The 144,179-nt window shown below is 45.9% G+C and overlaps 2 protein-coding genes across 3 annotated transcripts in view; both read right to left on the reverse strand.

Annotated features, from left to right (window-relative positions):
• Positions 1 to 12,566, reverse strand: part of LOC140725782 (fibroblast growth factor 12) — a 386,213-nt gene extending 373,647 nt beyond the window's left edge. For both annotated transcript variants that reach the window (XM_073041687.1, XM_073041684.1), the window contains exon 1: positions 12,413 to 12,566. In XM_073041687.1, coding sequence (XP_072897788.1) covers positions 12,413 to 12,425 — 13 coding nt within the window. In that variant the 5' untranslated portion in view covers positions 12,426 to 12,566. The remainder of the gene's footprint in view (positions 1 to 12,412) is intronic.
• A 46,197-nt stretch (positions 12,567 to 58,763) lies between these two features.
• On the reverse strand, positions 58,764 to 109,770 carry LOC140725783 (nucleotidyltransferase MB21D2-like). Its single transcript, XM_073041688.1, has 2 exons — positions 109,339 to 109,770; positions 58,764 to 65,488 (listed from the first exon to the last, which is right to left on the reverse strand). The coding sequence occupies exons 1-2, from the start codon at positions 109,538 to 109,540 to the stop codon at positions 64,212 to 64,214; spliced, it is 1,479 nt and encodes a 492-aa protein (XP_072897789.1). The 5' UTR covers positions 109,541 to 109,770; the 3' UTR covers positions 58,764 to 64,211.
• Positions 109,771 to 144,179: the final 34,409 nt, after the last annotated feature.

The raw sequence follows: 144,179 nt of genomic DNA on the forward strand, positions 1-144,179 counted from the left end.
TTCCCATTGTGCAGCACAGCAATCAAATAGCTGTGCTCTCCTCTCACTGCTACCATCAGGAAGGAGGTACAGGAGCCTCAGGTCCCACACCGCCAGGCTCAGGAACAGTTATTACCCCTCAAATATCAGGCCCTTGAACCAGATGAAATAACTTTTCTCGACCTAACACTGAACTATTCCCTCAACTAATGGACTCACTGTTAAGGACTTGTCAGATACCAGCAGGTGCCCCCTTTGCATTTACTTTCCCCACAAATAAATTTCAATTTCATCCAGCAGCACCTCATGCTTATTGTTCATTGTTGTCTGTCACACCCTCCCTGAAGGTAACAGTGAACAGATGCACCAGTCACGATACCATTCCCTGATTTGTTCTTTTCGTGTGAAGTGAAGAGCTTCAGATCTGTAGCAGTTTTTAGATACATTACACAAGGCCATCCGTTGGTCGGATATTGCATCCTATCTGTCTACGCCGAAGTTGATACGCAAGCCAGGGCAGTACAATATACAGAGCAAGTTGTTACCCATGTAACAGGCTCTCCGTCTCCACGCAGCTGATGGATACAAAGGAACGGCAGAGACCCATACAGTTCCGCACCAGCGGCGTCGCAGGAGTTGCTAGTCAGTGTTGAACTCAACGCAGGACTGTCTTAGAGACTCCATCTCTGGACTTTCCCCTCAGGGTTTACCCCCAAAGCCTTCCCCATGAGTGCACGTAGCCAAAGGGCAGCAGAGATTTGAGATCAGAGTTTGCCTTCTGCTAGATGAGCTCTGTATCTGACATGTCCCATCTGTCTGATTAGATACCTTAAGCACAAGAGATTCTGTAGATGCTGGAAATCCAGAGTAACACACAAAAGTGCTGGAAGAACTCAGCAGGTCAGGCAGCATCTATGGAGAGGAATAAAGATTTGACATCTTGGGCTAAGACCCTTCATCAGGACTGAAAGGAATAAGATAACCTTATGAGCTGTCACAGCACCTATTCAGGTGCGTCATGGCTTAGGAGAGGAATTACTCTGCCCAAGACTGCAGGAAAATGCAGAGAGCTGGGGACAGAGTCTAGTCCATCATGCAAACCAGCCTCCCCTCTATGGACATTTCCTTCACTTCTCACTGCCCCAGTAAAATCAAGGAACTCTCCCACTAAGACATTCTTTTCCTGCTCCTCCCATTGGGCAGAAGATACAAGAGCCTGAAACGTGTACCACTCAGTTACTGCCGCCATCCCACTGTTGTAAGATTCACATTTACGTACGTTGAAACATACAGAGAAATGCACTAACAACCAATACCCCGGAGAATGTGCTGGAGACAGCCTGCAAGCATCTCCATACATTCTGGCAACAACATAAAATACCCACAATGTTCCACAGATAGACGCAAGCAATAGACACACACACCCCTCCCCCTCAGGACAGGCTGTCTCCAGACCTCAGCCCCAGAGTCTCATTCAGACATTGGGTCTCCATCCTCAGACTTCACCCAGAACGCTAACCATGGGTCTGACTCGTGACCAGACCCCTCATATAATATAAATCAACTCTCAATCGCCACATCACATTGTGAACCTTGTACCTTATTTCAAGATTGGGTACTGGAAATTACATTAAGTAAGTGTAAAGGAGAACAAAATAATTGTTCCTCCACATCCAAGCAGCACAAAAAAAGGTCAAGAACACGAATAACTATATACACACTATACACACACATAAATATACAAGATAGCTTATGCAGACAGATTGACTGCATATCCATAGAGTGACACTAGGCTGTACAGAAGGTGACTGACAGGAAGTAATAAAGTCATGGTGGAGTTAGTGGGTGGGTGGGTGGGGTATCTACCTGCCCTGCACTCTCTCTCTAACTGTCACACTATACATTTTCATGGGGCAGAAGATTAAAAAGCCTGAAATCACGTACCACTAGGCTCAACAAAAGCTTGTATCCGAGTGTTACAAGTCTGTTAAATGGTTCCCTGGAACGATAAGATGGACTCTTGACTTCACAGTCTATCTCCCTACAACCTTGCACCTTATTGACTGCCTGTAAAGATTTCGACGTCTATCACCCAGGACAGACCCTCCTCGCATTGCTAAAGGCAAGGTGGGGGTACAGGAGCCCAATAAAACACACTCCACGTTTGAAGGACAGCTTTTTCCCCTCTGCCATCAGATTTCTGAATGGGCAATGCTGCAAAGCAACTAATTTCATGGCATACACTGGTGATATGACACCTGATTCTTATTTCCTGTATTCTGTTGTTGCTTTTCTTTCTACTAGAGATAAACTTTAATTTTAATACATACACCGAAACACAGTGTCATAGCAAATCAGTAAGGATGTGCTGGGGGGAAGCCTGCAAGTCTTGTCACACGTCCAGTGCCAACATACTGTGCCCACAGCTTACTAACCCTAACCCACAGCTCTCTGGACTGTGGGAGGAAACCAGAGCAACCATACGAAACCCCCTCAGTCATGGGGAGATTATACAAACTCTTTACAGGCAGCTGCCGGAATCGAACGGCAATCACTGGCACGCTAAAGCGATTGCTCTAACCGCTAAGCTACCGTGACACCCTTCACGACCTCAACACCCTGTCGTAACAAAGTGAGCAGAATGGATGGGAAACAAAACAAGAATTGTCCCTGTACCTCAGTGCAGAACCTTCGGCACACAGGAAAGCTCTCAAACAGGCAGTCAAAACTGCAGCAGACTTCCCACCATCAAGGACATTCATATAGGAAGGTGTGGGAAAAGGGCCAATAACAACATGAAGGATCCCACCCACCCTGCTCAGGGACTGTTCGTCCCACTCCCATCGGGGAGGAGTATCCACGCCAGGACCACCAAACTCAAAAACAGTTCCTCTCCCCAAGTAGTGAGGCTGATCAACACCTCCACACACTAACCCACCCCTCCACACCCCAAACTATCACTACTTTATAATTTCCTGTCAGTCACCTATATACAGACACTCCTGTGTCTAGTGTCACTTTATGGGCATATAATCAATGTATACAAGCTATCTGACGTATTTATAATTTATTATGTTTTTTTATTATTGTGTTCTTTATCTTATTGTGCTTTTTCTGTGCTGCATTAGATCCGGAGTAGCAATTATTTTGTTCTCCTTTATACTTGTGTACTGGAAATAGCATTTAACTGTCTTGGATGTTGAATACATGTGGCAATAATAACTCAACCTGCTATTTGTATTCAGCACTCGGCCAGTGTTTTTCCTGCTGGTCTACCTCAATGTACTAGTGTATGGAATGATCTGTCTGCAGGGCACGCAGACAAAAGCTTTGCACTGGGTCTCAGAGCGTGTGACGGGCACCGCGGTACCGAAGCTGTTAGTGCCACATTACTACAGCTCACGGCGGTCTAGTGATCTGTGTTCAACTCCAGTGCTGTTCCGTTAGGGGTCTCGGTATGTGCTCCCCCTGGACTGTGTGGGCGATCCAGCTTCCTCCTGCAGTCAAAAGACTTATCGGATAAACTGTCTCAGGATTAGGCAAGGGTTAATCAGGGTTGCAGGGACTCAAAGGACCTTCCCTGCTCTTTATCACTGGAACAAAACAAAACTAAATATTGAAAATAATAAACCAAAACCAATTACACTTGCTAAGAGGCAAGTTGCTGGAGAAACTCAGCTCCTGTGAGGTAGAGGAATTATCAATATTCTCAGCTGAGATATCATACCTGAAACATTGACAATTCCTCTCCCCCCTCTATGCTGTTCGAACCATATGATTCAGATTTATCACCTGTCCATCGTAACAGACACTCAGGAACTTGTGCTAATATTATTTTTGGTGACTGTATATGCTATCGTAACTGTGTTGAGTGACTATTTACTGTGTTTTGAGCCTTGGCCCTGCAGGAACATTGTTTCGTTTAGCTGTATACATGTTGTATGGTTGAATGGCAATAAACTTAAACTCATCCCAGTTCAGCTGTTTGCGAGAAGGCACACATTTCCACACAAGTCCATACATTTGACTAGATCCAAATCACTTCACAGCAAGTCAAGGGATTCATTGCTGACAGATTCCTCTTGCTGCTGCCCTTTGCTACAAACTCTCACACTCAGCCCATCACCATCGAGGATATCTTCAAGAAGGAAGGAACCATTACTGAGGAACCTCACCATCCGGAACATGCCCTCTTCTTGTTCTTATCACCAGGGAGGAGGTACAGGAACCTGAAGACCCACACTCAATAATTCATGAACAGCTCCTTCCTCTCTATCATCAAACTTTTGAATGGTCCATGAACACTACCTTGTTATTTCATTCTTGGCACTACATTCAAAGTTGTAAATTCATAGTAATTTTATGTATTTGCACCATGCCGTTTGCCACAAAAACAACAAATTTCATGTCATACAAGTTAATGATAATTAACCTAATTTGGAGAGTCCATCTGGGTAAGTGCTCCAGATGTGGCCACACATCTGCACAATTGGGAAATTACTTTATTTCTAAATACCAGTTCTTTTGCAGTAAAGGCCACTGTACATTGAGTGACCACTTTATCAGGTACACCTGTACACCTCGTCAATGCAAATATCTAATCAGCCAATCGTGTGGCAGAAACTCAATGCATCAAAGCATGCAGACATGGTCAAGAGGTTCAGTTGTCATTTAGGCCGAACATCAGAATGGGGAAGAAATGGAATCTAAGTGACTTTGACTGTGGAATGGAAGATAGTTCCAAATAGGGTGGCTTGAGTATCTCAGTAACTGCTGATCTCCTGGAATTTTCTCACACAACAGTCTCTTGAGTTTACAGAGAATGGTGCGAAAAACAAAAAAAGCATCTAGTGAGCAGCAGTTCCATGGGTGAAAATGCCTTGTTCATGAGAGAGGTCAGAGGAGAATGGCCAGACTTGTTCAGACTGACAGGAAGCAGACAGCAACTTAAATAACCACACGTTGCAACAGCGGTGCGCAGAAGAACATCTCTGAATGCACAACACGTCGAACCTAGAAGTTTATGGGCCAGAGCAGCAGAAGACCATGGACATATACTCAGTGGACACTTTATTAGGTACAGGAGGAAGCTAACATATTCACCACTAAGTGCCTATCCAATTCCTTTTATCTTGCTGTCCATGTACAATTCACCCGAGGTCCTCTGTATTCCAATCATTTACTCTCCATTTCAATAACCATCTACTTTTATATTCTTCTTACCAAAGTTCAGGATCTCAAACATGCCCTACGTTTCATCACAGTAAAAGCCCTCCCCTTCGAGCACATCTACAAGAAGCTCTGCCAGAAAAACTCACTATCCAGCCATCATCTCACCACTACCATCGGGAAGGAGGCTCAGGAACCTCGGGTCCCACACCACCAGCTTCAGGAAATTATTATGCTCCAACCATCAAACTCCTGTACCAGTGTGGATAACGTCACTCTCCTCACACTGAGCTGACTCCACGACCTATGGACTCGTGTTCAACAACTTGTGCTCTCAATATTATTTATTTGCCTATTTATTTATTATTTATATGATTATGTTTTTGTATTTGCACAGTTTGTCTTTTGCACATTGTCTGCCAGACTGTGTGTAGTTTCTCGCTGATTCTTTCTATGTCACTGTTCTACAGTGATTGCTGCATCAGAAAAAAATGGGAGATTGTTGAGTTCTATGTCTGAGCAAGACATAGCTTCCTCCCAGCATGCCAGGTACACTGATCAGACCAAAAGGCTTCTCAATTTACAGAATGGACTGAATTGCTGATTCAGAAAAGGCAAAAGGTGGAGGTGTGTATTTCATGATAAACTCTCATGTGGTGTTCCAATGTGGCAGTTTCAACACCCAGGACATGATCTCTTCTCACTGCTGCCATCAGGAAGGAGGTACAGGAGCCTCAGAACCCACACCACCAGGTTCAGGAATAGTTATTACCACTCAGCCATCAGGCTATTGAACCAAAGTGGATAACTTCACTCAACTTCACTTGCTCCATCAACAAACTTCCCACAATGTATGGACTCACTTTCAAGGACTCTTCATTTACTGTTCTCAACATTTATTGCTTATTTATTATCATTATTTCTTTCTCTTTGTACTTGCACAATTTCTTGTCCTTTGCACACTGGTTGAACACCCAAGTTGGTGTGGTCATTCACTAATTCTATTATGGTTATTATTCTAATATGGATTTATTGAGCGTACCCAGAAGAAAATTAATTTTCAGGATTGTAAATGGTGACATATACATTTATACTTCGATCTTTTGAACATTAAATCCACACATGCCTTTACCCAGCTGCAAGTGTCTTAACCTCGTCATTGCAACACTACCTCCTACCAAATGCATACACCCAGTGTGACCCATCTGTAAAATACAGCCACTTACTACATCCTCTCCCAAGTCCAGCTGCTCCACCACCAAGAAAGGTGAGTAACAGGGACAGGGGAGCTCCACCCAGACACACAAGAGATTCTGCCGATGCTGGAAATCTAGAGCAACACACAAAATGCTGGAGGAGCTCAGCAAGACAGGCAGCATCTACGGAGGGAATAAACAGTCGACGTTTCAGGCCAAGACCCATCACCATGACTGGAAAGGAAAGGACGCAGAAGCCAGAGAAGATGATGGGATGAGGGTGGGGGGGGGGGGGGGAATACAAGCTGACAGGTGATATGTGAGTCCAGGTGAGGGGGAAGGTGGGGGTTGTAGTGAAAAGATGGGAGGTGATAGGTGGAAGAGGTAAAGGGCTGAAGATGAAGGAACCTGATAGGAGAGGAGAATTGCCCACGGGAAAAAGGGCAGGAAGAAAGGAACCAGAGGGTGGTCATAGGCAGGTGAGAGGAGAAGAGGCAAGAGGGGGCCAGAATGGAGAACAGAAAAAGCCGGGGGGGGGGGGGGTGGGTTTAGAAATTATGGGAAATTGGAGAAATTAATGTTCATGCTTCAGGTTGGAAGCTACCCAGCTAGAATATGAGATGCTGTTCCTCAACTCTGAGAGTGGCCTTATCATGGAAAAAGAGGCTACCACAGGCCAAGATGTCAGAATGGGAATGCAAACAAGAATTAACATGGGTGGTCACCAGAAAATCCTGTTTTTATTTTTACAGATGGAAGAAAGAAAATCAGAAATATTACATTACAATTCATAACATTGTAGATTACAATATATATTAAATATGTAGAGCAAAAAGAGAAAATTTAAAAAACAATACAGAGGTATTGTTCATGGGTTCATTGTCCATTCAGAAATCTGATGGCAGAGGGGAAAAAGCTGTTCCTGAAACACTGAGTGTGTGTTTTCAGCCTCCTCCCCAATTCCATAGGTTACCTCAGAAACTAATAACAGTTATTAGCCCTCAACCATCAGGGTCTTGGATCAGAGGAGGCAACTTCACTCAACACAACAAAACTACCTATAGATTCACTTTCAAGGACTCTTCAATCCATGTTCTCGATATTTATTGCTTTTTTTGTTTTTCTCTTTGCACAGTTTGTCATCTTTTGCACGTTGGCTGTTTGTCTTCTGTCATGTGCAATTTTTTTTGATTGTATAGTGTTTCTACTGTGAATCTCAGGGTAGTGTATGGTACATATATGTACTTTGACAATAACTTTACTCTGAACTCTAACCCTCCCTCCATGAAGGAGAGGGCTCAGTCGGAGAGCACCCTTAGTGCGCCTCCTCTTTACAAAATGCCGCTGCTTACAGTGCTGGCCGTCAGCAGCAGGTGGATGGGGGCTAAAAGTGATCTGGAAGGAAGGGTAAAGGCAAATGGTAAGCAACAATCATCATTTCACTGGGAGAATGATCTCACCCTCAGGGATACCTTTTGAGTTTATGGTCAATAGGACAAATGTTACTAAACCACTCAGTAGGCCTATTTTAGGCTTTACTTTCCAAATATAGAGTCAGGGAGTTAATCCACAGAGAAACAGGCCCTTCAGCCCATCAGGATAATGCTGGCCATCAAGTACCCATCTATTTAAATACTGAACCTAGCACAGCACCAAACAGGCCATTCAGCCCATGACGCTCTGCCAAGCTCGATCACAAGAGATTCTGCAGATGCTGGGAACCAAAGCAACACCCACACACAATGCTGGAGGAACTCAGCAGCTCGGGAGATTCTATGGAAATTGATAACCAATCTTGATGCTGATTTATGTCCTCCTATGTTTCTCAATCATATCCCTTCACTTTCACCCGTCAACAGCCTCAAAGCTGACTGCTTCCAATACTGCCCCGATAACCCATTCCAGGGCCCCACCACACTGATGTTATAGGATCCTTCACCCCACTCGGTCTAACGCTTCCCTCTCCCGCTAGCTCGAGGTTTAAACAACACGGTTTGAGGATTGGACTCTGCAGTTCATGTTGTGTGTTTGCTATTTTCTGTGATTTTGATCTGGCGGACTGGCTCCCGGCCTGCACTCAACGAACAGCACAGCACTAAAGTGAACTGAACTGAACATTTCAATGACAGTGTGATTTGACATCTTACATCCTGTGCGTTTTGCCTTTTGACCAACTTGTTCACTTTATTTTGCACATTGGGTGTTTGATGAATATGGAGTTTTTTTCTTCCATGGCTATCTGTGCAAAGACAAATCCCAGGCACATACTTTGTTAATATATGTACTTTGAATCTCTAAACCCTCCATTTTCTTTCATTTATGTGCCCAAGAGTCTCTTAAATACCCGTAAGGTGTTTGCCTTCATAACCCCCCCCCCCCCCCCGGGCAGGGCATTCCATGCACCCACCATTCAGTGTTAAAAAAAAGCCTGCCTCTGACGTCTCCCCTATATTTTCCTCTAATCGCCTTAAAATGACGTCCCATCGCATTGGCCATTTCCACCCTGGGAAAAGTCTCTGGCTGTCCACTTCATCTATGCCTTTCATCATCTTATACACCTCAATCAAGTCAGCTCTCGCTCCAGAGAGAAAACCCCTAGATCGTTCAACCTTTCCTCATAAGACACGTTCTCTAATCCAGGCAGCATCCTGGTAAATCTCCTCTGCACCCTCTCTAATCCAGGCAGCTCTCTGGTTAATCTCCTCTGCACCCTCTCTAATCCAGGCAGCATCCTGGTCAATCTCCTCTGCACCCTCTCTAATCCAGGCAGCATCCTGGTGAATCTCCTCTGCACCCTCTCTAATCCAGGCAGCATCCTGGTGAATCTCCTCTGCACCCTCTCTAATTCAGGCAGTATCCTGGTAAATCTCCTCTGCACCCTCTCTAATTCAGGCAGTATCCTGGTAAATCTCCTCTGCACCCTCTCTAATTCAGGCAGCATCCTGGTAAATCTCCTCTGCACCCTCTCTAATTCAGGCAGCATCCTGGTAAATCTCCTCTGCACCCTCTCTAATTCAGGCAGCATCCTGGTAAATCTCCTCTGCACCCTCTCTAATTCAGGCAGTATCCTGGTAAATCTCCTCTGCACCCTCTCTAATTCAGGCAGTATCCTGGTAAATCTCCTCTGCACCCTCTCTAATTCAGGCAGCATCCTGGTAAATCTCCTCTGCACCCTCTCTAATTCAGGCAGCATCCTGGTAAATCTCCTCTGCACCCTCTCTAATTCAGGCAGCATCCTGGTAAATCTCCTCTGCACCCTCTCTAATTCAGGCAGCATCCTGGTAAATATCCTCGGCACCCTCTCTAATCCAGGCAGCATCCTGGTAAATCTCCTCTGCACCCTCTCTAATCCAGGCAGCATCCTGGTAAATCTCCTCTGCACCCTCTCTAATTCAGGCAGCATCCTGGTAAATCTCCTCTGCACCCTCTCTAATTCAGGCAGCATCCTGGTAAATCTCCTCTGCACCCTCTCTAATTCAGGCAGCATCCTGGTAAATCTCCTCTGCACCCTCTCTAATTCAGGCAGCATCCTGGTAAATCTCCTCTGCAGCCTCTCTAAAGTTTTCTCATCCTTCCTATAATGAGGCAACCAGAACTGAATGCAACACTCCAAGTAGGTGACCCTCCCAGGTGAGGGTCTTGGAGGATGGATGCCTCCAAGCAGGCAGCATCTATCATTAAAGACCCTCACCATCTGGGAGATGTCCTCTTCTCATTACTAACAAAAGAGGTACAGAAGCCAAAGACCCACACTCAACATTCTGACCGCAGCATCTTGACCTCCGCCATCAGGTTTACAAACCATTCATGAATGCTGCACTTCATTCTTGTAACTTGTAATTTATGTCATTTACCGTACTGCAGCAGAAAAACAACAAATTTAACAACATACACTCAGTGGCCACTCGATGAGGTACCTCCTATCCCTAATAAAGTGATTACTGAGTGTATGGCCGGGATCTTCTGCTGCTGTAGGCTATCAATGTGTTGTGGTCAGAGATGCTCGTCTGCACACCACTGTTGTAATATGTGGTTATTTGCCTTCTTGTCAGCTTGAACCAGTCTGGCCATTCTCCTCTGACCTCGCTCATTAACAAGGGCTACCCCCTCCCAACAGAACTGTCATTCAATGGATTTCTTTTTTGTTTTTTTGCACCATTCTCTGTCATCTCTAGAGACTATTGTGCATGAAAATCCCAGGAGATCAGCAGTTTCTGAGATACTCAAACCACCCCATCTGGCACCAACAATCGTTCCACAGTCACTTAGATCACATTTCTTTCCCATTCTGACGTTTGAACAACAACTGAACCTATTGACCATGTCTGCATGTTTTCATGCATTGACCTGCTGCCAGATGATTGGCTGATTAGATATTTGTATTAACGAGTGTGCAGGTGTACCTAATAAAGCGACCACTGAGTGTACAGTATGTCAGTGACAGTAAATCCAATTCTGGAATGTTCCTGCACCTGCCTGTGGTGCTTTATGTATCAGACCATCACATGATTTATGGTGTTCAAAGATTCTGGGTTAGGTAAAAGGCATAGACAGAGTGGAGAGCCAGAGACTTTCTGCAGGGCAGAAATGGCTAGTCCAAGAGGGAATGATTGGAGGAAAGTATAGAGGGGATGTCAGAGGTAGGCTTTTTCAAAAAAAAGAGTGGCGAGTGTGTGGAACATACTCCCAGGGGTGGTGGAAGAGGCATTTAAGGGACTCTCTGCAAAGTCCTTGATTAGTAAGGGTATCAAAGGTTTTGGGGATAAGACAGAAGAATAGGTTTGAGAATGGTAATAACCAGACATGGTGGAATAGTGGAGAGAATATGATGGGCCGAACATTCCCAAGCCTTTTGGTCTTATACACACACATGGGCCATTGAAAAAAAAATGGAGGACTGTGTGGCAGCCAAGAGTTAGATTGATCTTGGAGTAGGTTAAAGGGTCGGCACAACATAGTGGGCTGAATGGCCTACCGGCTCCAGGATCACTGTGGAATCAGGAGGCTCAACAGCAAACATCCTGGACCCGAAAAAAAGAGACAAGAGTGCGATCCAATTAACCCCCTCACGTCACAACGCTACAGCACACTCTCGCATTCTTCAACCCGTCAAGCCCCAACTCCTAAATCATCAGCGCCCTTACAAAGTCAAGACCCTCAACCCAAAGGCATTCAACTGACCCAGGCAACAAGGGCTCTCCCACTCTTTCTCGCCGCCTCATTTCGACCATGTGACCTTGGCTGGAAAAGCCGAGAAAGCGGAGTGACAGTACAACATCAATTTGGAACCAGTTTAAGGTGAGCCCGCAAAACTTCCAACGTCTGCAGTTCGCGACGCCAGGCCACTTTGCAAACCTTCAAAACTCCTGGCGCAGAGTGGCTCTGACCTTCCCCGTTTACTGCCCCACCCCCCCCCCCCGACCATTCGGCTAACGGGACATGCCAAGCCCACCAGTAACCGGGGAGGCGGCGAGGGCAGGAGAGAGGGGGCCGAGATCCAGCTGCCGGGAAATGCTCCCGGTCATTACATATGCTCCACGTGTGCATTGCAGCAACCGAGACAACCTCGGCAGAGAGAGAGAGAGAGAGAGAGAGAAATCACATCTTGAAAGCAAGCACTAAGGCGGATCTCTAACCAACAGAAATCACCCTTAAACAATCCCACTTCAGCTGGTAGTGGGGTCCATCAGAAGCCACCGACTTTAATACATTAATTAACACCAAGCATCACATCGCTTTATTTTCTCGCTTAAAAACTCCCGGTTTTATGGAATAAATTCAGTATTAAATGAGACTGTGTTCCCCATGATCGGTGTAGAATGCGTTATTAATGTTCTTCATGAAAGGACATTTCGGCGGGTCTTGAGAGTCCAGATGAGACAGCCTGATTGTCACCGAGATTGTCACCGAGTGCGGCAGTAGCCCCCTAGCCCGGCGGCTCTCGCCGCTGAGCGGGTCCAACACTGCAGTCTAGCCGGCTCCCTGCAAACCTCTCCTCCCCAAAGAAAAACAATGCGGAACCTTCCAGAAGAGCACACGGCTCTGAATTGAAGTGAAGATCCCCTTACCTTTCGTGTCCATCTGGGTCGCGTTAAGACTGTGGACAACCGGGGCGAGAGGAAGAGAGGGTGGCGCTTTCTGCCACTGCAGGTCGGTCTCTAACTCTCCCTGGGTACACAGGCTGCAGTCAAGCACTGCGCCTCACTTAAAGGGACAGGGTGCGCCGGCGATGGACAGTTACACGCCACGGGATACCCAGGGGCAGTACAGATAAGACAGCCTCTTCGCGGTGCATGGTGACGTGCTCTTATTGGTCACTAAAAAAAATCAGTTTATCGATTTGGAACTTCCATTAAAGTGTTATGTAATCATAAGGCAAAGGAGCAAATTAAGCCATTTGGCCCATCGAGTCTGCTCCACCATTCTATCATGGTTGATTCATTTTCCCCTCAACCCCACTCTCCTACCTCCGTCCGGTAAACTTTGACTCCCTGATCAATATACCCATTGACTTGGCCCCCACAGTCTTCTATGGCAATGAATTCCACAGATTCACCGGCCCTCTGGCTAAAGAAATTCCTCTTCATTTCTATTCTAAAATGACCTACTTCTATTCTGACCCTGTGCCCTCACCCACTATTTGAAACATCCTCTCTACATCCACTCTATCTAGGGCCTAGATTCTTCATCAGGAAGGGACTAGTTTGGAGAGGGGTATCACATCCCCATTCAGAACTGGTCTGGTTTGAGTCAGTGAGGAACATTCTGGTCCATTAAGGTGTTAGTAGATTCCGCCATGTCCATGGAGGTCAGACAGTCTAGGGTTGCAAGTTCAAGTTCAAGTTTATTGTCATCTGCCTGTACTATATACAACCAAATGAAACAAGGTTCCCCTGCACTACGGTGCACTCAAAATACAAATCACATACAGCACATAAAACAAAATATTACTACAACTATGTTAACAAAATATAATTCAAAATGCATGCAGTGCACAACACAGGTAAGCAGTAAAAATCTCACTGACCCAGTGACGAGACCTCGGTGGTGGCAGGGTATTCATTAGCCTCACAGCCTGAGGGAAGAAGCTGTTACCCAGTCTGACAGTCCCAGTCCTGATGCTCCTGTACCTCCTTCCTGATGGTAGTGGGTCAGAGAGATTGTGGGGTGGATGGTAGGGTTCCTCAAAAATCCCTCATCTGCAACACTCCGGGTAAATGTTACAAATGGGGGGAGGGAGACCCAGAAATAAGAAAATCTACAGATGCTGGAAATCTGAGCAACACACACAAAACGCTGGAGGAACTCAGCAGGCCAGGCAGCATCTATGGAAAAGAGTGCAGTTGATGTTTTAGGTCAAGACCCTTCATCAAGACTGGGGGAAAAAAAAGATTAGAAGTTAGAGCAAGAAAGTGGGGGGAGGGGACCTTTTTGCTCCTAGACTCCCACACTATAGGAAAAATCTTCTCATCCACTCTATCAAGGCCTTTCAATATTAAATAAGTTTCCATGAAATCCTCCTCATTCTTCTAAACTCCAGTGAGTACAAGTTGGTATGTGTTAGTGCATTCACTGGTCACGTGTGTGCAATTGGGCAGTGGGAGGTCCTGTTGCCATGATATATCTCTAAAAACTATAAAAGTAATCTAAATGGGTGGTTGATAGGAGGAGTGGATGGTCTAAAGAGCCCGTTTCCATGTTGTGCCTCTCTCCTTTATTTTCCTGGTCGAGGATCGTTGTGAGACTATGAATAACTCCCCTACTATCCGTCCCCTCTCTCTCTGAAAACCCTCTGCTCTTACCTCACTCTCCAAAGATCCCAAAGCCCCCATTCACTCCCATCCCTCCTCAATCAGGTCCTCTGTAGCCAACAGAAACACACAAATCACCATCATTTATAAAACAGATCATCTGCCCAGTATATCATTCCTGTGTGTTGTTTGGCCACACATATATCGACTGCCAAAAGTAATTTCATTTCAAACGTACTTTATTAGTTGTAACACACATTGGGATGTTCTAGGGCTGGGGAAGATCATAGTCAAAGAGTCGTACAATGCAAACAGACTCAGTGGCCACTTTATTAGGTACACCCGTACCAATCCAAACAGCTCAGCATTTGTGAACTGATGAAGAGAGATGTTCTCCACAACAGCTGAGGCTGCAAGAAATGTTTATATTATGAAAAGAAAGTTAATTGTGTTCCATAGAAATCTACACTCGGTGGCCACTTTATTAGGAACCTCCTGTACCAATTATCACACGTACATCAAAGCATACAGTGAGGTGCGTTGTTTGTGTTAACAACCAACATACATGAAGGTGTGCTGGGGGCAGCCCGCAAGTAGTGCCACATAGAATGTCCACAGTGCTTGGCAGAACAACAGAAGCACATCAGCATCAAAAGATTAGAAAAGAGATTAAGAGGAATTTCTTTAGCCGTAGGGCGGTGAATCAGTGGAATTTGTTGCCACAGGTGGCTGTGGAGGCCAAGTCTTTGGGTGTTTTTAAAGTGGAGGTTGATAGGTTCTTGATTGGTCAGGGTACGAAAGGAAACAGGGAGAAGGTAGGACAATGGGGTTGAAAGGGATAGTAAATCAGCCACGAGGGAATGGCCGAGCAGACTTGGTGGGCTGAATGGTCTAACTCTGCTCCTGTGTCTTGTGGGTTTATGGTCTTTGAGGGACAGCTGAGCATTTTCCAGCAAGGCCATCGATTGTCTTTTGAGCAAGGTCTGTTCATAATTCCATTTTTTTGTGTGTAAGCTTTTCAAATGGAACATTAAACTGTAGACCTTGAGTCTAAATGGAGTCCTGACTGAAATGTGAGATCAGATTAACCTTCATATAGATCAATTACATCAACTGGTAAACCTGCGGTGGAAATGGTGGCTTCTATTGTTTTGATTTGTTTTTACCGAAAGTAAAATTTTCTCTGAAAATGTTAATACCACATGAAAGAGTATGAGAATCCCACATTCCGATATTACTTCTCTGTTTCGTAACGTAAGCAACTGAGAGCCAAACTCGATTGTAGCCTAGCGGTTGGCGTTACACTGTTATAGTTCGGGGCTTTGGAGTTTGGAATTCAGTTCTGAAGCCATCTGTAGGGCGTGGGACCGTCCTCCCTTTGGAAACATGGGTTTCCTCCAGATGCTCCAGTTTCCTCCCAAGTACAGGTTAGTAGGTTCATTGATCTTTGTAAATTGTCCTGTGAGTCACAAGGATTCTGCCCAGATTCAAGGGGATGGTATATAAGCACAGGTTGGACAAACTTGGGCTGTTCCAGAGTGTCAGAGTCTGTGGGAAGACCCAAGAGAGGTTTGGGGGGGGGGGGGGGTCCATGATAGTGTATGGTTAGTATGACACTACTACAGCCCAGGGCGTCTGAGTTCAGAGATTAATTCAATAGCTATACATAATGTCAGAGAAATGTATACAATATACATCCTGAAATTCTTTTTCTCCACAAACATATCCATAATTGTCTGCCATCAGTAAGGAGTTTGTACGTCCCTCCTTGAATGCATGGGTTTTCTCTTGGTGCTCTGGTTTCCTCCCATGGTCCTAAGATGAATGAGCTAGTAGATTAATTGATCATTGTAAATTGTCCTGTGATTGGGCTGGAGTTGTGGGGTAGAGAGGCTCGTTGAGCCAGAAGGGCCTGTTCTGTACTGCATCTGTGAATAAAGAATAAATTTTAAAAATTGGACTTGGATAGAGCCGTGATTTGGACCATAAGGCATAAGACAAAGAAGTAAAATTAGGCCCTTCAGCCCATCAAGATAACTCTGCCATTCCATCACAACTGATTTATTTTCTCTTTCAACTCCATTCTCCTGCCTTCACCTCATAACCTTTGATGCCCTGACTAATCTTTGAATGTCTCAAAGTGTCTCACAACCAATGGCGTATTGAACTGTTGGTGTAACGTCGGAACAGTCATTGCCAGTTTGTGCACTGCAAGCTATCACAAGTAGCTCTGTGATATTGATCAGATATTGGGGCAAATCACATTCAACCTGTGGCAGCACACTGGATCAGCTAGTAGATGGCATCACCCGATTGGTGAGGATCTGTAGTGATAGAACTTAGAACAGCACAACAAAGGAATGGGCCACCATGTTGTGCCAAATCTATTAAATTAATATTCAAATATTCAGCTAAACTAATCCCTTCTGCCTCCACAATGTCCATATCCTTCCATTTTCCTCACATTCATGAGCCTATCTAAACTCCTCTCAAGAGTCTCTGATGTTTCTGCCTTTACCCCCTCTGCAGGTAGCGCATCCTAGACATCCACCACTCTCTGTGTAAAATACTTGCCCCTCACATCTCCTTTAAAATGTCATTTCAACATTTGGGCAAAAAGATATTGTCTGTCTACTCTATATATACCTCTTATAAAATTATAAACCTCTCTCAGCTCTCTCCTCAAACTCCACCACTTCAGAGAAAACGACACAAGTTTGTCCAGCACAAGCCCTCTAATCCAGGCAGCGTCCTGGTAAACCTCTTCTGTACCCTCTCTGAAGTTTGGACATCGTCCCTTTCTCAGGTGACCAGAACTGTATACAATGCAGATGCAGCCTAACTGGAGTTTTATAAAGCGGCAATAGAAGTTACCGCCTGTAGATATTACCAATGGGGAGAGAGCTATGCCTGCGACGTATTGAGCAAAATCCGCTACTCTCCTTAGCCCCTTGTGTTCCTGTGCTTCTGGGGGCGTGTGTGGGAGGGAGGGAGGGAGGGAGGGGGCTTGTTTCACTGTTGTTGTGTTCAGCTTCGTTGTATTCTGCTGAATAATTTGGGTCCCTTGGCTGTGTAGGTTGTTGATGGCAATGACGCACTTACTTCACTGTAGTTGCAAAATACATGCGCTAAATCCATCTTATTTTATTTATTTGTGAGATACAGCGCGGAACAGGCTCTTCGCCCAGCGAGCCGCCCCACCCAGCAACGCACGTATTTAACCCTAACCTGATCACAGGTTAACTTAAGACGACCTTTGTCTTTGGACTGTGGGGGGAAACTGGAGCACCCGGAGGAAATCCACATGCTCACAGAAAGAACGTACGAATGTTCCTACAGAGGGTGCCAGAATTGAACTCCGATCTCTGTGACAGCGTTATGCTAATCGCCGATCTAAATCGGAATCGCTGTACCAGTCGGGATGCTGTCAACAGAACTGTACAAGTTCGGTGACACGCGAACCTCTTAAAAAAAAATAAAGATGCCGGGTGCCTTTCCAGCGATTTCCACAATGTGCTGGGCCCGGGACGCGTCAGCCACGTCTCCTCGTCTCACTTGCACCTGAGGTACTGCACCCTCCAACTGAGCAGCCCTTCCTCGGCACCCTCTGTATGCCCTCCCCTGGAAGGTGTGTTTTCACGGGGGTCTCCGGACAGTCCAAAGACCTACTGAGTACGTTAATCGGTCAGGGCTAATCGGGTGTTGCTGGGGTGGCATGGCTCCGACCCGACTCCGTGTTGTATCGCAAAATAAATAAAATGAAACAAAACACCATATGAAACTGTACGGTCCGCTCAGCTCCCTACTGCGAGCCTCAAGGCCACAGAACCCTGAATCAGACTGAGAGTGCTGAGCTGCATTGAAAGATTGCATTATGGTTTGAACTTGAATAATTAACAGCGTTCATTGTTAAAGTAACGCCTGACCCTGGGGTAGTGCGGCGCTGACTGAGATGCTTTTACCGATGATGCAGTGAACCCGGTGATCAGAAATCCGGTTGGCATGCTGACTGCTCCCCCCGTCACTCCGCGGGACTGGAGAGGCTGTGGACACAGCTCAGGGTCGGGTTTACCGTCACCGGCAGCAGTACAATGCAATACCTGATCAATATAGGGCAAAAGAGTTACAGTAAGTAGATATAGGTATATTAAATATTTAAATTAAGGTAAGTTGTACAAAAACAGAAATTTTAAAAGCAGTGAGATAGAGCTCATGGGTTTAGTGTCCATTTAGGAATCGGATGACAGAGGGGAAGAAGCTGTTCCTGAATCGCTGAGTGTGTGTCTTCAGGCTCCTGTACCTCCTCCCTGATGGCAGAGGGGAAGAAGCTGTTCCTGAATCGCTGAGTGTGTGTCTTCAGGCTCCTGAACCTCCTCCCTGATGGCAGAGGGGAAGAAGCTGTTCCTGAATCGCTGAGTGTGTGTCTTCAGGCTCCTGTACCTCCTCCCTGATGGCAGAGGGGAAGAAGCTGTTCCTGAATCGCTGAGTGTGTGTCTTCAGGCTCCTGTACCTCCTCCCTGATGGCAGAGGGGAAGAAGCTGTTCCTGAATCGCTGAGTGTGTGTCTTTGGGCTCCTGAACCTCCTCCCTGATGGCAGAGGGGAAGAAGCTGTTCCTGAATCGCTGAGTGTGTGTCTTCGGGCTCCTGTACCTCCTCCCTGATGGCAGAGGGGAAGAAGCTGTTCCTGAATCGCTGAGTGTGTGTCTTCAGGCTCCTGTACCTCCTCCCTGATGGCAGAGGGGAAGAAGCTGTTCCTGAATCGTTGAGTGTGTGCCTTCAGGCTCCTGTACCTCCTTCCTGATGGCAGAGGGGAAGAAGCTGTTCCTGAATCGCTGAGTGTGTGTCTTCAGGCCCCTGTACCTCCTCCCTGATGGCAGAGGGGAAGAAGCTGTTCCTGAATCGCTGAGTGTGTGTCTTCAGGCTCCTGTACCTCCTCCCTGATGGCAGAGGGGAAGAAGCTGTTCCTGAATCGCTGAGTGTGTGTCTTCAGGCTCCTGTACCTCCTCCCTGATGGCAGAGGGGAAGAAGCTGTTCCTGAATCGCTGAGTGTGTGTCTTCAGGCTCCTGTACCTCCTCCCTGATGGCAGAGGGGAAGAAGCTGTTCCTGAATCGCTGAGTGTGTGTCTTCAGGCTCCTGTACCTCCTCCCTGATGGCAGAGGGGAAGAAGCTGTTCCTGAATCGCTGAGTGTGTGTCTTCAGGCTCCTGTACCTCCTCCCTGATGGCAGAGGGGAAGAAGCTGTTCCTGAATCGCTGAGTGTGTGTCTTCAGGCTCCTGTACCTCCTCCCTGATGGCAGAGGGGAAGAAGCTGTTCCTGAATCGCTGAGTGTGTGTCTTCAGGCTCCTGTACCTCCTCCCTGATGGCAGAGGGGAAGAAGCTGTTCCTGAATCGCTGAGTGTGTGTCTTCAGGCTCCTGTACCTCCTCCCTGATGGCAGAGGGGAAGAAGCTGTTCCTGAATCGCTGAGTGTGTGTCTTCAGGCTCCTGTACCTCCTTCCTGATGACATGACCTGAGTGGTGGGGTCCTCAATGATGGAAGTTCAGTTTATTGAAATGAAACAATGTTCCTCCGGACCAAGGAACACAACTCAGTACATATAACTCACACACATACACATATACTTATATTGCCATAAATGAATTAACAAATGGTAAAATATATTCAAGAAGATTGACCTTTATCATAAGGTGCATTTATGACACAAGTTGAAAAGTAAACAGAAGAATGTTACCGGCACTTTACACATGATGACACCTGGGTGGTGGCGGGGAGTTCAGTAGTCTCATCACCCAGGAGAAGATGTTGTTTCCCGTCCTAACAGTCCTTGACCTAATGCTGCGGTACCTCCTTCCTGATGGGGGGTGGGGTGGGGTTAAGGAGATTGTGAGATGGGTGGGAGGGATCATTGACAAAGCTAAAGGCCCTGTGAACACAGAGCTCCTGATAACTGTCTTGAATGGGTAGAAGAGAGCTGAGCACATCACGGAAACCAGCCTCCCCTCCATGGACGGACTACACTTCTTGCTGCCTCGGTAAAGGAGCAGCATAATCAAAGTCCCCACCCACCCCGGACAGTCTCTCTTCTCCCCTCTCCCATCGGACAGAAGATACAAAAGCCTGAAAGCACGGCCCACCAGGCTCAACCCTCCTGTTATTGAATGGCTCCCTAGACAAACTCTCAACCTCTTTATGACTTTATTGTCCGCCTGCACTGTACTTGTTGAATTGTCTCCTGCATTCTGTTATTGTTTTCCCCTTGCATTACTTCAATGCACTGTTGTTATAAATCGATCTGTGTGGACAGTACAAAACCCACACACACAAAATGCTGGAGGAACTCGGCAGGCTTATTGAGAGGAATAAACAGTTGATGTCTCGTGATGGGAGGAGTGTCTTGTGGGGAACTGAATGGCTGACCAGAATGGCCTCTCCATGTAAAATCTCTCCCTCCCTCCCTGAGGATCAGTGCCAACCTCTCTTGCTCCCATTCCCAAGCTAAAGAGTTAACCTGGAGTAACACACACAGAATGTTGGAGGAAGTGAATGTGTCAGGCCGTATCTGTGGTGAGGAATAAAGAGTCAATGTTTTGGACTGAGACTCTTCATCAGGATTTAACTTTCTGCCTCAAAGAAGATTCCAAGCCCCTGTCCGTTGTTTTTATTTGTTCACACTACCAGTTGTTCACAAGATCCTTTGAACCAGTATACTCACAGAGTTATTACCATCATCACGTTAATACAGTCTGTCTCCTGATCCCACCGTGGCCTTCTCCTCTAAGGTTAGGATATTGGCCGAGATCCCTATTCATCGCCAATTTCAAAGTTCAAGTTAAAATTATTCACAAAGGACACATTATTATGTCACCATATACAACAGTGAGAGTTATTTTCTTGTAAATACAAAGGAACACAATAAAATCAATGAAAAATCACACACAAGACAAAGAATGTGCAAAAGACAACAAACTGCAAAAGAAAAAGAAAACAAAATAATAATAATAAATATATAAGCAATAAATATTGAGAACATGAGTTGAAGAGTCCTTGAAAGTGAGTCCAGAGGTTGTGGGAACATTTCAGTGATGGGGCAAATGAAGCTGAGTGAAGTTATCCCTCCGGTTCAAGAGCCTGATGGTTGAGGGCTATCAACTGTTTCTGACACTCCTGTACCTCCTTCCTAATGGCAGCAATGAGAAGAGAGCATGGCCTGGATGGTGGGGGTCATTATATTCCTAGTTGCCTTTATCTGCCTAAATGCTTGGCTCTGGAACACCTTCTCCTTCTCATCTCTTTCTAATCTATTATTACATTACAGAACACACAACAGTACAACACAGGATCTCAATATCAAAGAGAATGACTAGTTTTAACTATAAAAATGTACCCTGAAACATGGAAATGTACAGTGAAATGTACTGCTTGCGTCAACGACCAACGCAGTCTGGGGATGTGCTGTGTGCGGCCCACAAGGGTCACCATGTTTCCAGCAGCAGCATAGCATGCCCACAGCTCACCTGCCCTCACCCGTACATCTTAGGAAAGCAGAACACCCAGAGGAAACCCACGTGGTCACGGGGAGAATGGACAAACCTCTTACAGACAGCAGCAGGAATTGAACTGACATCGCCCAATGTCTGTGCCAAACTAAACCTCTTCCTCCTGTACATGGTCCACGTTCCTCTGTTCCATGCATCTTCCTGCTTCTGGCTATAAGGTTCCTAACTGCAACTATCGTATCTGCTTCCACCACCACAGGCACCCACCTCTCTCTGAGAAAAACTTACACATCTTTCAATTTTCCACTCTCATCTAAAGAGCATTTTATCCAATTTCCTCCTAAATGGTGGGACTGAGGTTAAAGTGAGAGCATTATCCTTCTTAGCTCAATTACACTGAGGACACTCGAAACAGTTACTCAGAGGTCAGACTAAAATAGCAAAACCTCTTCCGCATTTTTTTTTACTTTAAGATGGCCAGACTTATTGAATCAATTTCATCCGGATTTATGGAATATTGAAAAGCCGAGATAGAGGAGACATGGAGAGGATGTTTCCTATAGTGGGGGAGTCTAGGACCAGAGGGATATTCTGAGGGATATCCATTTAGAACAGAGATGAGGAGGAATTCCTTTAGCCAGAGGGTGGAGAATCTGTGGAATTTGTTGGTACAAGTGGCTGTGGATTATAGTAAGGTTTACTTAAAGCAGAGTAAAGTCTTAATTAAAGGGTGTCAAAGGTTACAGGAAGAAGGCAGGAGAATGGGGTTGAGAAGGGTAAAAATTTCAAACTGCAGATGTCAGAAATAAAGAGATGGAAAAATATTCAGCAGGTCAAGCAGCATCTGTGGAGAAAGACAGTTAATATTTCTTGTCAGACACTTCTATCAGAGTTCTGACAAAGGACCCTAGAGCTGGTGCATCTACTGATTTTTAGGATGGTGGTGAATATTGGTTATTGAATAAATAAGCTGTTTTCTTCACTCTGCCTATGTCCCAGCTACCCTCAGTGGCCACTTTATTAGGTACACCTATACGCCAGCTCATTAGTGCAAGTATCTAATCAGCCAATCATGTGGCAGCAACTCAATGCATAAAAACATGCAGACATTGTCAAGAGCTTCAGTTGTTGTTCAGAGCAAACATCAGAATGGGGAAGAAATGTGATCTAAGTGACTTTGACTGTGAAGTGATTGTTGGTACTGGACAGAGTGGTTTAAGTATATCAGAAACTGCTGATCTCCTGGGATTTTCAAGCACAACAGTCTCTAAAGTTTACATAGAATGGTGTAAAAAGCAAAAAAAGATCTAGTGAGCAGCAGTTCTGTGGGTGAAGATGTCTTGTTAATGAGAGAGGTCAGAGGAGAGTGGCCAGACTGGTTCCAGCTGACAGTAACTCAAATAACCACGCGTTACAACAGTGGTGTGCAGAAGAGCATCTCTGAATGTACAACACCTTGAACCTTGAAGTGGATGGGCTACAGCAGCAGAAGACCACGAACATACACTCAGTGGACACTTTATTAGCTACCTTCAGCTTGGTTAGAGAGATGGGCTTTAAAGAGCATTGTATCAGATGATGAAAAGACTTCAGCCAGATGTTTGCTTGCTGGGCTAGCAGATGCTCATACTGTCCCGGTTAGCTCCACCACTGGCACAGCCCTCCCCACCATCAAGGAGATTTTGCCTTAAGAAGGTGAAATCCATCATCAAGGACCCTCATCACCTGAGAGAAGATCTCTTCTCAAAATTCAAATTTCAAAGCAAATTTAGTATCAAAGTGCATATATGTCAATGTATACTACTCTGAAATCCATTTTCTTGCAGGCATTCACACTAGAGCAAGGTCAATGAAAGACCACACACAAAAAAAGACTGAGAAACAACCAGCATGCAAAAGAAGTCAAACTGTACAAATACAAAAATATATGTAATATATAATATGTACCATCATGACTACTATCAGGGAAGAGTTACAGGAGTCGGAGAAATTCAGGAACAGTTTCTGCTCCTCCACCAACGTATGGTCCATGAACCCATGGACACTATTTCATTATTCCTTTTCTTGCACTATTTATTTACTTTTTATAACTTATAGCAATTTTATGTCATTTGCACTGAACTGCTGCCACAAAACAACAATTTTTGATGTCATTCGATGTCAGTGATAGTAAATCTGAGCAACACACACAAAGTGCTGGAGGAACTCAGTGGGTCAGGCAGCATCTATGGAGGGAACTGAAGAGCTGATGTTTCGGGCCGAGACCTGTCACCCGATTCTGATTCAGGTTCAGAGTCACTGGAGTTTGTGCTGGAGTTGCAGTACCGTCAATACCCTCGTGGTGGCAGTGTTAAGGGCTGTCCAGCGTGCTGATGTACTGTGTGTGACAACTGGCCTCACTTTCAATGGCCTTTCTCCATTAATCCACAACATCGATGATCAGAGGCATTCAGAAAGAGCGGGAATATTGAACAAATAATTTAAAAAATTATTAGTGCAAATAGAAGCTGGCACAACAGCATAGCAGTTAGCTATTACAGCACCAGTGACCCGGGTTCAACTCCTGCTGCTGTCTGTAAGAAGTTTGTACGTTCTCCCAGTGACCATGAGGGTTTCCTCTGGGTGCTCTGGTTTCCTCCCACATTCCAAAGATGTGCGGGTTAGTTGATTAATTGGTCACACGGGTGTAATGAGGCAGTGCAGGATCACTGGGCTGGTGGGGCCTGTTACCATGTTGTAGCTTACAAATAAATAAATAAGATTTTAAATACAATGAATTGATTTAAAGCATGGTTGATATAGATATTATAGCTTGATATAATTAAAATGTTAATGGCAGGGAAACAGCAGATGTACAGTCAAATACAAGGTACAGGTGTCCCCCACTTTACGCCACTTCGCTTTTACAAAAGACCCACATTAGTAACCTGTTTTTGCATAACAAAGAGGATTTTTGCTTTTACGAAAATTTTTCCCATATTAATGGTTCTTCGTTTACGCCATTTCGGCTTAAGAAAGGTTTCATAGGAACGCTCTACCTTTGTAAAGGGGGGGGGGGAAACACCTGTATTGTATTTTGGGTGAAACTCACCTGAAATCTCTCTGAAGCCTCCACATCCATCATGTAATGGGGGTGTTGAGAATTGTGCTCTGAAACTTCACCCTCACATGGGACATGAAGTGTACAGCAGATGCAAAGGACTCTCAACATTACGTATACTCATATGGAGTGCTGATTCCTGTTTTTGTTGATGAAAATATATCATTAGAAGTTTCCTCTGACTGTTGTGTAACTTGTACGTCTGCTATTATTGTTATTTTGTATCGCAACTCAAGATGAGCCTAGTCAAACACGCTCATTTCTCAATTGCAAGGGAAAAGGTTTGTATGTTGGCTCAGATCACCGGATGGGCATGTGTGTCTTCCTGTGGCAATATATTCAAAACTTTGGGATTTTTAAGTATTTAATCTTGTAGTGTGACAAAATGGAACCTGTATAATCCCAGAGTGCTTTGTTATATGCTAAGTGTGTATGTGGCAGGAGGCATGTAATATTGTGATCATTGTTCATTGTGTAACTATGGGATATCAGTACATTTTGGGGCATTGAATAGAAGTAAAACCAGCTGCTAAGGTGGGAGCTGACTCAACCAGAACAAATAACAGCCAAAGAATTGTATAAAAACAAACATTATAGGCTGTAAAACAGAAGCTGCCTGCCATCCGTTGTAAGGAGTGGAGCTGGATAAACTCTTGTGTTTTTTAGTTATTTGTTATAGGAGCTAGCAAAAGGTACATGACACTTTCAGAACAATATTTTACGTAACCTGGTGACAAGATTCCAATTGCTACCACTCCTTGGAACATTCTGACGGGATGCACCACAAAATCACAAGGGTTTCAGAGGGTTGTAGACTTAGCCAGCTCCATAATGGGCTCAATATTCCCCACCATCGAAGACATCCTCAAAAAACAGTGCCTCAGCAAGGTGGCAGCCACCGTGAAGAACTCTCACCATCTCGAGCATACCCTCTTCTCATCGCTAACATCAGACAATAGGTACAGGAGCCTGAAAAAACACACTCAGCAATTCAGGAACAGTTTCGTCCCCTCTGTCATCAGAATGCTCCATGATTCATGAACAATACCTTACTATTCCACTTTGCATTGTTTATTGATACGTTTATTGTAATTTTGAAGTTCAAAGTAAATTTATTACCAGAGTACATATATGCCACTACATACAACCCAGAGATTCACTTTCTCATGGATATTCACAGAAAATGCAAGAAACACAATCTAATCAATGGAAGACCACACCCAACAGGACGGGAAACAGCCAATATGCAAAAGACAACAAACTTTGCAAATACAAAAGAAAAAATAAATAATAATAAATAAATAAGCAATAAATATAGAGAACATGAGATGAAGAGTCCTTGAAAGTGAGTCCATAAATTGTGGGAACAGTTTAGTGATGGGGTAAGTGTAGTTGAGTGAAGTTATTTCCCTCTGGTTCAGGAGCCTGATGGTTAAGGGGTAATAATTGTTCCTGAACCCGGTGGTGTGATACTTGAGGCTCCTGTACCTCCTTCCTGATGGCAACAGTGAGCAAGCATGGCCTAGGTGGTGGTGGGGGGGGTGATAGATGCCACTTTCCTGCGACAGTGCTCCGTGTTGATGTGCTTAGTAGTGAGGAGGGATTTGCCTGTGATAGACTGGGCCATACTCACTAGTTTTTATAGTTTTTTTCCATTCAGGGTCATCGGTGTTTCCATACTAGGCTGTGATGCAGCCAGTCAATATACCCCACTGCTCATCTATAGAAGTTAGTGAAAGTTTCAGATGTCAAGCTGAACCTTCACAAACTTCTAAGGAAGTCAAGGAGATGCTGTGCTTTTTTCATAATTGCACTTACGTGCTGGGGCTCGGACAGTTCTTCTGAAATGATAACACTGAGGAATGTAAAGCTGCTTCTCCTGAAGTCAGCAGTCTCTCTGGCGTTGAGTGACAGGTGGTTGTCATTATACTTAACTTACAGTAACTTTTATGTTTTGCAATTTACAACAAATTTCACAACATATGCCAGTGATAGTAAACCTGATGAATGACACTCTGCCACCAGCAGGATCTCGTTGCGAGGACAGCAAGTTTTTCCGTGTTTACTGTACTCTTTACTGTTTATTTGTGTTGCACATCTGACATGCATTTTGAATAATATTTTATTGAGTTATTTGTGGTAATATTTTGTTTTCTGCGCTGTGTTTAATATATGTTTTGTGGGTGCACTGTGGGCTGCAGGAATGTCATTTTGTTTGGTTGTATGTACAATATGTACAGTCAGATGACAATAAACTTGAACTTGATTCTGATTCTGATTAGTGGCCAAGGGACAAGGCAAGAAAATCCAATTACTGGCACAAGAGATTCTGCAGATGCTGGAAATCTGGAGAAACACACACAGAGTGCTGGAGGAACTCAGCAGATTGGGCAGCATCTATGGAGGAAATTGAACAGTTGACGTTTCAGGCTGGGGAATCATTGTTTCCTCGTCCTGAAGTCAATAATCAGCTTGTGGTCTTGCTGACATCGAGTGAGAGGTTGTCACTATTCCACACTATATAGGGATTGCCTTCACTGGAAAGCCCACGTGGCGTTGATCAGATTGTCATGTACAACAGACTACAATGCATGGAGCTTGTAAAGACCACAGTGCGGAGGGAAAATAAAGAATACAGAGATGAGGGAAAAACAGCAGAATGGAGTCCATGGCCTCCTCAATTACCATGATGAGGCTACTGTCAAGTTGGAGGAGCAATTTCTCATATTCTATCTAGGTAGCCTCCAACCTGATGGCATGGACATTAAGTTCCAGTAATACCTTCCCTCCTCCGCACCACCATTGTCTTTCTTTTCCATTCCCCATATGGTTCCCCTCCCACCCCTTCTCTTCTATTCACCTGCCCAACACCTCCCTCTGGTGTCCCTCCTCTTCCCTTTTCCCCCATGTTTTATCTCCTCTCCTCTCAGATTCCTTCTTCAGCCTCTTTGACTATCCCCGTCTTCTTGCTTCCTCCCCCATTTCCCCAACCCACTTCCCACTCACCTGCCAGCCTGTACTCCCTTCCCCTCCCCACCTTCATATTCTGGCTTCTTTCCCTTCCTCTCCCTTCAGGATCTCAGCCTGAAACATCAGCTGTTTTTCCCTCTCTATAGATGCTGCCTGACCTACTGAGTTCCTTCAGCATTTTGTGGGTGTTGCTCTGGATTTCCAGCGTCTGCAGAATCTCTCATGTTTCACGGTGTAAAGCCTGTAGAGTAGAAAAGCCAATGTGACAATCAGGGAGTAACTGACAAAGGAGAAGTTAATCGTCTGAGTGGATGGAATGTGAAAAGGGTGACTAGTTCAGGAGGCTGATAGCTGTGGGAATCAATCCTGGTATCCAGACTGCCAAGCTCCTCTGTGGAAGACAGAAGAGGGAAAAGGGAATGGCCAGGAGGACAGGCATTCTTGACAATACCACTAGAACAAGAATTCCCAAGCTGGAGTCCACAGATCCCTCACTTAATGGTAGGAGTCCATGGTTGGAAACTCCTGCACTAGAGCTTTGCAAATTAGAGATTAGAAGTGTCTTCTTCTTTTTGAATCATACTACAGAACACAGAAGAGTACAGCACAGGAACAGACCCTTTGGCCCACAATGTTGTGCTGAACCAAGCTAATCCCTTCTGCCTACACAAAGTCCATATCCTTTCATTTTCCTCACATTCATGAGCCTATCTAAACATCTCTTAAAAGTCTCCAATGTTTCTGCCTCTACCACCTCTGCAGGCAGCACATTCCAGACACCCACCCCTCTCCGTGTAGAAAAAAAACTGGCCCCTCACATCTCCTTTGAAATTACCCCCCTCTCACCCCGCCCCCCCCCCCCCACATGCCCTCTGGTATTAGACATTTCAACCCTGGGAGAAAGATACTGTCTGTCTACTATGCCTCTCATAATCTGATAAACCTCTCCTCTCAGTCTCATCAGACATCAAGTTACAGTTATATTTGTACACAACTGTACCCATCCAACTGGACATCCAGAAAAGTAACGATATGGCCCAGTCCCTCACAGGGAAAGCCCTCCCCAGGGGGTTGAGCACATCTGTAAGGAGAGCTGTCACACCATTGTGCTCTTTTCTCACTGCTGTCATTGGCCAGGAGGGATATTATCAAAGAACCAGTCCATCTGAGAGGCAGCTTGGTTCATTTATCCCTTTACATCTGGGAGACCAAGCCACTTGAGGAACCCTGATCTTTGACCCAGAGGTGAGAGATCCACCTAGTGCAATGCTCTATATTCTAGTTTTATGGTCTTATGGTTTAATCTTCTCTGAGGATTGTTACCTAGTTGTGGTGGAGAGGTTTGTGAGTTCCTGAGATCCCGAGAGCAAAGCTGTCTGGAGTTTTTCCCCTAGTAGGGGCACCTATGGTGGTGAGGTCAAGGGGGGAAGTTCTGGACAGAGAGGTATCCAACCAAGACTTCAATGGGGGGGCTGGTGGAAGATGATGACAGGTCACAACAACAGCGAAGGTGGAGGGAGGCCGCGGCAGTGAAGGATCCCTAGTCATCTTGCACTCCGTGCCACTGAACCCTGTGCATCTGCCTCCCCACAGTAAAGAAAGTCACGCCCCTGCATTCTCCGTGAAGAACATCATACTCAGCTGGAGTGATCGCACTGCTACGGTCTAATCAAATGCAGCTGTTGGAAAGTAATGTGAGATTCCATCACAGTTTTCCTTTGCCTCCGACGTCTTCCAACTTGAAACTAAACTATATTTTACATAAGACTGAAATGAGTATGCTTTTCAGGAAGATTGTTCGGATACCACGCAGTGCAGCAATGGCAGCAACAGCTGCACAGATCTGATGAAATGCTTAATAGAATTAAGAATGAACGGTTCCATGGGAATCTCCCAAACTCCCATCACAATTTCAGAAAAAGCCGTAGAATTCCAGGGAGATAAGATATAAACGTTAGCTCCAATCTGACTGCAGCTGAGTGTCGCTTGTCCTAGGAGCACCGGGAACAACTCCGTGTAACTGCTCCCAGACAATCCGGCTGTTCGTCGGTCGCTGATAATTATGAAGTGTTGGTCGCTTCCATTGTCCAGTCAGCGTGAGCTTCAGTCTCTCCAAATGCATGGAATTGAGAACATAAGACCACAAAACAAAAGAGCAGAATTAGGCTATTCAACCCATCGAGTCTGCTCCACCATTCCATCATGGCTGATTTATTATCCCTCTCAGCCCATTCTCCTGCCTTTTCCCTGTAACCTTTGATACTCTTACTAATAAAGAACCTATCAACCCGTGTTTTAAATACATCCAATGACCTGGCCTCCACAGCTGTCCGTGGCAATGAATTCCACAGACTCACCCTCCCTCTGGCTGAAGAAATTCCTCCTCATCTCTGTTCTAAAGGGACATGCTGTGCCCTCTAGTCCTAGACTCCCCCACTATAGGAAACATCCTCTCCACATCCACTCTATCTGTGTCCTCTGGTCCCAGACTCCCCCACTGTAGGAAACATCCTCTCCACATCCACTCTATCTGTGTCCTCTGGTCCTAGACTCCCCCACTATAGGAAACATCCTCTCCACATCCACTCTATCTGTGCCCTCTAGTCCTAGACTCCCCCACTATAGGAAACATCCTCTCCACATCCACTCTATCTGTGTCCTCTGGTCCCAGACTCCCCCACTGTAGGAAACATCCTCTCCACATCCACTCTATCTGTGTCCTCTGGTCCCAAACTCCCCCACTATAGGAAACATCCTCTCCACATCCACTCTATCTGTGTCCTCTGGTCCCAGACTCCCCCACTTTAGGAAACATCCTCTCCACATCCACTCTATCTGTTTCCCCTGGTCCCAGACTCCCCCACTATAGGAAACATCCTCTCCACATCCACTCTATCTGTGTCCACTGGTCCTAGACTCCCCCACCATAGGAAACATCCTCTCCACATCCACTCTATCTGTGCCCTCTAGTCCTAGACTCCCCCACTATAGGAAACATCCTCTCCACGTCCACTCTATCTGTGCCTTCTGGTCCCAGACTCCACCACTATAGGAAACATCCTCTCCACGTCCACTCTATCTGTGTCCTCTGGTCCCAGACTCCCCCACTATAGGAAACATCCTCTCCACATCCACTCTATCTGTGTCCTCTGGTCCTAGACTCCCCCACTATAGGAAACATCCTCTCCTTATCCACTCTATCTGTGCCCTCTAGTCCTAGACTCCCCCACTATAGGAAACATCCTCTCCACATCCACTCTATCTGTGTCCTCTGGTCCTAGACTCCCCCACTACAGGAAACAATCTCTACAGATGCACTCTATCTGTGCCCTCTGGTCCTAGACTCCCCCACTGTAGGAAACATCCTCTCCACGTCCACTCTATCTAGGCCTTTCAATATTCAATAAATCTGGATGAATTGGATTCAATAAATCTGGATGATTTGGATTCAATAAATCCAGCCATTTCAAAGTAAAAGAAAATAATGAAGAGCTTTTGCCAGGCTAGTCTGACCTCTGAGTGACCATTCAGATAAATAATTACAAATGCCCTCAGTGTAACGGAGATAAGAAGGATAATAAATATCACAATATCATAAATGTCATCACAATTCTGAACGGAAGTCGAGGTTGAAAGCCTGGGGGAATGGTAGTTGCTGTTATCAAGTTCAAGGGCATTCCAGGAAGATGATATCTCCCAGCAGCATTGATGGTGTTAGTGGTAAGGGTATTGTCTTAACCAACGTCAATAGCACAATCCAAAAATATTCTTTGCAGCCAATCCATGACAGCTCAGCATTTGCGAACTGGCCACTGATGCAGACAGCTGTTCTCCACAACTGCTGAGGCTGCAAGGAATGTTAATATCATGAAAAGAAGGTTAACTGTGTTGCGTAGAAACTTACACTCAGTGGCCACTTTATTAGGAACCTCCTGTACCACGGAGGTGACCACGGAGTGTATGTTCGCAGTCTTCTGCTGCTGCAGCCCATCCACTTCAAGATTCAGAGAGGCTCTTCTGGACACCACCATTGTAACATGTGTTTTTTTTTTTGAGTTACTGTCACCTTCCTGTCAGCTTGAACCAGTCTGGCCGTTCTCCTCTGACCTCTCTCATTAACAAGGCATTTTCACCCACAGAACTGACACTCACTGGATTTTTTTTTTGTTTTTTTTTTGCACCATTCTCTGTAAATTCTAGAGACTGTTGTGCATGAAAACCCCAGGAGATCAGCAGTTTCTGAGATACTCAAACCACCCAGTCTGGCACCAACAATCATTCCACAGTCAAAGTCAAGTCAATCACATTTCTTCCCCATTCTGATGTTTGGTCTGAACAATTGAACCTCTTGACCATGTCTGTGTACTTTTATGCATTGAGTTGCTGCGACAGGATTGGCTGATTAGATACTTGAATTAAATGATCTGGTGAACAGCTGTGCCTAATAAAGTGGCCACTGGGTGTAGAAAAGTTACAGTATAAAAGGAGACTATTTGGCCTGTTGAGACTGTACCGGCTCTCTACCAGAACAGGAGACACAAGCGACTCGAGGACAGCATGGCAGTGAAATGCTGTGACAGCACCAACGATTCCCGCTACTGTCTGTACGCAGGTCTTCATAGTGTGGGTTTCCTTCGGGTGCTCCGATTTCCTCACATTCCAAAGCTGTGCAGGTCTGTCTGAGTAACTTGTTGGCTTGCTCTTTTGATGCTGCTTGTGGGCTGCCTCCCAGCACATCCTCGGACTGTGCTGATCATTGGCACAGGCAACATCATCTTTAATCTGTTCTTCTGGCAGTTTGCTGACCACCCTCTCTGTGAAAAAGTTGCCCCTCAGGTCCTCGGGAAATCTTTTCCCTCTCTCCTTAAACCTCTGCCCTCTAGTGTTAGTCCCCACTATCCTGCAGAAAAGGGCTGTGACCATTCATTTTATCAATGTCCTTCATGATTTTCTAAGTTCAAAGTAGATTTATTATCGAAGTGCATCTATGTCACCATATACAAGCCTGAGATTCATTCCCTTGTGGGCAGACTCAGTGACCACAACTGGATCAATGACTAGGGCATTCAATCAGAGTGCAGAAGACAACAAACTCTGCAAATGCAAGAAGAAGAAGAAGAAGAAGAAGAAGTAATAATAATAAATAAATAAACAATAAATATAGAAATTTTATAAGGTGACCCTCAGCCTCCATCACCTCAGGGAAAACAGTCCTAGCCTGTTCAGTCTCTCCTTATAACTCAAGCCTTCCAGTCCAAGAGATTCTTTATAGAACTGAGAAATTCTAAGGGTAGAAAGACCCATTAGGGAGTTACCTACAGGCCCCCAAACAGCAGTCTGGATGTAGGGTGTAAGTTGAATGAAGAGTTAAAATTGGCATGTCGCAAAGGTAATGATCCAGTTGTCATGGGGGATTTCAACAGGTAGACTGGGAGAATCAGAATGGTACTGGACCCCAAGAAAGGGAGTTTGTGGAGTGCCTCCGAGATGGGTTCTTAGAACAGCTTGTACTGGAGCCTACCAGGGAGAAGGTGATTCTAGATTTAGTGTTGTGCAATGAACCGGATTTGATCAGGGACCTCGAGGTAAAGGAGCCATTAGGAGGTAGTGACCATAATATGATATGTTTTAACCTACAACTTGAGAAGGAGAAGGGAAAATCAGATGTGTCAGTATTACAGTTGAACAAAGGGAACTATGGAGCTATGAGGGAGGAGCTGGCCAAAGTTGAATGGAACAATACCCTAGAAGGGAAGACAGTGGAACAACAATGGCAGGTATTTCTGGGAATAATGCAGAAGGTGCAGGATCGGTTCATTTCAAAGAGGAAGAAAGATCCTAAGGGGAGTAAGGGGCGGCCGTGGCTGACGAGGAAAGTAAAGGGCAGTATAAATATAAAAGAGAAGAAGTATAACATAGCAAAGATGAGCGGGAAACCGGAGGACTGGGAAGCTTTTAAAGAGCAACAGAAGATAACAAAAAAGGCAATACGCCAAGAAAAAATGAGGTACGAAGGTAAACTAGCCAAGAATATAAAGGAGATAGTAAAAGCTTCTTTAGGTATGTGAATAGCAAAAAAAATAGTTAAGACCAAAATTGGGCCATTGAAGACAAAAACGGGTGAATTTATTATGGGGAACAAGGAAATGGCAGATGAGTTGAACAGGTACTTTGGATCTTTCTTCACTAGGGAAGACACAAACAATCTCCCAGACACAAAGCATCCCAGGGTACTTAAAGAGGTGGCTCTTGAAATCGTGGATGCATTGGTAATCATTTTCAAATGTTCTATAGATTCAGGAACAGTTCCTGCTGATTGGAGGGTGGCTAATGTTGTCCCACTTTTCAAGAAAGGAGAGAGAGAGAAAACAGGGAATTATAGACCGGTTAGCCTGACGTCAGTGGTGGGAAAGATGCTGGAGTCAATTATAAAAGAGGAAATTATGACACATTTGGATAGCAGTAGAAGGATCAGTCTGGGTCAGCATGGATTTATGAAGGGAAACTCATGCTTGACTAATCTTTTGGAGTTTTTTGAGGATGTAACTATGAAAATCGACAAGGGAGAGCCAGTGGATGTAGTGTACCTGGACTTCCAGAAAGCTTTTGATAAAGTCCCACATAGGAGATTAGTGGGCAAAATTAGGGCACATGGTATTGGGGGCAGAGTACTGACACGGATTGAAAATTGGCTGGCTGACAGGAAACAAAGAGTAGCGATTAACGGGTCCCTTTCGGAATGGTAGGCTGTGACCAGTGGGGTACCGCAAGGTTTGGTGCTGGGACCGTAGCTGTTTACAATATACATTAATGATTTAAATGAAAGGATTAAAAGTAACATTAGCAAATTTGCTGATGACACAAAGCTGGGTGGCAGTGTGAAATGTCAGGAGGAAGTTATGAGAATGCAGGGTGACTTGGACAGGTTGGGTGACTGGGCAAATGTATAGCAGATGCAGTTTAATGTGGATAAATGTGAGGTTATCCACTTTGGTGGCAAGAACAGGAAGGCAGATTACTATCTAAATGGAGTCAAGTTAGGAAAAGGGGAAGTACAACGAGATCCAGGTGTTCTTGTACATCAGTCAATGAAAGCAAGCATGCAGGTACAGCAGGCAGTGAAGAAAGCTAATGGCATGCTGGCCTTTATAACAAGAGGAATTGAGTATAGGAGTAAAGAGGTCCTTCTGCAGCTGTACAGGGCCCTGGGGAGACCCACCTGGAGTATTGTGTGCAGTTTTGGTCTCCAAATTTGAGGAAGGACATTCTTGCTATTGAGGGAGTGCAGCATAGGTTCACAAGGTTAATTCCCGGAATGGTGGGACTGTCATATGTTGAAAGATTGGAGCGACTGGGCTTGTATACACTGGAATTTAGAAGGATGAGAGGGGATCTGATTGAAACATATAAGATTATTAAGGGATTGGACACGCTGGAGGCAGGAAGCATGTTCCCGCTGATGGGTGAGTCCAGAACTAGAGACCACAGTTTAAGAATAAGGGGTAGGCCATTTAGAACAGAGATGCAGAAAAACTTTTTCACCCAGAGAGTGGTGGATACGTGGAATGCTCTGCCCCAGAAGGCAGTGGAGGCCAAGTCTCTGGATGCATTCAAGAGAGAGTTAGATTGAGCTCTTATAGATAGCGGGGTCAAGGGATATGGGGAGAGGGCAGGAACGGGGTACTGATTGGGTATGATCAGCCAAGATCACAGTGAATGGCGGTGCTGGCTAAAAGGGCCAAATGGCCTACTCCTGCACCTACTGTCTATTGTCTATTATTCTGCAGATGCTGGAAATCCAGAGCAACACACACAAAATGCTGGAGGAACTCAGCAGGTCAGGCAGCATCTATGGAGGAGAATAGAGTCGACATTTCAGGTTGAGACCGTTCATACGTCTATTACATCTCCCTTCAGCTTTCTCTGAAGAAAACAGTCCTTGACTCTTTACTGTAACTGTAGTTTCTCATCCCTGGAGCCATCTTCACAAATCTCCTCAAGATTCTCTCTAACACCTTTAAATCATTCCTATTATGTTTTGACTGGTACTGAACACAACTGAAACCATACCAATATTTTATTAAGCTTAGAACGATGTCAATCTTAACAGCTTGCTGTGCCACTTCCACTGTGTACCCACTGAATACTATCTACTGGATACTGAAAGGCTGGTGAGAGTAGATGTGGAGAGGATGTCTAGTGGGGTCTCTAGGACCAGAGGACACAGCCTCAGGATAGTGGGATGTCCTTGAGAATGGAGATGAGGAGGAATTTCTTTAGTCATCGGGTGGTGAATCTGAGGAATTCATTGTCCTAGGCAGCTGTGGAGGCCGAGTCATTGGGTATATTCAAAGTGGAGGTTGATAGGTTCTTGATTAGTAAGTGGTCAAAGGTTATAAGGAGAAGGCAAGAGATTGGGGTTGAGGGATAATAAATCAGCCATTAAGGAATAGTGGAACAGACTCAGTGGGCTGAATAGCCTAATTCTGCCCCTTTGTCTTATGGTCTTGTGGTTGTCTCCCTTCTCAGGCAGAAGTTACAGAAGCCTGAAAGTATATATACCCAGGCTCAAGGACAGATTATATCCCACTGTTGTCGGCCTCTTGACAGACCTCTTGTACAATGATGTAAAGATTTAGAGATCAGCCTTATTTGCCATCAAAAAATACAGTGAAATGCATCTTTTTGCATCAAGGATACGGTGGGTGCGGCCCTCAAGCATTGGCGTGCTTCCAGTGCCAAAATGGCACGCTCACTGCTTAGTATGTCTTTGGAATGTGGGAGGAAACTGGAACATTACACAGTCACTGGGAAAGTATGCAAATGCAGTACCAACAGCGGCAGGAATTGAACTGCAGTCTTCTGGCTGGTGCTGTAATGCATTACGCTACGGTGCCACACATTACGTTAGAAGGCATTGACAAAGAGTGCTAATAGACTTTGAGTATCGCATTACTGTGTGACTAATGCACTTACGAGCTGAGTTTGAGGTCACAGCTGATTGGTCAATAGAATCTGCTTTCAGTGGGTTATTGATTATATATCTAACCTGTCAGCAGGTTTTATTTAGATAGTGTGCTATTTCTGTACGGAGAGGGAAGTGCATTTTCAGTCATCTTATGCTTCTGGCTAATGTTTCTGTGTAATCTGCCACCTTTATGATTACAGGCAATGGCTTTACACTCAAGGAGCCCGGAGCTATTGAGCTTGGCTGTTTGGCCAGTCGGAGTCTCTTCAGGAAGGTAAAAGGCGACAGTGATCTGTGAGGTATTTAACCACGCAGTGTTACCCGATGAGTAAGTGCAGGCCTCTCCATCCTCCATACTAGACTCCACTGTGCAGCTAGCAAACTCGAGGTAAAGGGCATTCGCGTTTCACAAGACAGTTGCAGTTCATTGCGACGCAAGTAAGCTAAATTAAATATAACACAAGAGCTTCTGCAGATGCTGGAAATCTTGAATGACACGCACAAAATGCAGGGGGAGACCTGCCCATCGTCTCTCTTTGGTGCCCCTCCTCCTTCCCCTTCTCTCACAGTCCACTGTCCTCTCCTTTCAGGTTCCTTCTTCTTTAGCCCTTTACCTCTTCCACCTATCACCTCCCAACCTCTTACTTCATTCCCCCCTCCCACCAACCATCCATTTCCCCCACTCACCTGGTCTCACCAACCTGCCAGCTTGTACTCCTTCCCCTCCCCCCACCGTCTCATTCTGGCTTCCGCCCCCTTCCTTTCCAGTCCTGATGAAGGGTCTCAGCCATAGTCACCAAAAAGTACAGCACAGAAACAAGCCCTTCAACCCATCTTGACTGTGCTAAACCATTTAAACTGCCTAGTCCCACCAACCTGCACCCAGATCATAACCCTCCATTTCCCTCCCATCCATATACCTATCCAAACTACTCTTAAACATTGAAATCGAGCTCGCATGCACCAGGGGCTGGCAGCTCATTCCAAACTCTCACCACCCTCTGAGTGAAGAAGATTCCTGTTCCCCTTAGATGTTTCACCTTTCACCCTTAACCCATGACCTCTAGTTATGGTCCCACCCAAACCTGGTAGAAGAAAGCCTGCTTGCATTTACCCTATCTACGCCCCTCATAATTTTGCGTACCTCTAACAAATCACCCCATGTCGACTGTCTATTCCTCCCCATTGATGCTGCCTGACCTGCAGAGTTTCTCCAGCATTTTGTGTGTGTGTTAAGTAAAAGCTCTCTGAAGGACACAATTCCATTCATTGAGAATCTAAAGACTGGAGTTTCAACAAAAAGGAAAGAGAATGAATTATCCATTAACCTTTTCACCCTCTCCCAGAACAGCCTCCAGAGCTTCAGCGAAGCGTTGCCTAACTTACCATGTCTTCATTTTCTGAAGTGTTGCCACTGTTTTAGGAAACTCTGAGGCCAGTTTAGATTAAATTTATTTGTTACGTGTACATCGGAACACATGTTGAAGTCTGTTCTTTGTGTCAACCAATTCAGCGAGGAGCATGTCTGGGGGCTGCTTGCAAATGGCATCAACATGGCATGTCCATAACTCACTAACCTAACCCATAAGTCTTCGGAATGTGGGAGAAACCGGAGCACCCGGAGGAAACACACATGGTCATGGAGAGAACATACAAATTCCTTACAGACTGCGGTGGGATCAAACTCCGATCTTTCAGCTAGCTCTGTTGTGCTATCTGCCACACTAGCACGTCATCCAAGCACACAGAAACATGGTAAAGCAGATGCCCTGTTTCAGTGATGTTGATTGAGAGATCATTATTGGTGAAGACTTTGAGGAGAGGTCATTATTGGTGAGGATATTGAGGAGAGGTCATTGATTGAGAGGTCATTATTGGTGAGGACTTTGAGGAGAGGTCATTGATTGAGAGGTCATTATTGGTGAAAACATTGAGGAGCCCCCACTTCCCCTTCAATTTCACTGAAATTGGAAGTTGTGTTAGATTATAATTAGAGGTCATGGGTTAAGGGTGAAAGGTTTGAGGATTACATGAAGGAAAACTTCTTCACTCAGAGAGGAGTGTGGAATGAGTTGCCAGCACAAGTGCCAGATGCAGTTTTGATTTCAACACTTAAGAGAAGTCTGGATAGGTACATGGAAGGAAGGGGTATGGAGGGCTGTGGTCCAGGTGAAGACCGATGGGAGTAGGCAGTTTAAATGGTTTGGCACAGACTAGATGGGCCAATGGGCCAAAGCACCTGTTTCTGTGCTGTACTTTTCTAGAACTCTATGATTCTATTCAGAAGGAAGCAGATTGGACATTGGTTTACTGTGAGTCAGTAACGGACCCGTGATATCATTGCACATCCTTAGTAATCGACTGAGGTTACCACTACATGAACTCACTCAGTCAGAGATAGGAGTGCGGCCTGCTGAACCTCGTCTGGGCCACAGAATGGATGACAGGGTGGGAAACAATTGTGAAGTATGAACCAACCAGAGATCACTTTCCCTTTGGATTCAGTGGCGAGTGCATGAAACTGGTGAGTCCCTAATCGTGTGTGTTTCTCAGTGTTGTGTCATCAGTGAGGTGGAGTGTGGAGACCATGAGGACGCTAGCATGCAGGACATTCAGCTAAACTTTACTGGTGACACTGCTTGTACAGAGCGTCAACTCCTGCCATGTGGGAACAGCGAACTGGGTGCCATAGGATTAACCCATTAACTACCACAACATCTCCCCTTCTTGAAGAACAAGAAAAACTAGGTATTCACTAGTTCTAGTCCATAGAACTAGATCAAAATTATAGCCACTGAAATTACTTTACTTTATTGTCACCAAACAATTGATACTAGAGCGTACAATCATCACAGCGATATTTGATTCTGCGCTTTGCTCTCCCTGAAGTACAAATCGAAGTAATTATAATAAAAATTTAAATTATAAATCATAATTAGAAAATAGAAAAAGGAAAGTAAGGTAGTGCAAGTCAGGTCCGGATATTTGGAAGGTACGGCACAGATCCGGGTCAGGATCTGTTCAGCAGTCTTATCACAGTTGGAAAGAAGCTGTTCCCAAATCTGGCTGTACGAATCTTCAAGCTCCTGAACCTTCTCCCAAAGGGAAGAGGGACAAAGAGTGTGTTGGCTGGGTGGGCCGTGTCCTTGATTATCCTGGTAGCACTGCTCCAACAGCGTGCGGTGTTGTCCAAAGTGAGTCCAAGGATGGAAGGTTGGTTTGTGTGATGTGCTGGGCTATGTTCATGATCGTCTGCAGCTTCTTCCGGTCTTGAACAGGACAACTTCCATACCAGGTTGTGATGCACCCTAGAAGAATGCTTTCTACAGTGCACCTATAAAAATTAGTGAGGGTTTTAGGGGACAGGCCAAATTTCTTCAGCTTTCTCAGGAAGTAAAGGCGCTGGTGGGCCTTCTTGGCAGTGGACTCTGCTTGGTTAGACCAAGTCAGGTCATTTGTGATATTCACCCTGAGGAACTTAAAGCTTTTGACCTGTTCCACCTGCGCACAACTGATGTAGTTGGGGTTGTGCGGTCCACTACTCCTTCTGAAGTCAACAACCAATTCCTTCGTCTTGCTGACGTTGAGGGATAGGTTATTGTCTTCGCACCATGCCACCAGGTTCTTAATTTCCTCTCTGTCCTCAGACTCATCATTACCCAAGATACGGCCTACAATTGTGGTGTCATCAGTAAATTTCTATATTGAGTTCGATGGAAACTTGGCTACACAATCATCAATTGAGCAATTCAGTTCACCTTACCCGTATGCTCCTTACGTAAACATAAAAAGGACTTGCCAACATTATAACTGTCTTTCTCTTTCTTGTAACGGTTGGTCTCCTTTGTTTTCCTCTTTTTCTCCACCAAGTCCTTATTTTTTTTTAAGAACAGTCTCATCTTGTGAAATGTTTTCTACATTAGAACCTTTTTTCAAAAACATTAAATCTAATGGAGGTCAGGCCAGACTACCTGAACACTCCAGCAAAGTGAGAGGTTTATTTTGCCTCTTCAGTCACTTGCCCTGAGTTAATTGGCTATGGAGTATATATCTGTGGTGGGAAAGATAAAAGACCATATCTGGTACAGGTTCCTGGAAGCGTTGGAGCAGATGGAGATCCTTGACCAGGAGGGTCTACCTCAGGTAAGTTACGCCTGATTTCACCTTGAGATGTTCTGATCACAAACAATCATGGTGCCAGACTATTGTTTCTTTGGTGGATGGGTCCAAAGTCCATACAGCTTCAGCACTCCGGAGCAGCAACAAAGATCTTGCTCTGTGTCTGAGATCATGCATGCTCATTATTCTCTCATGCTGTGTTGTCTCAAAATTTCTCACTGTCTAAGTCCGTCCGGTAAGTGAGGTTGGAGAAGGGAAGGAGGAACACGTAGGCTTGTTCTCGGTCTCTGGTCCATTGGCAGCTCCAATGGACTGTAGCCATTAGTGAGAGGTGTGGAGTGATAAGCTAGCAATGCTTTGTAGGGGTCTTTTTCCTTCAGTAGAAGACTCTTAACCCTTTGCACCATTCTTTCCACTTCTCAATTTGCCTATGGGTGCTGTGGACAGCTCGTCTGGTGTTTGAACTCATAGTCCATGATAAAGGACAAACAAGAGACAATCTGCCGATGCTGGAAAGCCCAGCAACACACACAAAATGCCAGAGGAACTCAAGGCCGGGCAGCATCTATGGAAAAGAGTAGTCGATGTTTTGGGCTGAAACCCTTCGGCAGCCCTGTGTGTGTTGCACGGGTTTATTACGGCTGCTGAGGACAGCTAGGACAACTCAACAATCCGTGAATAGTAATCCACAGTGAGAAGATATTCGTCCTTTTCGCTCGGAAATGTCTGTCCCTGCAAGCTGCCATGGATAGTCTGGGAATTCTGGGGGACAGAGAAGTTCAGCATGATTTTTGTGCAGTTTCCTACATGCTTCACATAATCTCCCAGCTGTGCGCTCAGACCTGGCCACCACAAGGATTGCATTGCTCTTAAGATGACTTTTTTTTTGACGCCTTGATGACCTTGGTGGATTTGACTGATGATTTTGGTGTGCATAGAAGAAGGAAAGATGAGTCTGGAGCCCATTAGCAACAAACTATCTAGCCAATAGGGTCTGAGTTTGTTAGCTCCTTTAGGAACGGCTGGCCACCCACACTCACAATATCACATGACCTCGCTGCAGATTTGGTTCTTTTTCAACTCAGTGCAAATTTCGTCCAGTTTATTCTGTGACGCAGAAAAGCATCCACTCAGTTCTGTATGAGAGAGTGTCTAGTGTTGTGTAAGGTTTTCTGGGGACATGTTCGATGTCATAAGCCTCATTCTGAATCTTTGCAGACGTGGAGGTAAGTCATCCAAGTGTTTCAAGCTGAGGAGGCTGACAAGTGGTTTATGGTCTGTTTCAAGTAGGAATTTTGTGCCTTTCAAGTAGCAGCTGAGGTGTTCACAAGCCCACAATGAGAGCCCGTGTCTCCTTTTCCATTTGCATAATGCTGTTCAGTGAGTCAGTGCTCTTGATGCGAATGCCACTGGTTTCCACACACCACTGCAGGTTTGCATGAACACACCCCCTAGGCCAAAGGAATAGGTATCTTCTGATACAATGGTTGCTTTGTTCAGGTCAATGTTGGTGGAGAGATAAGCTCTGCTTTAAGTGACGAGAATGACTTCTCCTGTGGGGCATCGCAGGTGAAAATATTCCTCTCAGAGAGGAGGGCATGTAGTGGCTTTGTTTACTCTGCCAAATCTGGAATGAACTTCCCCAGTTGGTATACCATGCCAAGGAGACTGCAGGTCTCTGATACATTCGTAGTTTGTTCCATGTTCTGAACTCCTGCCAGTTTCTCTGAGTCGGGTTGTACTCTTTCTGAGGAAAGTTGGTGGCCTAAGAACTTGCTCTCCAACTTAGCAAATTCACATTTCTTTCCGTTCAGCGTGATCCCAGACTGTTTCAGTTTCTCCAAGGCAGCTTCCACTCTTTTGTGCTGTTCCTCACTTGAGCCTCCAAAGATGAGTTTATCATCAATGTGGTAGACGACTCCTTACAGTCCCTTCAAAATTTGGTTCATCCTCATCTGAAAGAGTTCAGGGACTGATGAGATGGAAAAAAAGGAGTTTCTTGGAGGCATAGCATCCATATTGTGTGATAAAGGTTGTGAACTTCTGTGACTCAGAAGCTAAACAGATCTGCCAGAGCACTGAATTTGCATCTAGTTTGAAGAACTTTGCTCCGCCCAGCATACCCAACGTGTGCTTAGATGAGGGCACAATAAACTTCCCCTGCCTTATTGCTTTATTCAATTTTGTTAGATCAGCACAGATCCTCACTATGCCATCTGGCTTGGGAACAGAAACAATGCCCTCACACCAGTTAGTAGGTCCATTCACACTAGTTCTGGAGTCAAGCACCTCCAATTTTTCAAGTTCAGCTTTGACTTTGTTCATCAATGGGACAGGTGTACACCGTGCTGTGATCAGAGAGTAGTGCATCACTCCTGGCCTCGCTTGGATAAGGTAACTCTTCTTTCAGTGCCCTCTGTGAGTAAATCTGGGTACTTCTCCTGCCACTGAACACTTCCTTTGCCGGACAGAGCTCTATGACGTCGAATGAAGACTTGCCACATCTCCTGCAGTTGGACATTTTACCCGCTCTTTGTTTTGCTTGTCTGTTTTGGCTGAACTGAGCTCTACTGTCCCCTCTTCCTGTAGTCTTTCTGATGCAGCCTGTTTCCTCTCACGTATCACGTTTTCATTCCTGTGAAGTATTCTTTGAATTTGTTCTGCACTGTTTTGTAAACCTTTGCCTGAGCATCTGTCAGTTGTAACCCAGCCATGATGTCCCCCATGTACGTCAGTGTGGTGCTTGATGCTCTTCTGAAGCCTGAGTGAGATTGCTTGCAACCCTAAATCTCTCAAATCCTCTGAGATATCTCTCAAAGTCCCCTGGTTAAGAGACAGCAAATGTCTCCGGGGGGGGGGGGGGGGGCGCTTTATTGGGTGCGTAGATGTAGCCACTGCAGGTATTTGTTTGTTTAGTATTTTATTTGTTTGGAGTACAGAAATCTTTTCTTTTCTCTTCCTGAGAGTCTGACTGACCTCTCTGCTGTGTCTGTGTCTCTGTGTACTTTCCCAGGCTAGTGGGCCACAGAATATTACAAGGCATCCACTTCTGGGTGCAGCCTGAAGGCATTGCCTAGCAACCTTGGCCAGGTCTCAGCTCACAGTTAGCAACTAGGCAGTGTAGGTTGATCAGACTTCAGATATTTTTCATAAATGTATGCCAACAAGAACAGACCGTAAATTCTTTCACGTTGGGGATCTCCTTTGTTCTGTAGCTGAATTCACTGATGTTCAGCCACCTCTGACACCACGTTGTGTTTGACAGTGAGGGAGAGGGCAGAGACCCCGAGGATATTCAAACAAACTTTATTGGTAACGCTGCTTGTCCACTCCTCCCATGTGGGAGTGGCTAACTGAGCAGCATATGATTAACCCGTTAACTGCCACAACACTTAGGAAGCAAGGGCGCACTAGTCCTCAATGTTGTAGGGAAGTAGAGTTAAAGATTAGCATCATTTGTCACATGTACATCACAGCACGCGGTATCGCTTGCATCAATGACCGACATAGTCTGAGGATGTCCAGGGCAGCCCACAAATGTTACCCTGCTACCTGCGCCAACTTAGCATGCCCACAACTCACTAACCCTAACCCGTACATCTTTGGAATGTGGGAGGAACTGGAGCAACTGAAGGAAACTCACGCGGTCAAGGGGAGAACGTGCGAACTCCTTGCAGATGATGGCAGGAAGTGAACCCCAATCTTACAGCTGGTGTAAAGAGTTACTGTTACTGCGATGCTACTGTGCCTCTGCATACGTAAGCAGTTTGGTAGGGAAGGGACCAAAGCACCATAAAATACAAGAGAAGAATTAGGTAGGCCATTCAGCCCATCAAGTCTGCTTTGCCATTCCATTGTGGCTGGTTTATTATCCCTCTCAACCCCATTTTCCTGCCTTCCCCCCATAACCTTTGACACCCTTACCTATCAATCTATGCTTTAACTATACCCAATGACTTGGCCTCCACACCATCTGTGGAAGCGAATTCCACAGATTCACCACCCTCTGGCTATTAAGTGATGGAGAGGAGAGACTGTGCTAGAAGCAGCAGCATCCGTCCAATCAGCAACAACCTTGCCTTCAACATCAGTAAGACCGAGGAATTGATTGAGGACTTCAGGAAGAGTGAGTCGAGGAAACACACAGCAGTCCTCATCGAGGGATCAGCAGGGGAAAGGGTGAGCAGTTTCAAGTTCCTGGGTGTCAACATCTCTGAGGATCTATCCTGGGCCCAACATATTGGTGTAATTACAAAGAAGGCGTGACAGTGACTGTATTTCATTTGGAGTTTCGGGAGTCTTGGTATGCAACTGAAGACTCCAGCAAATTTCTACACTGTACTGTGGAGAGCATTCTGACTGGTGACATCGCTGTCTGGCCTGGGGTGGGGGAGCACAGGTTTGGGAAAAGCTTCTGAAAGGTGAAGGTTAATTGATTGATTACAGGTCTGTAATTGGGCAGTGTAGACTCGATAGGCCGGTAGGGCCTGGTACTCTGCTGTAACTCAAAATAAGAGTAAAAATAAAATAAAGATTATCCATTCCTTCTGTCTGTCTGGATCCAAACTGGCCATATTCACCAGCGATCTGAGTTCAATTCCCACTGCTACCTGCACGGGTTAGTAGGTTAATTGCTCACATGGGCGTAACTGGGTGTCACAGGCTCATTAGGCCAGAAGGGCCTGTTACTGTGCTGTACCTCTAAATAAAATAAATCTTAAATATTCCAGCTAAGGTCTGATGAATGCTTTATTAAGCTGGAACATAACCCTCTTGCTCCTTTATACAATACCCCAGTGAACGAAGGCCTTTATGTCATATGCCACTTTAACTATATTACCTCCCTGTGATAACACCTTTCCAGATCTTTGGTCTTCTGCACCAAGGAACATCTGTTCCTCGATATTCCCCAAGTCCCCACCATTAACGTACATCTTAGTCTCATTAGCATCTCAAAATGCATCACTTCATGTTCATCAGCATTAAACTCCATCTGCCACTCAGAGTCACAGAACTCTACAACACAGAAACTGGCCCTTTGGCCCATCTAGACTGTGCTGAACGATTAACTTGCCTGGTTAATCATGCACCTGGACCATACCCCCCCCCCCATCCATGTACCTATCTAAATTTATCTTAAATGCTGCAATTGAACCTGCATCTACCACCTCCACTGGCAGCTTGTTCCACCCTTTGATGGAAGAAGTTCATCTTAAGCATTTCACCTTTCACCCTTAACCTATGACATCGAGTCTAGTCTCTCCTCCACTTCCCTAACATCACTTTCACCCCATCTTCCCGCCACCTTAACAGCGATAGAGTTCATCTTGTTCTTACCTACCACCCTAACAGTCTCCGCATCCAACACATCATCCCCTGCAACTTACCCTATCTTCAGAGGGATCCCACAACTAAACATACCTTTCCGTCCCTACCCCACTCCGCTTTCCGCAGGGACCACTCCCCCCACGATTCCCTTGTCCAATCATCCCAGCCCATTAATCTCCCTCTCGGCACTTATTTGTACAGGCAACCAAAGCACTGCACCAACCATTCACCTCCTCCCTCATGTCTATTCAGGGCCCCCAACAGTACACCTGTGAATCTGCTGCTGTCCAGTGCTCCCAGTGAGGCCTCCGCTACAGTGGTGAGACCCATTGTAAATTGGGGTCTGGTTCGCTGAGCACCTCCACTCCATCCGCCACAAGTAGAATTTCCCAGTGGCCAAACATTTTAATTCCCATTCCCATTCCAACATGTTAGTCTATGGCTTCCTCTTGTGCCAAGATGAGGGAGGGAGGAGGAGAAACACCTTATATTCCATCTGGGTAAGATAAATATTGATTTCTCCGTCTGATAAAAAAGTTCCCACCCTCTTCCTTATTCCCCACTCCAACTTTTACCTCCTCTCACCTGCCTATTACTTCTCCCGGGTCCCTTCCTCCTTTGCTTCCTCCGATGGTCCGCTCTCCTCTCCTATCATATTCCTTCCTCTCCAGCCCTTTACCTTTCCCACTCATCTGGCTTCACCTATCACCTTCCAGCTATCCTTCTTCCCCTCCCCTACCTTTTTATTCTGGCATCTTCCCCCTTCCTAAAGAAGAGTCTCGGCCTGAAAAGTTGATTGTTTATTCATTTCCATAGATGCTGCTTACCCTGCTGAGTTCCTCCAGCATTTTGTGTGTGTTGCTGTGGAAAAAGCCTGCTTGAATTTACCCTATCTATACCCCTCATAATTACATATATGTCTATCAAATCTCCACCCATTATCCTATGCTCTAGGGAATAAAGACCTAACCTATTTAACCTTTCCCTATAACTCAGGTCCTCAAGTCCTGGCAATATCCTTGTACGTGAAGCTGTGAGCTCATTTCACCAGCACAATAAAATATCGCCTTGTAGCCCAAGTCCAGCCTGAACAGGAATCAGCAGGACGGTAGACAAGCTGGAGCTGAGAGCTTACAGGAGGAAGACTCACACAGACCAGTACCTGAATTCCCAGTCAAACCATCCAAAGAAGACAATGCATGGCATTGATGGAGGCAAGGCAGGAAGAGCAAACACCTTGTGCACAAGTAGAGCTGCAGGGGCGGGGGAGTGCAAGAAGATCAGAGCGCATAGTTGAGAAAGGAATGGAATGCAACACACCGCAAAAAAGGACAAGCTCCAGATAGAACAGTTGTGGCATCTTAACTGAAAAGTGAATACGAATTTACCAAAAGTATGGTGTCCAGTTAATAGTAAAAATGTGAGGGGACAATTAGAAAAAGGCTAAGCTAAGCGGCACCTGGAAGACCTGAAGAACTGTGTCAGGGACTTGTGCATTCCATACCTCCATCGCCATGCCTAAATGTATACATTGGTGAGAGCGGAAGGCCACTGACAGGATGGCAGAACATAAGGGTGCCTTAAAAAAGCTTGAGAGCAGAACATTGAACACTGCCTATCATGCTCATATAGACTGGCCACTAGATGTATATCACCCACAGCTGATGACATAATCACCATCATCATTATGTGCTGTGTCATATGATGTGGGAGATCATGGTCTCATGTCAGTGATTGTTGGCAAATTCCTCTCCAGAACTGGTTTGCCATTGCCTTCATCTGGGCAGTGCCTTTACAAGACAGGTGACCCCAGCCATGATCAATACTCCCCAGAGATTGTCTGTCTGGCATCAGTGGTCACATAGCCAGGACTTGTGATCTGCACCAGCTGCTCCCATGGCTTCACGTGACCCAGATTGGGGGATGGGGGAGGGGTGGCGTGTGCTAAGCAGGTGCTACACCTTGTCCAAGGGTAACCTGCAGACTAGCGGAGGGAAGGAGCACCTTATTACCTCCTTTGGTAGAGACGTATCTCCACCCTGCCACCGGACATACGACCCACCACATATCGAACGAATAGGGTTCCCCTGTGCTCCAATGAACAACGTTCCAACCTCTCTCCACAACCCAGCCCATCAAGTCCTGGCAACATCCTTCTGAATCTCCTCTGCACTCATCCTATAGCTGGGCATAGCATACCAAAACGGAACACAATTGCCCAAAAGTGGCCTCACAAATGATTTTTCTATCTGACTCATTGTGTGCAGTAGCTAATGGCAGATATAGACCATAAGACATAGGAGCAGGATTAGACCATTCAGACCATCGAATGAACTCTGACATTCCATCATGGCTGATTTATTATCCCTCTGATCTCCATTCTACTGCCTTCTTCCCATAACCTCTGATATCTTCCCTAATCAAGAACCTATCCACCTCAGCTTCAAATATACCCAATGACTTGGCCTCCACAGATTCACCACCCTCTGGCTAAAGAAATTCCTCCTCATCTCTGTTCTAGAGGGACATCCCTCTGTTCCAAGGCTGTGCCCTCTGATCGTGGACTCCCCCACTATAGGAAAGAGAAGAAGAAGGAAGCCATCGGGAGTCATCGGGACACCGTTTTTCTCACAGGCTTTGTTGTTTTTACGAGCCCCAGTTGCTAGCTCAATGCCCAGCCCAGCACAGATGGAAAGCGAGCAAGGGAGCCGGCTGGATTCGAACTCCGGAGCCTTCGCTCTGAAGTCCATCGCTGATGCCACTATGGCACCGGCCGGCCGATAGGAAATAGGTCCAATGGAAAAACAATCAATTCTTGGTTCAGTTATTTCCAATGTACGACTTCTTATTTGGAATGAACATTTTTGTTTGCCATTTTAGCTTTGGTTGACATATTCCAGTTAGACTTCAGGGCCTGTTTCCATGCTGTCTGACTCTAAGTTTATCCAGACAAGTTGTGGATGATTTGTAAAGAGATAATTTGTTCAAAAGATTAAGGGCCAAGGGATCTAGGATGGCAGAGCAGCTTAGCGGAGAGCGTAATTAGTTTTCAATGTCAGCAATCAGGATTCAATACCCGCCGCTGTCTGTGAGGCGTTTATACATTCTCCCCATGACTGTGTGGGTTTCCTTTAGGTGCTCTGATTTCCTCCCACAGTCCAAACATGAACTGGTTGGAGTTAGTCATTTGTGGGCATGCTATGTTTGCGCTGGAAGCACGGCGACTTCAGGTTTCTGAGCTCCCCGCTGCAACGTATTCGAAGTGTCGCCGGGTAATTTGTACTGTACTCTACAATGTTTAATTTATGCACTTTACTTTGTTTATCCACGCATAATTCATTTGTAGATTTATTTCTCACTTTCCCAAGTTATTGTGTGTTAGACGTGTTTTATGTGTACAACTCTGCTTTACACCCTGGTGCAGGGTTTACACCCTGTCTTGTTTGACGGCATACATCTATATAGTTAAATGACAATAAACTTCACTTGACTTGACTTGACACTTGCGGGCTGCCCCCCCAGCACGTCCTCAGACTGTGTTGGCCATTGACACAAACAACGTATTTCACAGTGGACATGTGGCTAAAAAAGCTAACCTTTAAACCTTTAAGTTGACTTATAGAGTTATGTACCTCCGAGGAAATCTGTTTTCATCGTGTTTGAATACACAGGTGGCTACTTCCTTTACCAAGGTGCCAGCAACTTGCTACCATCACAGCTGACTAGATTGGAGAGCGTGGAATTCACCGCGTCTGGAGAAATATCCAATGACTTCTTATCACATGTTGGGATCGGAGACCCAAAATGACCTTAAGGTGGTGATAAAAGAGAATCTGACGGAAAGAGATATCTGGAGAAGGAATGGCAACCAGGGACCCTCCTGGCTATATGGATCACAGACAGTTCATTTTCCAAAAGGCTCCAACATAAGAGTAATTCAAATGGTTAAATTTCAAATCAACATGATCCATGTGGTTTTGTGGGAGAAGTCAGAGAGTGGTAGCAGAGGGTTGAATCCCTGACTGGAGGCCCGTGACTAGTGGAGTGCCGCAGGGAATGGTGCTGGGTCTGTCGTTTGTCATCTATATCAATGATTTGGATGGAAATGTGATTAACTGGGTTAGCAAATAAAAAACCATAAGACATAGGAACAGAATTAGGCCATCTGGCCCATTGAGTCTGCTCCGCCATTCAATCACGGCTGATCTTTTTTCCTCCTCCTCAACCCCAGTTCCCGGCCTTCTCCCCGTAACCATTGATACCATGTCCAATCAAAATGTGGATGACACCAAGATTGGGGGCTTAGTGAGGAAGGCTATCATGGCTTGCAGATGGATCTGTAGCTGTGGGAAAAATGGGCTGAAAAATGGCAGATGGAACTTAAAGCAGACAAATGCAACGTTTTGCACCTTGGTAGGACCAAGCAGGGTAGGTCTCACACAATGGTCGGCAGGACACTGAGAAGTGCAGTACAACAAAGGGATCTGGAAATACAGATCCATAATTTGTTGAAAGTGATATCACAGGTAAATAAGGTCGTAAAGAAAGCTTTTGGCACAAGAGCCTTCATAAATCAATGTACTGAGTACCGGAGGAGGGATGTTATGCTGAAGTTTTATAAGATGTTGCTGAGGCCTAATTTGGAGTATTGTGTGCAGTTATGGTCACCTACCTACAGGAAAGATGTAAGTAAGGTTGAAAGAGTACAGAGAAAATTTACAAGGATGTTGCTGGGTCTGGACGATCTGAGTTCTAAGGAAAGATTGAAAAGGTTAGAATGTCGAGGATTGAGAGGAGATTTGATAGAGATATACAAAGTTATGAGTGGTATAGAGATGGTAAATGCAAGCAGGATTTTTCCACGGGGTTGGGTGGGGCTACAACCAGAGGTCATGGGTTAAGGGTTAAAGGAAACTTGAGGGAACCTTCTTCGCTCAGAGGGTGGTGAGAGTGTGGAATGAACTGCCAGTACAAGTGGTGCATTCAAGTTTGATTTCAATGTGTAAGAGAAGTTTGGATAGGTACGTAGATAGCAAGGGGAAGGAGGGCTTTGGTCCCAGTCCAGGTCGATGGGACTAGGCAGTTTAAATGGTTCAGCATGGATGAGATGGGCCGAAGGGCCTGTTTCTGTGCTGTATTTCTCTATGATTCCATGTTATTTATGTGGGTCTAACAAGTTTTAAGTATTCAGTCCTCTAAGTCAGACAGTCCTGTGAAGACAGAAGCAGATTTAATATTTCAGATCAACGATCAGAATCAGGTTCAATATCACTGGTGTATGTAATGAAATTTGTTGTTTTGCAGCAGACACTGCAATACATAATAATAAAAAGCCATAAATTACAATAAGAAATATATATATGGATTAAATTTAATAAGTTGTGCAAAAAGGGAATATTATTGAGGAAGTGTAAATAGGTTCATTGTCCATTCGGATATATGATAGTAGAGGGGAAGAAGCTGTTCCTGAAACATTGAAAATGCAGGTGAAGACCTGAGATCTCCAGCAAGATTAGAAAATAAAAATGATTCTGTGCTGTACTCCAGTCCCAGATCACTAAAATCAACTCTAAAAGATACAGGAAGCCAATGCAGAGCTGGTAGGATGGGAGTGATGTGCTCCCTCATCCTGGTTTGGTTAGAAATCGAGCAGCGGTGTTCTGAATGAGTTGAAGTTTGTCAATAGATTGCTTTGAAAGGCCAGTAAAAAGTGCATTGCAGTAATCTAGTCTATTCGAGATAAAGGTGCGAATAATCTCGAGGGGGTATATGAACAAAAGAAAATTTCATGCAGGACCCCAACCTGACCCCAGTAGCACTGTACCCCAGTGTTAGTGATAACCTGTACACCAACCTTGTATTCACACGTTACTCCCTTACACAGGGTCAGCAATAGGGCACTGAGGAGTGTGGGATCTGGAATACAGATTCATCTTTCCCTGACAGTGGCATCACAGGTAGATGGGCTCATAAAGACAGCATCTGGCACATTGGCCTTTATAAATCAAAATATTGAGTACAGGAGCTGGGATGTTACCTTGAAATTGTATAAGATGTTGGTGAGGTCTTATTTGGAGTATTGTGTGCAGTTTTGGTCAATATTCTTACCTACAGGAAAGGTGTAAATAACATGGAGTGCAGAGAAAATTTACAAGGACGTTGCTGGGACTTGAGGACCTGAGTTATAGGGAAAGGTTAAATAGCTTAGGACTTTATTCCCTGGAGTGTAGGAGAATGAGGGGCGATTTGATAGAGGTATACAAAATTAAGACAGGCATACATAGATGGGTAAATGCAAGAGACTAGGTCATAGGTTAAGAGTGAAAGATAAAATATTTAAGGGAAACATGAGGGGAAACTTCTTCACTCAGGGTGGTTGAGTGTGGAATGAGCTGCCAGCAGAAGTGGTTGATGTGGGGTTGATTTCAACAAGGGAAATTTGGATAGGTGCACAGATGGGAGGGTTATGGTCCAGCTGTGGGTCAATGGGACTAGGCAGCATTACAGTTCAGCACTGACTAGATGGGCCAAAGGGTCTGCTTCTGTTCTGTAGTATTCTATATGTCTAAGATAATATTTAACCCTCCTGCTTGCTGCTTTGTACATTTTCCAGTTTGAGGATCATAGTGCGTGCCAACATCTTGCAATGAAATCCCAGTAACAACACACAAAGGTTTTATTACGTAATTAGATTGCTGTGTTAAAACTTGAAGTCTGAAAAATATGCCAACGGCTGATCTGAGACAGAAGAGGAAACATGTGCCCGCATTCGGAGGAGTTAGGAGAGATCCTAAACGAATACTTTGCTTCATATTTCCCAGTGAGAGGGGCCTGACGTTTGTGAGGACAGCATTAAGCAGGCTGAGGTGCTAGAACATGACGCCATTACGAAAGAGGATGTGCTAGAACATGACACCGCCGTGAAAGAGGATGTGCTAGAACATGATACTGTCGTGAAAGAGGATGTGCTAGAACATGGCGCCATCGTGAAAGATGATATGCTGGAACATGACACTGTCATAAAAGAGGATGTGCTAGAACATGACGCCGTTACGAAAGAGGGTGAGCTGGAACATGACACTGTCACGAAAGATGATGTGCTGGAACATGACAGTGTCATGAAAGATGATGTGCTAGAACTTGATGCTGTCATGAAATAGGATTTGCTGGAACATGATGCCGTTACGAAAGAGAATGTGCTGGAACATGACACTGTTATGAAAGAGGGTGTGCTGGAACATATGAAAGACATTAGGATGGATAAACCCCTAGGGCTGGACAGGGTATACCACAGGCTACTACGGGAAGTGAGGGAAGAGATTGCTGCGCCTTTGGCGATGATCTTTGCATCCTCACTGTAGTACCAGAAGATTAGAGAGTGGCAAATGTTGGTCTTTTGTTCGAGAAAGGGCATAGGGACAATCGTGGGAATTATAGACTAGGGAGTCAGTGCTGGGAATATTCTTGAAGATTTTTACTGACAGGATTTGTAAGCATTTGTTGAAGCACATTCTGGGGAGTGTCAGCATGGTTTTGTGAGGGGCAGGTCATGCCTCATGAGCCTGATTGAATTCTGAGGGTGTGCGAAAGCACATTGACAAATGTGTTTCTGATTTAAGTTGGTGCTGGCAGCAAACAAAACTACTCATTACTTTATTAATCACACTTGTTCTCAAAAACGATGACTGCAATCAATAGCCTGTAAGTTCCCTTTCAGAGTTGAGCTTTTAAAGCACCTGAACGAACTGGCATTTTTGCAGTGTGAACTGAAGTCTAGAAGGTTCAGGATGGTCGCAGTGTGGAATGTACAGGCTGAATGGAGGCTTTGGGGCCCAGGCCTTTGCTTGGAGCAGAACCCAGGTGAGGCAGAGTAGGGATGGTGGGCCCAGGTCCGAGAGCTGATGTTTGACTGATTTAAACTATAGGCTGAGTCGTGGTGGCGGGTCTCGAGCCTGAGAGCATATCGAGGCAGCAGGGCCAGGGTCCAAGCGTGAGGAATGACCCAAGGCTTGGATAGTTTAAGAGCTGGGCTAGGCCGAAAAGGTCAGGTTGTTGGGGCCAGAGGAGAAGGGTGGGCCGATGTTCAGCTTGCTGGTGCATGAGGTTAATTCACCTGTGTTGAACAGAGGCTGTGGTTGACAACTAACGGGCCCTGGACTGGCTTCGTGGCTGTGAACACGTTTTAGTTCTCATGTTATTTTCTTGCTTTTATTGTTTGCACAGTTTGTTTTTCTGCACTTTGGGTGTTAAGACTATCTGTTTTTTAATGGGTTCTGTTAGGTTTCTTTGTTTCGTGGCTGCCTGCAAGGAGACGAAACTCAAGTTTGCATATAGTATGCACATTTTGATAATCAATATTCTTTCAACTTGAACTTTGAAGGTTCCACATTCAGGAAGACAGGAGGCGTGGAATCCAGGGACACTTGGCTGTGTGGATTCAGAACTGCCTTGTCCACAGAAGGCAGAGGGGCATATTTGTGTCCAGTGGTGTACCACAGCGATCTGTTCTGAGACCCAATCTTGTAAGTTTTATAAACTACTCAGATGAAGTTGTTGAGGGGTGGGTTAGTAAGTCTGCAGATGACATGCAGGTTGGTGGAGGAGTGATTAATGTAGAAGGTCGTAGGTACAAAGGGACATTGACAGGATGCAGAGCTGGCCTGCGATGTGGCAGATGAGTTCAGCACAGAGAACCCTGAAGTGATTCACTTTGGAAGGTTGAACTTGAAGGGTTAATGGCAGGATTCTTAGCAGTGTGGAACTAAGGGATCTTGGGCTGCACATCTATAGGTCTCTAAAAGTTGCTGTGCAAGCTGATAGGGTGGTTAAGAAGGTGAATGGTCTGTTGGCATTTGTCAGTCAGGTGGGGGGAGGGGGGTTGGGTTCAAGAGCTGCAGTTAACAAGATAATGTTGCAGTTCCATGAAACCCTGCAAGACTGCACTGTTCTGGTCACCTCATTATAGGAAGGATGCTGAAGCTATAGAGAGTGCAGAGATTTACCAGGATTAGAGAGCATGGGTTATGAAGCTACTCAAAGCAAGCTAGGGCTTCTCTCTTTGGAGCGAAGGAGGAAGGCTTGATAAAGGTGCCCTTCAAGGACTTGTACTAATGTTACGTTGTGACTGTATGTGCAATCATAACTGTGTGTGACTGCATGTACTGTGCTTTGCAAATCGCATTAGGAATACATCAGCTCAGGCCAGACCTCATACATAGGGATATACACTCAGTGGCCACTTCATTAGCTACCTCCTGTACCTAATAAAGTGGTCACTGTGTGTGTGTGTTTGCTGCTAAAGCCCATCCACTCCAAGGTTCGACATGTTGTGCATTCAGAAATACTCTGCACACCACTGTTGTAACGTGTGGTTATTTGAGTTACCATCTCCCTCCTGTCAGTTTAAACTAGTCTGATCATTCTCCTCTGGTCTTCCTCATTAATAAGGTGTTTTCACCCACTGTACAACACTCATTGGATGTTTTTGTTTGTACTATTATCTGTAAACGTTGTGTGTGAAAATTCCAGGAGATCAACAGTTTCTGAGATACTCAAACCACCCCGTCTGGCACCAACAATCATTCCACGGTCCAAGTCACTTACCTCAGATTTCCTCCCCATTCTGGTGTTTGGTCTGAACAACAACTGAACCTCTTGACCACGTCTGCATGCTGTTATGCATTGAGCTGCTGCCACATGATTGGCTGTTTGGATATTTGCATAGTGAGCAGGTGTACCTAACAAAGTGGCCACTGAGTTTATCATAGATGTGTGTCAGCTAGAGAAACACTTAGGCACATGTCCGATGTGTGCCTTACAGTTAAGCTGTGGCAGATTTGTGACGTGACAGGATTTTATTGCTGGGTTCCAGAGATGTGCCGGTGGGTTTTATGGCCATGGGTGAATTCCAGGTACTGTCTTAAATCAAGGATGCAAGGGCAGTTGTTATTGATTTAACATTTAAATTCAAACATCTCCATGTTTAAACTTGAAAACAGGTGCCCAGGAGAAAGGCAGCAGAGTCTGTGCCCAGAGGCAGTGTGGCACAGCGTCCATGTTAGCATCAGTGCTGCCCCCCAGTGTTCACTTGGTGGAAGATCAGCTGGATTGCATTTGACTGCAGAGGGCTTGCTCTTGCTGACAACGATCATGGACTCGGGAACTTGGGCAATATCATATTTTTATTGTGTGACTGAAGGTTTACTGCTATCTTATATCTGCTCTATGTGTCTCATGCTGTGTGTGACTGTTGGTACTGAGTTTTGCAGAGCACTGTTCTGTTTGGCTGTATTCATTATGGTTCATTGATGATTTAACTTCAACTTTGATCCTCCAGTGCCACTTTTATTGAAGAAGTCCAACAAGTCTCGACACTTGGACTTGAACTTAAATGAATTTGGATATTGCTGAGATCAAATTTTATAGTTATACGGAGTATTTGGCACTCGGGGCACTTGGCTTAGCAAGAATTCAAAAATGACAGACTTTCTTGGCAGAGAGGCACAAGAATTATAATCACAAACTACACTTTGGATGATTAATGTGTTTAGATTATTTTATGGATATTAGAACAGAGGAAGATTTTAATTCCTTCTGTAAAGACATCTTATAAGGATGCTGCCAGGATTCAAGTTACAGAGACAGGCTGAATAGATTAGGACTTTAATCCCTGGAGATGTTTGGATAACTATGTGGATGGTAGGTGTATGGAGGGTTATGTAGTGTGGAGCAGGTCAATGGGACTTTGCAGATTAATAGTTCAGCACAAATAGGACGCTATGACTGTCTTTTCAGAAAGTGCACTGAAATGAACACAGATTAGATTCAATCCTGATGAAGGGTCTCAGTCAGAGATGTCAGCTCCCAACTCCTCTCCGTGGGTGCTGCCTAATCTCTCCATAGACAGTTCCCCAAGCCCGGCTGTGGAAGAAGTAAAGTTAGCCATGGGGTTAGCACCCCCATACCATAAAAATCAGAACTACAGTAACACCAACAGAAGCTCCAAATCCCTCATCTCTGGGAGAGGTAGGACCTTTGGAAGGACAGAGAAACTTTAGAGTAAGAAAACTATACAGCACATTTTTCTTCGGAAGGGAAAGAGACGTTAGTTAAGAATAGGCAGAAGATGAACAGAATTAAAAAGTGACGTGTACGGCCACAGGATCATAAACAGTGAGAACCAGGTGACAATTATAAAAAATATAAAAAACAGAAATGGCTGGCTATATCAGAAAGATAGACACATTCGATTGCATAATAGAGAACTGGATAATGTACACTGAACAAATTGATCAGCATTTTGAAGCAAATGGAATAGCCGATAAGAAATGATTGCCGTGTTTCTGCGTGTAGTAAGTGGAAAAACATACAATTTGCTTAGATGTTTAACTGCTCCAACCAAACCATTTGAAATGAGCTTTGCCGATATTGTGAATGTAATACGTGAACATTTAGAACCAAAACATTGTTGATGGCAGAACACTTTAGGTTTCATAAGCGGAACCAAAAGGAAGGGAGTCCATTCTAGAGCACGTGACTGAATTGAAGAAATTGTCTGAGCATCGTCAGTTCAGTAATGGGCTTAATGATGCACCAAGGTCCTTTAGTTTGTTGAATCTTACAAGAAAACATTCTAATACAGCTCCTAACTGCAGCAGAATTCACATTTAAAAGAGCAGTTAAAATTGCTGTATCAATAGAAACAGTAACCGGAGACAAACTGAGTTGCAGTCAGGAATGAAAGTGAGCGTGAACAAAATTGCAATGTCTAAATTAGTGTTTCCCATTGGGGGCAGAACCACCACCCCCCCAGGTGGGAGTTACATGTCCCAAGGGGGTGTTAGGGGAAATAGAGGCCATCAGGGGCATATGATACTCTTGGGGTCACGATAAGCGGGCACAAGACCTGACCGACCTTTAGTGGAGCAGGCACTTCCAACAAAAAGGAGGCGGCTCTGGAACTCAGGAAGAACCTGAGCTCTGTAGATGGTGAGCACGCGTTACAATGCATCTGAAACTCGGCAATCTCACTGACCTTATTGCTGAACTGACCAATCTCAAAGACATCATTGGGGATGCATAAATTAGCAACCAGGGTGCCCAACAGTTCCTCTTTTCTTGCAGCACGGAACGAGGTCATGCAATTTAACAGTTGATATGTTAAGTACACCCTCTCAACTTTCTCTACAGGTCTACAGAAAACAGGCCACAGAATGATACAGCGCTGGCTGGAACCAAACTGTGAAATAGTCAATCAGTGAACCCACCGACCCTGACGATTCCTCTTGAGGTGTTCAAAGCAACCTTGGCTTCGTATGTGCAGTCAAGAACCATCTTTGGGGATTATGAGACCTCATGTGATTGGTCATTCACGCTAACTGGAATGGTATAAAGGTAGCTTGCCGAACACCAATTAACATTCAGATTCTAATCTGAATCCTCGTCAATGTAATTTTCGCTGTTGTGATTGTCTTCATCTTCGCCTCACCGTTCCTTTTTGTACTGCTGCCATCGTTCCATCCGTGTCAACTTGCCATCGTCAACATCTGACAGGCATTCCCCGTTTGTGTTAATTTTTTATTTTAATTTATCTCTGTTAATGATGGATAAATACTACAGGGTCTGAAGGTGGCGAAGCCTTGAATTCTAATCCTGCTAAGAAACAGAAACTACAGAAAGTCCGTCAATACAATGTTACATACCTGGAGTATGGTTTTATTTCATTCCTGCCAGATCAGTGATGCCTCATGTATCTTATTTGTAATACTGTACTGTCTGATAAAGCCATCAAAATCGCAGGAACACTTCCGTAAAAGACACCTTGAAAAGACTACTTGTGGTATGACTCAATTCCAGAAGATGAAAGACGCATTTGAAAAGTGTTCCACACTCGAGTCATTTGCCAAGAAAGCTAAAAATACCCTTGATAGCGGTCTCATTGCTTGCTATAACATTTCCAAACTGATAGCAAAGTGTTGGAAGTCTCATACAATTGGTGAAAGATTAATAACACCTGCTGTATCAGAAGTGCTCACCACTATTCTCAAAATGGATCCCAGTATTTAAAAATCAATTCCTCTGAGTAATAACTCTGTAGCTCGTCGTATTGATGAAATGAGTGAAGACATTGAGTATCAACTATGCTCAGAGCTATAAAAAACAGAATTTGGGATACAACTGTGCAAAGCTATGAGGCATTGCTAATGGCAAACATACAGTTTATCAAAACTGGACAAGTTTATGAAGAGATTCTTATTAACAAATATCAACAGAGAATCAATTTATGACGAGCTCGAAATGTACATTGAGGATAAAAGTATTCCGATTAGGAACATGATGTCTTCTGCAACAGATGGAGCACCATATAATGACAGATTGCCATGCTGGTTAGTGGCATTTAAGAATAAGGGAATTCCAATTCTGTTTGTGGGCCGGTACCGGAGAGTATATTGTGCTTAAGAGGGGCGTTGGCAAGTATGAAAGTGCTTTGGGGGATGTTGGGCTAAAAAATGTCAAGATACACTGGTCTAAATGGAAACCTGCTGCCTGACTGAACAAATTGTGCCACCATCATGGCAGGGCTCACACACACCAGAACAATCAAAAACAAGACAGAATCTGCAGACGCTGGAAATCCAAACAACACACGCAAAATGCTGGAGGAACTCAGCAGGCCAGGCAGCATCTATGGATAAAAGTACAGTCAACGTTTTGGGCCGAGACCCTTCATCAGTCCATTTTGTGTTTGTTACACAAGAACAATGCACGTTTAAAGGCAAAGCGTATAGTAAGTGCAACAAAGTAGGGAACAGACAAAAATAAAAGCATGCACAGAGAAGCGAAAAGGATACAATGTCAAGTTGCAGTTTCAAAAAGAGAACTAATCTGCACGCTGCTGCAGAAAAATCTGATAATGGTGAGAATGGCACAGGACTGAGTAGCCTTGAGATTTACAATGTGAAAACTAACAGGAGACAAGCAATATGGCTTACACCAGTAGTGAATGGCAAATTAATTAAAATGGAATTGAACACTGGCTCAGTTGTTTCAATTATTACACAAAATGAGTTTGAATGGTATTTCAAAGATACTGAAGCCAGTAAATATCCAATTTATACTGGAGAAAAGATAACTCCTGTGAGAATGACATTTGTAACAGTGAAATGCACGACCAACAAGCCACATTGTGGTAGAAACAGGAAGGCCAGCATTGTGGGGCTGGGATCGGCTCCAACAACTACAACTTGATTGGAGATCCATCCAGCATTTTTGTGCCATGTCCTCTGCAATGGAGTCAACTGAAAATGATTTAAGAAAAGTACTGGATGATGTCACAGCCAAGTTCAAGAATGGCATTGGAAAACCCAAATATATCAAAAGCAAAATAGTGCTAAGTGAAAACACCACACCCAAGTTTTACGAAGGTCATATGGTACCTTATACCATCTGTGATAAAGTAGCCTGTGAGCTAGATCGCATGGAGGCTGAAGGAATTCTTTCCAAGATTGAGAGAAGCCCGCAGGCAATGCCAGTGATCCCAGTAGCCCAGAACAATGGGTCTGTCAACATAAACATAAGAACATAAGAGATAGGAGCAGGAGTAGGCCAATCGGCCCCTCAAGCCTGCTCCGCCATTCAACAAGATCATGGCTGATCCAATCTTAACTCTAGTTTTCACCGAATCCCACAAGGCAACAGTGCCAACCAACAGGGCACCATGCCGCCCATTTTATTTTATTATTCATCCCGCCCAAACCCATATGATCACCCGGGGAAAAAAGGAGAAAAAATCTGGAAAATTCCTCTCCGACCCATCCAGGCTATCGAAAACTGATGTCAAGTTAACATCAACCTAGCAGATCCTCTGCCCTCTGCCCAGATATAGAGGATACCTTTGCAAACCTTTCTGGAGGGAAAGACTTCAACAATATTGATTTAGCTGAAGCCTACCCACAGATGGAGATGGAAGAAGAGCCCAAAATGTTTCTCACCATAAACACTCACACAGGGTTTTATCGCTATAATAGGCTTATTTTCGGAGTAGCCTCTCTAGCTGCACTCAGGCAGAGAGCTATATCCAGGTGCCCAGGCACTCAGTGTTACCCGGATGACATCTTTGTTGCTAGTGAGGATGACAAGGAACACCTCCAAAATCTCAAGACAGTGTTAAAAAGATGAGAAGATTATGGGCTCAGAGCACAATGCAACAAGTGTGAACTCTTCAATCAAAGCATTGCTTACTGTGGTCATGCCACTGACACACTTGAATTACACACGTGACTGAGAAAATTTAAGCAGTGGTAGATGCCCCAAGGCCAAACAACATTTCACAGTTGCAGCCCTTTTTAGGATTTGTCAATTACTATAACAGGTTCCTACCAAAACTTACTGCTATGCTCCACTCCTTGAACTCATTACTACAGATCAGAAAGAAGTGGCAATGGACAAAGCAGTGTGATATGGTTTTCCAAAAGGCAAAGGAATTGGTGACATCAGATGCTGTTCTGACCCATAATGATCCACATCGTCCAGTGAAGCCTTGTCTCATGCAGACATGTCACATGTAATGAGTGATGGAAGTGAAGACCCATAATGATCCACATCGTCCAGTGATGCCTTGTCTCATGCAGACATGTCACATGTAATGAGTGATGGAAGTGAAGACCCATAGCAATTGCCTCACCTTCCCTTTCTGCTGCAGAGAAAAATTACACACAGATCGACAGAGAGGCCTTGAGTCTGGGTCGGGGTGTAAAATGTTTCAACCAGTACCTGTAAAGGAGTGAGTTTACCCTCATCACTGATCATCAACCACTTGTGTTCATTTGCAACCCACAGAATGGTACTCCACTCACAGCAGGTTTACAAATGCAGAGATGGCCTCTGTTTCTTGGAGGATACAGTTACAAATTGAATTCAAGAGGACAATTAATTATGGAAATTCTGATTTACCCTTGTTAAAGGAAATATCTGAAAAATTTACAAAAGAGGACACTCCAACTGATGTATTCTCCCTAATGCAAATTGGAAGTCTCCCTGTTATGGCAGAGATGATTGTAAGGGAATCCAGAAGAGACCCCACACTGCTCCAGTGTATATGGCCACACAAAATGGCTGGAATGGGTAGTTGGGGGGGCACCAGCTCCCCCATTTTTACCAGCACCTTATGTGTGAAATGACAATTGTTGCACCTCCTAAACTGAGAACTAAACTGTTGGAGATTTCACACTGCCCGATCTCACTGTTCAAATTAATGGAGCATTTCCTGTAAGCAAGAATGAGCATTTGAATGACAAGGTTGAGCAAGCTGGGGCTTTTCTCTCTGGAGCAAATGAGAATGAGAGATGACTTGATAGAGTCATCAAATGCTATGATGATAGTGCTCCATAAACTATCAAAGGGGACTAGGAAAGTCAAAATAGGAAAGATGTGGAAGCCTTAGAGAGGTGACTCACCAAGATGCTGCCGGGATTAGAAAGCGTTTGATGTCTCTGGACCTGTAATCACTGGAGCTTAGAAGAATGGGATTGGGAGATCTCATTGAATACTGAAAGGCCTAGATCAGGGGATCCCAGCCTGGGGTCTCCATACCCTTGCTTAATGGTATTTGTCCATGGCATTAAAGAAGTTGCAAATCCCTGGCCCGCGTACAGCGCATGTGGAGAGGATGTTTCCAATAGCAGAAGAGTTTAGGAGCAGAGGGCACAGCCTCAGAACAGAACAGAGATGAGGAGGAATTAGTTTACCTAGGGGGTGGTGAATCTGTGAAATTCATTGCCACAGACGGCCATGGGGGTCGAGTCACTGGGTAATTTAAAGTGGGCCTTTGATTAGTCAGGGCATCAAAGGTTACCAGGAGAAGGTAGGAGAATGAGGATGAGAGGGATGATAAATTAGCCAGGATGGGCCAAATGGCCAAAAGCTAATGCTATGCCTTGTGTACTAATGTTAAAGAAGGGTATAAGAACAAGGACAGGACACTGGGTGAATAAACTTCTCTTGATCTAAATTTACATAAAAACCATCCACATGTAAAAATGGGCTCTTTTTTAACCTCACTGATCCACAAGGGCTGTCTGGATCAGTTAGACAAACACCAGCTCAGCAATGATACCGACTACAAAGCAGGGTAGTTAAACCTGATGAAACAAGGCAATGTTGATCTACAAGCAACTGGCCCACCACCACCCAGACCCTCTGCAGGACGGGCCACCACCCAGCTCACATCTGAGCCATATCGGATCGAATGCGAGAGAGTGGCAAATGCACACGTGGCCGATTGATTGCTTGTTGAATTGACTGCATGCAGAAGGCCATCCTGTAGCATGGGCTTTCAAGTCCACGTTTTTTTGTCTTGGTGGGCCCAGTTTGTTGCTCTCACACTGAGTTGCCCAGAACGTACCATGGCTAGCGCGATTCAGTAAAAATGTTCAAACCTACTGCTCCTTTGCCTTTCTTACTCTGCACATACACAACAACACTCAAACGTAAACCCATCCCCAGCCTCCCTCCTCCGGTGGCTTGCCCACAAATCCGGTCACTCGCTGAGGGAGGCGACTGGACAAAGGGGAACCTTATTCTACTCTCTCACGCTCTTACTGCCCCATTGCTACGAAGGCTGTCTGGATCCCATTCTCGAGTAGAGCCCGCTCGCTCCCAGCTTGTTGCTTTGAGAACATCTCAAGGTCATCCCAATGGAACAGCCAAACAAGTTTGGGAAATGACCTTCAAAAGAAGACAATCCCAGGGTTTGCAGAGTCTCTTGGCATAGAACCTTCAACCAAACAAAAGGAATTCAGGGTCTAATGCCCCCTACTCTGGAATTCCAAGTAGCAGCCTTTAAAACCAACTCTGGTCTCTTTGAATCACCAAGTCAGTGGAGTGATGGAGTAGAGTTGCCTTCATTTGCCACAGGGGCTGCCACACTGAGGCAAATGCCTATAAGCAGGGAATTAATACTGAAGACACAACCTTAGAATCAGTCCAAAGAAACAAAGAGGGCATTGGAATCTTCCCAAGCTATCTCGGACTCTGGTTTGTCTGGGGTATCAGTACGCAGATTTGTGCATTGGCCCCTCCAGTTTTGGTCTGTGTTGAGGGCCACGAATTCAGTTCCGTCCATCCTCAACGCCACATCAGAAGAACTTGTCGTCTATGCGGAAGTGGGGCCGGGTGACGTCGTCGGGGTTGATGAAGACCGAGATGGACTTGCCCGGGTTCTCTGTCACCAGTTGCTGCAGCTTCTTGGCCAGCCGGTCGTCTGGCTGCTGACCGTCGCCGGAGCCGGGGTCCGAGGACGGTGAAGGGGTGCCGGAGCTGCTGCCCCTCCGCGGGACAATTTCGCGCCCCAGCCGGTTGGCCTCCCTGGCACCCTCGGCGGCCATCCGCAGATGCCCGGCGGGGTCTGAGCGGACCGAGGACAGCCGGCAGGCGTGGAGGAGGGCCGACTCCTCCGACAGGTGCTCGAACATGTTACACTGAGGGATGAAGTAGTTTGGACACAGCCTGTTGACCAGACAGTGCTGGAGGTCATCGATGAGCCCCAGTAGGTAGACGGCCGGGCCGTCCTCCCTGGCCAGGAACGACGGTGGGAGGCGGTCGCAAGCCCAAAGCATCATGCTCCTCAGGTGGTAGGGACTGACGGCTTTGGGCTCAAACAGCAGCTTCGCTACTACGGCCTTGCATGCTTGGTAGGCCTGCATGAGGCCGCTGGGTATACATTTCTTCAACTGGACCTCACTGCGGGCAAAAGAAAGCCTCCACTCGTTCTCCTTCCGCCCCTGAACGGAAGCTGAGGGCACCAGGTAGAAGCCGCTGATCACCTCCTCCTCAGTGATCTTGCCGTCCCAGAAGTGGTTCTCCATGAGCCAGCTCTGGGCCACGGCCGGCCAGCCTTTGAAGGAGACCACGGGGATGATGTCGTAGAGCATGCGGCTGGAGCCCACGGCCAGGACGACCGAGACCACTGTGCGGTGCTTCTCCAGCCTCTCCACCTTGGGGGTCCCCCGCTGGGGCTTCTTCAGGACCTCGGCCAGCACCAGGGCGATGGCCTCGAAGAACCAGTCCGCCACGCGGGTGGGCGAGAAGTAGAAGTTGACGCCGCTGCCGGCCTGGTCCGCCGCAGGGGCGCAGCAGTCCCTCCACTTGCTGATGGTGCCCTCGTCGAAGAGCCGCAGGCTGAGCCAGGAGTGGCAGAGGGCGGAGTGGCGCATGTCGAGGGTGACCGGCTGGTTGCGGTCGTGCAGCTTGAGGGCCGGCACCAGCAGGGTGAAGTCCATGTCGTAATCCATGCCCCGGATGTACTGGCCCAGTTCCTCCAGGTCCATGTCCACCACACCTTCACGCACACCGCCGGACAGCAGCAGGTACTCATTCGCAACCGGCAGCTTCTGGTCCAGTTTCTGTACCATGCCTAGAACAGACAAAATAAGAAAACAAGTTTAGGTAAATAATTACCTCCTCCAAACCTGCATAAGGGAAGCTTGTTAGAGTCATCAAGCAGTACAGCAGAGAAACAGGCTCCTCCCAACCATATCCAGCAGATTCCGGTTAACAGCGCCATTCACTTATCAGGGGAGCCACTTATTTAGGTCAGCTCTTAAAGAACAAGATTCTGATCGAGACAAACACTGGGATTCGCTTCGTTTATTTGGAACGTTATGCTGTTTAATTGGCACAGGACTGCTGCCGAACAGTTTCTAATGAGCTTCAGTCCTGCACACTTGTGTGGCCATTAGACACTACGTCGTGCTTAGAGCAAACAGTTTTCAAATAGTGTCTTACCCTTGGGCAAGGTGTAGCACCTGATTATCCCCACCGACACCCACCCCCCAACCAGATCAGGGTCACGTGAAGCCTGGTGTCTGCACAGATGAGCAAGATGGGCAGCTGCTACTCATCAGAAACATTGGTGATGCGACCACTGACGCCAGGCAGACAATCTGAAGAGTATTGATAATGGCTGGGGTCACCCATCTTGTAAAGACACTGCCCAGAAGAAAGCAATGGCAAACCACTGTAGAAAAAGATTTGCCAAGATCAATCATGGTCAAGACCTTGATTGCCCATGTCACATGACACAGCACATAATGAACAATGATTGGATTAAACTTTGCAGTTACAAAGTCAAGAGTAACTAAATAGAATTACTGATTTAATTAAAAGCTGCTCCACTCCCAGAGGGGAACATTGACCATCATTATAATAGTTCCCTCTCTACCATCTTGGCATCCTTACCTTTATATATTGAAGTGGTCAAATTCTACAGGGTTTGGAACTGGACTAGTTCAAAGTAAATTTATTATTGAAGTACATACATGTCATCATATACCACTTTGAGATTCAGTTTCATCCAGGCATTCGCAGTAAATACAAAGAAACACAATAAAATCAACGAAAGACGACAAACAACCAGTGTGCAAAAGGCAACAAACTGTGCAAATACAAAAACAGAAAAACAAAGAAAGAAAATAATAATAATAAATAAATAACAAATATCAAGAACACCTCTCAACATCCAACCCTACATCCCTGCCATGAGAGGTGGAAATGAGCAAGGCCAGCTACCAGGGCTCTGATGAAGCTGTGTAGGCCAATCCCCTGCACAGTGGAGACAATGGATTACAGAAACATTGATGAACTCCAACCGGACCATTGACTTTGGACAATGGAGACAGGAGGTCACCAATGGCTGATGCTCCACTGTGAGCTAAGGGCCCAAGAAGAAGAAATATCGATAACATGAGACGAAGAGTTCTTTCCAGTTCAAGATCCTGATGGTTGAGGGGTAATAACTGTTCCTGAACCTGTTGGTCTGGGTCATAAGGGCAGTAGGGAGAAGAGAGCATAGTTTGGATGGTGGTGGGAGGTGTCCTTGATGACAGATGTTGCTTTCCTGCGAGTGCTCCTTGTAGATGTGCGAGAGGATGGGGAGGATTTACCTGTGATGGAGTGGACCATATCCATTACTTTTGGTATGCCTTTCCATTCAAGTGCACTGGTGTTTCCATACAAGGCCATGATACACCTAGTCAATAAACTCTTCACCCTTGTAGTTTGTCAAAGTTTCAGATGATGTGCCAAATCTCTGCAAACTAAGGAAGTAGAGGTGCTGTCATGCCTCTTTGCTGCACTAGCATGCTGGACTAGAGGAATGGACCCAGCCTCTGGAAATGAGCAAAACAGTGAAGTAGGCAGAAAGAACTACGGACAGTGATGGTGAGCAACAGAGGATGTAACTTGGGTTGTTCTCTCTCAAGCAGAGAATTTAGGGCAATGGATAACAGAGCGACTATCTCCCATCGGCAGATACTGCTACAATACAGAGATCGCCCAAAAACAAACCTTCATGAAAATCTGCTGGGTAGATTGCGCGACCTCGGCTTGCTGAGGGAATCGGGCCTGCAGTCCTGGGAGTCGCCTGATGCCGGTGGCCGGAGGTGGGGACGTTGTAAGCAGTGTGCGAGGAAACGGAAGTGAGGCGAGTGGGCAGGAGTCCGTGCCAGGAAAAAACAAGCCCTAGCCAGCCGGCCCTCCCGTCCATTCTGCTCTCCAATGGGAGTAAATTGACTACATCTGTGGCAACAAAATAATCGGTGGGAGTATAGAAACGGACGGAATCCCGGATGCTGCCATTCAGCTGATTATTTATGTCCCCAAGCCATCAGACTACCAACCTACTGACCTCTGCTGTCCTATTGTCTTGTTTATTATTTATTGCTATGGTGGGAAACTTTGTCACATGGTGCGAGCAGAATCATCTGCAGCTTAATGTGAAAAAGAGCTGGTGGTGGACCTGAGGAGGGCTAAGGCACCAGTGACCCCTGTTTCCATCCAAGGGGTCAGTGTGGACATGGTGGAGGATTACAAATACCTGGGGATACGAACTGACAATAAACTGGACTGATCAAAGAACACTGAGGCTGTCTACAAGAAGGGTCAGAGCCGTCTCTATTTCCTGAGGAGACTGACGTCCTTTAACATCTGCAGGATGATGCTGAGGATGTTCTACGAGTCTGTGGTGGCCAGTGTTATCATGTTTGCTGTTGTGTGCTGGGGCAGCAGGCTGAGGGTAGCAGACACCAACAGACTCAACAAACTCATTCGTAAGGCCAGTGATGTTGTGGGGGTGGAACTGGACTCTCTGATGGTGGTGTCTGAAAAGAGGATGCTGTCCAAGTTGCATGCCATCTTGGACAATGACTCCCATCCACTCCATAATGTACTGGTTAGGCACAGGAGTACATTCAGCCAGAGACTCATTCTACTGAGATGCAACACTGAGTGTCATAGGAAGTCATTCCTGCCTGTGGCCATCAAACTTTACAACTCCTCCCTCGGAGTGTCAGACACCCTGAGCCAATAGGCTGGTCCTGGACTTATTTCCACTTGGCATAATTTACTTATTATCATTAATTATTTTTGGTTTTATTTTGCTATATTTCTTCACTATTCTTGGTTGGTGCAACTGTAACGAAACCTAATTTCCCTCGGGATCAATAAAGTATGTCTGTCTGTCTGTCTGTAATGCCTGCACTGTTCTGTGTACTTTATGCAGTCCTGGGTGGGTCTATAGTCTAGGGTAGTTTTTGTGTTGGTTTACGTAGTTCAGTGTAGTTTTTGTATTGTTCGTGTAGCACCATGGTCCTGAAAAATGTTGTCTCGTTTTTACTGTGTACTGTACCAGCAGTTATGGTCGAAACGACAATAAAAAGCAACTTGACTTGAAGGGAGATCATTGAGATAGAAGCAGCCGAGCTTCTTCTTTCTGGCCCTCTTCTCAATGCTGCCATCAAGAAGCGTGTACAGGAACCTGAAGACACACACTCGACATCTCTTTTTTTGTACTTATTTAATTTTTATATCGAGTGGATTCCAGTTAACTGGGATACATTCTGGCCCAACTAGCTGAAGATTCATGGAAATAGTTAAAAAGGTATAAAAAAAGACAATCTGCCATGTAATGTATTTAAACAAATTAGAACACTAGCAATGCTACTACAGGACTATAAATCTATGTTATTAGTTTCTAATAGTTATCAATGGTGTATGTTGCTGAGTATGGGATGTCCAGGGGGAGGGAAGCACCTCTGGTGAAGGGGCTTGTCATATTCCCTCATCTTTGACCCCACCAGATACTCAGCTCTCCCCTGTGGCTCCAAGTAGCTATTTGCATGCGACAGAACCCACACCCCATTACACTTGCTTCAAGAGGTGGGGTATACCAGGTAAGGTAGCCAGCAGGCCACATACCCCAGTGATATAGGGACAAGCCTGTCCTAACAGATGAAGTCAGCTCTGGCCAACTGGGCAGATGAGACCTACAGGGAGATCCAACAGCCAGGAAGGTGGTTTTGGAGAGCGAAGGGCATGACGAGGCACAGGAGACGTCATGGTCATCCACTGTAACCAAGGAAGACCCCGGTTGCTCGTACCACTGGACCTGGACTTCCGAGGTTGAGGGAGTGGAACTGCCCCAGTCCAACGGCTTTTCACTTTAAAATTTCTCCTGTGCAGGTTTCACTGTCATCACTGGATAGAGCAGACGATCGCCGCTTAGACTCATTCATTCAGTATTCTTCACCCTTCCTTTCCAATTCTGATGAAGGGTCTCGGCCTGAAATGCTGACTCTTATTCCCTCCTTATACGTTGCCTGACCTGCTGAGTTCCTCCAGCATTTTGTATGTGCTACTCTGGATTTCCAGCATCTGCAGAATCTTTCCTTTAAGGTCAAAATCAATTTTCTTTTAATTCCCAGGGTAGAAATGTCAAACAGCAGGGGGCAGTGGTGTTACAAAAAAATAAATAACATTGCAATCATCGTCACTAAGGCCAAGGAATTGATTGTGGACTTCAGGAAGGAGAAGTCGAGGGACATACATTGAGGGATCAGTGTGCAAAGCGTGTGCAGTTTCAGGTTCCTGGCAGTCAACATCGCTGGAGATCTATGCCGGGCCCAGCATTTTGACACAATTACAAGGGAAAGGCAATGGATACATTTCATTAGAAGTCTGAGGATGTTTGGTATGTCACCGAAGACGCTAGCAAATTTCTACAGATGTACCGTGTCCTACAGATGGAGATCATCCTGACTGTGCACCACTGTACAGGATCGGAAAGTTGTAAACTCAGGCAGCTCCATCAAGGGCACCAGCCTCCCCGGCGTCGAGGACATCTTCAAAATTAAATTACCTCAAAAAGGCAGCACCTATCAGAAAGGACCCTCACCATCCAGGACATGCCCTCTTCTTGTTACTATCACCAAGGAAGTGGTACAGGACCTGTAGACATTATAGGAACAGCCTCTACCCTTGAATACTACCTCACTCTTTTGCTCGACAACGAACACTAAGTTCCAGAGGAACTCGGGAGTTCGGGCAGCATCTATGGAGGGGAATAGACAATTGACGTTTCAGGCCGACCTGCTGAGGGGTTCCTCCAGCACTCTGTCTTTCCAGCACCTCCTGTGCTCACTGTTGTGCTCTCTTTATTTTTACACTATTTTTATACATTATTATAATCTATCATTTTTGTTATGTATTATACTGTACTGCTGCAGCACATTTCGCAACATCTGCTGGTGATGATAAAGCTGATTCTGGCCCACATAGATATGAAGGACTGGAGGGACTATTTCTGTTCAAAGATTATGTCCCCGTCTTCCAGTCCCAGAGGAGAGCACGGCAGTGCAAGACTCACTTCAGTTAGGGCACACGCAATTGCAAAGTGCTTGTGTCCCCCTGAACTGGCATCTTCCCACTGAAAGTTCACCTTGAGATTCAGCGAGCGGCTCCCGCAGTGAGAGACGGCAGCACTTTGCCCTTCTAGCGCAAGGATCAATACCCTGAAGTCAGCAGTTATATCACTGAGATACCGATCCACATCACACTACCCCTGATGTCTCTGTGACGTCACGCACCTGTCACCTTCTGACAGCAAGAAGCAGAACTACAGCGGCCGTAAAGCTGGACCACTGCTGGAAGTATCGTTGCCGATTAATGGCAGCCTGGACACGCGCCCTTGCTTCTCAATCACACTTTAGTTACGTGTGCCCGGCCCCTGTCACCACACTGTTCTGAAGTCTGAACGGAAAACTCCCAGGGCTCCACAGTCGTATAGAGGTTAGCGTGATGCTATTACAGCTCAGGGGTTCAGAGTTCAGAGTTCAATTCCTTTAGCCAGAGGGAGGGAAATCTGTGGAATTTAATGCCACGATGTCTTGTAGGCTGCATCACTGGGTGGATTTAACTCAAAGGTTGATAGGTTTGGAGAGGAGGCAGGAAAATGGGGTTGACAGCCATGGTGAAATGGTGGCGCGAGCTTGATGGGCCGAATGGCCTAATTCTGCTCCTCTGTCTAATGGCCTAGTTCTGGTGCCATCTGTAAGGAAACTCCGTGCGTCCTCCAACTGCACCATAGGTGCTCCAGTTTCCTCCCACAGTCCAAAGACATACTGGTTAGTAGATGAATGGGGTCACTGTAAATTGTTCTGTGAGAAGGCCAGTGTTAAACAGGTGGGATGGGCTGGGCCGGAACAACCTGTTCCGCATTGTATCACTAAATAAAAAAAATAAAATAAATGTTTATACAGAATTCTCTAGCAGTTACGGATATTGACCACTTGGGTAAACTGTACATGTTCAAAATCTTTACTTTCAAGAACAATCACCATTCACAGCATAGGTGTTAAAAACTCAATAGAAACTACAAGCTGAAAACCAATGATACTTTGAAGTTAGTAAAGTAAGGTGACAGGGTAGAGATACGTCTCTACCAAAGAGGTGTAAGGCACTCCTTCCCTCCGCTAGCCTGCAGTCCCCTTGGGCAAGGTGTAGCACCTGCTTAGCCGCTACTCCCCGATCAGGGACATGTGAAGCCACGGGACCAGGTGGTGGATGGTCGTATGAGCAGCTGGTGCATATCACAAGCCCTGGTTAAGTGACCATCGACACCAGTCAGACAATCCCTGAATGGCATTGATAATGGCGGGGGTCCACCCAACTGTCCAGAAATAGGCAGTGGCAAACCACTTCTGTAGAAGAATTTGTCAAGAACAATCATGGTCTTGAATCATGATCGTCCATGTCATATAACAAGGCACATAATAATGACGATGATGAAAGTAATCAAGGCCCAGACTGAATGGAAAGCCAAAGACATTTTTCCTCTGGGTGGAAATGATTGATACAAGAGGGCTTAATTTTAAGGTGATTGGAGGAATGGTTAGTGGGGAGGGGTGGTGGTGATATCAGAGCTACAGAGAGTGGTGGGTGTATGGAACGCCCTGTCACTGGTGCAGGCAGATATATCAGGGGCATTTGAGGAACTCTTACATAGGCTCATAGATGGCATAGAAATGGAGGGCTATGTCAGATGGAGGGTTAAGTTGATAAGACCTTAAGACTATAAGATATTGGAGCAGAAATTGGCCATTTGGCCCATTGAGTCTGCTCAGCCATTTCATCTAATTTTCCTCTCAGCCCCAAGCTCCTGCCTTCTCCCCCATCCCCTCATTCCCTGACCAATCAAGACTCTATCAACTTCTGCCTTAAAGATATGTAACGCCCAGGGCGATCGGCTTGTATTTGTCTCGGGGAAAATCCGTCCACCCGCCAAACCGTGTTTTCCGTTTGTGTAGGTGCTGTGTAATGCCCACTAATACAAACTCGCACATACAATATCAGACCGCACACAATGTACGTTTACAGAGTACACTTTATAAATCTTACTAGAACTAGGTAATTAATAGCGATACAATATAAGAAGAAAAGGTGCCAAAACTTATCAGAGTTCAATCAATTCGTGCACAACCGTTGGAGCTCAATTATCGAAGCCTTCGGTCCACCATTCGATCTTCTCCGACCTCCTCGACCCGCCGCCTGAGACCAACCTTGGTGGTCGACCAGAACACGTCCAGCACGTCCTTCCTCTTCGGGTCTCCTCCTGAAAATCCCGCGCCCCGACTCCAGGTTCCCACATGTACAGATGGAACAACATTGCTTCCATTGGTTAGTTCCTCCGTTATCAATAATTATAACCCAAACATTCCAACTAAACAGAGCATTTCCTCATCAGTTACCACAAAGAAGCCATTTCGTTATAAGGCTACGGAGAAGCCATTTTATATATGCAGTTAACATTACAGTTAATAATTTGAGAACCCTACATATATATACATGAAGACTTGGCTTCCACAGCTGCCTGTGACCTCGAATTCCACAGATTCACCACTCTCCGGCTAAAGAAATTCTTCCTCATCTCCGTGCTAAAAGGACAGCCCTCTATTCTGAGACCGTGTACTCTGATCTTATACTCTCCCACCATTTCACCATTCAATAGATCTAAGAGCAAGTTGAAAGGTCAGTGCAACATTGTGAGTCAAAGGACCTGCACTGTGCTGTAGTGTTCTATGGTCTAGATTTCATGTTCTGGTGTGTGTGCCTTGCATCCTTCTGAGATATCCGTACCTTGTCAGATCCCGAGATTCCCAACCTTCTTAATGCCACGGACCAATACTAATAAGGCTGGTAACCCCAATGTCAAATGGCCACAGTTCCCTGCTCTGCAAAGAGAAGCTATGCTCTTCAAAGAACTAAAGCAACACACACACACAAAATGCTGGAGGAACTCAGCCCGACAGGCAGCATCGAGGAAATGAATAAACAGCCGACGTTTTGGGCTGAGACTTTTCTTCAGGACTGGAAAGTACGGGAGAAGATGCCAGAATAAAAAAGGTGGGGGGATGGGAAGGAGGATAGCCAGGTGGGTGGGAAAGGTCAAAGGCTGGAGAAGGAATCCGATCAGAGAATAGACCATAGGAGAAAGGGATGGAGGAATGGACTCAAGGGGAAGTGACGGGCAGGGATGAGGAGGTGAAAGTCCAGGGTGAGAAGTAGAAGAGGAGGCGATGTGGAGGGAATTTTTTTTTACTGCAAGGAGAAATCGATATTCATGCCATCAGGTTGGAGGCTAACCAGATGGAATATTTCACATAACATGTCAGAATGGGAATTAAAATGTTTGGTCTCTGGGAAATTCCACTTTTGGCAGATGGAGCAGAGGTGCTCGACAAAGTCGTCCCCCAACCCCAGCAGATTTGCAGGTGAAATGTTGCCTCACCTGGAAGGACTGTTTGAGACCCTCTTTATGGGCATTTAGGCCATTTGCAAGGATAAGTTCTGGGAGGGAGACTAGTGGTGGGGGCGGTGGGGGGCAGGTTTGTGGAGAAGGGAATCACAGAGGGAGCGATCCCTGCAGAAAGTGGGGGTTTGAGGTAAAGACATGTTTAGTGGGATCCCTTTGGAGATGGGGGAAAGATGTGGAAGACGATGTGTTGGATGTAGAGGCTCATGGGGTTTTAGGTAAGGACAAGAGGAACTCTATCACTGCTAAGGTGGCGGGAAGATGGGGTGAGTACAGATGTTCAGGAAATGGAGGAGATGCAGGTGGGGGCAGCGCCAAAGGTCGAGGAAGAGAAACCCTGTGTCCTGCAAAGGGAAGCTGCACGCTGGGGAAAGATGTGATGGAAGCAAAGGTGAAGGAACAGAGAAAAAGGAATAGCATTTTTTACAGGGGACAGGGTGGGAAGAGGTAGTCAAGCTTCTCTTGCCTGGGTTATAGTGTCATAGAAAAGTACAGCACAGAAAAAGGCCCTTCAGCCTATCTAGTCCATGCTGAATTGTCCCATCAACCTTCTCCTGAACCATAACCCTCCCATCCATGTACCTACCAAACTTTATTAAACGTTGAAATCAAGCTCACATGTACCACTTGTGCTGGCAGCTCGTTTCACCCTCTCACCACCTGCTGAATGAAAAAGTTTCCCCTCATGTTCCCCATAAACTTTTCACCTTTCGCCCTGAACCCACAACCTCTAGTTGTAGACCCACCCAACCTCAGTGGAAAAAGCCTGCTTGCATTTACCCTATCTATACCCCTCGTCATTTAGCATTCCTCTATGAAATCTCTCCTGAAGCTTCAACGTTTGAGGGCGGGGGTTCCCAACGTTTTTACGCCGTGGACCGATACCATTAAACAGGGGTCTGTAAACCCCAGACTGGACACCACTCTTTCAGGGAATAAAGTTCTAAGTTATTCAGTCTTTCCTTATAACTCAGGTCCTGGCAGCATCCTTGTAGATTTTCTCCGTACTCTTTCAACCTTATTGACATTTTTCCTATAGGTAGGTGACCAAATCTGCACACAATACTCCAAATTAGGCCTCAGCAACGTCTTATACAACTTCAACATAACACACCATCTCCTGTACTCAAGACTTTGATTTATGAAGGTCAGTGTACCAGAAGCTTTCTTTTGATTGCGCACCAGCTGTAACAATCCTTGCCTGGACATTGCCTTACAACAACATCCATAGAATCACTCGCACCAGGCAGCACCTACTGAAGAGTTCCAGGTCCAACATCTTTCACTTACCTCTATTCCCAAACATGTTATCCCACATCATCCCTACCACCGATCCCACAATCTTTGACCCACTACCATTAGGAAGGAGATTCAGGAGCATCAGGACTAGGGCTGTCAGACTGGGTAATGACTTCTTCCCTCAGCTGTGAGACTAATGACTACCCTGTCACCACCGAGGTCTCGTGGGACAGTGAGCTCTTTACTGTGTGCTGCATGCTTTTTAAATTATATTTTACAAACCTATTTACAGTAATATTTTATGTGCCCTGTGTGACTGTGTGGGTGCACTGCGGTCCAGAGGCTGTATATATGTACAGTCAGATGACAATAAGCTCACTACAGTGTGAGGTAGAACCAGAAAAAAGTCCATCTAAAAAAATCAATGCTCTCTTCCCTCCAATAGAACCAAATAGGAAAGAAACTATTATCTGATATATTTTAGTGGGAAAGTGGAGAAGCTGCAAGGAGTGAATGAGAATCAGGTTTATTATCGCAGTCCGTAAGACACACAGTAGGAGCAGCATTACGCCATTCAGCTCATCAAGTTTCCTCTGCCATTAAATCACGGCTGCTTTGTTAGCCCTCACAACCTGCATTTCTCTCCATAACCTTTGACACCATTACGAATCAAGAACGTCCGCTTTAAATTTACTCAATGACTTGGCTGCCACAGCTGTCCATGGCAATGAATTCCACAGATTCATCACCCTCTGGCTCAAGAAAATCCTTCTCATCTCCATTCCAAAGGGACATCCTTCTATTCTGAGGCTGTACTCTCTGGTCCTAGACTCCCCCACTATCAGAAACCTCCTCCCTATATCCACTCTAGCCAGGCCTTTTAATATTCGATAGCTTTCAATGAGATTCCCTCATTATTCTGAACTTCAGTGAGTATAGGCCCAGAGCCATCGAATGCTCCTCATATCATATCATCACCGTTTTATTCCTAGGATCATTCTTGTTAACCTCCACTGGACCCTTTCCAGTGCCAATGCATCCTTTCTTAGATAAGGATATGCATAAATAACTGTATATTGAGTCCATGTCTGTGTGACAAGAGAACACATCATTATAAATATTCTGTTTTTATTATTTTGTACATTACACATTGGTAAATTATTGTGTATATTATTCTGTACTTTATTATTAATAGTGAAGTCTGCACACTGCAAAGTGTGTTTTTAAATCTTATGTAACAAAAGAATTTCCCACACGGGATCAATAAAGTACTTATTATTATTACATGGGGGACCCCAAACCGCTCACGATGCTCCCAGGTGCTGTCTGACCAATGCCTTACAAAGTCATTTCTTGTACAAAGTACAGTTTGTTGCAAACACAAAATTACCATTAAAATCAAAAAGTGCAGGAAATAATGAGGTAGTGTTCATGATCCTTTCAGAAATCTGGCGGAGGGAAAGAAGCAGTTCCTAAATCATTGACATTAGCTTGGTCACATTTACATGGAAACAGTGAATTGGGTTGTTTATGTCAAAGATGCACGGGGGTCAGCCTGTAAGCGTCACCATTGTAGGCTGCCCACAACTTACTGACTGCACTCCTGTGTTTCTTGGAAACCCATGGAATGGTGTGGGATTCCTCACAGTCAGCGGCAGAAGTGAATGCAGGTCACTGGCACTGTAAGGCATTACGCTAACCACTACGCTGCCGTGATGCCCACTGAAATGTATGGGTCTTCAGGCTTCTGCCCCTTCTTGCCAATGGCAGCAACAAGAAGGGGGTGGGTGGGAGAAATGTCCCGGGATGGTGGGGCCCTGAATTATGGATTGGATTTTCCTGTGGCACCACTTTCAAGTTAAATTTAATTGTCATTCAACCCTACACATGTATACAGCAAAATGAAACTGTGTTCCTCTGGGTCCAAGGTGCCAATCATAGCACCTACAGTCACACACAGCACATAAGGTTACAACACATACAGTCACATAATAATATTAGCACAAGTGGGCTGAAGATGGATGATGCATGGGATGTTGTCCTGCAGCCATGTTTCTGCAAGGAAACGTACGTAACGGCTCATCACGTGCTAGTGCAGCCGCTGATGATGGAGTCTTCCATGGAACGAACACCAGAGGGCAGCACTGAGGAGCAGGCAAACCGCCAACCCAGCACATATTCCAGTGCGGCCGCCGTGCCTGTTCTCGCCTACACCGCCTCTGGCGCCTCCTCCCCTGACGGCTACAACAATTTACACTGCGGCACGATGGCCGGGTCAGTGCGATAACAGAGGCCACACAGCTCCCATGCTGTCGGTCTCACCACTGAACTGGGCTTACAGTACGATCTTAATGGGGAAAGGAGTATAAAGGAGTTTTACAATCAATTTGGGGAAATTAAGGAGAAGCTGTCAGAAATATTTGAAAGAAGATCAAACTCTCTCTTTAGGAAGAAGCAAGCTGCTGCCTTTAATGAATTCGCTTAGACTTTTTTTTGAAATGGGGAGAAAATTCAAAAATCAGAGGTGCAAAGGAACATGTTGGCCCTCATGCAAGATTCCCTGAAGCAGGGTTCCCAACCTGGGGTCCACAGACCCCTTAGTAATGGCAGGGTTCATGGCATAAAACAGGTTGGGAACCCCCGCCCTGAGGGTTAACTTGCAGGTTGAGTACGGTGGTGAGGAAGACAAATGCAACGTTAGCATTCATTCTTAAGGGACTAGAATGTAAAAGAATGTGCTGCTGAGGCTTTATAAGGCACCTGTCGGACCGCACTTGGATCACTGAGAGCAGTTTTGGGCCCCTTATCTGAGAAAGGGTGTGGTGGCATTGGAGGTGGGGGGTGTCAGTGAAGGTTCATGAGAACGATTCTGGGAATGAAAGGGTTAATGTCAGAATTAGAATCGGGTTTAATATCACCGGCCAATGTCATGAAATTTGTTAACTTAGTGGCAGCAGTACAATGCAATACATGATGATATAAAAAAGGTACAGTAAGCATATGTATATTAGGTGGTTAAGTGAGGTAGTGTTCTTCAGAAATCGAATGGCAGATGGGAAAAAGCTGTTCTTGAATTGCAGAGTGAGTGCCTACAGGCTTCTGTACCTCCTTTCTGATGGTAACAATGAGAAGAGGGCAGGTCCTGGGTGACAATGGATGCCGCCTTTCTGAGGCGCCGCTCCCTGAAACACAAACAAAATGCCAAAGGAACTCAGCGTCCAGGCAGTCCTGCTGAAGGACCTCAGCCCAAACCGTCAACTGTCCTTTTCTCCCCCATAGATGCGGAGATCCTCCAGCATCTGAGTATTTTCTCTCGTTTGTCACCACTCCTTGAAGATTTCTTGGATACTATGGAGTAGTACAATGTATTAGATAGTGTAGCTCTGGGCCTGTACTTGCTAGAGTTTAGAGAATGAAGGGAAGTCTAGGACCAAACGGTGCAGCCTCAGAATAACCATATAACAATTACACACGGAAACAGCCCATCTCGGCCCTTCTAGTCCGTTCCGAACGCTTACTCTCACCTAGTCCCACTGGCCCGCACTCAGCCCATAACCCTCCATCCCTTTCCTGTCCATATACCTATCCAATTTTACTTTAAATGACAATATCAAACCTGCCTTTACCACTTCTACTGGAAGCTCGTTCCACAATAGAGGGACGTCCACTTAGAACAGATATGAGAAGGAATTTCTATACCCAGAGATTAGTGAATCTGTGGAACTCGTTGCCACAGGTGGCTATGGAGACCAAGTCATTAGGTACATTTAAAGCTGAGGTGGATAGTTTCTTGATCGATCAGGGTGTCAAAGATTATGGGGAGGAGGCAGGGGAATAGGGCTGAGAGGCAGAATAAATCGGCCATGATGGAATGGTGGAGCAGACTTGACAAGCAGAACGGCCTAATTCTGCTCGTACATCTTGTGGTCTTTGAACTGAAGCAGATTTAATAGCGTTAAAAGATACTGAATTACACAGCAGTGAGAAGGAAGTATAGTTAATAAGGAAATTTCAGAGTCTATTGACTTGCTCTGTTTACAGTCCAATAATTCCCAGCCTTCAAATAAAGTTGTAAACTGGAGTGCCAGAACATAGAACAGTACAGCACAGAAACAGGCCCTTTGGCCCACAATGTTGTGCTAAGCCGGTTATGCATCTGCCTCTGCCCCCACCCCCAAACATCACATTCCAGACACCCAGCACTCTGTGTAATGAAACCTACCCCTCACATCTCCTTTCACATTACCCCCCTCTCCTCTGGTATTAAACATTTTAACCTCTGGAAAAAGATATCATCTGTCTGCTCCGTGCCTCTCATAATCTCTTCAGCCTTTATCAGATTTATCCTCAGCCTCTGCCATTCCAGAGAAAACAACCCACGTTTATCGAACCTCTCATTTTAGCACATGCCCTCTAATCCAAGCGACACCCTGGTGAACTTGTTCCATTAATTAACCATGTGACAGACGGAGGGTTTAAAGTCCTGCTGATCTCTGCTCATGTAGACCTTCAGTGGAGTATCGAGGCAGCTAACAGTGAACAGGTGCCCAAACTGGAAAAGAGCAGAGACCGAATTTGAATCTGGTGTTTAATCGCAGACACACGCTATGCAACTTGTTTGGCAGCAGCAGTCCAGTGCAGTACAAAACAGAAAGTTCATTCATTATCAAAGTACATATATGTCTGAGATCCATTTTCTTTCTTATTAAATCCAGTAACCTAAATAGAATCAAAAGACTGCACCATTTGGGGATACTACCCGTGTGAAAAATCAACAAACTGTGCAAATACAAAAAGATAGAAAACAAGCAAGCAATAAATATCAAGAACACAAGATGAAGAGTCCCTGAAAGTGAGCCCCTTAGGCTGTGGCAACAGTTCAGTGACGGGGTGAGTGAAGTTATCACCTCAACCGCCAGGTTCAAGAGCCTGATGGCTGAGGGGTAATAACCGTTCCTGAACCTGGTGGTGTGAGACCCGAGGTTCCTGTACCTGCTTCTTAATGGCAGCAGCGAGAAGAAATCATGTCCTGATGATGGACACCGCTTTCCTGCGACAGCGCTCCATGTAGACGTGCTCAATGGTGGGGAGGGTTTACCCCTGTTGGACTGGGCCTCATCCACTGAGTTAAGTATTGTATGTAATTAGTTTTGCTACAACAAGTGTATGGGACATTGGAAAAAAAGTTGAATTTCCCCATGGGGATGAATAAAGTATCTATCTATCTATCTACTTTTTGTAATATTTTCTGTTCAAGGGCAAACACATAAAATTGCAAAAAATTACCAGAATATAGCAGTGGGGAAGATGATGTTCTTAAAAAAAAAAGAGTGCATGTTTTAAGGCTCCTGTATCTCCTCTCTGATGGTAGTAATAAGAAGAGGGCATGTCCTGGATGGTGAGGGACATTCATGATTGGGGAGCAAGTGCCCTTGATGGCGTTGGCTGAGTTTAGAATGTTCTGCGGCTTTTTCCAGTTCTGTGCAGTGGCCCCTCCACACCAGAATGCTCTCCACAGTACTGCCGCAGGAATTTGCTAGGGACCTTGGTGACACGCCAAAAGATTTAAAAACTTTTCAAAATAAAGATTTGAAATTAAAAAAAGATTTGAATTGTGCCAGTCTACAGTACAACCACTGGAAGAACTCTCAAAAACTGAGCAAATGAATATCCATTGTGCTTAAATTTAGTGCCAAATTAGGGTCAAGCAACTCAAGATTCCATTACAGCTACAGTCCAGGACAGCAAACACAAGCCATCATCTTCAAAAGCTGAATGATAGAGGCTGGTATATACAAAAATATTGTCTACATACTCAAAGACACCTTAATTAGATATTTCCTGTACCTAATAAGTGGCCACTGAATTTATGTTCGTGGCTGTAGCCCGTCCACTTCGAGGTTCGGCATGCTGTACTTTCAGAGATGCTCCCCTGCACACCACTGTTATTTGAGTTGCTATTGCCTTCCTGTCGGTTTGAACAAGTCCAGCCATTCTCCTCTGGCACCAATAATCATCCCCAATTCTGATGTTTGATCTAAGCAACAACTTGACCATGTCTGTATGCTTTTGTTCATTGAGTTGCTGACAATTGCTGTGGCAGAGCATTCCACAGACTTACTACCCTGGCTGAAAGAAATTCTTCCTTACCTCTGTTCTAAAGGGTCACCCCACAGTTTTGAAGTTGTGCCCTCTAGTTATGAAAATATTAATATTCTACATTAATGTAAATATCTCAAGAGGACACAGCCTCAGGATAGGGGTATCCATTCAGATTATTCTCATTTATAAACCACAAATACAATGCAGTTAAAAAATGAGACAACATTCTCCAGAATGATATCACGAAAAAGCACAAAACAGACCACACAAGAAAAACCACATAACGTTTGGTAATCCCCAATCCAGAGTCCGGAGAGGTTGCTGCGTATCGATATCGTGCTACCGTCTTAGCACGTTCCCCGGAAAGGAACTACAAACCCATCAGACAAACAGGACAGGAAAAATTTTTAATTGGGGAAGGGCAAATTATGAGGCTATAAGGCTAGAACTTGCGGGTGTGAATTGGGATGATGTTTTTGCAGGGAAATGTACTATGGACATGTGGTCGATGTTTAGGGATCTCTTGCAGGATGTTAGGGATAAATTTGTCCCGGCGAGGAAGATAAAGAATGGTAGGGTGAAGGAACCATGGGTGACAAGTGAAGTGGAAAATCTAGTCAGGTGGAAGAAGGCAGCATACATGAGGTTTAGGAAGCAAGGATCAGATGGGGCTATTGAGGAATATAGGGTAGCAAGAAAGGTGCTAAAGAAGGGGCTGAGAAGAGCAAGAAGGGGGCATGAGAAGGCCTTGGTGAGTAGGGTAAAGGAAAACCCCAAGGCATTCTTCAATTATGTGAAGAACAAAAGGATGACAGGAGTGAAGGTAGGACTGATTAGAGATAAAGGTGGGAAGATGTGCCTGGAGGCTGTGGAAGTGAGCGAGGTCCTCAATGAATACTTCTCTTCAGTATTCACCACTGAGAGGGAACTTGATGACGGTGAGGACAATATGAGTGAGGTTGATATTCTGGAGCTTCTTAATATTAAGGGAGAGGAGGTGTTGGAGTTGTTAAAATACATGAGGACGGATAAGTCCCCGGAGCCTGACGGAATATTCCCCAGGCTGCTCCACAAGGCAAGGGAAGAGATTGTTGAACCTCTGGCTAGGATCTTTATGTCCTCGTTGTCCACAGGAATGGTACCGGATGATTGGAGGGAGGTGAATGTTGTCCCCTTGTTCAAAAAAGGTAGTAGGGATAGTCCAAGTAATTATAGACCAGTGAGCCTAATGTCTGTGGTGGCAAAGCTGTTGGAAAAGATTCTTAGAGATAGGATCTATAGGCATTTAGAGAATCATGGTCTGATCAGGGACAGTCAGCATGGCTTTGTGAAGGGCAGATCGTGCCTAACAAGCCTGATGGAGTTCTTTGAGGAGGTGGCCAGGCATATAGGTGAGGGTAGTGCAGTGGATGTGATCTACATGGATTTTAGTAAGGCATTTGACAAGGTTCCACACGGTAGGCTTATTCAGAAAGTCAGAAGGCATGGGATCCAGGGAGGTTTGGCCAGGTGGATTCAGAATTGGCTTGCCTGCAGAAGGCAGAGGGTTGTGGTGGAGGGAGTACATTCAGATTGGAGGGTTGTGACTAGTGGTGTCCCACAAGGATCTGTTCTGGGACCTCTACTTTTTGTGATTTTTATTAACAACCTGGATGTGGGGGTAGAAGGGTGGGTTGGCAAGTTTGCAGATGACACAAAGGTTGGTGGTGTTGTAGACAGTGTAGAGAATTGTCAAAGATTGCAGAGAGACATTGATAGGATGCAGAAGTGGGCTGTGAAGTGGCAGATGGAGTTCAACCCAGAGAAGTGTGAGGTGGTACACTTTGGAAGGACAAACTCCAAGGCAGAGTACAAATTAAATGGCAGGATACTTGGTAGTGTGGAGGAGCAGAGGGATCTGGGGGTACATGTCCACAGATCCCTGAAAGTTGCCTCACAGGTAGATAGGGTAGTTAAGAAAGCTTATGGGGTGTTAGCTTTCATAAGTCGAGGGATAGAGTTTAAGAGTCGCGATGTAATGATACAGCTCTATAAAACTCTAGTTTGGCCACACTTAGAGTACTGTGTTCAGTTCTGGTCGCCTCACTATAGGATGGATGTGGAAGCATTGGAAAGGGTACAGAGGAGATTTACCAGGATGCTGCCTGGTTTAGAGAGTATGGATTATGATCAGAGGTTAAGGGAGCTAGGGCTTTACTCTTTGGAGAGAAGGAGGATGAGAGGAGACATGATAGAGGTGTACAAGATATTAAGAGGAATAGACAGAGTGGACAGCCAGCGCCTCTTCCCCAGGGCACCACTGCTCAGTACAAGAGGACATGGCTTTAGGGTAAGGGGAGGGAAGTTCAAGGAGGATATTAGAGGAAGGTTTTTCACTCAGAGAGTGGTTGGTGCGTGGAATGCACTGCCTGAGTCAGTGGTGGAGGACGATACACTAGTGAAGTTTAAGAGACTACTAGACAGGTATATGGAGGAATTTAAGGTAGGGGTTATATGGGAGGCAGGGTTTGAAGGTCGGCACAACATTGTGGGCCGAAGGGCCTGTAATGTGCTGTACCATTCTATGTTCTAAACCTAAAGCTACAAGACCTACACAAAACCAAATAGTTACATATAGTTTCAACAGTGCAGACAATACCATAATTGTTAAAAGACTAACTGACAAAGACCACATAATTATAACACATAGTTTCAACAGTGCAAAGCAATACCGTAGTCTGATAAAGAGCAGTCCATGCACGGTTTAAAAGAAAGTCTCAATGTCCCGACAGCCCATCATCTCACGCAGACGGTAGAAGGAAGAAAAACTCTTCCTGCCATGAACCTCCAGCGCCGCAGCTTGCCGATACAGCACTTTGGGAGCTCCAACCACAGCCAACTCCGAGTCCGTCCGAAAAACTTCGAGCCTCCGACCAGCCCTCCAACACCGAGCACCATCTCTGCCGAGCGCTTCGACCCCGGCACCGGCCGCCAAGCAACAGGCAAAGTCGAGGATTCGGGGCCTTCCTCCCGGAGATTTTTCCGATCGCACAGTAGCAGCGGCAGAGAAACAAGCATTTCAAAAGTTTCACCAGATGTTCCTCTGTGCTTCACACGTCCGTCTCCATCAAATCAGGATTGTGCACGGCCCCTACTTACAGACAACAGATATTCATTCCTGGAGTGGCCGCTGTGCACTGTGTCACGCCGCCATCTTGGATAGTAGCTCAAAACAGAGATAGAGAAATTTCTTCAGCCAGAGAGTGGTGAATTTGTGGAATTTGTTGCCACATGCAGCTGTGGAGGCCAGGTCATTGGGCGTATTTAAGGCAGGTTAATAGGTTTTTGGCATCAGAGGTTATGAGAAGGCCGGGAAATGTGGTTGATGGGGGGGGGGGGGGGAAGAGGGGAGATAAAAGGATCAACCACAATTGAATGGCAGAGCAGACTTGATGGGCCAAATGGCTCAATTCTGCTCCGATGTCTTATAACCCTACAGTAGGAAAAATTCTTTCTACATCCACCCTATCCTTGCAACATTCGATAGGTTTCAATGAGATTCCCCCGCATTGTTCTAAATTCCAGTGAGTTCAGGCCCAAAGCTACAAAATGCTCCCTCGATTCTAAGAATCTTCCTTGTGAACCGCTTCTGACTCTCTCCAATGACAACACATCCTTTCTGAGATATGGGGCCCAAAACTGTTCACTATAATCCAAGTGCGGCCTGACCAGTGTCTTATAAAGCCTCAGCATCATCTCCTTGCTTTTTATTCTGTTCCCCTTGAAATAAATAACTGTCCTGTAATTTCCTTTCTTTTGCCTTCCTCCCTTCTTAAAGAGTGGAGTGACATTTGTAATCTTCCAGTCCTCCGGGACCATGCCAGAATCAAGTGATTCTTGAAAGATCATGACCAACGCATCCATTATCTCTTCAGCAACCTCTCTCAGAACTCTGGGATGTCGTCCATCTGGTCCAGGTGACTTATCCACCTGAAGACGTTTGAGTCTGCCTAGCACTTTCTCCTTTGTAATAGCAATGGCCCTCACTCCTGCTCCCTGACACTCACAGACCTCAGGCACACTTCCACAGTGAAGACAAATGCAAAAGTACCCATTAAATTCATCTGCCATTTCTTTGTCCTCCATTACTACCTCACCAGCATCATTTTCCAGTGTCCAATATCAACTCACTTCCCTATTATTCTTTAAATAACTGAAACTTTTAGTATCTTGCTTTATATTATTAGCTAGTCTGCCCTCATAATTCATTTTTCCCTTCTTATAGGTCCAGATGAGGGGAAGGTGTGTGAATGAGAGATCAAAGTTAAAATGTTTAAAGTAAAATTTGTCATCAAAATACATGTCACCATATACAACCGAGATTCATTTTCTTGTGGGTGTACTCAATAAATCTGTAAAACAATAACCATAATAGAATCAATGAAAGACTACCCAACTAGGGCGTTCAACCAGTGCGCAAAGACAGCAAACTGTACAAATATAAAAGAAAAATAATAATATACACTACACGCTGCATCCGCAAAGGAAACAGCATTATGAAGGACCCCATGCACCCCTCATACAATCTCTTCTCCCTCCTGTCGTCTGGGAAAAGGCTCCGAAGCATTTGTGCTCTCTCGACCAGACTATGTAACAGTTTCTTCCCCCAAGCTATCAGACTCCTCAATACCCGAAGCCTGGACTGACACCTTGCCCTATTGTCCTGTTTACTATTTGTTGTAATGCCTGCACTGTTTTTGTGCACTTTCTGCAGTCCTGTGTAGGTCTGTAGTCTGGTGTAGCTTTTGTTTTTAAACGTAGTTGAGTCTAGTTTTTGTACTGTGTCATGTAACACCATGGTCCTGAAAAATGTTCTCATTTTTACTATGCACTGTACCAGCAGTTATGGTCGAAATGACAGTAAAAGTGACTTGACTTGATAAACAAGCAATAAATATTACACATGAGATGAAGAGTCCTTGAAGTGAGTCTATTGGTTGTGGGAACAGTTGAGTGATGGGATGAGTGAAGTTATCCCCTCTGGTTCAGAAGCCTGATGGTTGAGGGGTAATAACTGTTCCTGAACCTGGTGGTGCGCGTCCTGAGGCTTCTGTACCTCCTTCCTGATGGCAGCAGCAAGAAGAAAGCACATCTTGGATGCTGGGGTCCCTGATGATGGAAGTTGTTTTCCTGCGACAGCGTTTCATGTAGATGTGCTCAATGGTGGAGTGGGCTTTATCTGTGATGGACTGGGCTGTATCCATTACTTTTTGTAGGATTTTCCATTCTAGGGGCATTAGTGTTTCCATACCAGGCTGTGACGTAGCCAGTCAATATACTCTTCACTACACAGCTATAGAAATTTGTCAAAGTTTTAGATGTCATGCTGAATCTCAGCAGTAGAGATACCGCTGTGCTTTGTTTGTAATTACATTTATTTTCTAGGCCCAGGACAGGTTCTCTGAAATGATTGCACCAATTAATTTATAGGTGCTGACCCTCTCAACCTTGGCTCCTCTAATGAGGACTGGCTCATGAACCTCCTCCCTCCTCCTGAAGCCAATAATCAGCTCCTTGGTCTTGCTGACATCGAGTGAGAGGCTGTTGTTATGGCACCAGTCAGCCATTTTTTCAATCTCCCCTCTATACGTTGATTCGCTACCATCTTTGATTCAGCCTTCGACAGTGGTTTCTTGAGCAAAGTTCAATACTGCATTGGAGCTGTGCTTATCCACACATTCATAAGTGTAAAGCGAGCAGGGTGAGCAGGGTTGGGGGGAGGGGGCACCATGCCCACAGCCTTGCTGTGCATCTGTGCAGATAGAGATCATGGAGACGTTGTTGCCAATCTGAACCAAATGGGGTCTGCAAGAGAAGAAACTGAGGATCCATTTGCACGAGGAGACACTGAGGCCAAAGCCTCAATATTGTGAACAGTTTTGGGCTCCTCATCTAAGAAGGGACGTTCTGGCATCGGGGAGGGTTCTGAGGAGGGTCATATACTGCATCCAGTGCAGCCTCCTGTATATCGATGAGACCCGAAGCAGATTGAGACACTGCTTCACCAAGCACCTATGCTCCATCCACCAGTGACCACCCATTTCAGAATGAAAGGATCTTACAAGGAATGTTTGATGGCCCTGGGTCTGAACTTGCTGTAGAAGGATGGGGAGGATCCCATTCAAACCTTTCGAATGTTGAAAGGCATAATCAGAGTAGATGTAGAAAGGAAGTTTCCCATGGTGGGTGGGGTGAGTCTAGGACAAGAGGGCACAGCCTCTGGATCCATTAAAGCCGAGATGCAGAGACATTTCTTGAGCCAGAGGGTGGTGAATTTGTGGAATTTGTTATCACAGGTAGCTGTGGAGGCCAGGTTGTTTGGTGCATTTAAGGCAGAGATTGATCGGTTCTTAATTGGACAAGGCATCAAAAGTTATGGGAAGGAGGCCGGAGAATGGGACTGAGAAGGAGAAAAAAGGACCAGCCATGATTGACTGGTGGAGCAGACTCGATGGGCCAAATGGCCTAATTCTGCTCCTATGTCTTATGGTCTTGAAGCTTATTGATTAATTTTGAGGGAATGATAGTATGGGCTGACAAAGAACATCCTGATGTACAACTCTTTGCTGTCTAGTGAAGAGCTAAGGAAATGGCATCTGCTGTAGACCTGTTGTGCCTGTAGGCAAATTTGAGTAGACCAAGGCCACCATCCAACTCCTTCCCCCTCCGCTGATCTCACCTACCACCTGTCAGCTTGCACCCTGTACTCGAACCCCACCAACTTATTCTGGTTTCTCCCCCTTCCTTCCCAAGCTTAATGAAGCCAGAAGGTGGGGGGGGGGGTGGGAAGAGGATTTGAAAAGTGGGATAGCAGCTCATGTCCTCCTTCCCTTCCTTACATGATCTATTTTCCTCTATCAGATTCTTCCTTCTTCAGCCTGCTACCTCTTCCACCTATCACCTCCAACTTCTTACTTTATCGCCTCCTCCCCCACCCCCTCGCCTATCACTTGCCAGCGTGTACACCTCCCCCTCCCCTCACCTCCTAATACTGGTTTCTTCCCCCTTCCTTTCCAGTCCTGATAAAGTATCTGCCCCACACATTGACTGTTTATTCATTTCTATTGATGCCAAGTTTCTCCAGAATTTTGTGTGTGTTGCTCTGGATTTCCAGTACCTGCAGAATCTCGTGTTTAATAGTCCAGGTGAAGATGCACCGAGCACAGAAAGAAAGAAGTGGGGCTCTTCCATCTGAAACTTTAATCCAACAAGAATCCATCCTGGACCATTTAGCTGGAGCCCAACCCAAATTAATTTAATTTGAAAATGGCCAACATTCAGCAAATAAAAATATTTGTTAAACATTTCTTATTTGTCTCCTTCCCACTGACAGCATATCAAGCTGTGCCGAAACATTTACACAGTTAGAAGTACTTTCATTTAAGGCTCAGCATGGCAGCCCCATTGTACACAGGGACACTTCATCTACAAGTGTTTCAGTGGTCACAACTGAAACATTGACCACAAGACATGGGAGCAGAATTAGGCCATTTGGCCCATCATGGCTGACTTATAATTCCTCTCAACCCCATTCTCCTTGTAAATGTTGACACCCTCGTCAATCATGAACCTATCAACCTCCACTTTAAATATACCAAATGATTTGGCCTTCACAGCCATCTGTGGCAAAGAACTCCTGTTTTTCCACACTCTGGCTAAAGAAATTCCTTCTATCTCTGTTCTGAGGCTGTGCCTTCTGGTCCTGGATTCACCTACTATAGGAACGATTTTCTCCACATCCACTCCATCTAAGCCTTTCAATATTCAATAGGTTTCAATGAGATTCTCCCCCACCCTCTCTCTTCTAAACTCCAGTGAGTACAGGCCAGAGTCATCAAAATGTCCTCTTCCATTAACCCTTCAATTCCCTGGATCATTCTCATGATTGGAGAATCTCTTCCCCAAGAGCCATGAAACTCCAGCTTTAGTTAAGCAGACAGTTCTCATCCAAAACATGCCAGCACACCCAACACATACGAAGACAAAGGAATCATCAGTGTAACTCCACCACCAATGCTGTCTTCAACACATCCTTTCTATTTTGTGCACGTCTACCCTCATCCCATCCTCCTGGCACCCCACCAAGGACAGGGTTCATGTCCTTAGCCGCCACCACCCCATCAGCCTCCACATCCAACACACAATTCTCCATACTTCTGCCACCTCCAGCGAGATCCCACCACAAAGCTCATCTTTCCCTACCCCCCACTTTCCGCAGGGATCGCTCCCTACGTGACTCAATTTTCTGTTCATTCCTCCCCACTGATCTCTCTCCTGACACTTATCATTGTAAGTGGAACAAGTGCTACACCTGCCCCTACACCTCCTCCCTCACTACCATTCAAATTCCCAAACAGTCCTACCGGGTGAGGCGACACTTCGCCTGAGAGTCTGTTGTGGTCATATACTGCGCCCGGTGCGGCCTTCTATATATCGATGAGACCCAAAGCAGATTGAAACACCACTTCGTCGAGTAACTAAGCTCCATCTGCCAGAAAAAGCGCGATCTCCCAGTGGCCACCCATTTTAATTCCACTTCCCATTCCCATACGCTAGTCCATGGCCTCCTCTACTGTCGTGATGAGGCGTTGGAGGAGCAACACCTTATATTCTGGCTGGGTAGCTCCGGGCTGATGGCATGAACATTGATTTCTCGAACTTCCAGTAATGGAACCCCCTTCACCATTCCCCTCTCTTACCTTATCACCTCCCTCTGGTGCCCCTCCCCTTTTTCTTTCTTCCATGGTCTTCTGTCCTCTCCTATCAGACTCCTTCTCCAACCCTGAATCTCTTTTGCTAATCAACTTCCCAGCTCTTTACTTCACCCCTCCCTCCCAGTTTCACCCATTCACTTTGTGGTTCCTCCTCCCCTCCCCCCACTTTCTTACTCTGACATCATCAACGTTTTTCTGCAGTCCCAATGAAGGGTCTTGGTCTGAAATGTCAACTATTTTCCACAGATGCTGCCTGCCCTGCTAAGTTCCTCCAGCATGTTGTGTGTTGCTTGGATTTCCAGCATCTGCAGATTGTCTCTCGTTTGTCAGTGTTACATATCTGAAGAATGGGAGACAGAGGTGAAACAGGGGCCAGTAGGTGATAGACAGACCGAGGAGTGGTGAGGAACGAGGGTCAGATGGAGCCAAGAGGGGACTAAATGTGTTTTAAATGTTCGTGTTTATGTATTAACTGTAAATTCTCAAACTATAATGCAGCTTTTCCAGATCAAGTTCATTGATATTCAATTACATAAAGTTCCAAGTTCATTGTCAAAGTACATATATGCCAACATATATAACTCAAATTTATAAGCAATAAATATCGAGAATGATGGAGCAAGTGAAGTTATCCCCATTGGTTCAAAAAAAAACCTGATGCTGATGGTTGAGGATTAACTGTTCCTGAACCTGCTGTGCGAGTCCTGAGGCTTCTCCATCTTCCTGATGGCATCAGCAAGAAAAGAACTTGACCTGGGTGGTGGGTGTCCCTGATGATGGACGTCCTGCGGCAACACTGTGTAGATGTGCTCAATGGTGGGGAGGACTTTACAGGCTGGACCCTATCAATTAATTCTTGTGGGATTTTCCATTCAAGGGCGTTGGTGTTTCAATAATAGGCCATGATACAACCTGTCAAAATACTCTTCACTACACATCTGTAGCAGCTGGTCAATTTTTTGATGCCATGCCAAAAGTAAGGGCAGTGCTGTGCTTTCTTCATAATTGCAATTACATGCTGGGCCCAGGACAGGTCCTCCAAAATGATAACACTGAGGAATTTAAAGTTACTGACCCTCTCCACTGAGAGCTGGCTCATGGATCCTCCTGAAGTTAATAACCAGCTCCTTATTCTCGCTGACATCGAGTAACTGTGACACCTCTCAGCCAGATTTTCAGTCTCCCTCCGATATGTTAATTCATCACCACCTACGACAGTGGGGTCATTAGCAAACTTAAATATGGCATTGGAGCTGTGTTTACCATGCAGTCCGAAGTGTAAAGTGCGTAGAGCAGGGGACTAAGCACACAGGCTTATGGTGCACCTGTGCTGATGGAGATTGTGGAGGAGATGTCATTGAACTCTTCTTCGGTTGTCCATTGAAATCTGCTGATGACGTCCACTCCTTTAACAGTGAGATCTTGGATGACTAACCAGTCCTATCCTGGATCCACAAGTTCTATTGCAGGTGGGACATGTGTATGTGGTAGTGGTGGCAGCCATGGCTGCATTTCTCCTGGCTCTCTTCTGCTGTCTTCTGGTTGAACTTTCCATCTCCACAATACGAACCCCGCCCCTGCACAGCTGTTGCGAAGTGTTACGGTCAGCAGCAACATCCTCCAGGTCCTCTGGTCTGATCTTGCACTTCCTTAAAGCATTCTTCATCTGATCCTTATAGATCCTTATATAATGCCCCATGTCGGCTACCCCGCAGAGTGTTATACGGCCAGCTACATCATGGTCGATGCTCAGCTGGAGGGCTGAAGAAGCGCTACAAGGATCAGATGAAGACTGCGTTGAACTGATGTACATGTGCCTCACCATACAAAGCAATGTTCTCCCAGACCATGGTGCGTAGCACAGTACATATAACTTACACAATACAAAGTAATATTACCATAAATTTGCCAATAGTAACATTCCAGAAGATTGACAGTTCTCATAAGGTGCATTTACAATCCAAGTTAAAAAGCAAACAGTATAACTCTACTCAACACACGCACACACAACGCTGGGGGTACTCGGCAGGTCAGGCAGCATCTATGGAAAAGAGTAAATAGTCAACGTTTCAGGCCAAGACTCTTCGTCAGGGCTCTGCAGATGCTGGAAATCCAAATACTGGATTTCCAGCATACAGAGATTCTCCCTTCTTAGTGCTGCTGCTTCATATGTGATGAGGCCAGGGTGCTGGCAGGGAATTAGGTAGCCCTACAGCCTAGGGGAAGAAGCTGTTCCCATCCTGACAGTCTTTCTCCCAATTCTACCATGTGTCCTACCTGATCGTAGGACATATGAGATTGTGGGATAATATATTCAAGGGCACAATGACCTCCCCAATCAAGAATTGGCTTAAATTATGCTAACTACCAAAGACCAACCCATTGGTAAACTGCTATCCATGACTCAGATGTTCAAGATGAATTTAAGCTGTAAGGAGCACAGAGAAAAAACATGTTGCCAGGACTAGAAACTACAAGACCAGGAACAGAATTAGGCCTTTTAGAGTCTATAGAGTCTGCTCTGTCACTCCACCATGGCCGATTTATTATTCCTCTCAACCCCATTCTCCTGCCTTCTTCCTGTAACCTTTGGCATCGTTAGGGCCCAAATTATAGGGAGAGGCTGGCCAGGCTAGGCCATTATTGGAATAGAGGAGAATGAGGCACAACATCATAAAAATATTTAAAATTGTGAGACATGGATAAAACATTTATGATGATAAACAGATAACAGTATTTTCCCCAGTGCAGGAGAGTTCAAAACTAGTGTGCATAGATTTTGGGTGAGGGAAAAGATTTTAAGAGGGACCTGAGGAATAACCTTTACCACAGCGGGTGGCGAGATGAGTGCAAGGAACAAGCTGCCAGAGGAAGTGGTTGAGACAGGTACAATAGTATCATAACACAAGAGATACCAATCTGATGGTATGAATATCAATTTCTCCAACTTCCTTCTTCTCTTCTCCTCACCTGCCTATCACCTCCCCCTGGTGCCCCACCACCTTCCCTTTCTCCCATGATCCAGTCTCCACTATCAGGTTCCTTCTCCAGCCTTTCAGCTTTTCCACCCATCTCCTCACTTCATCCCCACCCACCACCCACCCATCACCCTCTCACTTGTACGCCTTTCCCCTTCTACCATCCTGTTCTGGTTCCACTCCCCTTCGCTTCTAGTCCTGATGAAGGGGCTTAGCCTGAAACATCAACTGTGCATCCCCTCCATGGATGCTGCCCGGCCTGCTGAGTTGCTCCATGTGTTGCTCTGGATTTCCAGTATCTTCAGAACCTCTTGTGACTATCATCTCTTTCCACAACCTCCCCTGGAAGTATGTTTGAAGCACACAGCACTCAGTGCCAAAAGAAATCCTGCTTCAAACTTCCCCTCTTACATTAATGCCCTCCACTATTTGGTACTATTGAGAAGGAAGACCCACCCACCTATCCCCTCACCTAGTTCACCCCTCACCTTCCAGCTCGTACTACTTGCCCTCTCCCCACCATCTTATTCTGGCTTCCTCCCCCTTCCTTTCCAAATTGTCAGCCCAAATTGTCGACAGTTAAGTCCTTAAATTTACCAACTTTCTTGTAATTTCAATATTTATGCCATTCTTTTTAAAGAGTTGTACTGCATTAACATTACTGATTGTTGGCAACTTGTCTGTAGCCAGGGAGGATGGGAATGTGGCCAAAACTTTCACTAATTCCACTCTGCTTTCATCAGCTCTGAAAGCATTTTACCCAGGCCAGGACATTTATTCACCAAAGCAACTGAACCATGTATTAGAGCCTCAAATTCATCCCGTCATACAACCACCATTCTTCATGAAGTAAGAAGCACTCCCATAACTTCCACCTGTGGTAGGAATAAATTCAAGCAAAGGGTACACTGAATAAACAGCCTTTATGTCCAACTTTTGTGACTGCTGGTAATCAACAGTCAAGTCTATCATCTAGCCTGATATTTGGAAGTTACTTTAATGTGTCACTCAGTGGCCACCAATAGCTACAGCAGTCCACATATTAAACTGGCCACGAGAGTGGAATTTGCTGTGATCCTCTGCTGCTAAAGCCCATGCTACCATTACAATGATGGGAGTTGTATTTAGACCCCCAAATTGCAGTAAGGACGTTGCCTACAAATTACAACAGAAGATAGAAAATGCATGCCAAAGGGGCAATGTTACAATGGGGACTTCAATTCACAAGTAGAATGGGGGGGGGGGGGGGGGAAATCAGGTTGGTGTTGGATTACAGGAGGGGGAGTTTCTAGAGAGTCTACGAGATGGCTTTTTAAGAGCAGCTCATGGTTGAGCCCACTATTCTGGATAGGGTGTTGTGCCATGGACCAGCGTTGTTTAGAGAGCTTAAGGTAAATGAACCCTGACGGGTCAGTGATCATAATATGATCAGATTCATCCTGAAATTTGAGAAGGAGAAGCTAAAGTCAAATGTATCAGAATTACAGTGCAGTAAAGGGAATTAGAGGTATGAGAGAGGAGTTGGCCAATACTGACTGGAAAAGAACACTGGCAGGGATGACGGCGGAACAGCAATGGCTGGGATTTCTGGAAGCAATTCAGAAGGCACAGGATATACACATCCCAAAGAGGAAGAAGTATTCCAGAGGAAAGATGACATAACTATGGCTAACAATAGAAGTGAAAGGCAACATAAAAGCCAAGTAGAGGGCATATAATAATTAGTGGGAAGTTGGAGGATTGGGAATCTTTTAAAACCAACAGAAGGCAACTAAAAAAAGTAATTAGGGTAAAGATGGAATATGAAAGTAAGCTAGCCAATAATATTACAGAGGATACCAAAAGTTTCCTCAAATACATAAAGTGTAAAATGGAGGTGCAATTAAAAATCAGACTGTTGGAAAATGATGCTGGAGAGGTAGTAATGAGGGACAACAAAATAGCAGATGAACGGACTGAATATTTTGTACCAGTCTTCATTATGGAAGACAGCGGTATGATGGAAGCTCCAGGGGTCAGGGGGCATGAAGTGTGTGAAATTACCATAACTAGAGAGGGGTTCTTGGGAAACTGAAAGGTGGGAAGGTAGATAAGGCACCTGGACCAGATGATGCACACCCCAGAGTTCTGGAAGAGGTGGCTGAAGAGATTGTGCAGACATTAGTAATGATCCTTCAAGAATCACTAGATTCTGGAATAGTTTCACAAGACTGGAAAATTTCAAACGTCACTCCACTCTTCAAGTGGAGAGAGAAGCAAAAGAAAGGAAACTATAGGCCAGTTAGTCTGACCTCAGTGGTTGGGAAGATGTTGGAGTCGATTATGAAGGATGAAGTCTCAGGAGACTAGGAGACACATGATAAAATAGGCCATAGTCAGTATAGTTTCCTCAAGGGAAAATCTTACCTGAAAAATCTGTTGGAATACTTTGAAGAAGGATAGACAAAGGAGGATCGGTTGAGGTGGTGTACATGGAATTTCAGAAGGCATTTGACAAGGTGCCCACATGAGACTGCTCAACAAGCAATGGACTCATGGTATTACGGGAAAGATTCTAGCATGGTTAAAGCAGTGGCTGATTGACTGGAGGCAAAGAGTGGGAACAAAGGGAGCACCCTCTGGCTGGCTGGCTGCCAGTGACTAGTGGTGGACTCCACTAGCAGGGTTTGTGTTGAGACCACTTCTTTTTACGTTATATCAATGGTTTAGATGATGGAATTGATGGTTTTGTTGCAAAGTTTGCAGATAATACAAACATAGTCGGAGGAGCAGGTAGTTTTAAGGAAGTAGAGAGGCTAGTGAAGGACTGCTAATTCGACAGATTAGGAGAATGGGCAAGGAAATAGCAGGTGGAATACAGTATCGGGAAGTGTATGGTCATGGACATTGGTAGAAGAAATGAATGGGTTGACTATTTTCTAAATGGAGAAAAGACACAAAAATCTGAAGTGCAAAGGGACTTGGGTGTTCTGGCGCAGGATTCCCTAAAGGTTAATTTGCAGGTCGAGTCTGTGGTGAGGAAGGAAAAGGCAATGTTAGCATTTGCTTCAAGAGAACACAAATATAAAAGGATGTAATGTTGAAATTTTAGAAAGCATGCGAGGCCTCAATTGGAGTATTGTGAGCAGGTTGAAAGGATGTGCTGAAACTGGAGAGGGTTCAAACGAGGTTCACAAAAATGATTCCAGCATTGAATGGCTTGTCATATGATGATCATCTGATGGCTCTGGGCCTGTATTCACTAGAATTAAAGACTGAAACCTCATTGAAACCTATCGAATGGTGAAAGGCCTTGATAGAGTGGATGTGGAGAGGATGTTTCCTATGGTGGGAGAGTCTAAGACCAGAGGACACAGCCTCAGAATAGAGGGGTATCCTTTTAGAATGGAGATGAGGAGGAATTTCTTCAGCCAGATGGTGGTGAATCTGTGGAATTAGTTGCCACAGTCAGCTGTGCAGACAAAGTCTTTATGTATATTTAAGGCAGAGGTTGATGAATTCTTGATTGGTCAGGATATGAAGGGATTGGGGGAGAAGGAAGGAGATTGGGGCCGAGGGAAAAACTGGGTCAGCCATGATGAAATGGTGGAGCAGACACAATGGGCCAAATAGCCTAGTTCTGTTCCTACATCTTATGATCTTAATAACTGAGGGGGTTCATGAAACCAGGTTAGGAACCTCTGCTCTAGAGACTGTTGTGCATGAAAATAGCAGGAGATCAGCAGTTTCTGAGATACTTGAACCACCCCATCTGGCACCAACAATCATTCCACAGTCAAAGTCACTTAGGTCACATTTCTTCCCCATTCTGATGTTTGGCCTGAACAACAACTGAACCTCTAGACCATGTCTGCATGGTTTTATACATTGAGTTGCTTCCACATGATTGGCTGATTAGATATTTCCATTAATGAGCAGGTGTACCTTATAAAGTGGCCCCTGACTGTGTGTCACCTTACACCACCTCAAGATTTATTTTATTGCAGGCATTTACAGGATAAATAAGACCATAAAAAAACTAAACATAAACAAATGGTTGTGACCGCTGGTTCAAGAACAACGTAGTCAGTGTTCGAGAGCCATTGATGCCAGGACTTTGTAATATCCAACAGATTAAGCAAACAACTTCTCTGCTTGTTGGAAGAACAGCTGCAACGGTTTGTAAAACTTGCGTGCAAGTTCGGGCATCGCTTTGCTTTAAATTAGTTGTTTAGAAGTTGAACCTTTTCAAACGCTGCTTTGCAAACCTGAAATGTTCAATGGTTGCAATTCTTCTAGTCGCAGGATTCACAAAGGGTTTGTACAGAGCTGTGGCTGTGGGAGGGAATCTGCCTTCATCCAGCAAGCTGGATCTTTCTTCATAGTCGATGCCAAGTGTGCATTGGCAGGAGTCAGTGTTGGCCCTCATCCAACAGCATCACACTTAGCTCCAGCCGGCTTAATTTTACCCCCTCACAATCCCGGCTTGTCTGCCTAACCTAGATTTTAAAATCTGAAGACAAAATGGTCTTGACCAGCAAGATCCCAGTGAAGAAATCGTTTCCTTCCAGTTCAATTATACCGTGATGGGATTGGAATCCCCATCCACAAAGCCCAAAACTAAAAAGGATTTAAGCCCCATCTGATAGGTTTCCTTAATGTTGTTACAGCCGGGGGTGGTAATGAGGATAATCTCACACTACCTATTAAATGCTCCCATTGGCATGCACCTCAAATAGCCCCTGACAACCAAGTCCAGCTCCTGGCCTTCACGTGGGCTGTTAAGCCTGGTGGAACCATTTCTACTGACTGGAGAAGGAGCAAAGGGAGGTTACTGGCACCTTTAAATCAGTCGCTCCGGGCGGACGGGCTTGTTAGCCGTGGTTGGCAGCTCACCTAGTAGAGGGAAAACTCTGATCTCAAACCTCCGCTGCCTTGCGTTCTACCCACTCATAGGGAAGGCTTGAGGAGTGAACTCCAAGGGAGAATTCCAGAACTGGAGTTCCCAAAACATTGAGTTCAATGTTGACTGACAACTCCTGTGACGCTGCTGGTACAAAACTCCCTCTGCCGTTCCTTTGGGTTCATCAGATGCGTGGAGAGGGGGAGCTTGCTACATGGGCAACAGCTCGCTCTCCATGTCACACTGCCCTGGCTTGCGTATCTAGACAGCTAACGAGTCCTCCATTGCAGGAACTGGAAGTTGAAGAATGAATTACAGTTTTGTCACCCCATCTTTCTATTATTCTCCTTGTCATTTGTAAGGATCTCCAATGCCTTCTATCTTTTATACCATTTTACTGCTTGATGACATTATCTGCACGTGACGTTTTCCAGATATCTTCCCTGGACAAAGCAATTGACACAGATGGTCTGAAAGTCTCTAATGACTATTGGTCTGTCTTTGTCATGGGTGGTCTTTCACTGATTTTCTTGTATTTCTTTGTATTTACTGCAAATGCCCACAAGAAAGCAAATCTCAGAGTTGAACACGGTGACGTATGTGAACTTTGGTTTGAATTTACTTTGATCTTTGAGCTCTTGCAAGTTGAGCAAGCATATCTGTTAGAAGTTTAACTCTCTCAAACAGCTGATCCTTTGGGAAGGTCACACTGCTGTAGTAGAAAGCTGAGATTAGCAATAAGCCTTTGGGGTGCTGGAAAGTGAGTATCCATCACAACACCAGACTTTATTCCAACCAGTTAGCTTACCCAAGCCCATCACCCCTATTGGGGCATAGGCTGCTCTCCAGAATCCTTTGTCCTGGGACAGTCTTTCAAGTTGTCTCAGGGATATGTAGCCCACCTTTTCCCTCTCCCAGGGAATGGAGTTTTCAGAGCTTCCCTTGACATTTCTGAAGCTCTGGGTTTTTAAAAAAGGGACAGGAATGCCAACCCTGTGCCCAACCCTCCTCCTTTCAGAGCCAGGGTTGTGACTGTCCATGGCAGAGTTATTCCGACCAGTGGAGGTGACTTATCTTGAGTACCACAGATTTTAAATTCAATCTAAGATTCATTGTCTTTCCAAAATCCATATATATAGATCTGTACACATACTGACTGGCCGATAATGCTTTGTCCCGATCAAAGGCTATTGGCATGGTATATTATCTCCCCACTAATGCAGTCCTCCCTTCAGTCAGCGAACATCTCCCTCGGACTTCAGTGTTCAATAAATTTCATCAAATCTGACCTTCCCATTAAAAACCCATGATAGATCCTAATTTACTGAAATTACTTTGTAATGGGCACAGTCCTGTTTGGCTTCAATAACAGGCTAGAAAACTGGTGTTTTTCCAGGAAACAGCCTGCTGGGAGAACTCATCAGGATCCATGGGAGGGAAGGAGTTGTCAAAGTTTTTGGGCTGAAACTTGTATCAGACTGTTAACACTTTGCAGTTCCAGTCTGCAATCACAAAGCATAGGAGCTGTCTATAGGCAGCAACATTACTAAATCAGTCCATTCCTCGGTTTTTTTTGTTAAAAACACTAACTTCTGCACCTTTGTTACTAGATTTATCAATCACATGGACACCCAAATATGATGAAACGTGTTGTTGCATTAACAACCAACACACAAGGATGGGCTGGTGGCAGCCCACAAGTAACACCACACATTGTTGTACATAGCATTCCCACCACATTCAACAGAACAATTCAAGATTGTTTAATATCACTTCCAGCGCACAAATGTAAAGATCACGCACAGGAAATTAAACAGTCTTGAATCTCTAGCTAGATAAATCCCTCATCTGTTCAAAAGGGACATCCTCCTTTTCGGAGGCTCTGCCCTCTGGTCTTAGACTTCCCCAGCAGCCAGAACACCCAAGGATTTGATGAGGGCAGCCAGCAAGTGTCGCCACACATTCTGGCACCAACATAGCACGCCCACCATGTTCAGCAGAACACTACAAGACAAGACATCAGCAAAGCAAGCCACGTTTCTGTCCACCCCTTCAAGCTCAGGCCTCCAACCCTGAACAGGCTGCCTCCAGGCCTTCGCTCTGCACTCGGGCATTGGGCCTGTAACTTCCACTCCCTGACCTTGACGCAGAGACATCAAACCTCTGGGCAATTGTCCCAGGGGCTTCGACAAAGATTCCCAGCAGAACCTCAGCTTATCCTACCCATAACACTAGCATGGGGGAGGTGGGGGTGGAGATGCATCTCTACCAAAGGAGGTGTAAGGTGCTCCTCCCCTCTGCTAGCCTGCAGGTCACCCTTGGGCAAGGTGTAGCACCTGCTGAGTCCCCCCTCGATCAGGGTCACATGAAGCTATGGGAGCAGGTGGTGGATGGTCGTATGAGCAGCTGGTGCAGATCACAAGTCCTGGTTATGCGACCACTGATGCCAGACAATCTCTGAAGAGTATTGATAATGGCTGGGGTCACCCATCTTGTAAGGACACTGTACAGAAGGTAATTGCAAACCACTTCTGTAGAAACATTTGCCAAGAACAATCATTATCACGGAAAAACCATGATCGTACCACGTGGCACATGATGGTGGTCACTACAGCTCAGCACTCACAGGCCTGTGCCTCTTCCACTGCGCGTCACACTCCAGTGGCAACAAGCAGTACTGGCCACTTCAGAATGGAACTGGGAAGCTTCTCTAGCGAGGTGGGGGTAGGGGGGAGATCTGGCAGAAGTTTATCAGATTATGAGAGGCATAGATAGAGTATGTCAGGGTTGAAATATCTAATACCAGAGGGCATGCATTTAAGGTGAGAAGGGGCAGTTTCAAAGGAGATGAGGGTCAAGTTCCCCAGCCCCACAGGGAGTGGTGGGTGTCTGGAATGTGCTGTCTGGGGTGGTGGTAGAGGCAGATACATTAGGGATATTTAAGAGACAAAGATAGGCACACAACTCCACTGTGAATGGACCCAAGCCCAGCCACGAAAGGAGGAGGCTGGGCACGGGGCTAGCAAACCCATCCGTAAAAACTCAGAGCCACAGAAATCCAACAGGAGCTTCGGAGAGGAACCTCAGCTGGAAGGCCATTCAAGTCGTGTGGCGAAAGCGAAAGCCACAAGGCCAATCTACCTTCCCCCCAGGACAGAGGGCTTGGCGAGCTGCTGCTGGCCTTTGCCCCCAGGAGGGGTGAATGGTTTAAGAAAGGCACATGATTGTGAGGAAAATGGAGGGATGTGGACATTGTGTAGGCAGAAGGCCATTTGATGACCAATATATTTGGTTTGGCACAACTCTGTGGGCCAGGTTTGTCCCGGTGCTGTACTGTTCTATGTCCTGTGTTGTTCAGTATCCAGGTGAAGGGTCACAATAACCAGGCATTCAAGAGGAGTGTTCAGGATGATTCATGCGGTCAAGTGTCCAAGAGTAATGAGACTAGGACACAAAACTCAGTCACTCTTAAGTCAGCCAGAATCCGATCCCAGTGCCATCTGTACGTCCTCCCGTGGCTCTGTGGGTTTCCTCCAGGTGCCTCGGTTTTCTCCCACAGTCCATAGACGTACCAGTTAGTAGGCTCATTTGTCATTGTAAAGTATCCTGTGATTAGGCTAGAGGTAAACAGACGGTTTGCTGGGCAGCACCACTCATTAGGAATTATCCCGAAATAAAAAGTCACCCCACAACATGGAGTAGAGGGCAAGGGTCATACTTCAGCTTGGCAGATCCACAAGACAAGGACACGAGAGGCAGAGAGCAGAGTATTAAATAATCTTAACCCTTCCCCCTACAGGGACAATGAACTCAGTATTACTCAAAGGCCAGCTTTGTTCCCCTTGTGAATGGCAGGAATGTGACCTCATTCCACTCTAATCCTTTATCCACAAAGCCAGCCCTGGTTGGCTTACCACATCTGAAACGTTAGTATTTCCGTTCTGAATAACATCAGACTCCTTTCAGGTTTATTGTCATCCGACTGCGTAGATGTACAACCAAACAAAATAACATTTCTCTGGACCGCAGTGCACCCACAGAACACATCACACACATCACACAAAACAAAAAAAGTACATCAAATATAATTGCAAATGGATGTCAAAAAACAGCTTGTTGTTGTCCTAGTGACGAGACCTCGGTGGTGACAGGGTATTCATTAGCCTCACAGCCCAAGGGAGGAAGCTCTTACCCAGTCTGACAGCCCCACATCGCATCAGCACTCTACAAGGCATTTTCGACATCGTAGGACATGGAGAAAGACGGTGTACAATAAATTACTGACCAACCATTCAGACAGGGGTGGAAAGAGGCAGTGTGCCAGATCAGCAACGTTGCAAGCTACCCTGCAAGAGATTTAATGTACACAGGTAGGGTACGGGGTGGCATGGTGACACAGCAGTTGGAGCTAACCACTGCAGGGCCAGCTTCAAGTGCGGCTGCTGTCTGTAAGGAGTTTGTACGTTTTCCCCACGATCGCGTGGGTTTCCCCCTACCTTCCAAAGGCATAGGTTAGGATTAGTGAGTTGTGGGCTCACCATGTTGATGCCTCAAGCACACCATCATCAACACCAATGACCTGATAGAGGTGTACAAGATGATCGTGTCGATCGTCAGAGGCTTCGTCCCAGGGCTGAAGTGGCTAACATGAAGAGGCATCGCTTTAAGGTGTTGGAAGTAGACACAGAGGGGATATCAGGGATAAGTTTTTTTTTAAATATGCAGAGTAGTGAAATGGGTTGCTGGGGACTGTGGTGGAGGCGGATACAATAGGGTCCTGGATAGGTACATGGAGTTTAGAAAAATGGAGGGCTGTGGGTAACCCAGATAATTTCTAAAGTACATAGATGTTCAACACAGCATCATGGACCAAAGGGCCTGTATTGTGCTGTAGGTTTTCTATGTTTCTATGACCCATTTCACTGCATGTTTCAAAGTATGTGTGACAAATAAAACTAATCTTTTCATACTTTCTTCTGAATGGGGTTGGCAACATTTTACTGCATCATGCCTACTCACTGAACCTGTCCATACCCCTTTCTGGTCTCCACACGCTCTACCTAGAACTGTACAGGTCCTTCACCCTACCGTGTTGTGCCAACCTTTTAACCTACTCCGAGATCAATCTGACCCTTCCCTCCTACGTAGGCCTCCACTCATCACGCCCCCTCATATTAGCCATTTCTGTCCTGGGAAAAAAGTCTGTTTGTCCAGTCGATCTACACCTCTTATTTTGTCCACCTCCATCAAGTCACCTCATCCTCCTTCGCTCCGAAGAGGAACCCCAGCTCACTCAACCCATCCTCAGAGGACGTGCTCTCCAATCCAGGCAGCATCCTGTAAACGTTGCACACATTTAGTTTCCTGAACACTACCACAGTATGACACAAAGTACAGACATCCGCAGTGCAAGGTGCAGCATTGAGAGTCCAGGCCAGCTGCATCAGCGCCCGTTGTGGGAGTTTCAAGAAACTGTTCACAGGACCATGCAGCAGATTGTGAGGACTGCCGAGAAAATCGTCCCCACCCCGCATATCAGATGTGCTGCATTCATAGAGCCCTCAGTATTGTCAAGAACCCCTCCCATCCATCCCATCGCTTTGACTTCCTACCATCAGGCAGCAGGTACTGTATAACCAAGGACCCGTTATCTGACAACAGCTTCCTTCCCCAGGCTGTGAGACTTCTGAACACATTACCACTCAGTGCACGTTACTTATGACAGTGCCAGTAATACTGTGTATATTTAACTATATTTTGTATATGCATTTTATATCAACTTGCACATCTACAGAATACTACTTCTATCCTTTAAATTTTATAATGTTCGCATTGTTTTATGCACAGCATGTATGCTCTGTTTCGCACCTTGGTCCCCGAGGAACATTGTTTCGTTTAATTGTATACATCTGTATGGTTGAGGACAATAAACTTGAACTGAAGGAATTAAATCAGTAACTGCCTCTCTGAAGAGGGAATTAATTACCAAACCACATCCAAATGTATTTAACAATTTGTATTGATAGTAAATCATCTTGTCATTTACAATTTTGGCACCGTGTGAACGGATTGCCTCAACTGTGAATAAAAAGGACTTGGAAACTAAATTAGAATGTGCTTAATTAATAGGAAGTTTTAAAAAGTGGAGGATAGGGAATAAAGGAATTCCACAGTTGTAAAGTTAGAGAAAAGGTCTGAGGCAGCACAGAAGTGCAGCGGTTAGCGTAACACAGGTTCAGTTCCTGATGCTGTCTTTAAGGAGTTTGCACATTTATCCCATAACCATGTGGGTGTCCTCTGGGTGTGTATACACACACACACACACACACAGTTATTACATTAATGGGGTGACATGGATGGAATTCTGCAGTGCAGGCTTGTCTCTCTAAAACTAAAAAAAATGACATTTAAGTAGACCCCAGTGTGAGGAGAAGGCAGTTGCTACACAGAACATCCTTGAGGTTGAAGGAATTTTGACCCAGCACAAACTAAAAGGGTAAATAGACTGGGTATATGGACCATACCCCAACATTTATTCAGAATTTTATTTAGAGATAAAGCATAGCAACAGGCCCTTCCAGTCCAACAAGCCCATGCCATCAAATTACACCCACATGACCAATTAACCTTCCAAATTAAATCAGTAGGTTAATTGGTCACGGTACAGTAGCATAGTGGTTAGCACAACGCTTTACAGATACATGACCCGGATTCAATTCCCACTGCTGTCTGCAAGGATTTTGTACATTTCCCTGTGGGTGTCCTCCCACACACCACGTACCCATTCATAGGTTAATCATTGTAAATTGTCCCGTGATTAGGCTAGGGTTAAATCGGGGGATTACTGGGCAACATGGCACAAAGGGCCTACCCTGTACTGTATCTCAGTAAATTAAAATAACCGTAGATCTTTGGAACTTGGGAGAAATCCAGAGCACCTGGATGAAACCCATGTGGTCACGGGGAGAACATACAAGCTCCCTACAGGCAGTAGTGGGAATTGAACTTGGCTTGCTGGTGCTGTAATAGTGTTATACCAGCCGGTATTCCTCTGCCAATTTCTGTAGCTGACTTTTATACTTTGACTGTCTTCTAATCTCCCCCAGGACTTGGACCCCAAGATCCCTCTGCACATCAACACTGAGGGTCCTGCCATTAACTTCTGCTCATTGATCATTTGCTCTTCTGCTCTTTGGTGTGCAGGAGAATGATGGGTCACCTTAAAGAGGTGGATAAAATTGAGGGGCATAGATAGGGTGAAGCCCCTCAATGAGAGAGGGGTCAGAGGAGAATAACCAGACTGGTTCAAGCTGACAGGAAGGTGACAGTAACTCAAATAACCACACGTTACAACAGTGGTGTGCAGAAGAGCATCTTTGAATGCACAACACATCGACCCTTGAAGTGGATGGGCTACAGCAGCAGAAGACCATGAACACACACTCAGTGGCCACTTCATTAGGAACAGGCTTGGAAGAAAGTGGCCACTTGCATTTGCTGCAGCTTTATAAAACTCTTAGGAGTTTTGTACACAGTTCTAGTCGCCCCGTTACAGGAAGAATATGAAGGCTTTGAGGAGGGTGCAGAAGAGGTTTACCAGGATGTTGCCTGGATGAGAAGGCATGTGCTATATTAGAGGTTGGACAAACTTGGGTTGTTTTTTTCTGGAGGGGTGGAGGCCGAGGGGAGATCCGATAGAGATGTACAAGCTCACAAGAGGCATAGATAGAGTAGACACTGAGTATCTTTATCCCAGGATTGAAATTCCTAATACCAGAGGGTATGTATATAAGATGAAAGGGAGCAAGTTCAAAGGAGATGTGAGGTGCAACTGTGTTGGGTGCTTAGAATGCACTGCGAGGGCTGATGGTCGAGGCAGATGCAATAGAGGTATTCAGGCTAATGTTGGCACATAAAGGAGTGGGAAGCGGAACAATGTGGACATTGGACGTGCAGGTGAAGTTAGTTTAGTTGCTGTTTGATTTCTATTTTGTTTGGCACAACACTGGGGGGGGGGGGGGGATAAAGGCCTGTACCTGTTGATATTTTTATTGTAACTCAGTGAATTTTTATGCCAGCAAAGTATTGCTGTCACAAACATATGTCGTGAAATTTGTTATGTGGTAGCAGTACAATGAAGTCATGCAAAAATAGAAATAAAAAAAGTAGTGAGGTAGTGTTCATGGGTTCAACGTCCATTCAGAAATCAGATGGCAGAGGGGAAGCACAAATTGTGCCTTCAGGCTTTTGTACCTCCTACCACGCATGATCTGGGTGACGAGGATCCTTCTTGACAATAAACCTGATATTGATTCCTCACTGTTCTATGTTCCACTTGTTTCAGAGGTCAAAGCAAATTAATTATCAAAGTACGTACATTTTCTCACAGGCAAAGTAGAAGAAAGGAACACAATAAAATCTATGAAAAACTGCTCAGAAAGGCTAACAACCAATGTGTAAAAGAGAAACTCCGCAAATACAAAAAATATAATAAATAAATAACAAATAGATAATACTGAGAACATGAGATGAAGAGTCCTTGAAAGTGAGTCCATAGGTTGTGGGAACAGTCAGTGCTGGAGTGAGTGAAGTTGCTCACACTGGTTCAGGAGCCTGATGATTGAGGAGTAATAACTGTTCCTGAACCTGGTGGTGTGGGACCTGATGGTTGAGGGGTAATAACTGTTCCTGAACCTGGTGGTGTGGGACCTGATGGTTGAGGGGTAATAACTGTTCCTGAGCCTGGTGGTGTGGGACCTGATGGTTGAGGGGTAATAACTGTTCCTGAACCTGGTGGTGTGGGATCTGATGGTTGATGGGTAATAACTGTTCCTGAACCTGGTGGTGTGGGACCTGATGGTTGAGGGGTAACAACTGTTCCTGAACCTGGTGGTCTGAGACCAGAGGCTCCTGTACCTCCTTCCTGATGGTAGCAGCAAAGAAGATGGTGTGGGTCCTTGATGATGGATTTAATGGATATACATGCAATTTATTTCTGGTCACCTCCAGTATCCTAGAGAAACAATTTCTTCCCAACACCATCAGATTTCTGAACGGTCTGTGGACAATCATTTTTTTCTTTGCACAATTTTTGCAATTTGCATAATTTATGACTTTGCAATGTACTGCTGCCACAAAATAACATGTTTCACATCATATTAATCAATGAGAATAAACCTGACTCTACGGTTCCCATCCTCCCCCAACTACATATTCCAGAGAGATAGAAACATAGAAAACATACAGCACAGTACAGGCCCTTCGGCCCACAAAGCTGTGCCGAACATGTCCCTACCTTAGAAATTACCTAGGGTTACCCATAGCCCTCTATTTTTCTGAGCTCCATGTACCTATCCAGGAGTCTCTTAAAAGACCCTATCGTATCCACCTCCACCACCGTCACTGGCAGCCCATTCCACGCACTCAACACACTCTGTGTGAAAAACTTACCCCTGACATCTCCTCTATACCCACTTCCAAGCACCTTAAAACTGTTCTCTCTCGTGCTAGCCATTTCAGCTCTGGGAAAAAGCCTCTCATTATCCACATGATCAATGCACATCATTATCTAATACACCTCTATCAGGTCACCTTTCATCCTCTGTTGCTCCAAGGAGAAAAGGCCAAGTTCACTCAACCTATTCTCATAAGGCATGCTCCCCAATCCAGGCAACATCCCTGCGAATCTCTGCTGCACCCTTTCTATAGTTTCCACATACTTCCTGTAGTGAGGTGACCAGAACTGAGCACAGTACTCCAAGTGGGGTCTGACCAGGGTCCTATAAAGCTGTAACATTATCTCTTGGCTCTTAAACTCAATTTCACGATTGATGAAGGCCAATACATCATATGCCTTCTTAACCATTGAGTCAACCTGCGTAGCAGCTTTGAGCGTCCTATGGACTCGGATCCCAAGATCCCTCTGATCCTCCACACTGCCAAGAGTCTTGCCATTAATACTATAATTCTGCCATCATATTTGACCTACCAAAATAAACCACCTCACACTTATCTGGGTTGAACTCCATCTGCCACTTCTCAGCCCAGTTTTGCATCCTATCAATGTCCCGCTGTAACCTCTGACAGCCCTCCACACTATCCACAACACCCTCAACCTTGCTGGAAAAAGGCCAGCAGTGTCATGAAGGATCCAACACACCCTGTTCAGAGACTGTCCCACTCCCATCAGGGAGGAGGCTACAAATCATCCCTGCCAGTACCACCACTCAAATATAGTCCCTTTCCCCAAGCCCTGAGGCTGATCAATGTCCCCACCCCTCCTCTACTTTATCACCTCCTGTCAGAGTCACCTTATGTACAGACACTCCTATGCCTAATGTCACTTTAGGGACATATAATTAATGTATAACGTATTTATATTTATTAGTTTTTTTTTAAAAAAAATTGTTATAGTGTTGTTGTGCGGCATCGGACCCGCCGTAACAATTATTTTGTTCTCCTTTACACTTGTGTGCTGGAAATGACATTAAACCATCTTGATTTCCAATTCTCACACTCTGGAGTGGGCAGTTAAGCTCCAGACCCGGACCTTAGCGCAGATACACAGGGGGCAAGCAACTGATTACTCCCAATCAAGATCTAGATTGTTTAATGTCGTTCCCAGCACACAGGAGAGTGAAATAATTGTTACTCCGGATCCGATGCAGCACAAAAAAAACCCCGCTGTAAGATAAAGAACATAATCAATATAATTACCTAGACAGCTTACTTAGATTAATTGTATGTCCGTAAAGTGACGCGAGGCCCGGGAGTGTGTACATAAGATGACAAACAGCAAAAGACAAAAGTAGTGGAGTTCGTCGGTGAAACTGATTTTGAATCAAAGAATGATCTTTGCTTTTGAAACAAGGTACATTGCGGGGGAAACACCAAAATATGATCTTTGACGGAGAAAACAAAACGAATTGGAAAATTTCCAACATTCTTAACAATTAAGAACTTCGCAGACTTAAAAAAGCGCAGAGTTGCAAACTCAGCGTTGCCGACAAATGAGCCCCGCCACCGGAGCGTGTGAAGGCGAAGACACGCTCGGGGAATTGTTCACACTCACGCACACCCACCCACCACGGAAACCGAGGGCGGAAGGGTGACTTTGAATATCACCGAGCCCTCTCCTCAGTAGCAGGCGGTGGGTACCGCACTCACCCAGCATGGAGAAGATAAAGTCCTTAGCTGTGTGGATCTCTAGGGCTCGGTGATCATCGTATTCCCGCTGGTCCTGTCTGCTGAATTCCTGGATCAGTTTGTTCAAATCCTCGATCTTAGCTCCCGACCTAAAATCCAGCTCCGCCGGCGTTTTGGACGCACCGGGGCTGGGTTTATTGCCTGCGCCGTTCATAGCCGCCATCTTCGACCAGATTGTGTGGGGGAGAAACAGCGCTGGGAATTTAAGATTTTAAAAAATCCGCCGGCTTGCCACGGCTTTCCCCCACCTCTATCACTTTCTCCCCTTACCGCCCCCACTTCTAATTACACTGCAGCTGAACAGTTTGCAGGTGGCGCTTAAATCCAGCGAATAAAGAGACCCGCTTCCACAGGTCCTTTCAAACCCAGTGAATGAATAAAATCTGCACGGAAATTGACAATTGCAACCTGATGTCGAATCAACAAGCGGGCCACAATGTAGTGCTCGCCCACCGCTACTCTTAAAGAGACCGCCGCCCCGAATCCCTCCTCTCCATCCCTCCTCCTCTTCCCTCTCCCCTCCCCTCTCCCTCCTCCTTCCTCCCTCCCCTCCCCTCCCCCTCCACCTTCCTCCCCGCCCCTCCCCCACCTTCCTCCCTCCCCACCCTCCTCCTTTCCCTCTCCCCTCCCCTTCACCCCTCCGCATTCCCCTACCCCTCCCCTTCCCCTGCCCTTTCTCCATTCCTCCCCTCCGTCCTCCCTTCACAACTTACCTCTTCCCTCCCATTGTCCTTCCACCCTCTAGCCCTCTACCCGCTGCCCATCCACCTCCTCCCCTTTCCCTTCACCCCAGGGGCCATTCCTCAGATACCAGCACACCCCACAGAGGCTTTCCCACTCAGCCTCGGCGTCTCCTGGGTGGCCTAGGCCTCCCCACAACCGAGGCAATGCAGCTCCCCTGCTGTCCGTCTCGCGGATGAAGTAAATAATATGAATAAAAGGAATAATGAGGTAGTCATTATTACTACCTGTCAGTCCATGGCCTCCACTACTGTCGTGTTGAGGCCACACTCAGTCCGAGGAGCAACACCTTATATTCTGTCTACGTAACCTCCAACATGATGCATGAACATCAATTTCTTAAACTTCCGGTACCGCCCCCACCACCCTGCCATTCACCACTCGCCATTCCCTTCTCTTTCACCTTACCTACCCAACACCTCCCTCTGGTTCTCCTCCTCCTCCTCCTCTTTCTCCCATGGCCTTCTGTTTTCTTCTATCAGACTCCCCCTCATCCTGCCCAGTATCTCTTTCACTAATCAAACTCCCAGATCTTTACTTCACCCCTCCCCACTTCCCGGTTTCTCCCTGTGCTTCTCTCTCCCCTCCACCACCTTTTAAATCTACTCCTCAGCTTTTTTTCTCCAGTCCTGATGAAGGATCTCAGCCTGAAAATCTTCTGCAGTCAATGTACTCTTTTTCATAGAAGCTGCCTGACCTGCCGAGTTCCTCCAGCACTTTGTGTGTGTTGCTCAGATTTCCAGCGTCTGCAGATATTCTCTTGTCTAATGAGGTATTCGGGTCTTTCAGAAATCCAGTGATGGAGGTGAAGAAGCTGTTCCTGAACCTTTGAGTGTGTGTCTTCAGGCTCCTGTACCTCCTCCCTGATGGCAGAGGGGAAGAAGCTGTTCCTGAATCGCTGAGTGTGTGTCTTCAGGCTCCTGTACCTCCTCCCTGATGGCAGAGGGGAAGAAGCTGTTCCTGAATCGCTGAGTGTGTGTCTTCAGGCTCCTGTACCTCCTCCCTGATGGCAGAGGGGAAGAAGCTGTTCCTGAATCGCTGAGTGTGTGTCTTCAGGCTCCTGTACCTCCTCCCTGATGGCAGAGGGGAAGAAGCTGTTCCTGAATCGCTGAATGTGTGTCTTCAGGCTCCTGTACCTCCTCCCTGATGGCAGAGGGGAAGAAGCTGTTCCTGAATCGTTGAGTGTGTGCCTTCAGGCTCCTGTACCTCCTCCCTGATGGCAGAGAGGAAGAAGCTGTTCCTGAATCGCTGGGTGTGTGTCTTCAGGCTCCTGTACCTCCTCCCTGATGGCAGAGGGGAAGAAGCTGTTCCTGAATCGTTGAGTGTGTGCCTTCAGGCTCCTGTACCTCCTCCCTGATGGCAGAGAGGAAGAAGCTGTTCCTGAATCGCTGGGTGTGTGTCTTCAGGCTCCTGTACCTCCTCCCTGATGGCAGAGGGGAAGAAGCTGTTCCTGAATCGTTGAGTGTGTGTCTTCAGGCTCCTGTATCTCCTCCCTGATGGCAGAGGGGAAGAAGCTGTTCCTGAATCGTTGAGTGTGTGTCTTCAGGCTCCTGTACCTCCTCCCTGATGGCAGCAATGAAACGAAGTTAGGTCCCTGGTGGAGGGAGTCCTTAATGATGGACGCCTCCTTCCTGGGGCATGAACCCTCAAAGGTAGGGAGAGTCGTGCTCGTGATGGAGCTGGAAACGAATAAACCGTTGATGTTTTGGGCCAAGATCCTTCATCAGGACTGGGAAGGAGGGGGGAAGACAGCAGAATAAGAAGGAGGAGAGAGGGGAAGGGGGACAAGCTTGAAGGTGATAGGTGAGATCGGGTGAGGGGGAGGGGTGAAGTGAGAAGCTAGAAGGTGATAGGTAGAACAGATAAAGGCTGAAGAAGAAGGAATCTGATAGGAGAGGAGAGTGGACCATGAGAGAAAGGGAGGGAGGAGGGACACTGAGGGAAGTGATAGGCAGGTGAGGAGAAGAGAAGAATTAATGGGGGAGGGCAGAGTGGGGAATAGCAGAAGCAGAAAGAGGGAGGGGGCCTTCATCTTCAAACCCATCTTTACCTCCTCCCTGCTCCCCTGCTCTCCTCTTTCTGCTGGGATTCCTTGTCTTTACCGATCTCTCTCCTGGCGCATCCCTGCAAGTGGCCCAGTGCTACACCTGCCCATTCACCTCCTCACTCACCTCCGTTCCGGATCCCAAATAGTCCTTCCAGGCGAGGCAATACTTGACCTGCAGTCTCTTGCGGTTGTCTACTGTATTCAGTGCTCCCCAGTGTGGCTTCCTCTACATTGGTGGGACCCCATGTGGAGTACCTTCACTCTGTCTGCAACAACTAGGGTTTCCCAGTGGCCAATTCCAACCCCTGTTCCCATTCCAACTTGTTGGTCCATGGCCTCCTCTACTGTCAAGGTGAGACCACTCTCATGTTGGAGGATCAACATCTCACATTCCGTCTGGGTAGCCTCCAACCTGATGGCACGAACATCGATTTCTCCAACGTATGGTAACTTCTTCCCTCCCCCTTCTCTGAGCAACACAGTTGGCATGGAAGAGAAGGCCTTAAGGGCCTGTGGCTATGACTCCAAATTGATTTTCTTTAGTGCAAAAGGTCTGCTGTAAGGACATCACTTTTGAACTTACCTCCTCTCTCTTTAAACGCATGCTCTTGAGCATCCACCTCAAACCAGGGAAAAGGATTCTCTGTCAATGCCTCACATAGTTTTATAAACTTTTGCCAGGTCTTCCCGCAGCCTCTGACGCTCCAGAGAAAACAGCCCAAGTTTGTCCCTTGCTCTGTCTGCTGGAAAGGTTAGGATTTCCTGGTGGCCACCCATTCCTATTCTGACATGTCAGTCCATGGCCTCCATTACTGCCATGAAGAGGCTAAACTCATGTCGGAGGAGCAACACCTCGTATTCTCTCTGGTTAGCCTCCAACCTGAAGACATGAACATTGATTTTTTTTTCAATTCACAGTACTTTCTCCCCTTCCCCCTTCTCTCTTTTTTCCATTCCCCATTTTGGCTCCCTCTTCACTCCTTCTCGTCTCCTCACAAGCCCATCACCTCCCTCTGGTCCCTCACCATCTTCCCTTTTTCCCATGATCCACTGTCCTCTCCTATCAGATTCCTCTTCTTCAGCCCTTTACCTTTTCAACCCATCACCTCCCAGCCTCTCACATCATCCCCCTCCCCCTCACCTGCCAACTTGTCTTCTTCCCCTTTCTCCCCACCATCTTATTCTGGCTTCTTCCCCCTTCCTTTCCAGTCCTGGTGAAGGGTCTTGATCGAAAAGTCTACTATTTATTCCCGTCCATAGATGGTGCCTGACCTGCTGGGTTCCTCCAGCATTTTGTGTCTGTTGCTCTGGGCTTCCAGCCTCTCCTGATAGCATGTTCCCCCTAATCACATTACACTGAACAAACTGGATAAAAGGATGACTCCAGCCTGAAGTGGTCCTGCAGCAATTTTTATCCGTGAGTCAGATATGATCTGTGTGTAATCTGATTTGTTCCTGAAAATTGATCCATTGCACTTGGCTGACAGCTGATTCTAATCCATACAGCAGTATGATTCAAGTGTTTAGATACATTATTTCATCAATAAATGCCATCAGCTGGCTGTGTTAATGAAATTATTCCCAGGGATGCTGGGAAGCTGTGCTGGGTTGGTGGCCAGTCCAACCCATTGGTGCTGCCCTCTAGTGTTCACGTGGTGGAAGACAAGCTGGATTGCATGCTCCAGTTTGTCTGTAGACTGTAGCAGGCTTCTTCTTGTCATTAACACTCATGCGCTATCAGTTTGTAGGACATGATGCTCAAGGACTTGGACTAGATCATATATCCTGTGTGTGACTGTATGTTTGCTGCTATCATCACCACTAGTCACTGGCAGCCAATCAGAAAAGGTCCCTTTTATTCCCACACGCTGCCTCCTGCCCGTCAGCCAGTATTTTTCCTATAAAACCATAGGATTTTATCTTGTTAACCAGCCTCGTGTGGCACCTTCTCAAATACCTTCTGAAAACCCAAGTAAATGACATCTACTGGCTCTCCTTTGTCCACCCTGCTTGTTACTTCCTCAAAGAATTCTAACAGATTTCTCAGGCAAGATCTCCCGTCACAGAAACTATGCTGACTTTGACTTATTTTATCATTAGTCTCTGAGTTCCTTAAAATCTCATCCTTAATAATAGACTCCAACACTTTCCCAACTGAGGTTAGGTTAACTGGCCTGTAATTTCCTTTTTTTTGCCTTCCTCCCTTCTTAAAGAGTGGAATGACATTTCCAGATGCTGGAGGAACTCAGCAGGCCAGGCAGAATTTATGGAGGGGAATGATCAGTTGACGTTTTAGGCTGAGACCCTTCATAAGCACTTCCATTTCTCTGTGTTAACACTTAATAAAAATGCGTAGCAATAAACTTCATGCCTGATTCTTGACTTCCAAAGAAGCATTGGTTCACGGAAACATCAACACTGTCAAAAAACTGTTACTAAACTAAAGAGTGCAGAAAAGATTTACAAGGATGTTGCCTAGACTTGAGCGATTGATTCTAGGGATAGGCTGGACAGGCATACTAATTTAATAATTTAGAGATACTGCCCTTCCGGCCCAACCACCCAATTGCACCCATGTGACCAATTAACCCACAGGATGATATATCTTTAGAACGTGAGGAAACCCGGGGAGAACATACGAGGAGTGATTGATAAGTTTGTGGCCTCAGGCAGAAGGAGTCAATTTTAGAAAACCTAGCACATTTATTTTTCAACATAGTCCCCTCCTACATTTACACACTTAGTCCAGCGGCCGTGGAGCATACGGATCTTGGACCTCCAGAAAGTGTCCACAGCAGGGGTGATTGATAAGTTCGTGGCCTAAGGTAGAAGGAGATGAGTTATTAACTTCAAACTTTCTGCATAATCACTCATGTAATGAGAGATGTATAACTCACCTCCTTCTACCTTAGGCCACGAACTTATCAATCACCCCTGCTGTGGACACTTGATGGAGGTCCAAGATCCGTATGCTCCACGGCCGCTGGACTAAGTGTGTAAATGTAGGAGGGGACTATGCTGAAAAATAAATGTGCTAGGTTTTCTAAAATTGACTCCTTCTACCTTAGGCCACGAACTTGTCAATCACCCCTCGTACAAACTCCTTACAGTCACCAGTGGGAACTGAACCCAGGTTGCTGGAGCTGTAATAGTGATGTGTTAAACACTACCTACCTTGCTGTCCCGTGCCTTGTGTGTATAAATAAACACAAAGGGTAGTGTGTAAATGGATGAGCTGCCAAAAGAAGTGGTCGAGGCAGGTACAATAACTACTTTTCAAAGATAATTCCTGGTATGTGGTGAGGCTTTAGAGAGGATGCATAAGAGGTTTAGCAGGAGGCTGCCTGGTTTAGAGGGTATGAGAGGCTGGACAAACTTGAGATGTTTTATTTGGAGTGTTGGAGGCTGAGGGGAGATCTGATAGAGGTTTATAAGATTGGAGTAGACAGGAAGTATCGTTTCCCCAGGGTTGAAATCTCTGTACCAGAGGGGGTAGGTTCAAAGGGGTTGTGAAGGGTTAGTTTTTATACTGAGAGATTGCTGGATGCCTGGAGTGCATTGCCTCGGATGGTGGTAGAGGCAAATACATTAAAGGCTTTTAAGAGACGTTTAGATAGGCAGATGAATATGAGGAAGATGGAGGGATATGGACATTGTAGGCAGAGGGATTTGTTTTGGGGTGTTTTTGCTTTACTTTTTAGCTGGTTTAGTTGTAGGCCGAAGGACCTGTTCCTGTGCTGTACTGTTCTGTGTTCTGTGAAAGGTTTAAAAGGTTATTGGCGGAGTGTTGGGAAATGGGACTGGCCCGGACGGAGCATTTTGGCTGGGCCAAAGAGCCTGTTTCCATACTGTTTCACTCTATTACTGTCCAGTTTTCATTAACAACAATGCGATCCCTGTTTCACAGAGGCATGGACCCAGAAGAACAAGGAGAGAATGAATGGCCTCCTCCAAAGTCGGTTTAAGGGATCTTCTATGTCTTACTTGAAGAACATTACATTCATATGGCTGGAGGTATGTTACTGATTTTAGTTAGGAATCTTATTTTGGAGAGGATGTTTCCTACGATTGCAGAGTCTATGACCAGAGAGCTGAGACAAGTGAATCTGTGGAATTCTTTGCCAAAGGCAGCAGCCATGGAGGCCAAGCCTTTATGAATGTTTAAGGCAGAGGTTGATTCTTGATTGGTCAGGGAATGAAGGCAGATGGGGAGGAGGCAGGAGTTTGGTGCTGAGAGGGAATTGGATCGGCTATGATGAAATGTTGGAGCAGACTCGATTGACCAAATGGCCTAATTCTGCCCCTATATCTATGGTCTTATACAGCACAGAACAGGCTCTTCTGGCCCAATGAGAAGAACCACCAGCCACACACCTGTTTAACATTAGCCTGATCACAACTTACAATGACCAATTAACATGTTAATCAGTACACCTTTAAACTGGACTACCCGGAGAAAGTACAAACTCCTTACAGATGGTGCCAGAATTGAACTCCAAACTCTGGAAAGCCCTGAGCTGTAATAGTGTTGTGCTAACCGCTACTCTACCTTGGCGCACATGTTGGAATGACATTCTCCAGTACCCTTATGAGGCAGAAATGGCACAAGTTTCTGACTCTGTAAAGGATCACCAACTGACCTTAAATGTGCCTGGACCAGGCCCTGTGACACACGAGGAAGAGAAACGAGGCTATCTCCCAAACGCATTTCAATCCTTGTTTATTGCACAGAAATAAAAGACATCAGGTTTTCTTATCTTCTACAATCTCCTAGAAATGTTATCATCTCCTGACGATGGGTTTTATCGTGTTGAAGGTTCCACTTTAGGTGACATTGGCTCTCTCAAGTTGAGGATGGTGGATCTGTGAGGAGTTTTCAGAGGTGTTTGAACTGGGTAACCTTTTCCCCATTGCCTGCTTTCTTCCCGAACTGAGGTTCGTGTAGTTTGAAGATGTCCAAGTCCGGCAGGCCCTCTGACAAGTGTGGACACTCCAGGAACTTGCGCGGAAGGTAGCACAGGATCTCGCTACTGACATGCGATTTCCAGCAACGCCCGCCGCGCCTTAGGTGTTTCAGCCTCAGCTTGCTCTGGGGCACGGCCCTCTTCAGCGGGTGGCGGAAACTCCGGCGCAGATTGGAGTTGGCGGGTTGACCGCAGGCAGCTCTCAGCAGGTACCCCATCTGTCTCTTCAACACCCCCAGGAAACGGAGAAGGGAGAAGCTCTGTGCGGGGCTTGAATCACATTCTGGGAGGGGGATAAACAGAAGACCGAACATTACTATACAGTACACAATGCTATGCTGACAGTTTAACCCACTCCAAGATCAATCTAGCCCTTCCTTCTACATAGCCCTCCATTTTTCTTTCGTCCTTGTACCTATCTATAAGTTTATTAAGTGACCCTAATGTATCTGCCTCTACCACTATCCCTGGCAGCACATTCCATGCACCTGCCATTCTATTAAAAATAAATTACCTTTCACATTTTCCCTATACTTTCTTCCAATTGTCTTAAAATTATGCCCTCTTGTATCAGTCGTTTCTGCCTTGGTAAAAAGATACTGTCTGCCCTCTCTATCTATGCCCCTCATTATTTATACACCTCTGTTGTCACACCTCATTCTCCTTCCCTCTAAAGAGAAAAGCCCTCGCTCACTCAACCTTTCCTCATCTTTAGGATATAATGTTGTGCCAACCATTAAACCTACTCAAAGATCAATCTAACCTTCGCTCTCACATAGCCCCCAATTTTCTTTCCATCCATGTTCCTATCTCAGGGCCTCTTAATGTAACTGCCTCTATCACCCACACACCCACAAGTCTTAAAAAAACCTTACCTCTGATATGCCCCTATACTTTCCTCCAATCACCTTAAACTTATGCCCTCTTGTATTAACCATTTCTGCTCTGGGAAAAGTCTCTGGCTGTCAACTCGATCTATGCCTCTTATCATCTTGTACACCTGTATTGAGTCACCTCTCGTGCTCCTGAGGGAGAGATGTTAGCGATGGCAACTGTTACATTCTATAACACTCTTGTTGTGTGTCAGTTCATCGCCGTTCAGTTCCCAACAAGCCTCTGCCACCACATAGCTCCTACAACCCTTACAAACAGAACCATCCACACAGGAGAGGGTGCAGGAAACATTCACAAGGGTGTTGCCTGGACTGAGGACTTGAGGAGCAAGTGGACCTGGGAATTCTCGTGCAGAGCTTCCTGAAGGTTAACTTGCAGGTTGAATGAGTAGTGAGGAAGGCAAATGCAATATTAGTATTCATTTCACCAGGACTAGAGTATAAAAACAAGGACGTAATGCTGAGGCTTTATAAGGCATTGGTCCGACCCCACTTGGAGTATTGTGAGCAGTTTTAGGCCCCATATCTGAAAAAGTACATGCTGGCATTGGAGAGGGTCCAAAGGAGATTCACGAGAATGATCCCAGGAATGAAAAAGTTAACCATGAGGAACACTTGACATCTTTGGACCTATACTTGCTGAAATTTAGAAGAATAAGGGTGGGGGGGGGGGGGCGGTGAATCTCATTGAAACCTACTGAACATTGGAAGACCGAGACAGAGTGGACGTGGAGAGGATGTTTCCTATAGTGGGAGGAGTCTAGGACCAGAGGACACAGATAGAGTGGATGTGGAGAGGATATTTCCTACAGTGGGGGAGTTTGGGACCAGAGGACACAGATAGAGTGGATGTGGAGAGGATGTTTCCTATAGTGGGAGGAGTCTAGGACCAGAGGACACAGATAGAGTGGATGTGGAGAGGATGTTTCCTACAGTGGGGGAGTCTGGGACCAGAGGACACAGATAGAGTGGACGTGGAGAGGATGTTTCCTATAGTGGGAGGAGTCTAGGACCAGAGGGTACAGAGTCAGAATATAAGGACGTCCCTTTAGAACAGAGATGAGCAGAAATTTCTGTAGCCAGAGGATGGTGAATCTGTGGAATTCATTATCACAGACAGTTGTGGAGGCCAAGTCATTAGATGTATTTCAAGCAGAGGTTGATAGGTTCTGAGTGTCAAAGGTTACAGGGAGAAGGCAGGAAAATGGGGTTGAGTGGGATAATAAATCAGCCAAGATCAATTGGCAGACCAGACTCAATGAGCAAATGACCTAATTCTGCTCCTATGTCTTAAGGTCTAATAAGGTGAGACTGGATAAACGGGGACTGCTTTCCCTGGAGTGAAGGAGGCAGAGGAGACATTTGGTGGAGATTCATAAAATCTGAGGGGAATAGTTAAGTTCGATGATGATAATCTTTTCCCCAGGGTTGGGGAGTCCAAATCTAATGGACGGAGGAGGAAGATGCCTCAGCACCATGCTGACCTTTCTGACCATCAGAATATTAAGGGATCAATGGTAAACTGGTAAAGTGGATTCAAAGTTCAGTTGGTGATTGGACACAAAGGGTTGTGGTGAATGACTGGAGGTCCGTGGTGTTCCACAAGGGACCCCTGTTGTTTGCTGTAGTAATCACGTGGTTGGAGATGTAGGTGATTTAATTACTATGCTCATTGATGGAGGAGACGATCAGGAAAGCTCACCTACAGTATGTGCGTACTGACGGACTGTGCACTTCTTTACTCACAGCAGACGGCATCCTAACATGCTGCACAATGCATGGTTCAGAAAATACAACATGTAGTCAAAACCGCTCAAAGCATCTCTGGCACTACCCTCTCCACCATCAAAGGCATATAACACAGAAAGTGCTGGAAACATCATGAAGGATCCCACCCACCCTGCTCATGAACGGTTTGTCCCACCCCCGTCAGGGAGGAGGCAATGGAGCATCCATCCAGTTCCTTTCCCCAAGCAGTGGGGCTGCTGAACACCTCCACCCACTACCCCACCCCTCCACACCCCCAACCTTCCTCTGTCACCTTATCTACAAACGTTTAGCGCCACTTTACCGACACAGATCTCTGTATACAACTATCTTTTATTTATACTTATTCTGTTTTAAATTATCGTGTTCTTTATCTTATTGTGATTTCTTTTGTGCTGCATCGGATCTGGAATAGCAATTATTTTGTTTTCCAGTACACGTGTAAAGGAGATGACATTAAACTATCTCGAGCACGATACAGACCGTCTGAAAGTTCGGGCGGAGAAACGCTAGATAGAGTTTGATCAGGACAAGTGTGGGGTGACGTATTTTCAGAGGTCAAACGCAAGGGTATATTCTATAGTAAATGGCAGGTCCCCTAGGGTATGGAAGGATCTTGGAGTCCTAGTCCATAGCTCCCCCAGGGTGTCAACAGGGCTGGATAGGGGGTAAAAAGGCATACCTTCATCAGACAGGGAACTGAGTGTGAAAGTCAGGATGTCACGTTTGTAGCGTAACCTGGCCTCAGTTCCTGCTGCTATCAGTAAGGAGCTTAACGGTTCTCCCCGGGACCACATGGGTTTCTTCTGGGTGTCCGGTTTCGTCCCACATTGCAAAGCAGCAAGGGTTTGGGTTATGTCGGTGCCGGAAGCTCATGGGCTGCCCATCCTTGGATTGTGTCGGTCGTTCGCGCCAATGTTGCACTTCCCTCCATGTTTTGATGGACACGTGACAGATAACGCGAATCGTTAATCTTAGCTGTGCTGTAACGCTGCAGGAGGGTCTGAGCACAACTGCAGACAGAGACGGCGACAAATGACTTCAAACTTGAACAGTCAGAAGCTCAGTACAACTGCCTAGCTACATTAACTTGTTCAGATTCCAACTACAATACACAGAGCAACTTAATTCACAGAGAATATTACGAAGGGGCTTCAGATACGCTGCCTCACAAGATCCAAGGCTTCAGCAGAAAATCGGGCAGTCAGTCCCCCAAAACCAAGGGGCTGATTCGACGGGCTTTTCACAGTACCGACACAGGTCATTCCGCAGAAAATGACTCACTCTAGCAGCTGATTCTAACAAGCACAGCGAGAAACAAGTCCGAGCCTTAGCCACCCCAGTCAGTGTCAGGTGTGCGTCTGGAATCACGTTGAGAACCCTCCCAGCGATTGGGGTGAAGATCCCACCCCGACAGGAGGCATCGCAGGTGAAGATCCCACCCCGACAGGAGACATCGCGGGTGAAGATCCCACCCCGACAGGAGACATCGCGGGTGAAGATCCCACCCCGACAGGAGGCATCGCAGGTGAAGATCCCACCCCGACAGGAGACATCGCGGGTGAAGATCCCACCCCGACAGGAGGCATCGCGGGTGAAGATCCCACCCCGACAGGAGACATCGCGGGTGAAGATCCCACCCCGACAGGAGGCATCGCGGGTGAAGATCCCACCCCGACAGGAGACATCGCGGGTGAAGATCCCACCCCGACAGGAGGCATCGCGGGTGAAGATCCCACCCCGACAGGAGGCATCGCGGGTGAAGATCCCACCCCGACAGGAGGCATCGCGGGTGAAGATCCCACCCCGACAGGAGGCATCGCGGGTGAAGATCCCACCCCGACAGGAGACATCGCCGCCTGCTGGGCGCTTCGGGTGTTACACGTGCCGGACTGGTGAGGACGCATTGTGCCGTGACGCGGCAGCCTTGGACAGGGGCAGAAGGTTCACCTGGCTGTTGCAGGATTGGAATGTATTAGCTCTAAGGAGAGGTTGGCCAAACTTGGATAGTTTTCCCTGGAGCGCAGTCGTTCGATTTTCGGGTATATTAGGTGTGATTGCGTGATTTTCCACACACGCTGGTCTCCTCCCCTGCAGAGTGCTGCACCGAGTTCCACGCCGAGTGTTGGTTAATCTTCCGGCAGGCATTACTCCGAGTGTATCAGACCAGCTGATATCAACTGCGTTCCTCCCGCAGGAATGCACCCAGGGACATCAACTTGACAGCAGTTGGAAGGGTGTGGTCAACGCGCACACTTTAATCGTGATTCGGGATTGTTTAATGTCATTTTCAGTAGACAAGTGTAAAGGAGAATGGAGTAATTGTTACTCCGGGTCCGATACAGCACAAAAACACAGCAAGATAAAGATTGCAATAATTAAAAAATATAATAAATATAAATACTTAAGATAGCTTTCTACATAGATTGTGTGTCCATAAAGTGATGCTGAGTACAGGGGTGTCTGTACGGAAGGTGACTGACTGACAATGAGAAAGTCGTGTAGGGGGCGGTGGAGCAGTGGGTTAGTGGGTGGAGGCGTTGATCAGCCTCACTGCTTAGGGAAAGGAACAGTTTTAGGTCCTGGGGTGGTTGCTACATCGCCCCCTCCCCGACAAAAGTGGGACAAACAGTCTATGCGCAGGGTGGGCGAGATACTTTGTGATGTTTCTGGCGCCTTTCTGCATACACTGTGTGTCTGTCATGGCGGGTAAGCTGGAGCCAGTGACTTGTTGGGACTTTTCACTATCCGTTGTAGAGTGGTTCTGCCTGCCGCAGGGCAGTTTCCCAACCCCACAGTGATGCAGCTTGTTAGGATTCTCTACTGGGCATCTGTAGAAGGACGCGAGTATAGATGGGCAGAGTCCAGCTCTCTGCAGGCGTTGCTGAGCTTTCCTGATGGTGTACGATGTGTTCTGGGACTATGAGAGACTGTGTGAGATGTGCACTCCCAGGAGTCTGAAACTGCTCACAGATGTGTGTGAGTGGACAGGTGATGACATGTGCATGTTTGACTGTTAGGGGTGCAGGATTTGCCGTGGTCCTGTTCCCCAGTGTGGCAGGGAACACTCACCCGGTGACTGTGATTTTCTGCCGCTCTTCCTCACTGCATAGACAATATTGCAAATCTACACAAAGAGAGAAAGAAGCAGAGTCACACGTAATGCCACAGGCAGAGTCATTCCACCAGGCCATTGCCAGCTCATTCCCCCCCCCCCCCCCCCCCCGCTGAGCACGTCAGGGGTTAGGGTGACATTGCTATGCGATCCAGTGCCCAATTTCTATGGGAACCATCGCCTTTCGATTTGTTTGCATCCATTGCTCCAAGATCCATTACTCAAAGTTCAAAGTAAATGTATTACCAAAGTACATACTGTATATGTCCATAAGACCAGAGACCATACGACAAAGGAGCAGAAGTCAGCCATTCGGCCATGATGTCACCATTAACAATCCCGAGGTTCACTTTCTTGCGGGCATTCACAGTAAATACAAGGAACACAATAGAATCAATGAAAGACCTCACCCAACAGGACAGAAACAGACAATGGGCAAAGACAACAAACTGTACATACAAAACTAAATACAATAATAATAATAATAATAATGAGCACAGCCCAGGGAAATGAAGAAACTGGAGAAAAATATAACCAACGCAAGAGCGTAACCCTCCATGAAAGACATCCCGCTATCTGAGCAGACTAGATGTCGACAAGGAAGTTGAAGGAACCCTGGCTCAGAGTGGAAGACCTCTTTCCCAAAACAGAAAAGCTCCTTGTGGCTATACAGGACCAGGCGGTTATCACAAAAAATGACCACAAATACATAATGAAAGAGCAAGAAATTCAAGAGGATAAATGCAGAAAATGGCAAGAGAAACCAGAAACAATCCAACATCTTGCTTTAAGATACTAATTCATGAAAGAAACCATACAAGCTTGATCCAGTTTCAGAGAGTCGCACAACCCGCTGTTGGACAGAACAATCCGTAATGACCGTCCAGAGATAACACGGGATAAACACGAAACAACCTAATAGATACAGCCATTCCAAACACATAACATACAGAAATCAGTAAGGGAAAAACACCAGAAATATGCTGAATTAAAAGAGGAAATTGAAAGACTTTGGAACATGTTCATTGTCCCGATAGTGATATCTACATCTGGTATCATCCCGAAGTCACTACACAATAATATTAAAATTAGGAATTATCTGTGTAAATCTCCGGAAAACTACAATACTAAACAGAACTGGAATAGTCTGTAAGTTCCTAGCAATTGAGAAATGAGCGTGGTTGGCTATGCCCGCACCTCAGGTTTTATCAGTTTGAGCGGAGAAATAATAATAATAATAATAATAATAATAATAATAATAATAATAATAATAATAATAATAATAAGCAATAAATATCGAGACGAGGAATCCTTGAAAGTGGGAACAGTTCGGTGATGGGGTGAGTGAAGTTCTTCCCATCCCGCTGAGACGCCCCCCCCCCCCCCCCCCGAGCCGAGGACCCTCTCACCTGCAGGAAGGATTTGTAAGAAGCCAAGAACGCTAGCACGCAGCTGAAGTAAATGACCACGAAGAGTGCGATTTGTGGGCAGAAGTAACCGGCCTCCCAGTCGGTCGGAGGGTCCGGCTCCTCCGGGGCCCCCCACCTGAAGAAGCGCATTCACTCGAGCACGATCCGTCTGCAAACGACCGGGACGTCCCTTTGAACGGGCTGCCGCTCACTCGGTCTCCCCGGCTTTGAGCGGCACCCCGGGCTGCTCCCCCCACGGTGACGGCCTCCGTTACTTCACAGACCCCCGGCTGATGACACGGCGGCCTCCGGTTGACCAGCGGAGCAACACCTGGCTGGGAAATTGTGACGTGGGGGGAGGCAGAGGCGACTGCAAATGTACCAAAACGTGGCCATTTGTTTAACAAAGCCACCAATGAGTGGCCTCTGCTATTGTAGCCCATCCGCTTCCAGGGTGGACGTGTCGTGCATTCAGAGATGCTCTTCTGCACACCACTGTTGTAACAGGAGGTGGTTTGAGTTACTGTCGCCATATTCTAAAGGGATGTGCTCTTTGTTCCTAGACTACCCACTATTAAAAAACAATCCTCTCCATATCCATTCCATATTTAATAGGTTTCAATGAGAGTCCCCCTCATTCTTCTAAACTCCACAGAGTAGGGGCCCAGAGCCATCAAGCACTTGGGTTGATTCTGGTGAATTTCCTCTGGACCCTTTCCAATGTCAGAACCACCTTTCTCAGATAAGGGACCCAGATGTGCTCACAATGAGTGCCGTCTGACCGATGCCTTAAAAAGCCTCAGCAGTACATCCTCACTTTTATATTTTAGTCCTTTGAAGACTTGCAGGTTAGTGGATTAATTTGGTCAGATGGGATCGTTGGGCTGGACGGACTGACACAGTGTTGTATCGCTAAATAAGACAAAGCTCCACTTTGGCGTTGTGACCATTTGCAAGGAAAGTTATTTTCTATTTCCTTTCCTACTTGCTGGTTGAGCCTCTGGGAAAACCTGATGAGAGGCATTGATCGTGTGGACAGTCAGAGGCTTTTTCCCAGGGCTGAAATCGTTGCCACAGGCTTAAGGTGCTGGGGAGTAGGTACAGAGGAGATGTCAGGGGTAAGTTTTTTACTCAGAGAGTGGTGAGTGCGTGGAATAGGCTGCCGGCAACAGTGGTGGAGGCGGATACGATAGGGTCTTTTAAGAGAGTTCTGGATAGGTACGTGGAGCTTAGTAAAATAGAGGGCTGTAGGTAAGCCTAGTAATGTCTAAGGTAGAGACGTGTTCGGCACAACTTTGTGGGCCGAAGGGCCTGTATTGTGCTGTAGGTTTTCTATGTTTCTAATTCATGTACCTGCAATTGGTCAAGAAATACTCTTCAATAAATATTACATCTGGATGTATCGTGGTTTTGCAGGCTATCTGCTCTACCAGCGAGCTGTGGACACAGCTCAGCCCAGCATGGAAACCAGCTGCCCCTCCTTGGACTCTCTCACCCTCAGTAAAGCAACCAGCATATCCCTTCCCATCCCAGACATTCTATCTTCTCCCCTCTCCCATCAGGCAGAAGATACAAAAGCAAGTATCCAGAATCGTTCCTTAATACGATAAGATGGATTCCTGACCTCACAATCTACCTCATTATATTCGTGCTTCTTATTGTCTGCCTGCACTGCACTTTCTCTGTAACTGTAACACTTAATTCTGCATTGTTCTACCTCAATGTACCATGTAAAGGTCTGATCTGTATGAACGGAATACAAATCATAAGCACAAGGGACCTGGTTGGGTTGAGTTGCTCTCTGATCTTGGCAATTTACTTGCAAACGTTTTGTTGTCATACAAGGAGACATCATCAGTGCACTGTTGATTGAGTTGTGTCCTCCAAATAGCCAGTCAAAGTTGTGTCCCTCTCAATCTTCAAGCAAACACGCAAGGGAATTCCTAGAAATGTGTCTTTCTGTGACCAATTCTGTAAACAAATATGTAGAGTTTGATATTATTTATGAGCTGATATGTGCAAAATTCCAGGCCAGAATGCACAAAGTTCACCACACAACCAATCAGCAGCAAGATTCCCTCCCCACTTCACAACTGAGTTTTTGAAATGGCGTTGAATCAGCTGGTTGATAAGTATATAAAGGCCAAGCATTCAGAGGACCAACAACACAATGACGGTGTCTCCTTGTACGGTACGAAACATTTGCAAGTAAATTGCCAAGATCAAAGAGCAACTCAACTCAACCATCAACCACCCGAAGACTGAAGCCAGAATAAAAAGGTCAAAGGAGGGGAAGGGGTACAAGCTGGCAGCTGACAGGTGAGGGGGTAGGTGGATGGGCGAGGGAATGAAGTGAGAAGATGGGAGGTGATAGGTAGAAAAGAATAAAGGGCTGAAGATGAAGGAATCTGATAGGAGAGTGGACCATGGGAGAAAGAGGAGGAGGCTGGGTACCAGGGGGAGGTGACGGGCAGGTGAGGAGAGCTGAAGGAGTGAGAAGATAACCAGAGTGCAGGATGGAGAAAAGAGAGAAGGGGGAAAGGGGTAGAAATTACTGAAGGAGAAATTGATGACTGTGTGGCTAAGAACAACTCCAAAACCAGATACAAGTTTGCTGATGACACCACTGTTGTGGGCCGTATCAAAGGGGGTGATGAATCAACATACAGGAAGGAGATCGAAAACTTGGCTGAGTGGTGTAATAACAACAACCTCTCACTCAATGTCAGCAAGACCAAGGAACTGATTGTAGACTTCAGGAGAGGGAAACCAGAGATCCATGGGCCATTAGTCATTGGAGGATCAGGGGTGGGGAGGGTCAGTAACTTTAAATTCCTGGGTGTCACTATTTCAGAGGACGTGTCCTTGGCACATCATATAAATGTAATTGCAAAGAAACATGACAGCGCCTCTACTTCCTGAGGAGTCCGCGGAGATTTGGCATGTCATCAAAAACCTTGTCAAATTTCTATAGGTGTGTGACGGGGAGAGTGCTGACTGGCTGCATTATGGACTGGTACGGGAACACCAATGCCTTTGAGCAGAAAATCCTGCAAAGTGTAGCAGATTTGGTCTAGTACATCACGGGTAAAACCCTCCCAACCACTGAGCACATCTACATGAAACATTGCGGTAGAGAAGCAGCATCCATCATCAAAGATCTTCACCACCCAGACCATGCTTCTTCTCGCTGCTGACATCAGGTAGACGGGAGTTGTTGATTGGAGTACTACGCAGACACACCAGGAGCTTCCCGTGCAGGTCCAACAAAGGTTTTCGATGGCTCTATAACAGTGAGGTACCTCCTAGTGGAGCAGTTATCGCGGGAGTGGTTGTCGTCTGAGTAATCTGAGGCAGAGTAGTAAGGCCTTGGCTCAACAGGTCCTCGGCAAGAACAGCTGAAGGCAAGGTATGTAGGTAAGTTAAGTCTTGAGAGAATAGGGGGTATGTCCACAGAGCCAGTGTTCTGTTCTGGGTGTCAGATGTGGGATTTCAAAGAGACACCCAGCCTCCTTGATGGCCACATCTGCCCCAGGTGCATCGAGCTGCAGCTCCTTAGAGACCATGTGAGGGAACTGGAGCTGCAGCTCGATGACCTTCAGCTTGTTAGGAAAAGTGAAGCAGTGATAGACAGGAGCTACAGGGAGGTAGTCACCCCAAGGCTACAGGAGGCAGATAAATGGGTGACTGTCAGGAGAGGGAAGGGGGAACGTCAGATAGTGGAGAGCACCCCTGTGGCTGACTCTCTGACAATAAGTGCTCCATTTTGAGTATGTTGGGGGGTGGGGGACACCTACCTGAGGGAAGCAACAGCGGCCATTCTGTTGGCACGGAGTCTGACCCTGTGGCTCAGAAGGGTGGGGAACAGAAAAGGATGACAGTAGTTATAGGGGACGCTATAGTCACAGGGCAGGTACTGTGGACGCAAAACAAAACACGGATGGTAGTTTGCCTCCCAGGTGCCAGGATCCGGGATGTTTCTGAACACGCCCACGATATCCCGAAAAGGGAGGGTGGGCAGCCCCAAGCCATGGCATATATTGGTACCAATGAAATAGGGAAAAAAAGGGAGGAGGTCCTGAAAACAGAATGCAGAAAGTTAGGAAGGAAGCTGAGAAGCAGGACCTCAAGGGTAGTGATCTCTGGATTGCTGCCTGTGTCACGCGACAGCGAGGATAGGAACAGAGTGAGGTGGCAGATAAATGCCTGGCTGAAAAATTGGAGCAGGGGCAGGGATTCAGATTTCTGGATAATTGGGACCTCTTCTGGAACAGGTGGGACCTTGACGGGTTGCACTTGAATTGTGCGCAGTTTTGGTCACCAAATTACAGGAAGGATATTAATAAGGTTGAAAGAGTGCAGAGAAGGTTTACAAGGATGTTGCCGGGACTTGAAAAGCTGAGTTACAGAGAAAGGTTGAATAGGTTAGGACTTTATTCCCTGGAGCGTAGGAGAATGAGGGGTATTTTGATAGAGGTGTATAAAATTATGATGGGTATAGATAGAGTGAATGCAAGCAGGCTTTTTCCACTGAGGCTAGGGGAGAAAAAAACCAGAGGTCATGGGTTAAGGGTGAAGGGGGAAAAGTTTAGAGGGAACATTGGGGGGGCTTCTTCATGCAGAGAGTGGTTGGAGTGTGGAATGAGCTGCCAGATGAAGTGGTGAATGCAGGCTCACTTTTAACATTTAAGAAAAACTTGGACAGGTACATGGATGAGAGGTGTATGGAGGGATATGGTCCAGGTGCAGGTCAGTGGGACTAGGCAGAAAAATGGTTCGGCACAGCCAAGAAGGGCCAAAAGGCCTGTTTCTGTGCTGTAATGCTCTATGGTTCTAAGGGGCACAATATTCTTGTGGGCAAGTTCACTAGAGTTGTTGGGAGTGGTTTAAACTAATATGGCAGGGGGTTTGGAACCAGTATGATAGAGCTGAGGATGATCCAGAAGGTTTACAAGTAGATGATGGGTGTAACATGAAGGTAAGGAAGGACAAGCCAATGACTGGGTACAAATGCAGACAGAGCGAAGAGTTAAATTGTACCACAGAGGCAAGATTCAAAAGAGTGTAGAATGCAGTACTGTATTTAAATGTGCGTAGCATTCGGAATAAGGTGGATGAACTCGTGGTGCAATTACAGATTGGTCAGTATGGTGTTGTGGGCATCACTGAGTTGTGGCTGAATAGTTGGGAGCTTAACATCAAAGAATATACTTTGTATCGCTAGGACAGGCAGGAAGGCAGAGGTGGTGGTGTGTCTCTATTGGTGAGAGATGGAATTACATCTTTAGAAAGAGGTGAGATAGGTTCAGAGAATGTTGAATCTTTGTGGGTGGAGTTAAGAAACTGCAAGGGTTAAAAATCCATTATGGGAATCATATATAGACCTCCAAATAGTAGCCAAGATGTGGGGTTGAGATTGCAAAGGGAGCTGGAAAAGGCATGTAATAAGGATAATGACACAATTATAATGGGGGACTTCAATATGCAAGGGGATTGGGAAAATTAGGTTGGTGTTGGATCGCAAAAGAGAGAATTTGTTGAATGCCTATGCGATGGCTTTTTAGAGCACCTTGTGCTTGAGCCTACTCAGGGAAAGTTTATCTTTAGATTGGGTGTTTTGTAATAACCCAGATCTTATTAGGGAGTTTAACATAGAAGAACCCTTAGGAAGCAGTGATCATAATATGATTGAATTCATACTGCAACTTGAGAGGGAGAAGCATAAGTCACATGTATCAGTATCACAATGGAATAAAGGGGATTACAGAGGCATGAGAGAGGAGCTTGCCCAGGTGGATTGGGGGAGGATACTGGCAGCAGAAGTGGCTGAAGTTTCTAGGAATAGTTCACAAGGTGCAGGGTATTTATTGGTCATGATCTTTCAAAAATCACTAACCAGGGACTTGATTCTGGCATTGTCCTGGAGGACTGGAAGATTGCAAATGTCACTTTAAGAAGGGAGAAAGGCAAAGCAAGGAAATTATAGGCCAGTTAGCCTCACCTCAGTGACTGGGAAAGTGTTTGTCTATTATTAAGGATGAGGTATCGAGGTACTTGGAGACTAAGTCAAAGTCAGCATGATTTCTGTAAATGGAAATTTTGCCTGACGAATCTGTTAGAGTTCTTCAAGGAAGTAACAAGCAGGGTGGACAAAGGAGAGGCAGTGGATGTCATTTACACAAAGTACACTGCAGATGCTGTGGTTAAATCAACACGTACAAACACGCTGGAGGAACTCAGCAGGTCAGGCAGCGTCCGTGGAAACGAGCAGTCAACGTTTCGGGCCGAGACCGTTCATCAGGACTGATGTCATTTACTTGGATTTTCTAAAGACACTTGATAAGCTGCCAGACATAAGGTTCCTTAACAATATAAAATCCTGTGGCGTTATGAGAAAGGTACTGGCATGGATAGTGGAATGGCTGACAGGCAGGAGGCAGTAATTGGGAATAAAAGAGATCTGTTCTGGTTGGCTGCCGGTGACTAATGGTGTTTCTCGGGGCCAGTATTGGGACCGCTTCTTTTCACAATGTTTGTTAGTGATATAGATCATGACTTTGAGGCAAAATTTGCGGATGGTATGAAGGTAGTTGGAGGGGTAGGTAGTGCTGAGGAAGCAACACAATTGCAGCAGGACTTAGACAAATTGGAAGAATGGGCAAAAAATTGGCAGATGGAATATAGTGTTGGGAAATCTATGAGAATGCATTTTGGTAAAAGGAACAATAGTGCGGACTATTATCTAAATGGGGAGAAAATTCAAACATCCGAGTTGCAAAGGGACTTTGGAATTCTTGTGCAAGACTCCCAGATGGTTTCAAGGAAAATAGAATATAAAAGCAAGGAGATGATGCTGGGTCTTTATAAGACCAACACACACAAAATGCCGGAGGAACTCGGCAGGCCAGGCAGCGTCTACGGAAAATAGTACAGTCAATGTTTCAGGATGAAACCCTTCAGCAGAGCTGGAGAAAAAATGCTGAGGAGTAGATTTAAAAGGTGGGGGAGGGGAGAGTGAAACACCAGGTGAAGGGGAGGGTGAAGTAAAGAGCTCAGAAGTGAGAGAGACAGAAGGCCATGGAAGAAAGAAAAGGGGGAAGTAACACCAGAGGGATTCGATGGGTGGGCAAGGAGATAAGGTGAGAGAGGGAAAAGGGGATGGGAAATGGTGAAGGGTGGGTTGGTGGGGAGTGGGGGGACATTACCAGAAGGTTGAGAAATCGATGTTCATGCCATCAGGTTGGAGACTACCCAAACGGAATGCAAGGTGTTGTTCCTCCAGTCTAGTGTGGCCTCGTCATGACAGTGGAGGAGGCCATGAATGGACATATCAGAGTGAAATGGGAACTGGAATTAAAATGGGTGGCCACTGGGGCGTCCTGTTTGTTCTGGCGGATGGGGCGTAGATGTTCGGCGAAGTGGTCTGTCAATCTACTTCGGGTCCCACTGATATACGAAAGGCCACACCGGGAGCACCAGACACAGTAAGTGACCCCAACAGACTCACAGGTGAAGTGTTGCCTCACCTGGAAGGACTGTTTAGGGCCCTGAATGGTAGTGAGGGAGGAGGTGTAGGGGCTGGTGTAGCATTTGTTCTGCTGGCAAGGATGAGTGCCAGGAGGGAGATCAGTGAGGAGGGACGAATGGACAAGGGAGTCACGTAGGGAGCGATCCCTGTGGAAAGCTGAAAGTGTGGGTGTGGGGGGGGGGGAAGGTGTGCTTAGTGGTGGGGTCCTGTTGGAAGTGGCGGAAATTTTGGAGAATTATAGACAATAGGTGCAGAAGTAGACCATTCGGCCCTTTGAGCCTGCACCACCATTCTGAGATCATGGCTGATCATCTACTATCAATACCCGGTTCCTGCCTTGTCCCCATATCCCTTGATTCCCCTATCCATAAGATACCTATCTAGCTCCTTCTTGAAAGCATCCAGAGAATTAGCCTCCACTACCTTCCGAGGCAGTGCATTCCAGACCCCCACAACTCTTTGGGAGAAGAAGTTTTTCCTTAACTCTCTCCTAAATGACCTACCCCTTATTCTCAAACCATGCCCTCTGGTACTGGAACATATTTCCTGCCTCTATCTTATCCAATCCCTTAATAATCTTATATGTTGCAATCAGATCCCCTCTCAATCTCCTTAATTCCAACGTGTACAAGCCCAGTCTCTCTAACCTCTCTGCGTAAGACAGTCCAGACATCCCAGGAATTAACCTCATGAATCTACACTGCACTTCCTCTATAGCCAGGATGTCCTTCCTTAACCCTGGAGACCAAAACTGTACACAATACTCCAGGTGTGGTCTCACCAGGGCCCTGTACAAATGCAAAAAGATTTCCTTGCTCTTGTACTCAATTCCCTTTGTAATAAAGGCCAACATTCCATTAGCCTTCTTCACTGCCTGCTGCACTTGCTCATTCACCTTCAGTGACTGATGAACAAGGACTCCTAGATCTCTTTGTATTTCTCCCTTACCTAACTCTACACCATTCAGATAATAATCTGCCTTCCTGTTCTTACTCCCAAAGTGGATAACCTCACACATTCACATTAAACGTCATCTGCCAAGTATCTGCCCACTCACTCAGCCTATCCAAGTCACCCTGAATTCTCCTAACATCCTCATCACATGTCACACTGCCACCCAGCTTAGTATCATCAGCAAACTTGCTGATATTATTCTCAATGCCTTCATCTAAATTGTTGATGTAAATCGTAAACAGCTGTGGTCCCAATACCAAGCCCTGTGGCACCCCACTAGTCAGCACCTGCCATTCCGAGAAACACCCATTCACCGCTACCCTTTGCTTTCTATCTGCCAACCAGTTTTCTATCCATGTCAATGTCTTCCCCCCGATGCCATGAGCTCTGATTTTACCCACCAATCTCCTATGTGGGACCTTATCAAATGCCTTCTGAAAATTGAGGTACACTACACCCACTGGATCTCCCTCGTCTAACTTTCTGGTTACATCCTCGAAAAACTCCAATAGATTAGTCAAGCATGATTTGCCCTTGGTAAATCCATGCTGGCTTGGCCCAATCCTATCACTGCTATCTAGATATGCCACTATTTCATCTTTAATAATGGACTCTAGCAACTTCCCCACTACTGATGTTAGGCTGACAGGATGATAGTTCTCTGTTTTCTCCCTCCCTCCTTTCTTAAAAAGTGGGATAACATTAGCCATTTTCCAATCCTCAGGAACTGATCCTGAACCTAAGGAACATTGGAAAATGATTACCAATGCATCCGCAATTTCCAAAGCCACCTCCTTTAGTACCCTAGGATGCAGACCATCTGGACCTGGGGATTTGTCAGCCTTCAGTCCCATCAGTCTACTCATCACCGTTTCCTTCCTAATGTCAATCTGTTTCATTTCCTCTGTTACCCTATGTTCTCGGCCCATCCATACATCTGGGAGATTGCTTGTGTCTTCCCTAGTGAAGACAGATCTAAAGTACTTATTAAATTCTTCTGCCATTTCTCTGTTTCCCATAACAATTTCACCAATTCATTCTTCAAGGGCCCAACATTGTTCTTAACTATCTTCTTTCTTTTCACATACCTAAAAAAGCTTTTGCTATCCTCCTTTATATTCCCGGCTAGCTTGCGTTTGTACCTCATTTTTTCTCCCCGTATTGCTCTTTTAGTTAAGTTCTGTTGTTCCTTAAAAATTTCCCAATCATCTGTCCTCCCACTCACCTTAGCTCTGTCATATTTCCTTTTTTTTAATGCTATGCAATCTCTGACTTCCTTTGTCAACCACTGTGGCCCCTTTCCCCCCTTTGAATCCTTCCTTCTCCGGGGGATGAACTGATTTTGCACCTTGTGCATTATTCCCAAGAAAACCTGCTATTGCTGTTCCACTGTCTTTTCTGCTAGGATATCCGTCCAGTTAACTTTGGCCAGCTCCTTCCTCATGGCTCCATAGTTTCCCCTGTTCAACTGCAACACTGACACCTCTGATCTGCCCTTATCCTTCTCAAATTGCAGATAAAAACTTATATTATGGTCACTACCTCCTAATCCTCTTCAGTTTTTCAGGGACATTGGAAAAAAAGTTGAATTTCCCCATGGGGATGAATAAAGTATCTATCTATCTATCTATCTATCTATCTATCTATCTAATGGCTCCTTTACTTCAAAATCGCTTATCAAATCCTGTTCATTACACAAGACTAAATCCAGAATAGCCTTGTCCCTGGTCAGCTCTCGTACAAGCTGTTCCAAGAATGCATCCCGTAGGCACTCTACAAACTCCCTATCCTGGGGTCCAGCACCAACCTGATTCTCCCAGTTCACCTGCATGTTGAAATCCCCCATAACTACTGCGACATTACCTTTGCCACATGCCAATGTTAGCTCCCTATTCAACTTATACCCAATATCCATGCTACTGTTTGGTGGCCTGTAGACAACACCCATTAGGGTCCTTTTGCCCTTACTGTTCCTCAGTTCTATCCACACAGACTCTACTTCTCCTGATCCTATGTCCCCCCTTGCAAAGGACTGAATCTCATTCCTCACCAACAGGGCCACCCCACCCCCTCTGCCCACATTTCTGTCCCTACGATAGCAGGTATACCCTTGTACATTCATTTCCCAGGTCTGATCTCCCTGCAGCCATGTCTCCGTTATCCCAACAACATCATAGTTACCCATTCGCACCTGAGCTTCAAGCTCATCCGCCTTATTTCTGACACTTCGTGCATTCAGATATAGAATTTTTAGCCCATTTCTCCTCTCTCTGTTTGAATCGCTGCCTATTGTGCTTAAACCAGCTCCCCGAACTCCCATTGGGCTATACGCCCCTTGAATTTTGTTGTCCTTCCTAAATTTACTTATTCTTTCTGCACATTTAACTCCATGTTCCATCAGACCATCCCTCTATACATGTGTCCTCCTTATCACTTGTTCCACCTCACCTTTCTCTACTACACACTTAATATTCCGGAACCGTGTAGTCCCCACCTGTCCTTTATTCTTCATCTCGCTATCCTCTCTCACATTCTGGATCCCTGCCCCCTGCAAATTTAGTTTAACCCCCCCCGAGAAGCTGTAGCAAACTTTCCTGCAAGAATGTTAGTACCGCTCCAGTTCAGGTGTAAACCGTCCCGTCGGAACAGATCCCATCTTCCCTGGAACAAAGCTCAATTATCTACAAACCTGAAGCCCTCCCTCCTGCACCATCCTCTCAGTCAAGTATTAATCTGTATAATCCTTCTGTTCCTTGCCTCACTCGCACGTGGCACAGGTAGCAATCCTGAGATTGTTACCCTGGAGGTCCTGCCCTTCAGCTTCGCACCTAACTGCCTGAACTCCCTACGCAGGACCCCCTCACTCATCCTACCCACGTCATTGGTCCCTACATGGACCACAACATCTGGATTCTTGCCCTCCCTTTCGAGAATAACCTGCACCCGATCTGAGATGTCTCGGACCCCGGCACCAGGGAAGCAACATACCATCTGAGACTCCCGATCTTCCCCACAAAATCTCCTATCCGCCCCCCTGACTATAGAATCCCCTATCACTACCACTCTCTTCTCTTCCCTCCTCCCCTTCCTAGTCAAGGGTCCAACCTCAGTGCCAGAGACAGGACCACTGCAACTTGTTCCTGGTAGGTCATCCCCACTAACAGTATCCAAACGGTATACTTATTGTTGATGGGAACGGCCACAGGGGTGCTCTGCTCTCTCTGTCTGCTCCCCCGCCTCTCTTGACTGTCACCCATTTGCCTACCTCCTGTCTTTTCAGTGTGACTACCTCCCGATAACTCTTATCTATCTCTGCCTCTGCCTCCCGAATGATCCGTAGTTCATCCAGCTCCTGCTCCAGTTCCCTAACTCGGTCTGATAGGAGCTGCAGCTGGATGCACCTATTGCAGGTGTGGTCATCAGGAACAACTGACCTCCCACATACTGCATACGGAGCACACCACTGCTCTAACTGTCTCCCTCATTACCTGATCCCAGATTAGTCAGAATAAATGAAAAAAGTACCTACCGACCTTACCTTTTTACCTCAGCAAGCACGTACTCAGGCTCGCTGATTTCCTCTCACCGAAGTCCTCTTGCACCGAAGCCCGCTGAGCCAAAGCCCAGCCCTCTGCTCCCACGCACTCCACTGCCCACTCCTAAAAGTGGGCTTCTTTTTAAAGCCCGCGCTCGCCACTGATGTCACCCGCGCCTGCGCAGTTTTACCTTCCTCCTCAGGTACTCTCCAGGTAGGTCCGACGGTCTCGGCCTACCTACAATGGCTGATCCTCCGATCTCCAGTCGTCTGTTGACCTCGAGCACTCCTTACTCCCGCTCCGCTGCCCGCACCGACACTGCTGGATGTGGGGGCTGGTGGGGCGATAGGCAAGGACAAGAGGAACCCTATCCCTGGTAGGGTGACAGGAGGATGGGGTAAGAGCAGACGTGCATGAAATGGAAAAGATGTGGTTGAGGGCAGTGTTGATGGTGGAGGAAGGGAAGCCCCTTTCTTTGAAAAAGGGGGACATCCCCTTTGCTCTAGAATGAAAAGCCTCAACTGAGAGCAGATGCAGCAAAGACGGAGGGATTGAGAGAAGGGGTGGGGTTTTTACAAATAGCAGAGTGGGACGAGGTGTAGTCCAGGTATTTGTGAAAGTCCGTGGGTTTCGAATAGACATTGGTAGACAAGCTGTCTCCAGAGACAGAGAAGATGAGATAGAGAAAGGGGAGTGAGGTGTTGGAAATGGACCAAGTAAATTTGAGGGCAGGGTTGAAGTTGGAGGCCAAGTGGACGAAGTTGATGAGCTCGGCACGGGTGCAGGAAACAGCACCAATGCAGTCATCGATGTAGTGTAGGGAAAGTGCAGGACGGTCACCATTGTGGGCTTGGAACATAGACTGCTCCATATAGCCAACAAGCAGGCATGGCTGGGACCCATGCAAGTGCCCATGGCTACGCCTTTTGTTTAATGGAAGTGGGAGCAGCCAAAGGAGATATTATTTAGAAGTTATCTAGGTGGAGGAGAGTGATTGTGGAGGGAACTGGTTGGGTCTGGTGTCCAGAAAGAAATGGAGAGTTTTGAGGCCTTCCTGGTGGGGGATGGAGGTGTATAGGGATTGGACAAAGGTTTATAAGACACTAGTTGGGCCACACTTGGAGTATTGTCAAAAGTTTTGGGCCCCATATCTCAGAAAGGATGTGTTGTCATTGGAGGGAGTCCAGAGGAGGTTCACAAGGATGATTCCAGGAATGAAGGGGTTAACATATAAGGAGTGTTTGGCACCTTTGGGCCTGGACTCACGGGAATTTAGAAGAACGCAGGGGGATCTCACCGAAACCTACCAAATGTTGAAAGGACTAGATAGGGTGGATGTGGAGAGGATGTTTCCTATGGTGGAGGTATGCAGAACTAGAGGGCACAGCCTCAGAACTGAGGGGCGACCCTTTGGAACAGAGGTAAGGAGGACATTTTTTTAGCCAGACAGTAGTAAATCTGTGGCATGCTCTACCACAGACTGCGGTGGAGGCCAAATCCATGGGTATATTTAAGGTGGAAGTTAGTCGTTTCCTGATCAGCCAGGACATCAAAGGATATGGCAAGAGGGCATGTGTATGGGGTTGAGTGGGATCTGGAACCAGCCATAATGGAATAACAGAGAGACTCGATGGGCTGAATGGCCTAATTCTGTTCCTATGGCTTATGGTCATTTGGTCTTATCTCAGACCTCTGCTGTCTTGCCGCTAAACCCATGCATGAACATGGGGAACTAAGCCCTGAGGAAAAGTCTGGAGCTGGAGCCCGTAGGGCAGGTCAGCACTGACTGGTAACTTCTTTGATGCCCGCTGGTGCCCAACTGTATCGGTCTCTCCCGTTCCTTTGGATTTATCAGCTGTGTGGAGAGGAGGTGCCAGCTGCACGGGCTCTTCATATCGTACTGCTCTGGCCTGTATGTCACAGAGACAGCTAGGACACAACGTCCACGGCTGATCCCAACCATGGGCCTGAAACACCCCGACAATGCCAAAATAAGAACCAAAAGATTGAAATGGTCAGCAGGCTGAAGAAAAATTGCAAGTAGCCATTCCAACTTTCAAGACTTGTGTTTTATTAATGGCAGAATGCGATGAATATATAACATTTGAGTAGAGGCATACAAGAAGAAGGTTGTGTAAGTTCTATGGCAAAGTCATCTGATTTTATTAAAAGAGAGAAAGAGACACGGTGGTGGGGTGGTGGGGTGCTGGAGGGGTACAGGATTGAGTCGATGCAGGGGTCAGAGAGAGGCAGTGCGCGTGCCTCTCCCTTACATGTCGGCATCCGTGTGCGTGTGTCTGCAGGAGGTAGTGCACCTGCCAGGTTTCCTCTCCCTGGGCGCGTATCCCTGCAGGTTGATTGTCCACTCTGCCCTGGTGAACTTGTGCGGGTCGTAGCTGCAACAGAGCCGGCTCAGCATCTCCTGCTCGTCGGGCTCCAGGTAGTGTGCACGCTTCCTCTTGCAGTGGGCGTAGGACCTCTTGTGCCTCCTGTGGGGCGCGGCGTGGCAGGGGAGGGGCTCATGCGAGCAGGAGGGCTGTGGCTCCTCACAACTGGAGGATTGTCTCTCGAGTGCCATGAGGTCATTGAGATATTGCCCCCAAAGCTTGATCCCATTGAAGAACGGCTCAGAGATGTTGTTGCAGTGGTAGTCTTGAGGAAGAAAGCAGAGAGAAACATCAGTATTTACCTACCTACTTATTTATTTAGATAGATAGATAGATAGATACTTTATTCATCCCCATGGGGAAATTCAACTTTTTTCCAATGTCCCATACACTTGTTGTAGCAAAACTAATTACATACAATACTTAACTCAGTAAAAAATATGATATGCATCTAAATCACTATCTCAAAAAGCATTAATAATAGCTTTTAAAAAGTTCTTAAGTCCTGGCGGTAGAATTGTAAAGCCTAATGGCATTGGGGAGTATTGACCTCTTCATCCTGTCTGAGGAGCATTGCATCGATAGTAACCTGTCGCTGAAACTGCTTCTCTGTCTCTGGATGGTGCTATGTAGAGGATGTTCAGAGTTATCCATAATTGACCGTAGCCTACTCAGCGCCCTTCGCTCAGCTACCGATGTTAAACTCTCCAGTACTTTGCCCACGACAGAGCCCGCCTTCCTTACCAGCTTATTAAGACGTGAGGCGTCCCTCTTCTTAATGCTTCCTCCCCAACACGCCACCACAAAGAAGAGGGCGCTCTCCACAACTGACCTATAGAACATCTTCAGCATCTCACTACAGACATTGAATGACGCCAACCTTCTTAGGAAGTACAGTCGACTCTGTGCCTTCCTGCACAAGGCATCTGTGTTGGCAGTCCAGTCTAGCTTCTCGTCTAACTGTATTCCCAGATACTTGTAGGTCTTAACCTGCTCCACACATTCTCCATTAATGATCACTGGCTCCATATGAGGCCTAGATCTCCTAAAGTCCACCACCATCTCCTTGGTCTTGGTGATATTGAGACGCAGGTAGTTTGAGTTGCACCATATCACAAAGTCCTGTATCAGTTTCCTATACTCCTCCTCCTGTCCATTCCTGACACACCCCACTATGGCCGTGTCATCAGCGAACTTCTGCACATGGCAGGACTCCGAGTTATATTGGAAGTCTGATGTGTACAGGGTGAACAGGACCGGAGAGAGTACGGTTCCCTGCGGCGCCCCTGTGCTGCTGACCACCGTGTCAGACCTACAGTCTCCCAACCGCACATACTGAGGTCTATCTGTCAAGTAGTCCACTATCCAATCCACCATGTGAGAGTCTACTCCCATCTCCGTTAGTTTGTGCCTTAAGATCTTGGGCTGGATGGTGTTAAAGGCACTAGAGAAGTCAAGGAATGTAATCCTCACAGCACAACTGACCCCCTCTAGGTGAGAGAGTGATTTGTGCAGCAAATACGTGATAGCATCCTCCACTCCCACCTTCTCCTTATACGCAAACTGAAGAGGATCCTGGGCGTGCCTGGTTTGTGGCCTCAGATTCTGTATTATCAGCCGCTCCATGGTCTTCATCACGTGCGACGTCAAGGCAACAGGTCTGAAGTCATTCAACTCCTTTGGTTGTGGTTTCTTCGGTACCGGGACAATACAGGATGTTTTCCACTGTCTGGGTACTCTTCTCTGCTCCAGGCTCATGTTGAAGATGCGCTGTAGTGGTTCTCCCAGCTCAGTCGCACAGGCCCTCAGTAATTGTGGGGAAACTCCATCCGGTCCAGCCGCCTTTCTTTCTTTCTTTCCTTATTTAGAGATACAGCATGGAACAGGTCCTTCTGAGCCAGACCGCCCAGCAACCCACCCTGATTTAACCCTGGAAGCGCTGGACTCTGGACTTAGCTGTAATATCATCGCACTAGCCACTACACTACCATGGTGCCCCAAACCATCTCCAACACGGCTCAGAGCCCCTCGATAAATCTGCCTCTAACATCTCCCATACCAAGCCTTTGCTTCTGAACTCAGCCAGCTGCATCACAGCCACAACTCTGCCCAGCATCGAGGGCATCTTCAGAAGGTGGTGCCTCAGAAAGATGGCAGTCATCATTGAGAACCCTCACCATCCAGCACGTGCCCTCTTCTCATTGTTACCCTCAGGGAGGAGGTACAGGAGCCTGAAGACACACACGAAGGCAGCTTCTTCCCCTCCACCATCAGAATTCTGAATGGACATTGAACATAGAAACATAGAAAATAGGTGCAGGAGTAGGCCATTTGGCCCTTCGAGCCTGCACCGCTATTCTGTATGATCATGGCTGATCATCCAACTCAGAACCCTGTACCTGCTTTCTCTCCATACCCCTTGATCCCTTCAGCCACAAGGGCCATATCTAACTTCCTCTTAAATATAGCCAATGAACTGGCCTCAACTGTTTCCTGTGGCAGAGAATTCCACAGATTCACCACTCTCTGTGTGAAGAAGTTTTTCCTCATCTCAGTCCTAAAAGGCTTCCCCTTTATCCTTAAACTGTGACTCCTAGTTCTGGACTTCCCCAACATCGGAAACAATCTTCCTGCATCTAGCCTATCCAATTCCTTAAGAATTTTATACATTTCAATAAGATACCCCCTCAATCTTCTAAATTCCAGTGAGTATAAGCCTAGTCGATCCAGTCTTTCTTCATATGAAAGTCCTGCCATCCCAGGAATCAATCTGATGAACCTTCTCTGTACTCCCTCTATGGCAAGAATGTCTTTCCTCAGATTAGGGGCCCAAAACTGCACACAAAGGGGCCCAAAACTAGGGGCCCAAAACTACTCTAGGCGCGGTCTCACCAAGGCCTTGTACAACTGCAGTCGAACCTCCCTGCTCCTGTACTCAAATCCTTTTGCTATGAATGCCAACATACAATTTGCCTTTTTCACCGCCTGCTGTACCTGCATGCCCACCTTCAATGACTGGTGTACAATGACACCCAGGTCTCGTTGCATCTCCCCTTTTCCCAATCGGCCACCATTCAGATAATAATCTGCTTTCCTGTTCTTGCAACCAAAGTGGATAACCTCACATTTATCCACATTAAATTGCATCTGCCATAAATTTGCCCACTCACCTAACCTATCCAAGTCACCCTGCATCCTCTTAGCATCCTCCTCACAGCTAACACCGCCGCCCAGCTTCGTGTCATCCGCAAACTTGGAGATGCTGCATTTAATTCCCTCGTCTAAATCATTAATATATATTGTAAACAACTGGGGTCCCAGCACTGAGCATTGCGGTACCCCACTAGTCACTGCCTGCCATTCTGAAAAGGTCCCGTTTACTCCCACTCCTTGCTTCCAGTCTGCCAACCAATTCTCTATCCACATCATTACCATACCCCCAATACCGTGTGCTTTAAGTTTGCACACTAATCTCCTGTGTGGGACCTTGTCAAAAGCCTTTTGAAAATCTAAATATACCACATCCACTGGCTCTCCCCTATCCACTCTACTAGTTACATCTTCAAAAAATTCTGAAAGATTCGTCAGACATGATTTTCCTTTCACAAATCCATGCTGACTTTGTCCGATGATTTCACCTCTTTCCAAATGTACTGTTATCACATCTTTGATAACCAACTCTAGCATTTTCCCCACCACTGATGTCAGACTAACCGGTCTATAATTCCCCGGTTTCTCTCTCCCTCCTTTTTTAAAAAGTGGGGTTACATTAGCCACCCTCCAATCCTCAGGAACTAATCCAGAATCTATGGAGTTTTGAAAAATTAATACTAATGCATCCACTATTTCTTGGGCTACTTCCTTAAGCACTCTGGGATGCAGACCATCTGGCCCTGGGGATTTATCTGCCTTTAATCCCTTCAATTTACCTAACACCACTTCCCTACTAACATGTGTTTCCCTCAGTTCCTCCATCTCACTAGACCCTCGGTCCCTTACTATTTCCGGAAGATTATTTATGTCCTCCTTAGTGAAGACAGAACCAAAGTAGTTATTCAATTGGTCTGCCATGTCTTTGTTCCCTATGATCAATTCACCTGTTTGCCATGAACACTACATCAATTTTTTTTTGCAATATTTATATTTGTAATTTATAATAAAATTATGTCTTTGCACTGTCCTGCTGCCACAAAACATGTCATCTAAATCAGGGATAATAAATCTGATTCTGATTCCTAGAATTTGCACAATGTCATCAAGATGCAGTTCCTCGATGCTGTGTAACATTAGAAAGAGAGGCGGAGCTGAGGCAGCTGTAATAACAAGTTTTAAGAAACACTTAGATAGGTACTGTACCATGTACAGGAAGGTATCGAGGATATAGAGCCATAGAACACTACAGCACAGAAAATGACCCTTCGGCCTATCTCGTCTGTGCCAAACTATTAATCTGCCTAGTCCCAACGACCTGCACCTGGACCAGAGCCCTCGCTACCCCTTCCATCTATGTACCTATCCAAACTTCTCTTAAATGGTGCAATTGAACCCACATCCACCACTTCAACTGGCAGCTCGTTGCACTGTCGCCACCCTCCAAATGAAGTTTGCCCTCATGTTACCACTAAACTTTTCACCTTTCACCCTAAACCTATGACCTCTAGTTCTAGTTTCACCGAACCTCAGTGGAAAAACCCTGATTGCATTTACCCTATCGATACCCCTCATCATTTTGTATACCTGTATCATAAAGGATATCATAATATCTCAAGATATTAAGAGGAATAGACAGAGTGGACAGCCAGCGCCTCTTCCCCAGGGCACCACTGCTCAATACAAGAGGACATGGCTTTAAGGTAAGGGGAGGGAAGTTCAAGGGGGATATTAGAGAAAGGTTTTTTACTCAGAGAGTGGTTGGTGCATGGAATACACTGCCTGAGTCAGTGGTGGAGGCAGATATAGTAGTGAAATTTAAGAGACTACTAGACAGGTATATGGAGGAATTTAAGGTGGGGGGTTATATAGGAGGCAGGGTTTAAGGGTCGACACAACATTGTGGGCTGAAGGGCCTGTACTGTGCTGTATTGTTCTATGTTCTAAAGTCCTAACCTATTAAACCTTTCCTAATAATGCAGGTCCTCAAGTTCTGGCAACATCCTTGTAAATTCTCTCTGCACTCTTTCAAACTTCCCGATAATTTTCCTGTATGTTACTGACCAAAACTGCACACAATACTCCACATTCAGCCTCAACAACTTCGACATAACGTCCTGACTCCTGTACTCAATACGAAGACCAATGTGACAGAAACTTTCTTCACCACCCTGTGTTGTCATTTTTAAGGAAAGATACGGTCCATTTGTGGGCAGATGGAGCTAAACTCAGGAACGTACCTGCAGCCCAACGCATTGACACTGAAGGATCGGTCTCTGTGTACGACTGTAACTGACGTGGGCAGCCCACT

The sequence above is a fragment of the Hemitrygon akajei genome, chromosome 3, assembly GCF_048418815.1.
Source record: "Hemitrygon akajei chromosome 3, sHemAka1.3, whole genome shotgun sequence".
Classification (NCBI taxonomy): domain Eukaryota; kingdom Metazoa; phylum Chordata; class Chondrichthyes; order Myliobatiformes; family Dasyatidae; genus Hemitrygon; species Hemitrygon akajei.

Bases quoted from the DNA above. Each gene is read 5' to 3' on its own strand.
- LOC140725783 (XM_073041688.1), bottom strand. From the start codon at position 109,540: ATGGCGGCTATGAACGGCGCAGGCAATAAACCCAGCCCCGGTGCGTCC. The intron at 65,489-109,338 runs GTGAGTGCGGTA...TGTCTGTTCTAG, and splicing joins CTTTATCTTCTCCATGCTGG to GCATGGTACAGAAACTGGAC.